General features: G+C 29.8%; 13 protein-coding genes and 2 pseudogenes across 13 annotated transcripts; 8 read left to right on the top strand and 7 right to left on the bottom strand.

Annotated features, from left to right (window-relative positions):
- The first annotated feature begins 3,196 nt into the window (after positions 1-3,196).
- On the top strand, positions 3,197-3,805 carry LOC126554072 (uncharacterized). The gene has a single exon (XM_050209183.1). It carries the CDS (start codon positions 3,197-3,199, stop codon positions 3,698-3,700), a length of 504 nt encoding a protein of 167 aa, XP_050065140.1. The 3' UTR covers positions 3,701-3,805.
- A 17,236-nt stretch (positions 3,806-21,041) lies between these two features.
- LOC114132404 (uncharacterized) lies at positions 21,042-22,929 on the bottom strand. Its single transcript, XM_050209197.1, has 2 exons — positions 21,407-22,929; positions 21,042-21,309 (listed from the first exon to the last, which is right to left on the bottom strand). Exons 1-2 carry the CDS (start codon positions 22,118-22,120, stop codon positions 21,067-21,069), a joined length of 957 nt encoding a protein of 318 aa, XP_050065154.1. The 5' UTR covers positions 22,121-22,929; the 3' UTR covers positions 21,042-21,066.
- A 29,695-nt stretch (positions 22,930-52,624) lies between these two features.
- Positions 52,625-53,266, top strand: LOC126554073 (WAS/WASL-interacting protein family member 3-like). Its single transcript, XM_050209184.1, has one exon. The coding sequence runs from the start codon at positions 52,625-52,627 to the stop codon at positions 53,264-53,266; it is 642 nt and encodes a 213-aa protein (XP_050065141.1).
- Positions 53,267-60,084: 6,818 nt separating this feature from the next.
- Positions 60,085-61,761, top strand: LOC126554074 (uncharacterized). The gene is made up of 3 exons (XM_050209185.1): positions 60,085-60,712; positions 60,844-61,345; positions 61,427-61,761. Exons 1-3 carry the CDS (start codon positions 60,233-60,235, stop codon positions 61,759-61,761), a joined length of 1,317 nt encoding a protein of 438 aa, XP_050065142.1. The 5' UTR covers positions 60,085-60,232.
- A 144-nt stretch (positions 61,762-61,905) lies between these two features.
- Positions 61,906-64,590, top strand: LOC126554075 (uncharacterized). Its single transcript, XM_050209186.1, has one exon. It carries the CDS (start codon positions 61,906-61,908, stop codon positions 64,588-64,590), a length of 2,685 nt encoding a protein of 894 aa, XP_050065143.1.
- A 1,101-nt stretch (positions 64,591-65,691) lies between these two features.
- Positions 65,692-68,198, bottom strand: LOC126554076 (zinc finger protein 862-like). Its single transcript, XM_050209187.1, has 2 exons — positions 67,142-68,198; positions 65,692-65,762 (listed from the first exon to the last, which is right to left on the bottom strand). The coding sequence occupies exons 1-2, from the start codon at positions 68,196-68,198 to the stop codon at positions 65,692-65,694; spliced, it is 1,128 nt and encodes a 375-aa protein (XP_050065144.1).
- Positions 68,199-73,597: 5,399 nt separating this feature from the next.
- Positions 73,598-76,017, top strand: LOC126554077 (uncharacterized; annotated as a pseudogene).
- A 14,310-nt stretch (positions 76,018-90,327) lies between these two features.
- On the bottom strand, positions 90,328-91,250 carry LOC126554088 (zinc finger MYM-type protein 1-like). The gene is made up of 2 exons (XM_050209199.1): positions 90,858-91,250; positions 90,328-90,801 (listed from the first exon to the last, which is right to left on the bottom strand). The coding sequence occupies exons 1-2, from the start codon at positions 91,248-91,250 to the stop codon at positions 90,328-90,330; spliced, it is 867 nt and encodes a 288-aa protein (XP_050065156.1).
- A 1,798-nt stretch (positions 91,251-93,048) lies between these two features.
- Positions 93,049-94,508, top strand: LOC126554078 (uncharacterized; annotated as a pseudogene).
- Positions 94,509-102,866: 8,358 nt separating this feature from the next.
- LOC126554079 (uncharacterized) lies at positions 102,867-107,009 on the bottom strand. Its single transcript, XM_050209188.1, has 3 exons — positions 106,997-107,009; positions 106,485-106,934; positions 102,867-103,261 (listed from the first exon to the last, which is right to left on the bottom strand). The coding sequence occupies exons 1-3, from the start codon at positions 107,007-107,009 to the stop codon at positions 102,987-102,989; spliced, it is 738 nt and encodes a 245-aa protein (XP_050065145.1). The 3' UTR covers positions 102,867-102,986.
- LOC126554090 (uncharacterized) lies at positions 105,236-106,299 on the bottom strand. Its single transcript, XM_050209201.1, has 2 exons — positions 105,764-106,299; positions 105,236-105,378 (listed from the first exon to the last, which is right to left on the bottom strand). The coding sequence occupies exons 1-2, from the start codon at positions 106,020-106,022 to the stop codon at positions 105,281-105,283; spliced, it is 357 nt and encodes a 118-aa protein (XP_050065158.1). The 5' UTR covers positions 106,023-106,299; the 3' UTR covers positions 105,236-105,280.
- Positions 107,010-107,907: 898 nt separating the features above from the next.
- Positions 107,908-109,002, top strand: LOC126554089 (uncharacterized). Its single transcript, XM_050209200.1, has one exon. The coding sequence runs from the start codon at positions 108,107-108,109 to the stop codon at positions 108,929-108,931; it is 825 nt and encodes a 274-aa protein (XP_050065157.1). The 5' UTR covers positions 107,908-108,106; the 3' UTR covers positions 108,932-109,002.
- Positions 109,003-109,633: 631 nt separating this feature from the next.
- LOC126554080 (uncharacterized) lies at positions 109,634-111,909 on the top strand. Its single transcript, XM_050209189.1, has 9 exons — positions 109,634-109,826; positions 109,926-110,081; positions 110,475-110,549; positions 110,611-110,691; positions 110,758-110,838; positions 110,906-110,989; positions 111,102-111,248; positions 111,439-111,677; positions 111,730-111,909. Exons 1-9 carry the CDS (start codon positions 109,634-109,636, stop codon positions 111,763-111,765), a joined length of 1,092 nt encoding a protein of 363 aa, XP_050065146.1. The 3' UTR covers positions 111,766-111,909.
- A 15,048-nt stretch (positions 111,910-126,957) lies between these two features.
- LOC126554081 (ATP-dependent DNA helicase pif1-like) lies at positions 126,958-127,983 on the bottom strand. The gene has a single exon (XM_050209190.1). It carries the CDS (start codon positions 127,981-127,983, stop codon positions 126,958-126,960), a length of 1,026 nt encoding a protein of 341 aa, XP_050065147.1.
- Positions 127,984-136,060: 8,077 nt separating this feature from the next.
- On the bottom strand, positions 136,061-137,137 carry LOC126554082 (piggyBac transposable element-derived protein 3-like). The gene is made up of 4 exons (XM_050209191.1): positions 137,058-137,137; positions 136,936-136,991; positions 136,543-136,799; positions 136,061-136,444 (listed from the first exon to the last, which is right to left on the bottom strand). The coding sequence occupies exons 1-4, from the start codon at positions 137,135-137,137 to the stop codon at positions 136,061-136,063; spliced, it is 777 nt and encodes a 258-aa protein (XP_050065148.1).
- Between the last annotated feature and the right edge of the window lie 7,042 nt (positions 137,138-144,179).

The raw sequence follows: 144,179 nt of genomic DNA on the forward strand, positions 1-144,179 counted from the left end.
TACCGATGGAAATGTATCCCGTTTTTTTTCTGTCGCCTATTTGTACACCCATACGCTGAACACGATACAACCATATTATTATTTATTATTTAAAATAACTAAATGAGTTTTAATTATTAACTTGAACGAAATTCCGACGCCAAATTGCCAAATCGTAATAGTAACTATGAAATATTAAATAATAAATCATTTAAATCATTTTAAACTGTTTAGTGTTTAGGTTAGAATGTAAACTAATATTTTCTTGCCCTGCAGTGGTGGGGGAAGCGCTTAAAAATTTGGCTCGTTTTCAGTATCAGTGTACGCGCTTCAGTATTGTTTATCTATCTCGATGTTTGTTAGCATGAATATTATTATTATTATTTTGAAATTATCACCTACTATTTTATCATTCCATTGACAAAATCGCCTGTCGTAGTGTCGTGCGTTGTCATCATATTATTATACTTTATCAATATAATATCTATTTTAATTTTGTTTTTATAAACGCCAAGACATAATGGCAAATAAAAAAAATTTAAAAAACAGACGTACCTCCAATCTGAAAGGGGGCCGAGCACTGGCTTATAAAAAGTTGTAAAAGACAACTAACAAGTAAGTTCCAATTTAATTTTCCAATATTTTTAATTTTCAAATTTAAAATAAGTAAGTATTTTCGATAGTTATTATATATTTATGTAATTTATATAATTATAAACATTATTTATTATTTATATACCTAGGTAATTAAAATGTTTTCGTAGAGTACCTATTTATCGATTTGATTTAGGTTAGTGGGTTACACATTCTACAAATTATTTAGTAAAAAAAAAATCGGAAATTAATAATGGTATACGGAAAATAAAAATGTACCTATAATTCGTTAAAAACCGTATTGGATGAAATCTCATCTGAATACAAATTTAAAACATTCTGGCAATTTTATAATAATATAATATAGTCTTATAGATATGTTCTTTTTTTTTACTAAACAAGTATAGAACTCATAGAAAATATTCTTTTCGTATCTAACATTTTAAAATTGAATACAAGATTTTCAAGGTTTCTCCGTATGTAGGTACATTGTAAATGAATAGGCATTTTATAAAGTATATAAATAATACCTTTAAAAAAAAATTACAGAAAATCATTATCGACTAGTAAAAGCTTTCAGCAGTTAGAAGAGACCGTTAACGGCGTTGATTCTCAATCTAATAATTATTCAAATATTAGTACTACTGTGCCAGATGAGACTATAGAGGATACTTTCTCAGGGTAAGTTATTAGATTTTTGTGAATAGATGACTCTATACTATCATTTAAAAGTTATTAAAAAACATAGGCACACATTTTTTTATAAACGTTTAAGTCCAAATATTGACAAAAATACAAAATTAGTCAAAATCATGAATATTTGCTAATTATATTGTACTTAAAATGTATTAACAAAAAAGGTTGGGCAAGTGGTTGTCGATCTGCTGTACAGTAGGTTACAAGTGAGTCACTGTAATGGATTGTGTTAAATTTGATTCCAATGATATAATATCGTTGTATAAGAAAAACGATTCTGAGCGAAGATGGTCAGTGAGCGTCAGCCTACCGCCTGTAGTAAACCGACGTTTTTAGAATAAAAACGTAGTGCTAAAGTCCAGTGGCCTATAACTATATCACGCCACCGAGTCGGACCACTGATGCCGTTTCCTGATTGGATTAAACACATCACGCTACTTCATAGACGTAGATCATCCGATTCTCCATCACGGCATGTTCCATATAAATATGAGTCTTCATCATAGATTTAATTAGAGTTAGTTAAGAGTCAGTTAGACTTAGTCAGTGTTGTCACTTGCTCTCCGGTAGTCAAGTACTTGTGCTTACGCTAACGAAAGCCTTTTCATTTATTGTTTTAACAAGTTAATAAACGTATCAATTATCTTATTAATCTATTGTTAACTTATATACCTCATCTCTCCAACCTACGGCGGAACGTGAATTCGTCGTAAAAGAAGCGTGCAGTAACTATCACTGGTTACTACACGCCTACCTATGATATTACTAAGTATATTATTTGATGATATTAATGTGAATAAAGTTATTATTATATTATAACCTGTTTACATGGAATCTTATTTTAAATTTTAAATCCTTAGCTATATTTTACATCTGCCTTTTAAACAATATATTAGGAGTCTGCTATTAAATTTTCAATAATTTTTACCCAACAATTAAAATTTTATTGATATTTATAGAAAAAAAATGGAAACTGAAAATGTCCGAAAACAACTCAGAATAAGTCAAAATGTTATGGTGTATAGAAAATGCTAATATAAATATTCAGTCAAAATTTCATGGATCTACTTTCATTGCTTTTAGAGTTACACCATAAACCAAAATCGATTTTGTCGAAAATTGGTTTTGCGTAAAAATTCACGTATTATATTCGCTTCGCTCAGAATCTAAAATTGAAAATATAATACTATATTGTGCATACTGCGTAAGTTAAGCTTAGAATAATTATGAACAAACTTGAGGGTTATTCAAGAATCTAAAATTTACGAGTTTTTAAAGTTTTAATTTTTCCGAAATCCAAAATTTAGCGTAAAAAACGATTTTCTAGCAAAGGAATTTTGATTTTTGTTATAATTAAAAAAGTACCTAACCATGCCGTATGCAAACGCCAATCCGTCCTAATTTAAAAATATATTACTTGAAATAAAATTAAATACCTATACAACAATATTTAAAAGTAATATATCCTATACTAACAAATCATCTCCATTCAAAATCGTTTTTCGTATACAATTTAACACATACATTATAGTGACCAGATGATATCTAGATGTACAGCAGAGCGAGTTTCCGGTTATTTTATTTTTGAATTTCATAATTTTAATTGGTATATAAAATATATTTCATTGTATAGATCTACAAGTTATGTAAATAAAATTTCAATTGAAATAGAAAATGGTCCAAATTAATGTGAAACACAGATACCGTTAGTCACGAGTAGTACACCATTAAATAATACTTACATAAATGTCAGTGACCAGGAAATATCTAAAATAAATAGTCATGATCTTAAAATTGCCGAAGAAGATACATGTAAAACTCCGTAAGACTTAATTTTTAAATGGTGTGCCTAACTTATTTACTGTATAAAAATATTATAATTTATAGTGATCTGAATTTTTAAAATGGAGGACGGCGAATTGTTGATATGAAACATGTATTCAAACAAATTCAAAATCCTAATAATCATATTCGTGGTGTTGATTGTACATTTATGGATGTTGAATTTGTAAATGAAATCTGTATGGGATTTGAGACACGTTGGTATTTTAAATATAAAATGTGCAATAAGGAAACTGTATTAACTTCGGAAAGTCGAGATCTTAGTTATATTCCAATAAACAAGGCTGCTGTAAATGGAACTATCGCAATCGGTATAGGATATATTCAATTAGCAGAATTATCAGCGAGTTTAGATATCCCATGTATGTCTCCTACAACATTCATGAGTTATAATAATGTGTTAAGTAAACATGTAAAAGATTCTGCATGGGACGCTATGAAGCTGGCTGGTATTGAGGAAAAACGCTTAGCAATTGAAGCTGGTGACGTAGATAAAGATGGTACTCCTATGTGTCTTGTGATAGCTGATGGCCAATGGAGTAAACGCAGTTACAAAACCAAATATGATGCGTTATCAGGAGCGGTATAAATATTTACCATTTCATTCCGTTGTCTAATTTTGAATAATTTAATGTTGAATAAAATGTCTTAAAAAACAATGTTATAGGCTACAATTATTGGTTACCGAAGTAAAAAATTTTGTTTTGTGGAATTCGAAATCGGTATTGCGTTGTGTGTGAAAGGGCAAAAACGATAGGAAAAGAACCAAATACCCATGAATGTTTTTTAAATTGGTCTAAAGGTGCCACACGCATTGAGGCTGATGCTATTTCCGAAGGGTTTTTATGCAGTATAGAAATGCATGGACTGAAGTATAATAAATTAATTGGTAAATATTACCATCGATTATAATTTTTTATGGTTATAATATAATCTGAAACTTTATTTTAAATTATTACTAAATACCTATTTAAAAAAATATGCCCCTGTTGCCCCCCCCCCCCCCACAGGTACGCCACTGTCTAATACTTTATTTTTCATGTTGACATTATGTACCTTAATAATAGGAGATGGAGATAGTAGCGTAACGAAAAAATTGAACGGTGTAATGCCATATGGTCCAAACGTATTAATAGAAAAAATTGAGTGTCGCAACCATATTCTCCGTAACTATGGACAAAAGCTACTCGGAATTACGAAAAAAACAGAATATCCTTGTTTTATACGTACATTTATTATTAGGAATATAATGAGATTTAGAACTGCTGTAACAAAAGGAGTGAAATACAGAAAGAACTTAAGTGAATCTTATTATGAAAAAATTGAGGGTAAGAAATAACAAAATTAAATTTTGAGTTAGAGTTAATTTTGCCGTAAAAATAGTTAACTAATACTAAACTTGTTTTAGGTTTAAAAAAAAATATTTCGAATAGCCCATATCATATTTTCGGTGAACATTCTAGATGTGAAAAATATTTTTGTACTGGGCCAAAACTGAGTGAAAAAAACTAAGTGTCTGAGATTGAAAAGTGTGGACTCATGAATGAAATAACTTCTGCTATTCGATGTGTTATTAACAATGCAAAAAGTTTTTTATATGATGTTGACAATAATTATTGTGAACAATTTAACAGCATAATAAATAAACACATCGCCGGCAAAAGAAAAAACTTTACTCAACGACAGTCGTATATTATTCGAGTTCAAGCGGCTATTGTTTCTTTTAACTCGGATGGCAGTTTTATTAGAATGATGCATAAAAAAATCACAGAAAAAAGTCCAGGTTAATTACATAATTTGTTTTTGTTAAATTTTGCAAAATTTTCTAATAATATCTATAAGTTTTTAAAAAATAAATTGTATTACAGGAATAATCGGCAAAAAATTTTTAAAATACACTAATGATAAGAAAATATGTTTAAAAAAACAACGAGCTCTTTTTGCGTTAAATGGAAAATTTAAACAAAAAAAATGTGTATCAAAAGGTCCTGATGAACACTATGGGTTAGCCCTACCTCTATTAGATATTTTGTCAGAAGATGAGTTCCGAATAAAAAACATGAATTTATTCAACAAATTACACTATCTAAATCTCAAAAATTAATATTAGAACGAGAAACCAGAGATCAATCGAATAGTCAAAAGTGGTTTGCTGAGAGAAGAACCGTTTAACAGCATCCAACTTTGGAAAAGTATGCAAGATGCGTCCTCAAACGTCTTGCAAATCAACTGTCTATGACATTCTTTATAGTAATATAGCCACTAAAGCCACGGAGTACAGAAAGAATACCTAAGAATTTGCTATGAAATATCTGAAGAAAGAAATCGGAAAAGAAATACAACGATGTGGATTGTTTATTGACAATTCTATTCCGTATTTAGTAGCTACTCCTGGTAAAGCATATTTTTATTATAATATATAGTTAATTAATTGGTACAAATTTTAATTTAATATATTATTTAATAACAGATGGATTAGTGGATGACAACTTCATTGTCGAAATTAAATGTCCGTATTCAGTAAAAGACTATGATTCTTTAGAAGAGTCTATTGAAGCAAAAAAGGTTAGTGTTTGATGTCTGTTTTTAAATTGTTTATCTAATATTTTTAACCGAAAAAGAGTTTACAAAATAGGAAAATAAATAAAAAAAGTCAAATGATTATTGGCTTCACTTATAATCTAAAATGTATTTACTATTAAATATTTAGATTTCATACTTAACCATGACAAATGGTAAACATTGTTTAAAAAAAGAAAGTAATTATTACTTCCAAATCCAAGGACAAATACGGATTACCAATAGAAAAAAATGTTACTTTTTGGTATACACTCCTAAGTGGACCTTTTTGGAAATTATTGAGTTCAGTGAATTATTTTGGGAAGCTAAAATGGAGCGGCAATTAATTTTGTAAGTATCTATAATGTTGTTATATTGAAATATGTTATATTTATAATAATATCAATAATTATGTGTGATTTTGAAATATTTTAGATTTTATGAAGAATGTTTACTGAGAGAAATAATTGATCCTCAATACAGTAAAAAGTTGCTCAAAAGTGATATAGTAGATACCGTATATATAAAAGAAAATATGAATAAGTTTACTTTATCAAAGAGTTCAAAAAAAAAATAATAATACAATAACATATGAATAATAAGACAATAAAATATTTTAAATAAATACAATTATTTCTAATTACGCTATATTTATTTCAGTATTATTTTACTATATTTTACTATTGTAATAAATAAAATATTTGTGTACTTTTGTATATTTTTTAGTACATTTATACAGGCTCGGACTGGCCTGGACCGCTGATCAGCGATTGCTGACGGGGCCCTCAACTAGTCGGGGGTTCGGGGCCCTTGCCTTGTCGATTTATTATTTTATTACATTTTTGTTTTAGATTTCATAATAATTTAGGAAATACAAATGCAAAAGGGATCAAAAAATACTTTTACTATTTTTAAATTATTTTAAATAATATTACTAATATAGCTGGTAACATATTACTATATTGGTATAATAGTAAATAGTAGATCAAACCAGTACAATTTCGACTTCCCAATAGTACCTATTATTATTTAGTTATTTACTATTTAAGTTCTATTAATAAATTTGTTATTTGTTGGCCGCCTGCAAGTGGCGTATGGTCAGAATTGAATTAGTATTAGTAGAATACATGGTTCTATTTTTGGAAATTCTGAACACTTATTACAGATAACAAAATATACGTATTTCTTGTCTACGGTATATTTGGGTGATTAACACTAAAATTAGCAAAATCGTTGCGTCAAAATATTATTTTGTCAGTATAACACGATTAGTTATTAGATGCGCATCATAATAATTTATAATAATTTAAGTCAGTGTCTACATTTTATTTAAATAAATTGTGTTTTATTTTAATGTTAATTGTTTATTTATTGTTTATTAATTTGATATATTGTAATGCATGAAAGAAAATATCAGTGTGGTGCTGATAAAAGGAAAGCAAAACAAAAAGAAGAATTAAAAAAATGTGCGAATGACCAACGGCAAAAAAAACTTTGTTTCATTCCACAAACGGAAGGTAAGACCACTTTTATTACTCAATAATGTGCCCTCTGTGGAGAGATACTCCTATATTCATTTTTGTATAAGAAAATAATAATGCTGAAAATGTCCTTGGTTTGCTAAACACCCAAGTCGAAAAACATAAATTGGAACAAATCTGTAAGGCACATGCAAATAATTGACGGAAATTAATTTTCTCTTGTTCGTTGATTTTACTAGGGAGAGCAACAGTCCCGCCTAAGTCACTAGTTAATGATTGCGTGATCTATTCAGAGTCCTCTAACAAACACAATATTTCTGTAATTAATTTGAATGAATCCAATGACAGCAATATATTGGACAAAGATAAAAGTGTTCAATATTCAAAAGAAAATTGTGCAGACAACAATATACAACAATCAGCTTCTTTTAATCTAAGTAGTTTAGCATTTTTTATTAGACCTCCTTGCAATGATACAGTAGAAGTCAAATTAGCCTTTTTAAAAAATCATCCTATTCAACCTTCTGTATTAATTAATGATAAACTTTCATTTGACCCCAATAAGGTATATTATCAAAATATTGAAACTTCAGATGACCAACATCAAGATAAAATTCCACGTAAATGATTGTCTTATTATTTTTACACTAAAAAAATATATTGCACTACTTGTATGGCATTCAGCCCAATATGTGAAAAAATTAGCAATTTAATATCTGGACTAAATGTTCCTAATTCTTAAAATGTCTATAATACATTAAAAATACATGAATTATCACAAACACATCGTGAAGCAGTTTCTGCATTGCTTAGAGCAAATTTAAAAAAAAAATTGATAATTGTATTGATTTTAATTTAAAAGAAATACATTCTAAAGAAGTAGAACATTCTCGCTTAGTTATTAAAAGGCTAATCGATATAGTTTTGTTTATTGGTAGACAAGGAATATCTTTTAAAGGTAAAGACGAAGCGGCTTATAGTCCAGAAGATAAGTCTGTTAACCATGGTAATTTTTTAGAACTTGTGATGTTACTTAAAGATTATGATGTGTTAAATTAACATGTTAAAAAATGTATAGAGTTAAGCAAAAAGCGTAAAGAAAAAACAATGAAAGAAATGAATAATAAGTTTTCCCAGGTCCATGGCCATGGTAGAGGATCTTTGGTCACATTTTTATCAAAAACATTTATGAATAAACTCATATTATTAGCAATTGGTCAAATAATGCAAGAAAGCATAGTCAATGAAATTAAACAAGCCCAAATTTTTAGTATCCTTGTTGATTCAACTCAAGATGTCGCAATCTTAGATCAACTAGCTATATGTGTAAGATATACTTTAAAAAATATACAAATCATATATATTTAATATATATAAATATACATATTTTTGGATTTGGTGATGGAATAGCTTCGAGTAGTAGATGTGAAAGTAATTTTAATCATTTAAAAAATAGAGTTTTTAAAAATGAAGTTTTACCTATTAGAGTAGACAGTTTTGTTGAACATATTTTAAAATATTATCAAGGTGATCATCTACTGCTGAATGCATTAAGTAATGAAAAATCACCAATTAAAAATCCATTGAGTGATTTATCATTATTAAATAAAAATAGAAATGAAAAAAGTAAGTACCATTATGAATAACTTACCACTAAAGAATTAAATAGCAAACAAGACCTGTTTTGTGATATTTCTTCTGAAGAGTTGTCAGATGAAGAAAATGATTTGATTTTATGTATAGCATGTAATAATGGAGATAAACCTACTGGGCTTCATCGCTGTAATAAGTGTAATAAGCCAGTGCATTTATTTGGCTGTTCTGTTGCTGTGAAAAATACTGAGGAAGGTTGTGGTGAAGCAAGATTGTGTTTGGATTGTAAAAACATTGGTAAAATAAAATATAATGAATCATCGGCAGTAAAAGTTTGAAAAAAAAAGGAAGTATTCAAGATCATTCCATAACAAAAATTCGTTCATCTAAATCATATTTTAATAAACAACCGGGATTTAACAAAATTGATTTAAATCAAAAAGGAAATATTACATCAGTAGCATTATTAAAAAATGGTTATTGTTTCCAAAACAAACCAATATATGTACCCGGACTCGATAAAATTTTACTTAATAATACTTGTGCTGCTGATTCCATTTTATCAATTTTGGTTATTTCTACTATAAAAGTAATGCATACAATCTATTTTTAAATGAAAAAGTAAAATCAAAGGATCAAACAGCAGATTTTGTTTTAAAAATAATTGGCACAAAACCCAAAAAAATAATGTACATGGACAGAGTTTATTTATTATGTATGCATTATACTGAAACGAAAAATTTAATTGGTGATATACATTTAATAGATACTGTCGATACTGCATCTTCAATGATCGAACATTTATTAACAGATATGCCATCATATGAAAGAATTATTTCCTGCTCAAATGATTTATGCTTTGAACCAGAATCCATAAATCAAGGAATTATAATTTCATTGAAACATCGGAAAGACTTTGTGTGGCAAAAAACTGTGGAGAAACCCGAAAAGTAGTTATGAAACCCAAGGAGCATATTATTATAGAACTATTATCGGTACCTCGAGGTAAATATTATTTGTAGCATGACAACAATTAATAATTCTATAAAAGTATTGATATAGTTAGGGCAGAATCGATAATAATAATATTATCATATTATGATGATTACAATAAGGTAACATTTATTTTTTTATTATACTTTTTAGGTCTTAGATGTTCAAGTAGTTTCAACAACACACAGCCAACAAGTAATATTCAACAAAATTATGCTGGAAAAATAGCATGGAAACTCGGTGAAATCAGAAATGAAATCACAATACATGGTGACAATTACAATTTGCGTGGTGTAATTGCGTTTGATGGTCCACAAAGGGGGGATCTAAGACAAACACTTGGGCATTTCATCGCATATTGCTTAAGATCTAACCAACAATAGGAATCATATGATGATACAAAGGACCATGTATTATCAAAATCGGCTAATTTCAAAGTGAACGCTGAAATTTTATTTTATACAAAATAATAATAGATAATATTTATACAAAATATTTTATATTTATATTTTTATAATATAATATAAAATTATAATAATAATATAATGTTTTTTTTTTTAATTAATTTGTTTTGTAATTCTTAATTATGATTTATGAGTAATAAAAATATTTATGTAGGTATTAAATTTGTTCTAATGATTATTAGTATTATTAGTATTATATATATAATTAACTAAGTAGTAATGTCGCTTGATTTCGTTTTTTTTTTTTTTAATTAATATATTTTTAATAAGAATATGTTGGATTAATAGTCAGTACTTTAACGTAACACATACGTAGTCATTCTTCAGGTAATTTTTGAATATTTGGTAATGGCAGTACTGGAGTAACGTTATTCCAATACGCGAATAAGAAAAACGGTTTTGATCGGGTTTGGGGTGTTGTACAAAATGTTATTTTACCTGTACAAAATTGTACAAAAAAAAGTACATAATACTGTATTATTTAAAATTGAAATTTTTAAATATTTGGTAATAGCAGTGCTGGAGTAATTACTTTGTCATATTATGTCTTCTTCAGAGAGCGTAGGAAGTTAAGTTAATAAACAACTCGTTTGAGTTAAAAGTTATTTATTCACTGAGTCAATGTATATAATAAAAGCTAGCCCGATGTTTTGTTATTTCAAAATTATATTTAAAACAAATACATTGCCTATATTTACCAGTATTATGATAGAGATCCCTAACTTTATATAATTCATTTTCTTCAAAAGATAATACACATATTTTACAAACCTTTGCTATCTGAATTTCTTTTTCCTCCTTTTCAGTCAACGTAATCATTGGTATATTAATTTGATAAATATCATTTATTATTTTTGAAATATCAATCATATTTTCCATAAACATTTTTGCAGCATCAATCCCTCTATAAATTATTATTATGTTTGTTGGAATTTTGAACTGTAGCATTAACTTTTCTGAGATAATATCAAATTTTCAGTTCAAGACTGCAACAACACAAAAAAATCGAAAAATGAGTTAACTACATATTTTTTTCTGGTTTTTCGTTGTAATTTTAATTCAAGAACGAAATAAAAATAAGTTAAATTATTGATCACTAGAGAGCTCTTATATCGGTTTAGAACAACATGAAATTGCTTATCATATTCAATTCAAAAGTGAAACAAGTACACTTATTGCATTATTGAACTGATAATAAAACTTATTTATAGCAACATGTTTACATCACACTATTATAGTTATTATTATATTTGAATATTGATTTGTTTTAGTACTGGTTAATAATATAAAATTATGTTTGATGATATTATTTTGTTGTGGTGTTTTAGTTAAGAATATAATATTTATAAATTTCGTTTTTTATAAATTATAATACTATTTTAATTAAGTTCTACGATGTAATTATTACTATATGAAGTGTTATTTAAATACAAAAAATCTCTAGACAACAATCAAAAAGAGCAAAATTAATGGTGTCGAGCTTAATCAGAGACTTGTGAGGTGTCAAGGACTAGAGGTTACCCTAGTGCCCGCCAACTGGCATACACAAAATTAACATATATTTATATATTAATCAACAGAACAAATGAAAAATAATATAAACATAAGATTAGAGGGAGCCCTAGTACATAACAATATATATATATAATAACAATTAAATTACTCATAAATATGAGATTTACATATTAAAGAATAAATAATACCTAATAAGGCAGTGATCATAAAATATAAAAACCTGATTTGTCGCTGTTGATATTCATCGATCCCAATTATTGGAGTGATACGGCAGTACGTACAACGAAGCGGAGACAGGCCTAACACTGTTGCACGCAGGTACTGACCACGAGGTTTTGTGGTACGGCACGATGAAGGGCGTTGAAGACGGCACGCTTAACGGGTAGCACGCGTGCAAAGGAACACAGCAAGAATACGGCACACTTAACGGGCGGCACAAAAGGGGCACGCACACGGATAGAAGTGTTCAAATCACAAGGTTTATGAAAACCGTGGAGAACGGTACGACGAAAGGGCGTCGAAAACGGCACGACCGTTGGAAAAAGACAAAAAGAGCAGCAACAGCACCACCGACGACGACGCGGTTGTGTTACAATGTCAGCTGCGACGGCAGGGCGACAACCACCCGCAGTAGACGACATGCACGGCGTCAGGTTGGCACCGTGGGACAGTGTCCGAACTGGTATGGGCAGTTTGGCGGTAAATGGCGCTTTTTGAACAGATAAGGTACTTACTGCTTAATTATTTTTGTATATACCTACCTACCTTTAATGCACATCATATAATTACAATTTAAGTATTATTTAAATATTAATTTGGTGTATCATTTTTTAGAATATTGATCTAAGCCTTAATTAGACTCAATATATACAAGGTGGTTAGATTTTCAGTCCACTGACTTATTTATTCCAGAGTACTCTGACTCACTAATGGATATAATACCCAATAATGAATGTACTATTACATTGGTATCAAATTTGGATAAATCTGAACTCTTACTTACTGTAGAAAAGAAAAGGTATCTAATTCTTATTATTCAAAGTTTATTAATATATATAGAGTATTATTATTATAATACCATAATATTTTAAATCTAAAAATGTAGTTAACTTTTGTAATTATTAATTTTAACTGTTTTTGTTAATTTAAGCCAAACATTTTTAATCCATACAAAACTACAGATGAACAAATTTTTTTTGAAATGCAACATATGAATTCTCTAACTCCACATGACTCTAAATATTTTAAAGAAAAAACAAATAATGATTTAAATATTTCAGGTATACCTAATTTTATAGTGAAATTAACTGTTTATAAATGTTGACAGTAATGTAGTAATACTTTAACTGTAATTATTTTAGATATTTTTGACCAACTGTCATCAGTTTCTATTTATGACATTACTAAAGATGCAAATTATTTACTACCAGGAGAGCATAATTCTGCAGTATCAATTGCAATTTCTAATGTAGTGATGGATAAGCAATTAAGTGTGGTAGAGAAAACACCATCAATTATTGTCGAAGGTTTTAAAAATAATACTAGAAAAGATTAATAAATAAAAAAAAAATGGGAGAAAAATGTTAAGAAAAAGTTAAGGAATTCTGGTAAAGAGTATATTGGTTCTAATGAGAAAGTCATTGCTGGCAAAATAATGAAAATTCCATGTAATGATAAATGTAGACTAAAATGTGCTAATAAAATATCAATTGATGAACGTACTGTTATACATAATAGTTATTGGAAATTGTCAGACATCAATAGACAAAGAGAGTTTATTATAAGACATATGTGCACTATTAATCCTAAATATAGATCTCCAGTAGGAACCAATAGGTCTTTAAACTACAGTTACAGTTTTGATATTCACAATAAAGGAATTAAGGTGTGTAAAACAATGTTCATGAATTCGCTTGGTATATCAAGCAGAGTTATATTTACTTCAACTCAAAAAATGTGCAATGTGATTCTAGAAGAAGACAAACGTGACAAGCATGATAAACATGGACAATACCCATGGTACCTCATGGTGCAATAAGTTTAGAAGTAAAAGATAGTATAAGATCACACATTACATCCTTTCCAGCAATCGCATCTCATTACTGCAGGTCAACTACATCAAAAAAATTCATTGATAGGAGTTAAAATATAAGCATTATGTATAAGCTTTATGTTGAACAGTTTATTAATGAAAAAAAAAGTTATAGTAAAAAACATATTTATGAAACTATTTTTAATGAAGAATATAATATTTCTTTTTATTCGCCAAAAAAAGATCTTTGCATGTACTGTGAAGCATATAAAAACAAAAATGGTAATGAAAAGTTGGATTAAGAGGACAAGTATAAAGAACATCAACATGAAAAAGAATTGAGCAGGAAAGAAAAAAATGAAGATAGTAAACTAGGTGAAGATGTAGTAGTTGATTTACAGGCTGTACTTATTACTCCTAGAGGAGAAGTATCTCAATTCTATTACAAACGTAGATTGGCTAGTTACAATTTTACTGTGTATGACATAGAAAATAATCGAGGAACATGATTTTTCTGGCATGAAGGTATCAGTAAAAGGGGATCAAATGAAATTTGATCATGCTTATACTTGTTCTTACAAAATAAAGAAGATAAAGACATAATATTTTATTCGGACAATTGTGGAGGACAGAATAAAAACAAATACATAATTTCTCTCCTTATTTAATGTGTCAAAAAATTTAACATTCGTTCAATAAAACAATAACATTCAAATATTTAATTGTTGGACACACACAAAACGAGGGTGACTCGATGCATGCAAGAATTGAAAATGAGGCTAAAATAATTTTAAAAGGTGGGCCCATATATGAGCCATCTCAATGGGTTTCAGTAATAAAATGTGCAAAAACACTGGAAAACCATACATTGTTCACGAAATGCAAAAGGAACAATTTTTTGATATTAAACGACTCGCACTAGATGTTGGTCAAAATTTTAAAACAAATCTAAATGGCGAAAACGTTTTATGGAATTCAATCAAAATGATAAAAGTGGCACGTGAAAATCCATTTTTGCTTAAATATAAAACAAGCAATGCTGATAAAAGTTTTAATACTATCGATACCAGCAAAAAATGCAGAAAATCATTTAATGATTAAAAATTGTGTATTTTGCAAAATACATCAAAAATAACTAATGAGAAAAAAATACTTGATAGAATTATGCAACTCACATGCTATTCCCAAAAACCATTGGAGATTTTATTACCAGTTGGAAGTGGATACGAAAAATACAAAGAATGCAAAAAAAATTGTTGATATTGATAGTGATGACTAAAAACTACCATCATTTTAATGAATATTATATTTATAACTTACTTTTAATATATTTTTAATTTTAAATGCTTTTAATAATGTTATGTTGTTTTTATGAAATAAAGGAGCTTTGTCTGGTTTAAATTATTTTTAAAAAGTGTTATAATGAATAAAATTCAATAAAAGTAGGAGAAGGCTGAAAGTGAGCCAACAGCCATATTTTTAAAAATATTTCAATTCAAAACTGAAATATGTGATAATAACTTATTAAAATAATTTATGTTATTATATAATATTAATAACAATGAAAACATTCATTAAAGACCTATGTGTGTACCAAAAATTATATACCTAGCTAATTTATTTAACATTATATGGTTGACCAAACACATCTATTGAATTTTGAAATCGCTCTCCTGAAAAAAGTTGTTTTTTGAGTTGTTGCAGTCTTGAACTGGATAGTCGATATTATAGTCAACTTTTATATAAAATACATAACTCATAATTTCATGTAAATGTGTGATATAAGTTATAGAAACCTGAGATTTTTTACTTGTTTCAGTGAATTTATTTGTCTGTTTGGGTTTTAAAATACCTTCAAAGTCAGCATAAATAACAAATGGTATTCTAGAAGTTTTTTTATAACTTTTTAAAAATATGAATTTATTTTCTTTTCCTTCTTCAAACATTATCGGTCTTCCTAATTCATTCTTACTTCACATTTTTTTATGTTCAGTTAATCCTGTTTCACCCCAAAGTTTACTTTTACATGGTTTATTTCCAAAAGTTGTAAAACACCTCTTACTAATAATTAATTTAGAACAATTTTTAATTTTCTGACTTCTAATAAATCTTGAAAAATCTTTAATATAACAATAATGCTGTAGTGAACTGGCAGCGACCCCAAGTGTGGTAGGTTCTGCACTTGTCACACACTTATATGTAAATATTCTCTGGAACGCTTGTCGGTCGTACGTCAGTGGATGGAAGTCGGATAAATGAGTAGAACACAACAATTTAGTATAAGGTATCGTTTATTATGTTAAAATAATAATTGTACTTAGTATTTAATACTATTAGATAAATTTGAGGACAGAGTATAAGTGACTCTGCCCGAGAAATAGTTAATTTAAAACTGGGATCTAGACTTACAGTGCAAGCGGCGATGTTAGGGCGCGGCCCAACAACCTATATCTAAGCCTGAAGATAATACTGGGAATGGACTTAGAAAGCGGCGATGTTAGGGCGCGGCCCAACGACTAAGCTAATTCCGGTGATCTGGGATAGTAGACTAATTCTAATCGTACAGCGTATAGAGACCTGTATGTATACTAAATCTCCGCTGGACGATTGCACGGTAAAGAATGGGAGTGGATCAAGGAAGCCGAAATTATATTGGGATAGTAACTTGTCAAAATAGTGATTTACTGTTGTACTATTACTTTGCACGGTTAATTGGTTTACTATTAATTTTGTAGAATTGTAAACTGGTTAACCTATCTATATTTCTACATGCATAAATAACAAGCCAATAAATTATTGTACTACGTGTTTAACTATCATAAATAGTAAAATGATTATGCGCTAGTAAAGTGACTATGTCGGTTTACTACAATGCGATGCTTTATGATTATTGATCAAAAATAGATCAAAATGATTTTTTCTTCTTTATTATTTATAAATAGAGGGAAAATAGTACCTTTATTATTCAAACTATAAACATTAACTGAAACATTATTTAAACGTTCAATTTTTTTAATTTGATTTATCGGTGTTGGAAAATCAATACATTTAAAATCTAACCCACTCTTTTATTCAAGAAAATCAAAATATTTTTGGTTAAATCGTGATTTATTAGAACGCGTATCATATTTGGTTAGTATAGAATATTTAAAACAGTATTTATCTTTATTTTTAACGTTTATAATAGCCTTTTTTTCTCGTATAAATTTAGGTAAATCTAAATATGTACCTCCTTTTAATGGATTTACTAAATTAATTCTCAACTGTAACCCATCTATTGAAACAAGTGTCCATCCTGAACCTTTAGCAATAAATTCAGATTCTTCAGCTAATATTTTATCAAACTTTTTCATACTGTAGTGTGCGAATTTTTCTTGTGATCGGATTACTTATGTCTTCTGTTAGCGGAGTCAATATACAAGTTTCATTCATTATCGAAAATGGTATGTTGAAGCGACACTTTTTCATTTGTTTGTCTTTGTCAGTTCTGTAACAAGTGTGTGTATGGCTATGAGTATTTTTATGCAAATACTCACAGGCTACCATACACGTAATGTATTTGTTGATAAGTGTTACACATGCACCAAAAGTTTCTGGTTTGGCTGGATCGAAAACAGGTGCATTGTCTAACTACAATAACATGTGTACACGTGGACTGCCCCTATGTTGATATTCGACACGATAAAAGAAATGTTTCACACTGTGTTCTTTGAAAATAACATTTTTGGACTTGATCAATTTAAAAAGTTCTCTAAACCTATGATCAAAATAAGTAGCACAAACAACTGGGTCTCGTCGAATTAAATCTGATTTTTGTGCATAAGTTAGGACAGTATCATCAGACAACGTTTTGGAGTAACGCAGTTTATACAAAATCTTTCACAGATCAGTCCAAGTTGATTCACTAGGGCTAAATGTTAAGAATAATGTCGGTTGACCTTCTTGACGCACCATGGCAAAAACATTCTTTCTCATCGCTGCAAGATATGAAGGCGAATTTTGTACGTTGTGTAACATTCGGTATCCTTGATCGTTATCTATAATTTTGTTTAGAACAGCTGGATTTGCTATGTCATTCGCAGTTGTGTTTCCTTTTTTGTTTTTTCGTAAAACAATTTGCACATTGCTTGCAATTAGTTTTTGAACTAATACTTTGCATTTAAAAAACAAGTTAGATGAGTCTGATGCAAACCTTCGATCTACGTTTAGCAGTTCAGACCTTACTACTTTTGAGTAATTTTTTAAAGGTGATTTATTTGTACGTGGATGCCAACCAAATAAATCAGGAAAAGCTTTTTCCTCTGCATGGTCATCAATAAGAATAGATAACGGTTTCATGCCTTCACCTGGTACAAAAGAAACAAAATCACAGTTTTCAATCATCGTGTCCATTGATCCCGGATTGATTGGTTCAATATTTGTGTCTTCATCGTCTGTTTCTTCACTTCCGTGATCTGAGCTGTTTTCCAAACTTTTTGTTGTTTCTGACACATGCGCCAGCCAATCTTTGTCTATTTCAGCATCTTTATATAGAGTTTTTTTAATCAAATCATTCAATGCTGATACTACTAATGATGGTCTGATATTTTGATGAAGATAATGTTGTTTAATTAATAATTTCTTTTTAATTTTACCTTCATCATCTTAACTGCAGCTAAATTTTCGGCACACCTTGGCAAAATAGATGTAGTCTTAGTCAGATCTATTGGAATATTGATAACGTTACCTTTGATTTTTAGCTGTCCTTCACTGCGAAGACATTTGAATATTTTCATAAACGGTAATCTAAGGGAAACCATTTGCTTTTTTATTTGATTTAATTGCGTAACTTAAGACGGAACACTGTTTAACTCATAACCATTTCCTATGTACAACGGAGGAACTTTGGATTTTTTTATATGCGGATGACAACTTGTACATATCGTCACAGTACTCTTGGCATCACTTGAAATTGACATCCCCAATCGATTGAAGATATCAGAGTTATTGACACTGGATGGGAAACGTAATATATAATAGGAATAACATTTTTCTGATAAATCTTGAGACCTTTTAAAAATATATTCAGATATCAAAACATCTTTCTTCTGCCTGGTTTCGTTTAATTTTTGCCGTTCTCGTTTTTTATAAGATTGAATTTGGTGTTTTATTTTTAGTAGATACATTTTGACATAGGCTACTATCTGATGGTAATCTCCGTTTTCTCATGTTTCGAACATTTTGAATTTGTTATGTTTTTTTGTTAAGTGGATTTTCCATTCGTTTCATACTGCCAACTTTGTTTGCATTTTTTATAACTGGATCTTGCAATAGTTTCAACATGCTTTCAACATGTTCTTACTACTGGCGATCTGGTTAGCTTTTTTTACATTCGAACCTTGCAGTCGTTTCAACATGCTCTTACGACTGGCGATCTGATTGGCTTTTTTAATATCCCGATCTTGCAGTCATTTCAACATGCTCTTACGACTGGTGATCTGGTTTGCTTTCTTTAAAGCTGGGTCTTTCAATCGTTTTATTGTACTTTTTAAATTTAACAATTTTCTTTGATTTGTAGCAACAATATCATCAGAAGCACGGCTAAATTGTTTTCTCAATTTATCTTTTTCAAATTTTTTCAAATGAAGAATAATGTTTTCGCGTGATATTTTTATTGCTTCTTTTTTATTTAGTGAACGTTTACACGGACGTCCCATTTTATGAAAAAAAAAAAAAATATATATATATTATATTAGACAAAAATAAAAATAAACTTACCACTAAAAGAAAAACCTTAGTTCTAAAAGTTAAAAAAAAAATAAATAAATAACAACAACAAAAACAACTGCTAATAATTAGATTTTATAATATTATAAAATAATTAATTTGAAAATTACCTTAATACAAGTCGCAATCACAGAAATCTATATATGAGCAGAATCGATAATGATCTAAAACAAAATTATGAATGTTATCAAAAAGAAAGACATTTTTGTCTACATGTTGGTACACAAATTTATACCAAATTCCTAATTTATTCATTCTTCTTTATTAAACAAAGTAGTTGTTTTTTATTAAATAATAAATATATCTAATATTTTAAAAATTAGGTAAAATTAAAATATTAAATAATATCTCAGTGTTTAATAAGTAAAATATTATGTAAAAAAAAAAGGAAAATAAACTTTAAAATTAATTGTGTTTTTTTTTTACATCTATTATCCCACTTTTGAATGTTGTGTCAGTACACAACAGTCAAAAAACAAAATATTGAAGTTATGTTTGTAAAATTTCATGAAATTTATTTTCTTGAAATATTTCATTTCCATGAAAAATATATTTTTTTTTATTTAAAACTTTCCAAGTGAACATTTTTAAAAGTTGGTTTATTGTATGAAATAAAGAAAATATGTAACAACTAACAATGTAACATAGTTACATACTACATATTACATACATAATAAATAATAATTAATAATACACAAACACAGACATATTAAAAAACTAGATAACCGACTATAAGACAATATTGAAGTCAGCCATATGTCAACAGGGAAAAATTGCATGATTTATAAAATTATAAATTATAAATTATAATATGTATATAGTATATTGTATATATTTGTAATATATATTATATTATTTATATAATGTATTATTATGTCATATAAAATATAATTATATTAATATGTATAGGTATCTTATATTCTTATAATCTTATGACTTATCTATTGAGTTATTTTTTAAACATTTCTCTGTTGGCAAATGACCACTAGACTTCAATGTTCCTATGGGAATGTAATATGCAAATCCGCTATCTAGTTGTTTTACATGTCTATGAACACAAAATATATGATTTAGAAGTTGTTTAACAAATCTTTAATATAATTAATTTAAACTATACACTTTAAAATATTACTGAAAATACACTATTATTTCATTCACTGTTGAAATTGACTTCAACTTTATTTCAAAGTTTCAAACCATCATATTTTGGATCGCTGATGGTACACATACACATACAACAATATTTTAAAACTCATATAAAAATGTTTTTTTTTTCTCAAAATAATGCCAGGAATATTTTTCAGCACTACATATAGAAAATGTATCAACTGAGCTGTATCAGTAATACACTGATACTTAATAGTTAATAGTGTTAATAGTAATATTAATAAATACTAAATAGGAAACAAAACATGGTAAAAAAAAATGAATGACTTTTTTTAAACAAACACAAAATGTATTAACTGACTAATACAGCAATACACATATTAAATATATAACAATTTCTTATACTTGATGTAGAGGGTACTTAATAATTATTAAATGTTAAATTTTAATGTTTCATCGTTGAAACTTGAAAAAATAAATTATCATCATCATCCAAATTATACTCATCATCAGTTTCATGATATATTTCAATATCATCTTCAGCTCCTTGAGATATTTCAATATCATCATTTGTAGATATAATAGTATTTGTTGTGCTTTCATTTTGACTCGTTAATGTGGACAATGGTGCATCAGTATCACAGTCTGATGTAGATTTAGTGCTATTTTTCGATGTGCCTTTTAAAATCTAAATATTAAAAATTTAAAAACAATTGTGAATTTGTACTTATGAAAACAATTATACAATATTTTATTTACCTATAAAATAGTAAATTAATAATTACCTGCAAATTATGTTTAATGAACACCAGTTTAGCGGCTCTTTCATTTAAAAGTCTATTTCTTTTTGAACTGTGAACATCTTTATATGTACTAAAAGTACGTTCTACAGCAGCTGAAGTTGCAGGCAAAGATAATATTTTTATGGCTATTTTACCAAGTTCTGTATGATTACAAAATGCTGTCCACCAATGTAATGCCTCTGTCTCTTCTGCAGCAACCCAAAGATATTCATTGGTTTTTGAGAATGGTCCGTATTTGTTTTTGAAGTTGGCAAAATCAGAAATTACCTTTCTTGCATCGATTTCTATATTATCCATGTGTTTAGATAACTGATAAATAAATTCTATTGCTTCATTGTGGTCTTTTGAATCAAACAATTTACCAAAATATTTTGGGTCAAGTAAGTTTGCAGCTTTATGGATTTTAGATTGACAAAATTCTTTTCTTTGATCAATAGCTTCCATAATATTATGTTTTTCTTCATATCTTAAAATGTCATTATTTTTAAATGTCTCTTCAAATGATATTTTTAATTCCATAAATATTATAGGCACAATACTTAGTTGCGGTGTATCACTTTCAATTTTTGTAATCCATTTTGCTACTGGATTCATTAGACTATAGAAAAATTCAACTTTTTTCCAGAAATTTGAGCTGCTTATAGTTTTCTTTACATTTGGCTTCAGGTCTTTTTCAACAATTTCATCAACATTCATTGAGCGGATAATTTGTTAATTAACTAATAGTGATTTAAAAAAAACTACTACGGATCCCCATCTAGTAACAACTGGTAACGAAAGTGCCATAGAAGTGGAACTATTTGCATTTCTCTTATTCAGAAATGCTGCACTAGTTATGTGTCCCCTTTTTATATTATTAACTATATCTTTTCCATCATTAATAATATCTTTTAATGAATTCATTTTAATTATATAATTTATCAGTAAATTTAGGCCACGTGCAACACATCCATATGAAGTTATGTGAGGGTACTTTTCAGTTATAAGATTCCAAGCCTTTTTCATGTTCTTTGCATTGTCTGTAAACACACCAAATACTTTACGTGGACCAATATCTTCAATTACAGAAATAATCTATTCTTCTATATGTTCCCCTGTATGGCGATCAACACCAGTAGGTAATGATTTATAAAATATTGGTTTAGGAGTTGTAACTACAAAATGTATAATACTTTCATTCCAAATGTTAGTCCAGCCATCACACATAATACCAAGTGCATCCGAATCAGCAATACAATTTGTGGTATGCTCTTTAACTTTAGAGAATTCATCGTCTAGAAGTTTATTTGAAACCAAATGTCTAGTAGGCGGTTTATATGCTGGACGAAGTGCTTTGAAAAATTCTATCCAATAAGAGTTATCCTCTAAATTTAATGGAGCTGCTGTAGCATAAACTGCACGGGCCAAAAGAACATCAATATTTTTCTTTTTATTGGCATTCATTTTATCACAATATTTAAGAATAGAACTCTTTTTACTTTAGATTCCACAAGATACATTTGTAAATGTACTAGACAGTACTCTGGTTAAAACTAAATGATGTAGTTGGTGTCGAACTATACATAATGTCATCATGTTCCTTTTGATTGATAGTACTTGGTGTAGATAATAACGAGGAATTTATTGTGGGTTCTTGGTTTACTTCTAAAGGATTATCAATATCATTATCATTTATATTTTCTTCAATACAATGATCACCTAAAATTAAAATATAATTAAATATTATATTTCACAAATTCACATATTATATTGTATAATAAATAGGTGGTAGGTAGTAATTTTAACTTTAATAAACAAATATGGAATAACACTAGTACAGAAGTACATAATACAAAATGTAGAGTACTGATTAATTATTATAATATTTATTTATTAAAACGAAAAAAAAATAATCAAAAATATTACAAATGCATAAATATATAAATGGACCAATAATAATAATAATAATAATAATAATAATAACTAATAATAAAATTATTTATTTATCCTATTTAAAACTTCACCTTGGTCCAATCATAATGTTTATTTAATAATGAGGGGCTATAATTTAGCCGAAAATATTGAAGCCAACAATATTATAGCCAAAAATATTCCATCCGAACTATATTTCGTCAGAACCGTATTTTAGCCGACAGTATTTAAGCCAACAAATATTTAATCTGACACATATTTTAGCCGAACCGTATTCTAGCCAACACATATTTTGGCCGAACCGTATACTAGCCGACACATATTTTAGCCGAACCGTATACTAGCCGACACATATTTCGTCCGAACTGTATTGTAGCCGATACATATTCCATCCGAACCGTTTTTGAACCGACAAATTTTTATATCCGAACCATATTTTAGCCGACAAGTATTCTATCCGACAGTAATTTAGCCGATAAATTTTTATATCCGAACCATATTTTAGCTGACAAAGTATTGTATCCGACAGTAATTTAGCCGACATTATTTTATAACTTAATGATAAAAATTAGTTTTGGTATAAAACGGTTGGTAACACCTTACCAACCGTTTTATATGACCACAGAATAGATTAAATCAGAATGGAAACTCTGGGCCGCCCGAATTTTAATCCGCCATATTGAAAGGGCTCATCAGTTTCTCCAGATAGTAAAACATTTTTTTGTTTAATATTTCAGAACTATTTGGCTACACTGTTTATCAAAATTGTTTGTTATCAAACAAAACTTTTTTATGTCGATGATAATGTTTTGTTTTTTATCAGATAAAAAAATTAACGGTTTACTTTTTAGGCTTTGGCCAACATTACTGGACAAGGCAGGTTGTGTTTAGTTAACTTCTCAGTGATTTCCACGTGTTTTAAATTTTTTTTTGATTTTTATTAAAACAGAAAAATAATAAATTTTGTATTTTACAAAGTGTTATACATATTTTAACATGTTTACATCATACAATAGTCCTTGTGGCATGAAATGTTGTTTTCCTGGTTGCTTAAGTAAACGTAAGGAAGACACGTCCACTACACCGAAAAGCTACTTTTCGTTTCCAAAAGATAGTTCTAGGTATGTATTATTCCCATATTTTATAAAAACTTCTTTCTTTTCATACTGCTTAAAACCTTTATATACAACATATTTTTATTTACAAGCTTATGGTAAATCAATTCTGAAAACGCCATTCAAATTGCTTACCAGCTTCTTTATTTGCAAATCTTCTGACAATCTAAAACATTAAAAGGTCATGTTAATTATGTCATTATTTTATCAATTTTGTATTATATATTAATATTATTATACTTTTAGATGTACTATTTGGTTGGAAAAATGTAATTGCAGATCATTAATGTTGATTGATCCTGTTATATTGAACAAAAAGTATAGGCTATGCTCTTTGCATTTCGAAGACAAAATGTTTAGCAACTTCCAAAAAATAGACTGAAAGCAGATGCAATACCAACAATATTTGATAATTTAACTGAAGAGGTTCCATTAGTTGAACAATGTCAAGTTCCATTAAATGACACTCTTATTAGCGATAACACACCATCGTGTTCGACATCTATTGCTGGTAAATGATACATATTTTTCATATCTATAATCAAAATTAATTTATTATAAGAAAGAAGGCTCTAATACTAATGTATATATATTTTACCTTAGACTTGTCTACTACTAGCATGTCAGTGACCATGTCAGATAATCAACATCGTCTGAATTGAAACGAGTAGTTTGGTGTTCAAACACCCAAATATCTTTCAGCAAATACTCCACGGAAGCTGAAACTTCATGAAAGACTTGCTGAAGAAATTCAATTAAGAAGAGAAGCTGAAGATAGAGAAAAAGAATTGTTACATAAAGTAAATACTTTAAGTTTACAGTTGGTTGACAAATATTCAATAGATTATTGTCTTAAGGTGTGTAAGGACAATTTAAAGCCTACATTATTTATGTTAGTTAATTCTCAAATGAAAAATTTAAAAAAAAAAAACAAAAGGGTCAAAGGTATACGAATGAGATAAAACAGCTTGCACTTAATATTTATTTTCTTGGTCCTAAAGTTTACAAATTATTGCAAAATTCTTTATCTCTTCCTACTAGTCGCACCTTAAGAAATGTTACAAGTAAGTATGAACTTAATTCAGGTCTAAACGATTTCCTTTTCAATTTTTTATCTTTCAAATTATAATATTTCAAATCTGAAGCCTTAGATTGTATTCTATGTGCTGATGAAATGTCTTTAAAAACTAATCTAATCTTTTATAATGTATCAAGAGATAAAATAATTGGATTTCATGAATCCATATCTCTGAAGAAATATGAACCGGCCAAATATGCTTTGGTTCTGATGATCAGAGGTATAAACCACAATTGGAAACAACCAATTGCCTATTTTCTAGTTTCAAGCAGCTGTACTGGTACTGATCTAAAAGATATAATTTTAACTACAATTTGTCGCCTTCAAAATATTAATTTAAATATTAAAGCATTTGTAACCGATCAAGGATCAAATTTTACTCACCTGGCTAATGACCTTTATGTTTCTCCTGACCGGCCATTTTTTGAGATAGAAGGTAAACAAATTATTTACATCTATGATCCTCCTCATCTTATAAAATCAACACGTAATATGTTATTTAAACATAATTTTCAAATTAATGATAACATTATAACCAAAGATCATATTGTATCTTTTTATAATTATGATTCTGAATGTAACCTTCGTTTAGCTCCCAAATTAAAATATTCTCACATCTATACTGGCCCATTTGAAAAAATGAGAGTGTATTTAGCTGCTCAAATTTTTAGTGAGAGCGTTGCAGCTGGCATGACCACAACCTTAATTTCTAAAATTTTACCATCTTCTGCAAATACACAATAGATTTCATTAATGATATGGACAAATTATTTGATATATTTAATTCTTCAAAAATACCTGGCCTTAAATCTTTCAAACGACCATTCAAAAATACTCCAGAAAATAAACATTTACCATTTATAAATGGCTGATGTATTTAGAAACATAAAGGTCATTCATAAATTTAAGCAAACTGATGAAACTAAACGTATGAATTTCATCAAAGGTTGGCTAATTTCTATAAATGGATTACAGATGCTTTATACTTCTTTAAATCCAAAACAAGATGTAAATTATGTTCTGTATACTGGTAGAGTCAACCAAGATTGTTTGGAAAATCTATTCTGTACTTTCCGTCAACAACAAGGAAATAATTTCAATCCAACTCCAATTCAATCGAGTTGGGCTTTTAAAAAAATATTTTGTTTAAATTATTTTCAAACTTCACCTGGCGCCAATTGTATAGAAGATTTGGATCAAATATTATTATTATAAATTTGTTCTTTCTTCTGAATTATAATAATAATTATTAACAGAAAAATAAATAGACATCTATTACAGTATTACCATTGAGTATAGATAGTAGACTATCTATACTCAATGCTATTATTATAAATTTGCAATTTGATACTTAAAATTAGGTATTTATGTTTTAATTGAAAACCTGTAAAATTATTTTTAAGTATTTCAAGTATTAGTTATTCATTATAGTTTAATTACTATAATATGAATTAATTCACATTTAAAACTATCTGGATTACCTATTCCTGATAGTATATTTGGAAAAAAAAATTATTAAATAATAAATAAACAAATAACAAATATAATTAAAGGAAAATTATTGTAACGGGTAGTTGCTAGTTTGTGTATAAGTTAATAATTGTTAAACTGTTTCTTTCTTATATTATATTGAGATTTTCAACTAATAATAATTTTAATAGGAAATTTTCTTTTTCATATTGCAGTGAAACTAAATTTTGTTTGTTGTTAATTTGTTAAGTTTTGATTAATGTAACAAAAATTGCAGAATTTGATAACTGTATTTTAAATTCCAAAGGTTACTAAAAATCATTATTTTAGTTTGCAATGAATAAACAATATTCTTCTTTAGTAATAAAGTAATATACAATATACTAATATGTGTACAATAACTAATTAACTATGTTTTTTATCATTTTAAAACCAGATTTCTGTTTATATATATATGTATTGAAGACTGATTTTAAAACAAGTTAAATATTTTTCAGAAGAATATAATTCTCTAGTTTCTCTAATAATGAAAAAAAAAATAATACAGTTGTGGGGAAATTGATAGATGAAATTATTCTTACCTAATTGCTTCTTCATCATAATACGAGTATATCGATCTCAGTCCTAATGTCTCGGTTTTGGATCTTTCGATTAACGTACCTCGAAAAACATTTTTAGCCTCCTACTCGTTGAAAACTTCAAAATATGGTTCATGTGTGTGAGGTTTATTATGTCTTATGGTACCATCTTCTAATTGTACTGCTGTACCCTTACAGTAGACATTTGGGCTTGAACATATGTAATAACTGCAATAAGTAGGTAGGTAGAGATTAGCTATTTCAGTGTTTAATATTATTATCAAGCCTGGGCAAGTTAATGATAATTTTTTAACTGAGTTAAGTTAAGTTAATGGAAAACATTTAAAAAAGTTTAAAGTTAACAGTTAACCTAATTCTTTTTTTTAACTTAGTTAAGTTAAAAGTTATATCAACATTTTCAATTAACTTAACTTTTAACTTTTTAACGCGTTTATGCCCAGGCTTGATTATTATGTCTTCTTTTGATGATTATAGTATGTCTTAAAAACGAACAAAAATAGAGTTACTTACCGTTTACCACCACGTGTTTTATTAATTTTGTAATGGAATCCTTCGTAATCCATTTTTCAAACTCAGAAAAGCCGTAAGAATTTAACAAAAATACACGCACCTTCTTGCACAAGATGTGACGTTATGGCAGTGGCGGATTTGAGGGGGGGCGACTTGGCGATTACCCCCCCCCCCCCCTTGGGCTTTTTTTTTAACTTGAATTATAGCATCGTATAATATAATGAATATGAAATTCATAAGTCATAACTGTAACTTAAAACTTAATAAATGATACAAAAAAGGTATTTTTTTTAATATCTTATCAATTATATTATTATTTGATTATCAATATAAATAACAAGATTACGTTCAAAACAAATTAGTTGTAACCACAATCACTGTAGACAACTTACCACAGTTATAGTTTTGATTATAGATAGAATGATAATATAATTCTCCCGCCAAGCACGGTTGTATAAATCTGTTATCACTTATCACAATAAATTTAAACATTTTAATTAATAAACATTAAACAATAAACATAGTGTATACTGTATACAAATAAATCCAAATACGCATACCCATTGAAGAACAGTAATATTAATATTAATATATTATGAGTGAGAAACGGAGAATTTTATATCATTTTTTTAATAAGAAACCTAAAATGAATACAGAGAATGGTAAGTTAATTATCTACTGACATAAGTTAGTTACATTTTAATTTTAATTTAATATTTAGATGACACAAATAATAATAATTTGGATGATTCCGTTTCGGTTTTGGCTAAACCACAGTCAGTTACAAATTTTTCAGTTGCAGATTTTAATCCTGATGATCCCCTTCCAGTTTTGGCTGAATCACAGTTAGATACACATTTTTCAGTTACAGATACTAATCCGGATGATACCCTTCCAGTTTTGGCTGAATGTCAGTCATATATACATTTTTTAGTTGCAGGTACTTCATACATAATTTGCGTTTGTTTTCATTAAAAAGTATTTTAAATATCAGTGGTTTGGTTAGGTTAGGTTTAAGTATCAATGGTTTAAGTGTGCAATGCCTAATGGCTAATTGTAATTTAGTATTTACATTTATATTTCTGATCTTCATAATCAATAGTACCTAAATTATTACCTATATTTGTTGTAAACTTATTATTATTATTATTATTTTTTATTCATGGTACAGCTTCAACTGCTAAGGTTATTAGCTTGCAACAAAAATGGTAGTATTTAGTAACATAAGTAACATGTAAAATGTAAATGATACAATAGTTTCTTAAATTAGTTTACATAAACTTATTATTATATTATTGTTAAGTAAAAATATCTGTACACGCCTAATTACACAATGAAATTGTTAAAGAAGTAGGTTCTAATTTTAATTTATTGTTTAGGTGAAACATTAGATATTGGAAATTTATGGGGTCAACAAGTAGATGACTATACAAAATATACAATACTTAACCGTTGTAATGTACCAGATAATAATTTTATATATCCATTTTCTACCCATAAAAAAAAAGGCAAAGAAGAAAAACGTTATTTGAGAAAAAACCATTTTGAAAAATATAACTGGCTTGAATATTCTACTGCTAAATCTGGTTTATTTTGCAAGTTTTGTGTACTGTTTTTGGCTTCTGAAAAAGGTGGTAAGAGAAATACTGAACAATTAAAAAGACTTGTAACTGAACAGCTAGATCAATATTCTAAATTATTGGGGATAAATGGCTATTTGGAAACACATCAGAATAATATATACCACAAAAATTGTATTCAATTTGCTTTTGATTTAAAAAAAAATCATTTGAAACCAGAAAAAACTGTTGTAAATATACTTGATACACAGCGTATGAAAATAATTAAAGAAAATCGACAACGTTTAAAACCAATAATTGAATCCATTGTGTTCCTTGGACGTCAAAATATTGCCCTTAGAGGCCATAGAGATGATGGTCAACTTTTTTCCAACTCTTTTTCCTCAGATCTAAGTTCAAAGAATTCATCGATTACTAATCAAGGAAATTTCAGGGAACTTCTTAAGTTTAAGATATCATCAGGTGATACAGTTCTTGAACAACATTTAAAATCTGCTCATGAAAAGGCAACATATATAAGTTATCCCATACAAAATGAATTAATTGAGTGTATACAAAAAGAAATAACAGCTTATATAATAAATGAAATTAATATAACAAAATTTTATAGCATTATTTTTGATGAAACTACAGACATATCTGCAATTTCACAAATGAGTTTAAGTGTTCGATATACTACACAATCAGCTAAAACTTTTGAACGTTTTCTGGCTTTTGTTGACTGCCATGACAAAATATATTCTAATAATAATACATTTGGGGAAAAAGATGATACTGATGATGGTAAAAGTGAATATTGTGATGATGATAATGATGATGATGATATGGATAATAATGATGATGAAGAGCATAGAGAAAGTAGTATAGTAGAGCCAAAACTAACTGGAGAATTACTTGGGGAAATAGTTATTAAAATCATGACTAAAATTGGATTAAATTTAGATAACTGCATTGGTATTTCTACTGATGGTTGTTCAGTTATGGTGTCAACTTTAAAAGGAGCAGTTCAATATATTCAAAAATTCACTAAGCATGCAATCTACTGTCCTTGTAATAATCATGCGCTTAATCTGTCAATTTCAAAATCTTCGACAGTACAATCTATTCGAAATAGTGTAGGTATTATGCAGCAAGTAATTTCATTTTTTAAAATGTCAGCTAAACGTAATTTTGTTTTGAAAAAATACTTAAAACGCTCTTTAGTGAAACTATGCGAAACACGGTGGGTGGAAAGGCATGACAGTGTACTACAATTTAAAAGTTCACTAACAGAAATTATTAAAGCCTTAACTGAGGTGTCAAATTGGGAAGACACAGTCTCTGCTTCTAAAGAAAAAACATTAATATTATCATTGTGCAATTGTGAATTTATTTTATCAATATATTCTTTATCATCAGTACTCTCTGTTACTTATCACGCAAGTAAAATTTTACAAGGGAAGAATCAGGATATATTATCGGCGAGTAATGTAGTGGAAGATATAGTAAAAGTATTGGAAAAAAACCGTTTTGATTGTGGAATTGTATTTAAAAATATTTATAGTGAATGCAAATCTATAATGGATCAATTAGATGTAGAAATAAAATTACCTAGACTCAACATTAGTCAAAAAAATAGACCAAATCCAAATAACATCAATAACTGTGAAGATTATTATAGAATAACAATTTTTATTCCTCAATTGGACAACATAATTGATGACTTAAAACGAAGGTTTTATGGCCAGGAAAATCAGACAATCCAAACATTGACATATTTTATTCCAAAAAATTTAACCAAATGGTCTCAGAATATTAATAGCACTAATATTATGGTACAGAAAATTAAAACTAGTTACTCATTTCTTCAAGAAGTTAATGATGTACTATTGAAAACAGAAATTGATTTATGGATACAAAAATGGCATAGCTATGATTTGAAAGGTAGTAAAAAGTAAATTTTATTTCAAATAACTTCATAATATTGAATTTGAGTATTTTAGATCAATCTTTACCGGAAAATGTGTTTCAAGCATTGGATGGATGTTGTGAAACAATTTATCCAACAATCAAGTCACTGCTTAGTATTCTTGCTGCTTTGCCAATAAGTACGGCTTCGGCCGAACGTAGTTTTTCTACTTTAAGCAGGTTAGAGAATCACTAAGAGGGCACTACACCCAGTACACCCACATGTGTTGTCTCCGTCTTACAAAATATATAAAACATGGAAAAAACGCGTTTTAGCGTAGAAAAGAACCAAGAAGGCTACAGTAGTCGGTACCTAAATAAGAAATTAAATTTTCACCACAAAAAAATAAAAAAACTAGCTGTGAAATATAATTTTTATTTTTTGGATACCGGAACTACAGAAAAATAGTTAATAGAACTTTTTTTCGTAAATGGCATATCAAAAAAAATAACGATATTTTACAGATAATGTTCGGAACTATATTGTACATCGATTTGGAGTGTTTGCTATCAGTACAGCAGTACAGCCTGAGTGGTTCTATCCGACTCAAAACAGTTTTTTTCTGTGTCGTACATATTTTTAAAGACGGCGACACCACATGCGTCCTTTTAATATTAGAGCTTATTATAAAATATTTTTGTTTAAACTGCCACATTTATAATTTAAAGCGTATTTTTAAAATTAATGTAGGTATATTTTAACATTTTTAGTGTACATTTTGCAATTTTACTTCCTATAATTTTCCTGCCAAACTGATGACCATATTATGCTTATGCTTATTTGCTTTTAGTATTTTGCTTATTGCTTTGTTTATTAGATTGAAAACGTGGATGAGGTCACGCATGGGTGAGGAAAGGTTAACTGGGTTAGCCTTACTCAATACACATTAGAGATATTAGAGATATTGACATCGATGTCGAAAAAATCATCAACAGATTTGCGGCTTGTAAAAAAAGATCTATAAAATTGTTACTATAAATAAATTATTAATACATTTGCAGTTTAACATACATTACCCCGGCCCCCCCATTTTTAATTTTGCAATTTTTTTTGCATAAATAATTAGTACTCAATTCCTGCTAATTCCTGACCACGTTTTTACAATTCCTGCTCCACCGGTTTTCCCGGAAAATAGGATTTTCTACGGGTGGGGCTGGGATAACGTTACTCCGGCCCCACTCACCCTTAAAATTTAACTTTTTGCAATTTTTTTTGCACCAATAATTAGTACTCAATTCCTGCTAATTCCTGACCACGTTTTTACAATTCCTGCTCCACCGGTTTTCCCGGAAAATAGGATTTTCTACGGATCGGGCTGGGATAACGTTACTCCGGCCACACCCACCCTTAAAATTTAACTTTTTGCAATTTTTTTTGCACAAATAATTAGTACTCAATTCCTGCTAATTCCTGACCACGTTTTTACAATTCCTGCTCCACCGGTTTTCCTGGAAAATAGGATTTTGCTTGAATATTTAATATAGGTTTTTAATTTTTGTTGAAATTTAAACATTTGTTATTATATATTATTATGAATGACTTATCTATCGATAAGTACACAATTAATCATGGACGCTCATATAGTTTGGGGGGGAGGGGGAAGACTGCGTAATACATGCCCGGCCTTCGCACATTGTAGGGGTCTCATACTGGTACTTGTGTTCTTTTTAAACTATAATAAATCGTAGAAATAATTTATATTATTATACATTATAATTATGTAATAATCATTTCTCGTTATCAAATTTTTAAAATTCTACTTAGAATATTTTCTTCCTATAATTGATCAAGTTATTTTTTCAATTGATCGAATATTTCAACAGTTAGCTCATAATTCAAATAATTTTGGTATTTTTATGATGTCTATAGATGATGTAGAATTGCGAAAACAATGTATAGATTTATTACAGTTATTACTGACAGATATTAATAGCTAAGATATGCGAGTAGATGATATGGATTTGTTTAATGAAATACAAATATTTTTTCAAACCTTAAATTAAAAAAAAAAAACGGGTAAGTGAGGATCGCTCTGCTGTACATGAGGGGGTGGGGTAGACTTCGGACTAGGCTAGGTTAAATTTGAATTGATTATTATTGTATATAAAAAACGATTCTGAACATCTCCTCATTTGTCAATCTAGGATATATTATATTTAAATATTGTCATATATGTTACTATAGTTACTTTATAGTATCTGTTTATATAATAAAAAATAAATAAATAAATAGCGGTTTTGTAAAAATTTAAATTTCAAACACTCCTAAAATTTTTTTGTCTTAGTCCGGTAGAGTTTTTTTTACAGATATTTGAAGAAAAATTTATGGGGAACCTTGTACCAAATTTTCAAAACTTAGTTATAAAGGAAAAATTTTTACGATTTTTCAACCACAAAATTACTTGACAATTTTCGCAATTTTGACATATTTGTATATAGATTTTTAATTTCTTTTTTTACTACGACAACAATTTAAGTTTTTATTTCTATTTGCATGCATTTTTAAAAACATTTTAAATAAATGATTTATTTTATTTAAATGGTTGCCATTGACTACCAAAAATAATTTAGTTGACTATTTGCTGGATAGATGGCGCTTCTGTAATTTCATCACCACCTCGTCATATTTATCTAACCCAATAACTTTCTCAAATTTTTCGTCAGTAAGAACCTTCTCCTGGCAATTACGATCCAAACAAAAAAAGAATGAGCGAAATCGGTCCAGGCATTGTTGAGTTATTCGCTGACCAACACATTTTGCGATTCATTTTTATATATAAGAATAATTATATAATAATCAAATCTCGTCAAAACAGACGCAATTCGGACGAAATAATCAAACTTGTTTGAACGCTCAACTGTTTCTGACGACGTCGTGTATGTTGTGACGTACTCAACGCTACGAGTGTAAACAATCTCATTAGAAAACATGCGTTTGTTTGTTTAGACGAATACGTCAGAACTCGTCTGAGCAATTATTCGTCAGAACTCGCATACATAGTAACCGTAGCCTTAGTTGTCTCTCCCACCAAGCCCCAAAGGCTAGGCGGGACGAGAAGACAAGTCACGCCGGACGAGTACGAGCCGCCGCCGCAGTGATGTGAAGTCACGGGGAAATTCCCTCAGCGCTGGGAAATTTTGATGAAAATTGTTAAAAAGGGGGCGCGGGGAGATTAGAAGACATTAAGGCAAAATTAAGGGACATTTTCCCATTATAGTAATATCACCCATTTTAATTCGTTTTAATATCTTAAATTCACATTTTACAATTCACAAAAATAAAATATAATATGATATGATAATATATTATATGAAATCCAAGGACTGTAATGTTGACTGAAATGTTGTGGTTATCAAAATGAATACAAAGAAAAAAAATCTATTAATAATCTATGTCTAGTTAGTCCCTACCATAGAGTAATATTACTCTATGGTCACTACTTAGTACTAGTTAGAACCGTGCCACCGTGGTTATGCCACAGATCAATATGCGTATTGCGTACCTATATCCTATTCCTATACCATGTTCTATGAAATTAACTAAACAAACAAAAATATATTATATTATATTTCTTTGTACAACAAAAGTTAATAGTTGGCAGTTGCTAAATAATTTATAATTGTAACGTGTATGTAGTTGTATCGTACTATCTGTCTCGTAAACACTAATCAGTCGTACTGTCGTCGTACTAATACGTAATAACATAACTGTAAAATGGACAATAGTTTTAAATGTGATGAGCCACCATCCAAAAAAACAAATACTCTTAAGAAAAAAAGAGCTGCTCGTAAAGAACTAACAGCCAAAGAAAAAGAAAGAGTAAACAGAAAATTGTTTCGCCAGGAATGGCTGAATCATGAAGAATTTAACTATTGGTTAAAGGAAATTCCCAATAATAAATCGAAATGTAAGTGTATTGCTTTATAATATTATTTTATCTTGTGGTAAAAGTGAATTAGAAAAGCATAAAAAGGGGAAAAAACATTCTGATAATGTTAAAAGTTTAAGAGGTTTGAAGAATATGTCATAATTTGTAAACCGACCATCTGAAACATCAACAAGAGAGTTACACGTGGTAAAAACTGCAGAAATTAAATTAGCAGCTTTTTTTGCAGAAAATAATGTTGCTTTTCAGTTGGTTGATAAGTTGGCTCCTCTCTTAAAAGAAATATTCAACGACTCAAATACAGCCCAAAAATTGCAATTACACAGACATAAATGTAGTAGCATTGTAAAAAACATAATTGCACCTGTGGAACTTGAAGAAACAGTTCAAATTATTCAAAATAATCCCTTCTCTGTTCTGGTCGACGAAAGTACTGATATTAGCACTCGTAAGTTGTTGTGTATATTAGTAAGGTTTGTTCAGCCTGAAGATTGGAAAATACATACAAGATTATTAGAACTTAAAGCTATTGATGCAACTGACTGTAGTGCCCAAAAATTATGTGAAGAATTTAAAGAATATTTAAAAAGTAAAGATGTATCAGTTTCTAATTTAATTGGAGTGGCCAGTGATGGAGCAAATGTCATGATCGGAAAAAATAACTCATTTTTTTCTCATTTGAAGATTGACCTTCCTAATTTGGTGTTAATGCGATGCATATGCCACTCATCAGCACTCGCAGCAAGTAAAGCCACTGCATTATTGCCAAGATCTGCAGAAGATTTGATAAGATCGGTAAATATTTATTTATGATAATTGCATTATTTTTTAAACATTTAAAAAAAAATTAATTATAAGCACATATTATGTTTTAAGGTATCCACTTACATCTCTGGCAGTGCCAAACGAACTGCTATTATTGAAGAGATTCAAGAGTTTTTTGGTGAGCAGAGAAAAAAATGTTGAAGCTTGCAGACACAAGATGGCTAGCGATGCATCAATGCGTAGTGAGAATTTTAGATTGTTGGAATAGTCTTACACATTATTTTTTAGTCGCTGTATCAGAAGATCATTTGAAAAGCGCTATTACAATATTAGATGTATTGAATAATTATATAGTAAAGGCATACTTTTACTTTCTTAAGTATTCATTGAATTTCTTCAATTCTTTCAATGCCATGTTTCAAACACAAAACATTATGATTCACAAAATGTATACTAATTCAGTTAACCTTTTGAAAACGTTTGCTCAAAACTTTATTAAACCAGAATTTCTAATGACAGATTCATTAGAACAACTGTCATTTTCAGACTCTAAAAATTTTTACCAGAATCTGAAATTTTTGTTGGAACAGAATGTGAAGACTTCTTAAAAACCCTGCCACAAAACATTGTCAGTGACTTCAAAAATACCTGCCTCAAATTTTATATTAAATCAACAGAAGAAATTGCTCGCAGATTACCAATAAAAAGTGAATTTTTTAAAGAACTTGCTTTTGTAGATCCTAACATTTGTCTTGATCCTACAAATCGTTCTATGATAAAAGATTTACACCATACTCGAAAAACATTTGAACAGTACATTGATAATAACAAAGTAATTTAAGAATGGCGAGGTATACCATACTTTTATAACAAAGAACAAATTGTCCACTTAAAAAAAATGAGTATTTCAGAAATGAGGAATAAAATAAGCACTGCTAAGGATTACGCAAGTGATAATTTTAAATTCCCTAACATTTGCATATTAGCAAGGTTTGTTTTGTGCTTACCACATAGCAATGCAGCAGCTGAAAGAATATTTTCAATTGTAAATGATGTTAAATCAAAAAAAAGAAATAGACTAGGGGATGATACCATGAATGCTATTACAACTATTCGATCGTCATTTAAGGATAAAGAAATAACATGTAATAACTTTAAAGTAACACAAAAGCACATTAGCATGCGCAATCAAAATATGTATTCGACTAAAATTTAAATCAGTTTAATTTTGACTTTCTTTTATTTTATATACAAGTAAGTAATATAATAATCATAATTTCTATTCTGTTAATATATTTTAAACCAAACTAATATTGTAATTTTGGTCTCAAGAATGTTTTGTTGTTTTATAATTTATATGAATATTGTTATGTTGCTACTTTATTTTCTTTTTATTATAATAATTTAATAATTAAATACTTATTAGTACCTAAGTCATTTAATACTCATAATTTGTATTTTGTTAATATTTATTAAACTGTTATTGTAATTTTGGTATAAAGAACTGTTTTATTATTTACCTACTATATGAATGAATATATTAATATATTATGAAATGTTTTTCTAACGTACTTATTACATGAAAAAATGAATTTTAGCAAAAATAATATACTACTAATTACTATGGCCATTCTTCGATTAGGGCTTATGTTATAATACAGAATACTGTTTCAAAAATTTTTTTTATAATAGGTTAGTAGTGATGAAATAAATCACTAGAGGTCACTACGGTGGTGCAAGGAAATTTTGACTACATACGGGAAATTTTGAGAGACACTGTGGGATTTTTACTAATCAGCCCATACCATCACTGGCCGGCGGCGATCGCGCTCATCGACACGCAACGTCAACGCGACAACACGGTATTATGATCGCCCGTCTTTTAAGAACATAAGAACGACAACCGACAATCGTACCACGTTGGATACGCCAGCCCTCGTCCGACCACGGAAATCGACCGATCATCATCTCCGTCACCAATATATTATCGACAACGGTTACAGCTCAACAGACGCCGACCATACATCTGCGAGAACGATCTGTTGACAATCTCCGCCAGGTCCGCGTCAAGTGAACTGTTAGATGTAATCAATGATATAGATGTTGATTGTTTCCTAGATTTTGACTCTTTTCTAATATATTTTTCTGTAGAGTTTTTCCTCCACTGATTAACATAATGCTCAAACTTGTTCGTTTACCAAGTGGGTACCTATGTAATAGTTGAGCTATTTGATAACTGTTGATGTACTTCAACGCTTCAACATCTACACACTCAGCTGGAAATAAATTATAATCTTATTATTAACATAGTAATTAGAATATTATTATCAGATATTCTCAAATTATTTAAACTTTTTCAGTAATAATTGTTACAAAAAGAAACTTTTTGCTGATAGAGAAAACAATAAGGTTAAGTTAGGTTTAATAACTTAAAATAATAACTATTGAATAAAAATCACTCACCTTCACAAGTTTGCAGTAAATACCCCATTTTCCATTCTTCTAGAAGATCTTTCAATTTATTTTTTTCTTTCGGTGAAAGATAAATAATTTGGTCATAATTGGGTTCCAAATCAAAATCATTTACTGGTTGATTAACCGAAGATGTTGTACACGAGCCTGTTGTTAATATAGAATTAACTACATTTTGAAGTTCTGTATATTCGGGGTTATCAATATTCTCTATACCACTAACATAATTGACAAACATAACATTCTCCTTGTCATTTTCACAATTCATTGTTAAACTAATAATTAAATAAAAAATTATAGACTTTAAATTTATATTGCATTAAAACTATCAAATACTAGTGTACTACTATTTATATTAAAAATATTAAAACTATCTACTATTATTCATTACTACTAATACTACCTAACTACTAATTATTATACTTGGTTATTTGATTATTTATTTGCATATTTATATTATTTATGTACAGTTAAAATTTAAATTAATAAAATAGGTTAAATAACAAAAACAATAAAATACTTAGTTTAATAATATTCTTTTAGTCTAATCATTAACCTGCCATCGGGGACTTGATGAATATTAATTGGTGGACTACTAAATTGTTCAATATTTATTAAACTTTTTGAAATGATGGACTTATTTCTATCAACTTCATATGCTTTTAGATGTATATTATATGAATTTAATTGAATTTGATGCAAAATAAATGATACACATTTTAAACAACAATAATTTCGAGAATTTCATACCAACAAACTTCATCAATATTGGTAATATAATTGCCAATTTCATAATCAGTGCCTTTATAATTAATCCTTGAGTAACTATTACAATTATTAGATGACATAAATAATACTGAACCCGAAAGAAATTCTTTGTGATTAGAGGTAATAATGTGTTTCATACTTACTACAAGACTTTGATTAGGTAGATTCATTATTTAATAACAAATGTGCAAATTTATATTGGTATTTTTTTGCCAATGTTAAGTAGATATTTTTGCGAGATGTTATTGTTCAAGCATACATTTTAAGCTCTTTATGTTTAGCCTCGTATCGAAAACACCAAAAATACTTAGGGGGTCCAGATTTGAGAATTATGGATGGATAATGCGTTAATAAATTATGTTTGGGTTTTAAGTTGTCTAGAAATAGATTAACATAATCTGAATTATGTTTTTGTATAAGATGTTTTAAATAAGGTACAGACTGTTGCGTTATTTTATTACTCAATAATATTTCTATTATATCAAGAAAATTTAATTTAAAAACCCAAACTTCATCATCTTCAGGTATTAAATCACCTAGGTACCATAAGAGGGAAAAAATGGACAAAGCACATAATTTGTCTTGCTGACATTTTCAAGTGAAATTTTTTTAAATTATGTTTATCAATAAGAGGTGAATTGTTTTTTTGTTCTAAGCCATAAGAAAAAATTTTTTTCTGAAATTTAAAGTTTCTAAAGATATAATTTTTATTTTTTCTATATAGTAGAGAATTAAATGACACATGTTGTAATGACAAATGCCTTCAAATACATCATGCATGATGTCAACACAAAAGTTAGTTGTCACATGAAATAAGTTTATTTGGTTTAAAATACTTGATTTATTAATCCCTGTTAGTGAAAAATCATTTTTTTCTACATCAGAAATATAATTTTCAATATTACACAGTAAAGCTGGAAACTCCTCAGTTAAAAAATGAAATACAGTTTTATTTGCTATGCAAAATCTACAGAAATAGTTGGCAGAAAAGGATTTACTAAAATCACATATACTATTTAGTCCTAAATTATCATCAGTTATTAAACCTAGTATAAAATAAATTTTTTTTTGGTCCATCAGGCATAATTATTATCATGCCTTCATTCTCTAAAGAGTTAAATTCATCAATTATTTTTTTTAAACATAGTTCATTTTCAAATGATTTTAGATCTTTGGATTTTATGAAAGCTGCTAAAAATATATGGTCAATTTTTGAAGTATATTCGTTCAATGGGAAACTGTAATAAACTGCAGAAATAGAATGACACATAGATTTAGATCCTAATGGGTTATTTATTTCAAAATCATCTATGTACATGAAAAAAGGCATTACTATTTGATTTTGATGAGAAAATATTTTTTCTTTCCATAAAGAGCCTTGTATGAAGTTAGACAAATGACAGTGTTTATCTAAGACTGAAAGATTCATTCATTTATCATAACGATCAAGTGTTAAATTAAGATTATTATTTTGTTCAAAATATTTTTAAATTGAAATTTTAAAGGCATTAAAATTCCTTTTGCATTTTGTTCGTCATACAAAGTTTCACTATTATGACACACTAGATTTATTTCATTGTTAATTGTAAATTGTTTAAGTTTATCAGATAATAAGTCATTAGCAGTTAACCAAATATTAAAGGAATGTTCAGTTCTACAAAATTTAAATGGAACTGAAATTACTAAAGTAACTGTAGAGAACGTGGATAAGGTTAAAGGGTCTTTAATTTCATTTTGAATAATATTTTCTAACAAAGAAATTATGGGTTTTATAATTTTAACCTTTATATCATTTTGAACATTAAGGACATCACTTCTACAAAAGTTATTATTATTATGTAAATTAAGACTAAATTTTATAGCTAATGAATGAAATATTTGATTACTTTTATTAAGATCAAATATATTTTGATTAGGTATTAGAGGTACATAATCTGGAAATTCATCAGTTGGTATATCTATATCTATATCTATACTACTATATAAAATAGAACCCCCTTTTTTGAATGTACGCGCATAACTCAACAATGTCTGGACCGATTTCGCTCATTCTCTTTTTGTTTGGGTCGTAATTGCCAGGAGAAGGTTCTTACGGACGAAAAATTTGAGAAAGTTATTGGGTTAAATAAATATGACGAGGTGGTGATGAAATTACAGAAGCGCCATCTATCCAGCAAATAGTCAACTAAATTATTTTTGGTAGTCAATGGCAACCATTTAAATAAAATAAATCATTTATTTAAAATGTTTTTAAAAATGCATGCAAATAGACATACAAATTTAAATCGTTGTCGTAGTAAAAAAAGAAATTAAAAATCTATATATATAAAAATGGAGACAAAAATGTATAAAAATTCATCAATTGAGAACAGCTGAACCGATTTCGCTAATTATTTTTTAGTTGTATTTGTTATTGTCTGGAGAAGGTTTTTACGAAAGAAAATTTTTAAAAATTCAAACGAATAAGTAGAAAAAGAGCAAAATCTATTCATTGATGTCTGGGATTTGAACTCGATACCATGATCTTTATTTACTCTATGTCTATACTCTATGGTAGACGTAGACATCTAAACATCAGCTCGATGTACAATCAATATAATCTATGGTTTCTATAGTTATTTTAGTTTGGAAATTTGAAATTTGTTGAGTGAATTGTTTTTTAGTTCACAATAATCTATCTATCTTCTATCTTTATATATATAAAAATAACATAACATTATAACAATATAACATTTCATCAATTGAGAACGGCTGGATCGATTTCGCTCATTCTTATTTTGTTTGGGTCGTAATCATAGAAAAGAGATAAATAGAAAGACCACTCACTGCAATCATACTGAAATAACGACACTAACCTCCCGGGGGTTGTCTACTCTATTCACACCAAACAATCGATCTTTATTAATTATCAATTGATTATCGTTTTAATCGATTTTCACCCAAATATTCGATTTATTTTTTATATTTCTGTTATTATTTTTTTTTTTAATTAATGATAATATACAAATGTTATAAAAAAAAAAACAACTAATATCATTAATCAAATTGTAGGTATTTATTTATACTTACAAATTATTATACAATATGACACAATTAATTTTAAAAAATATTCACTTTAGGTATATTATATACAGATTATTTACAGCACAGATTTAATATAAATAACATTTATTGTAATAATTATTTTACATATTATAAAAAACAAACATAGTAATGAATATAGGTAATAGAAATATATTAAATTATTTACTTACAAATTATTATACAATAAGACAAAATTAATTATAAAAAATATTCATTTAAGGTATATTATATACAGATTATTTATAACCTGCAGGTCTTTTATAAATAACATTTATTGTAATAATAATTTTACATATTATAAAAAACAAACAAAATAATAATAATATTAATTGTAAGTACACATATTATAAATACAAATATAGTAATGATAAAAATATAGGTAATAGAAATATATAAAATTATTTACTTCCAAATTTCATAGAATTAATTTTTGCAGATTTAGTTTTATAGGTTTTATTGTATTTTAAAGCAGCAATTTTGATATAATTATTCGTATTTATTTGTTTCCTCTCCCCTATTTTTAAAATGCAATTTGTTTCTTTAATGAATGAAAAAATCAATAACTGAACAGATGCGTTTAGAAATATATCAACTAAATCGTGCTTTGGACATGTTAATGCTTCAGTGTTTATACATTTTTTAAGGATTAAAATTATTTCTTTTTTTACATTTGACATATCAATTACATCTGATATATTTAAATTGAACAAATGTATTATAATTCCATATAAATTAGAAGTTTCTGTTTTAGGATAGTTAAGATTACATTTTTCATATTCGTAAGATTTAATAAAATTATGCTCATTGAGAAATACATCTGACGTTAATTTATAAAGGCATATTTTACAATTATTTAAGAGTGGCTTAATTTTTTTGATTATCCACCCTGTTACATATGACCTAGTATTTTTCTGAATTTCTGAAGTAGAAATAATTGGTATTGTATTGTTAAAAGGCATTACTTTTGTTGAAATGCTAGAAGATTGATTTTTTTGTAATACATTATCTTCAGTATCAGTTATCTCATGGTCATCTAACTCCAATAAATCTTTAAGACTATCCAAAACTCCATAACAATCGTCCTTCTCACAATTTGACCCTACTGAATTACTTGTTGTTAAATTTGATATTAATAAAGATTTAAATGAAGAGATGAAACTACAACATGATGGATTAATATTTCTTAAGCCATATGGCTTCTAATGCAGCAAAAAAAGTTCTCTATAGGATCTTGATTGAAATTTCTTAATAATACAAAATCAAATCCATTTGTTAATAACTTCTTAGAGAGATATTTAACCCCTTTGATTGTTTCAATCCAATTTTGTATGGAAACAACTTTATTATGCTTACAATCAAACTTCATTGTTTCAAGTGTTCGTAGGGCCTCATTCCAGAAGTTCCATTGTGGAGATGTTTTTGTTACTGCACATCTCAAATTTTTTCCAGCTGGTGGTAAAATTGTGCTGCCATTCACACTATCAAAAAGTTTGTCTATAAAAAGACAAAGTACACCTGTATCTTCAGCAGATGGATCCAATTTACTGTCATCTGATGTACCTACAATAAATTAAATAAGAATTAATAAGATTAAAATAAAATGTTGAATCTAATCAAGTACATACTTGACCAAGTGGCCAACATTTTCATGATTGAGCCAACTCGTTGGCTAAAAATCTGAGCAGCATGAGAAACCTTCATCTTCTTCATTTTATCTATATATATATATATGTGCATCAGTCAATTTGGGATTTATACGATCACCAATTACACATTCATGTTTATCCAATTCATATAGTTGAACAATATGATCCCACTTAGCAACTCTATTTTTACCATCTTTATCGGTGAAATTTAAATTTTTAGTGATTAAATTATTCCTCATGCATTTTAAAAGGTGAGGTGGGTCATATAATGGCACAATTTCTTGACCACCCAATTCAAATCCAAAATTTCTTTTTTCCTTATGAAACTCTTTTAAGTATTTGGCATTCGTCTCTGCTTTTAATATATTTATAGCTGCCACGTTAGTGCTCGCTTGGTCACATATAAGAGCAATTACTTTAAGTCCGGTTAACTGAACTGCCTCTACAACTTCCTTAATAGCATTGACTAAATTTGGAGTTTTCATAGAGCTGTTTGTGAACATAAAAGCTACTGGTTGCTTAAATTTTTTTCTAATACCTCTTACCATGAATGTTAAGGCTTTGTCAGCAAACATTGATCTTCTTTTACCTTCACCAAGATTTTCAAAACCGACAACTTTATCAAAAGTTGATATATTGTAGTGCAGCAGATAATGAAATTTCATCAAACAAAATTGTACAGTATTTATCTAAAGGATTTTTGATTCTTTGCACTGTGATTTTAAGGTGTTCGAAAATTTTTTTATTTATTCCTGGTTGAAATGGAATTTTTTTCAAAAGGTTCATTAAAGAGCTTCTTGACGGGAGAGCAAATACTTTTTGTAATAGTCTGTAGGCTTTACCACTTTCCTTGAACAAGGATAACGCGAATACCTTATCACTTAAAGTAAACCGTCTTCCACGTGGTTTTTTGTGCTGTGTTCTAATTTGGGACTCAATAAAGTTGCAAGTTATATCATTTAATTTCATTAAAGATTGCTTATTGTCTTCCATGTATTTCTCAGCACGCATCATTCGGGTTTTAAAAGCAATATTTCTATATGTCAACAAAGAATTATTCTTTTTAGCTTCCCTAAGAGCGTCATATAAACGGCCTTTTTTTGGTGTTAGGTCTATACTTTTTCTTACATTTATTGCTTTTAGTATACTTCCTTTATATTTGTTTTTCCCTGTTGAAAAATTTAATATTTAAAATACTTAAATTAAGCAAACAATAATAGTATGTATCTTTGAATTGAATTAGGTATTGATATAAATTAAGTAGTATTTACCTGTTAGTGTATCTGAAAGTGAAACTGGAATGGCTTTTTTTGTTAACTGAACTTCTGTATTTTGTGAGGTACTAGCAGAACAATCTAAGTATGAAATTCCACACATTTCATCTGATGCTAAATAGAAATAAAATAAAAATGTTTTAATACCGGTATTTGTATTTTTAATCAATTTATTTTTGACATTTACCTATTAAATTATCTGAAAATTTAACTGAAACAGCTTTCTTTGTCAGCTGAACTTCTGTGTTTTTTGAGGTACTAGAAGAACAATCTAAGTACGACATTTCACTAATTTCATCTGATGCTAAATAGAAATAAAAGAAAAGAATTTCAAAACCAATAACTTACATAACGGAAATTCTGAATCATTTGAACACTGAATTAAAAAAAAAATAAGTGGTAGTTACTAAAATTATAATTTGTATATTTAACATAATAATTATTTATACACATACTTATATTTATATTAATGTAATACCTAAATAGTATCTGAAAAATTGTAACAAAGTTTTCAGAATTATGCTTGTACCTACAATTGTTAAACATTAAAATACAACATTACCTATCTAATCAATTTTTTATTTTTTATTATACAAAGCTTATATAAATTAACTCACATTCTGGTAATAGTAATGTAGGTGTAGAATTATGATTCAACTTTTTTGTACCAGGGCTATGACATGATGAGTCGAAGTGTAGATCGCACATGACGTAAGACTCATAAATCTTCTCATGAGCCATACTTAACAACTTTCGATTGCCCGATCGTTTAACCCATACAAGAAAACGTGGAATATCGTTTTTAGGAAACCTGTGTTTGGTTATTCCATTTCTACTGTGGCAACCATTAACAACACACAGCGGAGAAGGCATATTATATTGTGCTAAACAGTAAACACTATAAAACTATAAAGAAAAAGCTAAGAAAATTGCACGGAAAATTAAAAAAAAATACAATGAAAAAAAAAATACCGATGACTACTATTATTATTATTATTATTATTATTATTATTATTACTATTTTATTTTCGGTAATCATGGTAACAATTTTTTTGTTATTATTATTTATTTTCCTCATTTTTGTAACATTTTTCACTGATGATTCGCTCCTATTGGTCGCAAGAGTAGGTGCTTATGTAGTACAATTTTAGGAAAATCCACCAGAAAACTTCGGAATCTGGATGTAAAAAAACAACAACAACTGTCACTGCAGTTCAGCAGTCGGAATAGGAGTAAGGTAAGTGCTAATTTTAATAAAAATAATTTTATGTAAATTAAAGTAAATAAGCACATATCGGGTTAAAAGAACCTACAATAGGTGTCCTGATCATACCGGTTCCTAAATAGTTTTATTCAAATTATTTATATTTTTTATTTTGAATAAAATATTAAGGGCTTATCCAATCTAAGGTGGTAAATTTTGGCAAAATTTGCATAATTTAGCGTAATTCCTACTGAGCTAAACTTGGTTTTGGCTATTTATAGATTGGAAAGTACATATCTCTACCAGCGATAGCCCGAGTTACGTAATTTCGTATCCATCGTAATTTAATTAGATAGATAATTGCAATTAAATTTAATCTCCACAATGGTTACGAAATGCATTAGTGAGTTAAATATTGTAGAAATTAACCGGGAATTGTCGATACGTGGTATTGAGACCGGGGGGTCCAAGGCCGATAAACTCCTAGCACTAGAGGAGTATATTAGGTCTAAGGAAAACATGGATCCAAAATCAGTACGGTTTGGGGTAACTGACGGGACGTCAGCCCAGTTACTGGAAGATAATACATCGGAGGTCCAGAACAGTGGTGAAGAGGGCAAATCTGACGGAGATTTTATAAACCACTTTATGGAACAGATGTTAGATAGACTGGAGGGGCTGGAAACAACGGTCGACAAGCAGCAGCTAACAATTGCTACTCTCAGCGAGAGCGTGGAACGCTTGGAGCGGGAGTTAGCCGAAGAAAAGCTTAGGTCGACCGAACGGGTGGCGCAAGCAAGTTGCGCATGCCGTGGGGTTTCCCCCAAACCCTCTACCAGCATTTTGTCCGGTGAAAATCAAAATGGCCCGGGCAAAAGTCAAAATCTTCCGGTCAAAACTCAAGGTGTGAGTTTTGAAAGCCGTTGGGAACATACGGAGCAGATTGGCCGGGGAAAACCCGAGAAATCGGGAAGTATCCGGAGTTTCCGGTAACCGGTCCGGAGTGTCCGGTGAAATGTCCGGTGTCTTCGGTGATCTGTCCGGAGTGTCCGGAGAAGTGTCCGGTAGAAGTGATGGGGAAGCGTTACGGAGTAATCTCTCCGGTGGAAAACGTGTTCACTTCGCGGACAGCCTGCTCATTCCTCAAAATGAGTTGAATATGGCCCGTGCGTCGATACCAGAGTTTGCTGGCAAGAGGGAGGAAGACCCGGTGAGGTTTTTGCTCCAGGCCGAAGCAATACTTGAAGAAACTGGTATCCACATGGCTCGATGGGTGACCGTGTTGGCCCCTCAGCTAAAGGCACAGGCAGGTACATGGTGGGGAACCATGAGGGCGTTGGACTTGCCATGGCAAGAGTTCAAGTTTGAGCTTTTGGAAAAGTTCAACGGGGACGAATTACAGTCGAGCCTACAATCGGAACTGTTAAGTACCACCCAGACCAAGGCCGAAACACTGGGAGGGTATGTGCTTCACAAGTACCAGTTGTATCGGAGGTTAAATCTTGGTCTGACTGAGGAAGCGGTGGTGATGTCGGTGATTGGGCTCATGCGTGATGAATTTAGAATTCATGCACGCATTGAACGGCTGAAATCGTTCAGTGAACTACGTGCGCTTGCACATATTTTGGATGGTAGTAAGGCTGTAGTACCGGATAAGGCGGGAGAGAGCACCAGCGGACCACCAAAATTAAAATGGTTGGATAGGAGAAAAGCTGAGGATGCAGAGTATGTGGTAGTCATGACCACTGGCAAGCTGCATGTCCGAAAAGAAAGTCGGAGTCGGGAAACGCCAGAACGACCGGCGGGACCGCCGGGTCCCGACCGGCCAGGAAGTAACCGGCGGAAAAGTCACGAGTCGTCCGAAGAGTGGTAAGCAACGGAGTTCTACTCGGTCAGTGAGTAACGTTTCGGTACAGAAACCACAAATTACAAGAACTGACCCAAAGAAATGGAACTTCGGAGCGTTACGGACCGGAGACTCGGGAAAGGATCCGAATAAATCGGACCAAAAGAGTTCTGGACCGGAGAAAACCGGTAAGAACGGAAATCCTCCGGAGGAAATCTTCGGTTACCCGAAGTGGACGTTCGGAGTGAGAAGTTGTTCGGTGAAAACCGTCGAGCCTCCGGGGAAACACCGGAGAAAGCGCCGTAGCCTCCCGAGGAAACTCATTGAAAGCGATGTTCCAGAAAAGGAACCACAATTCGTGACAATGAGTCGGGCAAATGGCAAATCGACGGAGAGGTGGTCGAACCACCCGGACAAAAGGTGTGGAAAATCGAGCAGGATTGAAAATGTTTCGGACAAATGTGAAGATATAACCGAGGTGAGTTATCCTTCCGATAAAAATGTCGCGAACAGCATTTCAAGTGATGCGGAACAAGATAAGTTAACACAGCAGTTGTTAATTTGTCCGGTCACATCCGAAGATTTTCCCGAGGAAATAGTTCCTTATCCACGGAAGACGTGCAAAAGGAGAGACTCAGATACGGACTCAAAGTTTGAGTTGCGGCAACGTTTCTCGGATCTGCGGACGTGAACGTGCGTTTGAGTCTCCAGCCATTGCAACGGTGTCAACGGGGAAAACTAGGGTATCGGATGTTCCGGTACCGGCCATAGAACTTGAGTTTGCACTCGGGGCAGTAGTAGTGCTATTGGACTCCCAGGCGGCGAGGACTTATGTCAAACCGTGGGTGGCAAAGAAGTTTGGCCGAAGTTTTACCGAAGAACCGGAGATTGTCCGGATGGCGGACGGTCGGACCCGAGAAATTACGGAGTTTTCCGAATTTCGGGCCCGGATAGTGGATATGGAGGTAAGCTTCAAGGCAGCAGTGTTAGACGCTCTCATTGGAGATGTCTTCCTGGGCCACGATTTCCTCGTGGAGCAACAAGTCGCTTGGGACTATAGTGGTTGCATAATCCATTTGGGGAAAGAAAGACGGGTTTCCGTGAGTTGGAGAAATCCAGTAACTCCGGTCACCGTAGGAGTGGACTTAACGACCGCAGTTTTACCGGAAGGAGAGTACGGTACGCGGGTCAAAGAAGTCTTATGCCAATATCCGGAGGTGTTCTCCGGAGAGGTAGGCAGAACTCGGGTGATAGAGCACCAGATCCGTTTCAAGGATCCAAATCCGGTGGCTCTAAATGCTTACGGGTACTCCCGAGAGAAAAACGAGGTAATTGCCGAGATGGTGCGAGACATGGAGGAACAGGGGTTTGTTGAACCTAGCATATCTCCATGGGCTGCACCGGTAGTACTCGTGAAGAAAAAGGATGGTTCACGCAGACTTTGCGTTGACTATCGCCGTCTGAACATGCAGACGGAGTCGGATGCTCACCCAATGCCGGATCTCCACGACATGGTCCGAGAAATGGGCGGAGCGAAGATTTACAGCACCATGGATCTGAAATCAGGATATTGGCAAGTGGGTCTCTCCGCAGAGACACGTCCACTGACAGCGTTTAGGACCCAAAGGGGATTATTCCAGTTTAGGGTAATGCCTTTTGGACTTAAAAACGCCCCCGCCACTTTCTGTCGCTTGGTAAGCGAAGTCTTCCGTGGGTTAGTTGGTAAATTTGTGTTGGTTTATTTGGATGATATTGTGGTATACTCTGAGAGTCCCGATCAACATCTAAACCACTTGCAGAGAGTCTTGGAGTGACTCCAGTCTTACGGTCTAACGTGTCAACCCAAAAAATGTACATTCGGGGTGGCACAGATCAAATTCTTAGGTCACGTCGTGGACGGTGAAGGAATAGACCGGGAACCGGAGAAATTGACGGCGATTCAGGAGTTACCGGTTCCAAAAAAGACAAAAGACGTGTTGCGCGTGTTAGGCGTTTGTGTTTGGTACAGCCACTTCGTGCCACACTATGCCGAGATCACAGCACCGCTCACGAGTCTGTTGGCCAAAGGGACCAGATGGCGTTGGTCAGAAATTGAGCAAGAGGCGTTCCGGAAGTTGAAGGAGTCTTTGGTGTCCGCACCACGGCTCTGCCCTCCTCTTCCGGGTAAGCCATTCAATCTACAGACCGACGCAAGCGAAGTCGGAGTTGGTGCCGTGCTCTTCCAGCGGGGGGAGAGTGGCGACAGGAAAATCATATCCTATGCCAGCAAAAAACTTAACCCAGCTCAGGGAAGATACTCGGCAGTCGAACGCGAATGTCTAGCCATAGTTTGGGCAGTTGACAGGTTCAGGCCGTATCTTGAGTCTGGTAAGTTTATGTTATTTACAGATAACGCGGCACTCCGTTGGTTACAGCAAGCTCGCTGTACCAACAGCAAACTAACGCGATGGGCGTTACAACTCGGGGCTTTCGATTTCGAAATCCGGCACGTGCCCGGAGTAGAAAATGAAGCAGCCGACGCGCTATCCCGTTGTCCGGCGGGACCGAATACAGTGGACGAAGAATCGTTGGAGAATAATATCCACGACCCCCCTGTGATTCGGCCGGGAGCGTCCGGAGAAATGTTCGGAGTCTTCGGTGATCTGTCCGGTGGGGCCGGAGGACCCAGAGTGGGTGTCACCCAGTGTGGTGCGATCCAGCCGAAGAAGGATGACGGAAACGTCACATTGCAAGCTGTCCGAGAGTGGCAACAGAACGACCCGAACATACGGGAGATAGTTGCCAAACTCTCCGGAGACGGTGCAAGGTTCGGGCGTCTGCGGAAGCTGTACGTCATGCGGGACAAGGTGTTGCACCGCCACCCTCGATCCATCGCGAATGGAGAAGAGGGGGTGGTCGTCCCAGCTGACAAGGCCCAAATTCTGCTGCAAAGGTTTCACGACCACGATACAGCGAATCACCCAGGGTGGAAAGAAACGTACCGAAGCATAAAGAGTCGTTTCTTTTGGGCCGGTATGCGTGAAGCAGTGCGTAACTACGTGCGGGCATGCGACGTCTGTGCACGGGTAAAACCACTGAATCGTAAACCTGAAGATCGGATGTGCACCAGGGTCCCACGTCAACCTTGGGAGGTACTGAGCATCGATCTTATGGGTCCGTACCCACGGACGCAGCGGGGTAAGACGACGATTTTGGTAGTAACAGACTGCTACAGTCGCTGGGTAGAGGCCTACCCTTTAGGAAAGGCGACGACCAAAGCAATTGTGGACACATTCGAACGGGAGTTGTTCCCACGGTTCGGATACCCGAGGGCATTATTGTCAGATAATGGCCCGCAGTTCGTGTCCAAGGCCATGGGAGAGGCACTCAAGAAGTGGGGAGTGGAAGGTTGGACGACTCCAATTTACCACCCACGTGCCAACCCGGTAGAAAGGCAGAATCAAGAGTTGAAGAAAGGGTTACGAACCTTGCTTGTTGATAAGCCTCATCATCTGTGGGATGTCTACCTGCCACACGTGTTGTTCTCCGTAAGAAATAGAGAAAACCGAAACACCGGACAGTCGCCGGCCAAAATGATGTTTGGTCGGGAGATCAAGGCCCCCGGAGACTGGCAGCTTGAGTTGGCTGAAGAGTCACCGGACGACGGCAACAATGGTCCGGAGTTGTCCGGAGCACATCAGAACCCTCCGGTAGGAACCGAAGATTCTCCGGCGGAACAGGATGATGCTCCGGCGGTAGAGGGGGGTTACCCGGTGGTTTCCGGCCCCAAAAGCCCTAATACCCATATACCCCCAGAATCCCCGGGAAAAGGCAATCTGGCAGTAAGGGATTGGGTATACTACAAAGCGCATCCGCAGTCAAGTGCGGAGAAGCGGTTTCACGCGGGGTTCGCCCCGAAATGGTTAGGTCCGGTTAAGTTGGGTAAGCCACTAGAAACCGGAGTGTTCTTGACGGAGGGTAAACACCCTACCAAGTTACATGTCTCAGCGATGAAGCGAGCTGTGGGACCGTCAGAGAACACTAACTAATCATACCTTGTTTTAGATGGCAGAACGAGGTAACCCACCACCGACCCGCAACAACCGGCCATCCCGTGGCATGATCGCCACACATGTGGAGAAGCTCCGGGCGATGGCCACGCAGTTGTTGCGGGAAGCCAGGAGGCTGACGGGCGAGGGTCCGGACGACGCGGTCGGAGGTTGGTCAGCCGAACGGGCAGCCACCGCTTCGTTCGGCCGGATACGGGCAAGCCCAACAGCTTGGGCGTTGTTCGAGCGTGGTTTCGCCGAGGGACGACGGTCCACTCGGGAGACCACCCCTCAGGCCGGGGCAAGGACGAGGGCTGGACCGCCAGGCCGAGTGCCACCCCGACGAGCGGTACCGGCGTATCAACGCCATGACGTACGGGACCGTCAGGGCCGGTTCCAGCGTCAAGGTCAGCAGCCCGCACCGCAGGCACCCCCATCGGCGGCAACAGTCCCACAGCAGCCACCGGTCCAGCCGCTGCAGCCACCATCGTCTCATCCAAAGCCACCAACCCCACACCTCCAACCCAACCACCCAACCACCAGTTACCCTCCAACCCAGCCGGCCCAACCACCAGCTACACCCGAGGCGCAGCTAGCAGTCGTGGAGCGGTGGATTGAGGAAATGGAGGTGACGGCAGATGCGGACGCGGACAGTTAGGGCCGAGTAGGGTGGTCGCGTTTCGCGGACTTGGGGGGGAGTATGTCGCGGTCGTTATCGCAACGACCGCGGCTGCTCTATTCTCGTCCGCGATAACGCGACTGGAATGGGTCGCGCGGCGACCGGTCCGGCCGCCGACCAGCGACAAGCAGTCTAACCTGAGCAACGGTCGCCGGACGTGCACTTATCGTAAAGGCATTATTAATTATAATTAATATCGTTTCTTAATAAAGAGTGTTTCCGCCGTGAAAAACCGTGTCGTTGTTATTTATTCCGAACCAGACACCTACAAGATGGCACATTATTGTATTTTACCCACCGTAGTAAAATAAAAAAATTATATGACTTTGAAACTTAAGTGTTAGGAATTATAAGCTTACGTACACATCTCGCGGGGTCCGCAATCCACCACGTGTGGATTGCCTACATGATAATATACTGCTCGCATAATCATAAGAGAGTCTCACGGCAACGGCAAGCAGAATGACTATAATATTATGACTTGAGTAACTCACTGACTAATAAACGTAGAGCCTGAACAATGATAGATCGATGCTTACAATTTACACGGTACATTCGTAAAATCGTACCACAAATTTAGTGTGCAATAAGAAAGCATTTTACAAAATTCGCATATTAAAGTGGTGGTTTTACAAGATTTTTGAGAATCAAAACGGTCAATGAAAATGTCTAAGTTTTGAACACCGTTAAACCGAATATTAAATAACAAATTAATCAAAATTCGAATCATATTATATAGAATTGGCATTTTTAACGGGCAACGAAGTGCACGGGGTCAGCTAGGATACCGATGATTACTAATGAATACTCGTTCGAATTTAAACAAGTCCAATTTCCTATAAAGCTTTGTTTTGTTATGTCTATCAATAAGGCACAGGAACAGACACTGAAAGTTGCAGGCCTTGACATCACAAATCCCTGTTTTACCCACAGAAAATTTTATGTTGCTTGCTCCCGTGTCAGTTCGGCAAAAAATCTATATGTGTATGCGCCTCACCAAAGAACAAAAAATATTGTTTACAAAAAAGTATTATAACCTTAATGGAAATGTGTACAGAGATAATATATAAATTAATAAATAAAAAAGGTACAATATAAGAAAATAGTAGTTTTTCATCATATTTTTTTTATATAAAATAGTTGAATACCTTCTGGGCGAAGCCGGGTAAACCAGCTAGTTTACTATATTTATGCCATGCATAATAACACCATTGTCAACTAAAGATGAATTATTATTATGACATTGTCCCGTTTCATTATTTGTTAAATTATTTATGTGTTTTTAAGACATGTTTTTTGAAACTACTCAATGTTTGGAATGATTGAGAACAATTATTTTTTTTTACATCTATAAGTACTTTAAGGTCCAAGTAAATGCATGACTTTATAATGAGTAACAAGTGAGGCCAATGTTGGTGTATGTACTTCAAAAGTATAACACAGCATTTTTTATTTTAAATGTAAAAACTGATTGAAACTTGGTAAGATTTAAAAATTTAATTTACTTTAAAAATAACTGTAGATTAATTAGTTGCCTAATGATAAACCTATGAAAAAATATACCTTAATAAATCTTAGCCCAAGTACTTATACTTAACAAGGTAAGAACATATTTATAAAACGTTTTAAGTTGCAATATTAACAGAGTATGGAGTATACAATTGTCAATACAAAATGTAAAGACAAAATGGTATTGGGGTAATAGTTCCTAAAATATATACTGAAATATAAATCTAAATACAATATTATACAATAAATTTTAATTTGTAATATGGTTAACTTACAGAGAGTAGAGATACAGAGTATGGAAATGTAGGAAAACACAAAAGGATAAAACTGAAAACGCCAAGACTAAGAGTTGATATAGGCTAATAATTAGTTCCCAAATTAATTAACTTTTAGAAAAATTATAGTTAAATATCATTCTAAGTATTTATTATAGTAGGTACTTACGTGAAATTTTAACTTCTATTCTGCGCAATACAATAAATAAATAGAGTCACGCACGGTGTAAGAAAACGTCACGACAAAGGTAAAAAAAAAAAATGAATAATTTCTAACGGCACAATACAAACACCAATACACTTCGTTTAACTCTTTGAAGGGCAGTGGTTAGTATATTGACCACCTTTTTTTACCGTTCAAGGACGGTGGTTATTATTTGAACCCCCTATCATTATATTTTTCATATTTTTTCTACAGTGGTTAGCACAGAAACCACCTTGTTATCAGTTTAAACATACGAGTATTGGCCAAAAATTGGACTTTGACCTGGATGTTAATGGTAAACTATCAATGTTAACACTTAATTTTATTGGGATCTTATTTTCAATGTAAGAAACATGAGGAGCTAAGATTTTAGTAAGCATAAACTCTACACCTAGATGTATATATGAGCCAGGATGAACAATACTAATTTTGTGGTTGTTTACTTTAGGAGATTGTAGAAATGTTTTAGCTGTTTTTGGTACTTTTTACCAACAGATATCAGAATTAACAACAGTTCATCAACGCAGTTATGTGAAACGTGGTATTTAATCATCCAATTACGTAATTTTTCACTTAAATAATGGTTTTTATCATGATCTGTTAAAATAGGATTATCGTAGTTTGTGTTTTTATTACTATTGACTTTTTCATGAGTATATTGAAGCAAACCATCATTGGTTGAAGCAGAAGATGTATAATTTTCAACTGGAATTACAACTGTTTCACATTGACTTGGTGTATCACCACGTTTTAGTGGTTGTTCTGGACTGATTATTTCTTCATTCAAGTTTTTGTTGACCAAGAAAATCTGTTTGGATACATCATCTTTTATACGACGCATAAAATGTCTTTTAGTGATACGCTGAATTGATTTTTTTTTTCGGACCTTACATCAGTTAAAATTAATTATCAGTAAAAACTATCATTAAATCTACAGCCTTAATAATTACAGCCAAGGCTGGGCATTTACTGAATTAAAAAATTAAAGTTAGTTTAAATTTTAAGTTACATAGATAGCACATTATTTTTTTTAGAGGTAATCATATTTTATTTATTTATTTGATAACTATAATTTAGTATGGATGGGATTGTTAGGTAAACAAATAATTAGAAATTATTTTTTTGTTGCATTTTATCATTAATTAAAGTATTAAAATTGAATGTATATATTTAGTACTTACAGAAATACATTTAAAACTGTAAGAACTCTATTAAATTACCATTACATTTGTAAGCTTTAAAAAATGTATAATTTTTAATTTTATATAAAAAAAAGTATCAAACTGATTTTTAACTTACTTTAATTTTCTAGTAACTTGTAACTTTTACAAGTTTAAAAAATAGTTTTATTGCTTCTTACCCAGTCTTACATTTATACTTTTAATAATAGTTTGTAATATATAGTGCAGAGGTATATTATTTATGATCACTATTTTAAAGAAACTAAATATTGCAATGAAATAACTTAGCAATCTGTTTATATGAAATATGAATTAAAAAAAAAAAAAAAATTGTTGATAAATCAATAAATAATTTATTTAAAAATAAAAAAAAACCATTTGTCTTTGATAGACCTTACAATAAAACAATATAACATTATTAAAAACTATTATAATTTATCATCAAAATGGTAATATTTCATTTTTTTTTCTCGATCAAAGCGTTGAGATCCATATCTGAACTAATCCTTCACGTGTGTCTCAAAATCTGCTTCTGTTGATGAAAATTTATTCACAGCAATATCTGAAATATATTAAAATTATGTAGTAATTTTTTATTATATTTTGGAATTACTTAAAGTGTAACTACCTTTAATAATTTCTATTATTTGAAGCCCACGAAGGTGATTATGCTGTCTAAAGCTAGTCCAAGTATATTTGGTTGAGAGCTCGTTTGTGAAAAATCTTTGTAAAGTTCTTTTTATAAAGTTTTTTGAATTTGTTCCACCAATTCTAAATACAACATTTGTTCGCGCCAAGTGCAGCGCGATCGTGTGGCAGGACTGCGTACGTTGTCCCACTGTCAGAGTGTGATAGCGTATCTGTTATCAAGCTGATAGTGGGCCGCGTGCGCAGTGTTGCCATTGTTGGGGATTTTTCCTTTTTCCGGGGATTTTGAAAAGTCCAAAAGGAATTAAAACTCGATTGAGGATTTTTCATCTTTCCGGGGATTTTGAACTTTTCAATTATTTTAAAATATTTTTATCTTAATATTCAGTTTTTATTAAATTAATTTACGGTTCATCAATCTAATAAATATTTTTTCTAATAGTAATAAACATTATAGAATATTGTTGTCTGTAGATCTATAAATTTAATCAATAATAAAAATATTACTCCAATTTCCATTTAATCGGTATTCGGTAATAAACCCGATACTATTATTTATAAACCTTGAGTAGGGACCACGATTTAAACATAGATAAAACAACAATAATTATTGTTGTCACGAATTAAAATATAATATTTTATAGTATGCTTTATATTTGTATAGTATATTTTAATTTGTGGTTGTTGTATAATGTATATTATATCTATGGATTTAAATTTTAAAAATAGACGAAGATTTCAGAACCTATATCTTTATATAAACCTATATTTCTAAATGGGTGGTGGCAATACCGATTTATCAGTATTTCCAGAAATAATAACAACCTAATATTTCCAGTTGTGTCATATAATCGTTCTTAATATATGCCAGTATTTACTATTTTCATGTTTATAGGCAGGCAGGGCCTAAAATTAAGATATTTTGCTACTGCACAACTAACACCACACCAAAATATTTAAAAATATTGAACATTATACTATATATTATTTAACTTTGTTGCATAATTTTTATTTTATATTATTAATAATTATTTATATAGTACTATATATTATTTATAAAGTTATTAAAATATAAAATAAATCATTCTCGGGTTACCTTTATAATGACAATTTTTTACACAGTACCTGCATTATTCTTAAAAAAAAAAAAAATAGAAAAGTCTTATATATAAAAATATATATTTGATTAAAATGAAACCAACCTTAAGGTTTTAGTCCCTGATCTATATAGTAGACATATAAAGAAGTAATAACTAAAGTTTATATAAATTAATTAGAAACAAACACATCTCAAGTATTAGATAAACATTTTATTAAAAATTATAAAAAAACAAGTAATAAAAACAGTTTTTAATACTAAAGTATAACAATATCACACGGTTACATCTGCAGTCTCTTCCTTGACATTTTTTTTATAAATACAAAATTATAACACTATAAATTAAATAAAATAGTCACTGGTAACATTTGTATTTTGAAGTTTTTCAAAATTAAAACATAATGAAGTTAATAATAAAGTAGTAACTCATAAAATTCACCTTTTGAATTTTTTAAAAATTAAAACATAGCAATACTAATAAACAATAGTAACTTGTATAGTACACATTTGAAAGTCTTGAAAATTAAAAACATAACAATATCAATAAAAAAATAGTAACTTATAAAATAATAAATATGTTTTTAAAAGTTTTGAAAATAAGAAACATAATAATTTCAACAAAAAAACTTATTTAAGGTTTTGAATAACAATATAAAAAATTAAAAAAAAAAAAGTTTCAATTGTACATTTTATATGAATGCTTGCAAACCAATATCAGGTGAAACATTAAATTCATAACAATGTTGGGCTTGAGTAATTAATAAATTTTTTGAATGCAGTATACCTGTCATTGTATCTGTAGAAATACGATTGCGGATTTTTGTCTTATTCAAATTTATGGAGCTGAATAACCTTTCAACGGATGCACTACTGTGAGGTAGAGTTAGTACATAAGATACAAAACTGTTCAATGTAGAAAACTCTTCTAAATTATCACCATTTTTTAAACCTTTAACTGTTTTCCAAAATTCCATTAACTCTTAATTAAAATCTAAATTATGATTTCTTAGAAGTCTCCACTCTCGATCAATATCATTCATGTTTATATTTAGTTTGGGGAAATTAGCTACTATAGGAGCAACACTGATCGTTTTTTTTTAATATTTTTGGGGTCCAAGACTGTTATAGATTTTAATAATTTCATGTGTTCCGAGTTAAAGGGGAATCGCTTATATATTTGATGACTACATCTATTATATAAAAATAAGTCCGGTTTTCCTCCCTGACGCTATAACTCCAGAACGCACGAACCGATTTCCACGGTTTTGCATTCGTTGGAAAGGTCTTGGGCTCCGTGAGGTTTATAGCAAAGAAAATTCTGGAAAATTCAGGAAAAATTCAACAGAAAAGTGGGGAAATCGTTTTTCACATACAGCGCCATCTATTATACATAGCATGTACTATAATACTTTAAGAAGCGCCATCTATCCAGCAAATAATCAACTAAATTATTTTTGGTAGTCAATGGCAACCATTTAAACAAAATAAATCATTTATTTAAAATGTTTTTAAAAATGCATGCAATAGACATACAAACTTAATCGTTGTCATAGTAAAAAAAGAAATTAAAATTTTTATACATAAAAATGGAGACAAAAATATATAAAAATTCATCAATTGAGAACAGCTGAACCGATTTCGCTAATTATTTTTAGGAGTATTTGTTATTGTCTGGAAAGGTTTTTACGAAAGAAAATTTTTAAAAAGTCACCGAATAAGTAGAAAAAGTACAAAATCTATTCATTGATGTCTGGGATTTGAACTCGATACCATTGTCTTTATTTACTCTATGGTAGACATCTAAACATCAGCTCGATGTACAATCAATATAATCTATGGTTTCTAATAGTTATTTTAGTTAGTTATGTATAATACATAGCATGTACTTCAAACCAATAGCAACGGTGCGTGATAAAGTGTGTGACAGATAGTCATTATTCTCTGCTCAGTTAATTTCATTTAAGCTCAGTGTAAATTATGTGGATCGTGCATTTGAAGTTAAATTCAACACTCTGTCCATAGTCCAAAATGCCTAGAGAACGACGTGCGAACATCGGCCGCCGCACAAGACATGCAAGCCAGCAACAAGTCTATTCAAGGAACTTAAGAGAAGAAAGACAAAATATAATAAGAGAAAATGACCGATTGAGACATCGCGTGAGCACACGAAGATCATTGGCATCATACAATCGCTTGGCATTCCAATATGATCCCACTGCGAACTACAGTGATGATGAAAATTTGGATATTGGACGAATGACGACTATATGCCGATATTGCAATGCGGTAAAGTTCAAAAGAGAAACGGTTGGATTGTGCTGCGCAAGTGGAAAAGTCAAACTGGATCCATTACTTACACCACCACAGCCACTGAAAACATTGTTTGATGGAAGTGATCCCGATTCCAGCCATTTTCTTCAACACATCCTTGAATACAATAACTGCTTTCGCATGACTTCCTTTGGAGCTAATATCATTCGAGAAGGCGGCTTCATGCCGACTTGCAAGGTAAAAGATACAACACACATAACCAACACATAATTGCAACACATAACAACTTCATATACACCACACACTACACCATCACACGATTTACAATGTATTCATGAACAAATTTTAATGATTATTTGCAATTACAGATACAAGGTCAAATATATCATTTGCATGGTTCAATGGTGCCAACACCAGATGAACCGCATCAATTTCTGCAAATATATTTCATTTCGTCGATGGTGGATCAGCTGAACGTGCGGTGCAATATACAGGGAGCACAACAGTTAAAGAGACGAATTATTGAACAGTTGCAAGCATTTTTTCACGCTAATAATGCTGTGGTTAATATGTTCAAAACAGCATTGGAACGAATGCCATCGGATACGCACAAATTTGTCATAAGAGCGGATTGTACTCCAACAGGTGAACATGTGCGAAGATTCAATGCACCCACCGTTAATGATGTTGCTGCAATTATTGTTGGCGATCCAACTAAATCACGAGACATTGTCGTTCAGCGAAGAAGCAATATCATGCATCGTGTAAACGAGACACATCGTTTGTACGATGCGTTACAATATCCAATCATTTATTGGCAAGGGCAAGACGGATACGACATCACGTTGAAGATGGTCGATCCAATTACAGGTACAATATTCACACACTAATTATTTCCATTATTACTTTTATTGGTTTCCATTAACAATTCATTTAATTTTGCATTTTCAGGAGTATCAACGAATAATAAAAATCTAAGCGCAATGAATTACTATGCGTATCGTATGATGATTCGTACACATGAGGAGAATGTCATTCTGAAGTGCGGTCGGCTATTCCAGCAATTCGCTGTCGACATGTATGTCAAAGTCGAGACCGAACGTTTAGCGTTCATCAGATTCAATCAGCCAAAGCTACGATCTGAGGACTATATACACTTGCGTGATGCTATTCATTCAGATGGTGATGTTCAGAATATTGGACGACTGACGATTCTCCCATCAACTTATATCGGAAGCCCACGCCACATGCACGAATACGCTCAAGACGCTATGACGTACGTGTGAAATTATGGAACTCCGGATTTATTTATTACGGTCACATGCAATCCGAAGTGGACGGAAATTGAACGCGAGTTGGAACCGGGTCAAAAACCGCAAGATCGCCATGACATAATCGCCAGAGTATTTCAGCAAAAACTCAAGGTTATGATGGATGTGCTTACTAAGTATCGAGTTTTTGGTGACACACGTTGTTATATGTACTCGGTGGAATGGCAGAAGCGTGGACTACCGCATGCTCATATCCTAATTTGGTTGCTGAACAAATTACATTCAAATGAAGTGGATGACATCATATCAGCTGAAATTCCTGATCCAGTCACTGATCCCCGTCTACTCGACATTGTGACGACACAGATGGTGCATGGACCGTGCGGTGCATTAAATCCATTATCGCCTTGCATGGCTGATGGAAAGTGCACAAAACGATATCCGCGACCGTTAGTTGCTGAAACAGTCACAGGGAACGATGGATATCCAGTTTATCGTCGGCGTTCAAAAGAAGATAACGGTCGAACTATCAAAGTTAAAGTTCAAAATCAAGAGATTGAGATCGGAAATGAATTCATTGTACCATATTGCCCGCTGCTATCACGAATTTTCGAAACACATGCAAACGTTGAGAGTTGTCATTCGGCCAAATCAATCAAATATTTGTGCAAGTACGTCACAAAAGGCAGCGACATGGCTGTGTTTGGTATTGCGTCGGAAAATGTGAATGACGAAATCAGCAACTTCCAAATGGGCAGATACGTCAGTACTAATGAAGCACTGTGGCGATTATTGTCATTTCAAATTCATGAAAGATATCCCACAGTTGTACATTTAGCAGTGCATTTGGAAAATGGCCAAAGAGTTTACTTCACTGAGGCTAATGCGGCACAACGAGCTGAGAGACCACCATCGACAACATTGACTAGCTTCTTTGCAATGTGTGAAGCAGATCCATTCGCAGCGACGCTGATGTACGTTGAAATGCCCAAGTATTACACTTGGAATCAATCAACAAAGAAATTCAAACGTCGCAAACAAGGAACCCCAGTTCCAGACTGGCCACAGGTGTTTTCAACTGATGCACTAGGTCGTATGTACACTGTTCATCCTAGAAACGATGAATGTTTTTATTTGCGACTGCTGTTAGTAAATGTACGTGGACCGAAATCATTTGCGCATTTGAAAACTGTGAATGGCCACCAATGCCAAACATATCGAGAAGCATGTCAACTATTGGGTTTGCTGGAGAACGATTCTCATTGGGATTTAACACTTGCAGATTCAGTTGTTTCATCAAATGCGTACCAAATACGAACGCTGTTCGCAATTATCATCACCACATGTTTTCCTTCACAACCAATTCAGTTATGGAACAAATACAAAGACGCCATATGTGAAGATATCTTGCATCGCTTGCGTATTCAAACGAATAATCCTGACATCCAAATAACCGATGAAATCTACAATGAAGGATTGATTCTGATTGAGGATCAATGCTTGACTATTGCAAACAAGCTACTGATTGAAGTAGGAATGATTGCGCCAAATCGATCGATGCACGATGCATTCAACCAAGAATTAAATCGAGAGCTGCAATACAATGTTGATACATTGCAGGAATTCGTTAGAAATAATGTTCCGTTGCTGAATGAACAGCAAAAACAAGTATACAAAACATTAATGCAAGCGGTGGACAATAATACTGGTGGTCTATTCTTCCTGGATGCACCTGGAGGAACAGGGAAAACATTTGTCATTTCATTGATTTTGGCCACTATTCGATCAAGATGTGACATAGCTTTGGCGTTAGCATCATCTGGAATTGCGGCGACTCTTCTAGATGGCGGTCGTACTGCACATTCTGCGCTTAAGTTGCCACTCAATTTAAACACAATTGATACTCCAACGTGCAATATTTCCCGATCCAGTGCAATGGGAAAATTGTTAATGCAATGCAAGCTCATTGTTTGGGATGAGTGCACAATGGCACATAAGAAATCACTTGAAGCACTTAACTTCACACTGAAGGATCTTCGGAGAAATAACAACATCTTTGGCGGCTTGATGATATTGTTGGCAGGCGATTTCAGGCAGACGTTGCCAGTAGTTCCCCGTGGAACGCCTGCAGATGAATTGAATGCTTGCCTAAAGGCATCACCTTTATGGAATAACGTAAAAACATTATCGCTAACCACTAATATGAGAGTTCAACTTCAAAATGATCAAAGTGCTGCACAATTTTCCAAACAATTGTTAGATCTTGGAAATGGAAAAGTCCCAGTTGATGCGACATCTGGATTAATTACTCTTACCAACGACTTTTGCCGATTTGTAGACACTCAATTAGTTCTTATTGAAAATGTTTTCCCAAACATTAGTGAGAATTATAAGAATTATGCTTGGTTAAGTCAACGAGCAATTCTTGCAGCAAAGAATAATGATGTCCACGCACTGAATTTCACCATTCAATCAAAAATTGCTGGCGATTTGGTGACATACAAATCCGTTGATTCAATAACAAATCCCGATGATGTAGTAAATTATCCAACGGAGTTTTTGAACTCTCTGGAGATACCAGGATTTCCACCACATAACTTGCAACTGAAAGTTGGTACAGTTATTTTGATACTGCGTAATTTGAATCCACCGCGACTTTGCAACGGTACTCGACTTTCGGTAAAGAGACTTATGCCGAATTTAATTGAGGCAACCATTATTAACGGAAAGTACGCAGGTGAAAATGTATGTATTCCTCGAATACCAATGATTCCGACTGATCTTCCGTTTGACTTCAAACGATTGCAATTCCCAGTTCGCCTTGCGTTCGCAAATGACAATTAATAAGTCGCAAGGCCAATCGCTTAGTGTTTGCGGGATAAATTTGGAAAATCATTGTTTTTCACATGGACAGTTATACGTTGCGTGTTCACGAGTTGGGAAACCATCCGCTTTGTTTGTGTTAACGTCAGACCAAAAAACAAAAAATGTGGTTTACCAAAGAGCACTACAATGAAACAATTAAATAACACTTCATTTTAGTAGGTAATTGAAATGAATTTATTACTGTTGTGAAATGAAATAAATATTTTCCTTTTCAAATATATAACAAAAAAAATTTTTTTTCTTTATCTTTTAATCACCAAACGAAATGTTACATAAAACGAATCTGGTGGCGAAACGGAGTTCGCCGGGTCTGCTAGTCTATTATATAAAAATAAGTCCGGTTTTCCTCCCTGACGCTATAACTCAACAACGCCTGGACCGATTTCGCTCATTCTTTTTTTGTTAGGGTCGTAATTGCCAGGAGAAGGTTCTTAGGGACGAAAAATTTGAGAAAGTTATCGGGTTAGAGAAATATGACGAGGTGGTGATGAAATACAGAAGCGCCATCTATCCAGCAAATAGTCAACTAAATTATTTTTGGTAGTCGATGGCAACCATTTAAATAAAATAAATCATTTATTTAAAATGTTTTTAAAAATGTATGCAAATAGACATACAAACTTAAATCGTTGTCATAGTAAAAAAAGAAATTAAAAATCTTTATATATAAAAATGGAGACAAAAATGTATAAAAATTCATCGATTGAGAACAGCTGAACCGATTTCGCTAATTATTTTTTAGTAGTATTTGTTATTGTCTGGAGAAGGTTTGTACGAAAGAAAATTTTAAATAAGTCAACCGAATAAGTAGAAAAAGTGCAAAATCTATTCATTGATGTCTGGGATTTGAACTCGATACCATTGTCTTTATTTACTCTATGGTAGACGTAGACATCTAAACATCAGCTCGATGTACAATCAATATAATCTATGGTTTCTATAGTTATTTTAGTGTGAAAATTTGAAATTTGTTGAGTAATTTTTTTTTAGTTCACAATAATCTATATATCTTCTATCTTCTATATATATAAAATAGAGACAAAAATGTATAACATTTCATCAATTGAGAACGGCTGGATCGATTTCGCTCATTCTTATTTTTTTTTGGTCGTAATTTCCAGGAGAAGGTTCTTATGTAAGAAAAAGTTAAGAAAATTGCACGGAAAATTAAAAAAAAATACAATGAAAATAAAAAATACCGATGACTACTATTACTATTATTATTACTATTTTATTTTCGGTAATCATGGTAACAATTTTTTTGTTATTATTATTTATTTTCCCCATTTTTGTAACATTTTTCACTGATGATTCGCTCCTATTGGTCGTAAGAGAAGGTGCTTATGTAGTACAATTTTAGATGTAAAAAAACAACAACTGTCACTGCAGTCCAGCAAGAAAATAAACTATATTAAGGTCACTATTGATTATAATTGAATATAATAATTATAGACCTGTTGTTATATTTTGTTAAAACCATAACAACAAAAATAAGAATTCGCAAAATAAGCCAATGTCTACAGTAAATTTCAAATTCACAGCAATAAACTAACATAATAAGTTATACCAAGTTTTATTGTTTTACCAACAGGCAACAATATAAAAACCACGAGATGGCACATTATTGTATTTTACCCACTGTAGTAAAATAAAAAAATTATATAACTTTGAAACTTAAGTGTTAGAAATTATAGCTTACGTACACATCTCGCGGGGTCCGCAATCCACCACGTGTGGATTGCCTACATGATAATATACTGCTCGCATAATCATAAGAGAGTCTCACGGCAACGGTAAGCAGAATGACTATAATATTATGACTTGAGTAACTCACTGACTGATAAACGTAGAGCCTGAACAATGATAGATCGATGCTTACAATTTACACGGTACATTCGTAAAATCGTATCACAAATTTAGTGTGTAATAAGAAAGCATTTTACAAAATTCGCATATTAAAGTGGTGTTTTCACAAGATTTTTGAGAATCAAAACAGTCAATGAAAATGTCTAAGTTTTGAACACCGTTAAACCGAATAGTAAATAACAAATTAATCAAAATTCGAATCATATTATATAGAATTTGCATTTTTAACGGGCAACGAAGTGCACGGGGTCAGCTAGTTCAATATAAAAATTGAGACAATTGGTAAAAAATTCATGTTTGTCTTGATTTGAAAAATTATTTTCTTTTGAAAAAGCTACTGCACAAACACTACCCAAATATATTTCTTCGGAGGGCAAAAAGTTTGAAGGGTTCCTATATTGTAATTTAGAAACATCAGTAGATTGTATATATTCTGGTTTTAAATAACAATCTAAAATAGCTTTGTAAGTAGTTGAGACTTTAGAATAGACATTGTGAATTTGAGGACTTGGGGATTGAAACAATAAATTTAATTTTGTTAACATTGGCAATACAAAGTCTAGAAAATGTAAATAAAGTATCGTAAATTTATTTGATAATTTGGAAAAAATTTATTCCGCTTTTTTATCAATTAAATACTGACCTTGGAAGTACAACTTTAATGCTTGATATTGTTCAATCGTTCTTTTTACACTAGCATGCAGCGAGAGCCACCTAGTTTGGCTTGGATGAAGGAGCTTGAGAGGTTTACTTTCTACAAAGGTTTGAAATTCACTAAACTCTGTCTGTAGCTTGAAACTATACTTTATGTACACATAAAGTTCTCTGACCAAGTCTTCAACAAAATTTGGTATTTTCTCACAAGCGTAAGAAGCACACAATGCCAACGAATGGCAAATGCATTTCATGACAAATATACCCTTTACTTCATTTTCCAACAATGTCTTGACTGAATGGTTGATTCCAAACATTGAAGCAGCACCGTCTGAAGCAAATCCAATAAGATTCTTCTGGTAAGGAATATTGTTCTTTTGAAAGAAATCCATAATTGCCTCAAACACTCCATTAGCAGTCGCGTTAGAAATTTCTTGAAGGCAAGCAAATTCATCTTTCACAATAAATTGATTGTGATCTACCATACGGACTATAATCGCCAAATGTTTTACCGACGATTTATCTGTGGACTCATCGATAATTATGGAAAAATATTGGGCTTTCATTTTAGACACAAGAATTTCAAAGGCATACTTTCCCACTACATTTTTAACTATTGAAGTGGCTTTCGTTCTGTTGCAGGAAACATTTTTAAGAACTTCCGACTCCGGGGCTAATGTTTTTACAAGTTGAACCAGGTGATCTGAAGTTCTGAGAGATATGTTATGTTCCGTTATAAACATAGCTAAACGAATTTCCGCCTCTTTCCTTTTGTTTTCTAAACTTTGAAACTTTGCAGTATTGCACATGGTATCGATACGAGTCGTGTGGGAAATTACCTTGACATTCTTCTTATGTTTTTCTGATTTGGAATGTTTCCGTACTGCAGAGAGTCCTCCCAAAAAATCACCATTGCACAATTTGCAATGGAAGTATGTTTCACCCTTTTTGCTTGAGGAAATCCAAGCTGAAAATTCATTCATAGTTTGCCATTCCTTCTTGTATTTTGGAGTGTACGGTTTTTTTTTTTGGCCAACCTCTAACATTTTCAACTTCGTCGCTTGAAGACATTTGAACGATTCTAAAGAAAAGAGTAAATTATTATAAACTAAAAATTGTACAGTTAATATACTGCTCACACTTATTTTGAGTAAGTAAATAACTTACTTATAAATGTTATAGCGTGTGTAACAATGTTCAACAGACAATCAAACAACTATATTTAAGACAACATTAATTTAACTCTTGCATTATACTTTATAGTCCAAACAACAACGTATTATTAGAAAAAAGAGTTTTAAATTATAATACTTAATATGTTATAATTGATAATATAAATAAAAAAATTCAAAAATGATAACAACACTAATATTTCGTCAACGGTTTGGTATACCGCGATATACTAGGCGAGTTGAGTCGAACCATATTAGATATTATATTATAATATTATAATTTATAGTACATTCACGTATATGCGTCAGAGTTAATAAATACATTGAGATCATCGAGATAGATAAGAATATTTATTCTTATCTATCTCGATGAATAAATCACAGATATCTATACTAACGACGTATAGTATAAATATCAGCTGTGGAATAAATGAGAATATTCTTATCAGATATCAAGGGAATTTACACTATCACATCATATTCATGTTATTATAAATCACGTTTTAAGATATACCTACAGCCGTATATCTATAGCCGTGTTATAAATACATACATTTTGTTTTTATATTAAACAATTTTTTTTTTTGTATATTATTACGGTAGTTAAAATAAGTCGAGGAAAATCCGAAGATTTAGAGAAAAATTTCGAGGAAATTCGAGGATTTTTAATTAAACTTGAAAGGATTTTCTATTTTTTCATCTGGCAACACTGCGCGTGCGACAGTCCGTTATTACTTCTTGAAATTTATATTATTTGTATAGTTTATTCATTATGGTTTTGTCCGCTTCTTTCTATTTTTATTATTTATTACTTTTTTTTGTATTGTTTTTGCTGCGCGGCAGTGTCATCAATTATTTTGCTAAACTTATTATTTTATTGTATCTCGATGACACTGTCCGCAGCAAAAGTTATAAAAGGCTGGACGCACCAGCTCCGATCGCCTTTTTCCCGTCATTCTTCGGTCCGAAGACATCGTTCTGTTTTTTTTTGTCATTTCATTATTTTCAAAGCACATGTTGCAGAGTTTCTTTTTCATTCTTTTGAACCATCGTGTATTGTTAAAATTTATTGTCTGGTAGAGTATCGTTTCTACTTTCTAGTATCACTCTTTATGCAAATTATGAATTATATATTTCCCAGCAGGATGGTCATTTTTTTGTCTGAATTCAGTTTTGTGGTGCCATCCTGTGTTATTCGTAAGCAGTTATCTTAAAGCGGTCGCACGTGTGCGGTTGTTCTTAATATTAAGTTTTTTATTGTATTATTATTTTAAGTACGTCCCCCGCACGGTCGCGTGGGATAAAATCCACCGCTTAAGGAACTGCCTGTATTGTGAATGTGAGTACCTACCTTGTTTTATACATATTAAGTTATATTTTATACCACTGGATTCATATTTTACATTATATTAATTTGTATTCTTTGGCCGACTGAGGCATATATATATAATATTCATGTGCTAATCAAGCACCTTAAAAATTACATTTAATTTTATATTCATGTGCTAATCAAGCACCTTAAAAATTATATTTTGTTATTATATTCACATGTGCTAATCAAGCAAATACAACATCTTTATATTTTATATTTATTACATTAATTTATATTACATTATTATAATCAAATCACGCACATACATAATATATTAGTTGTTTTTTTTTTTTTTTATTTTATTTTCATAGCGTGAAAGCGCATTCAGTAATATTTATATGTTTTATTAACACTGAACGCTAGTATCGCCAACAACATTCCTCTGAAAAATATTAATTAAATACTTTTATTATAATACTTAGTTCAACCAATTTTAATTTACTATATCATCAACAAGTTATTATTAGGTACCATTTGACTTTTAAAATTTGAATCAGTAGTAAACTTGGTTTCTATATCAGTAGTATACATTTGTATGTTCTGCGCACTTTTGACTGAGGAGATTGCAAAATTTAAGGTATAGTTTCCCCCTTATACTAATTATTTTTTCCCCTGTTACACATTAAGTTTAAACAGTGTATACACACTTCAACACTATTTATTTCCCTTGTAAGTTAAACATTCAGGTTACACTGTAATTTCATTTTAATAAATTATAGATAAAAGTCGTTTTATTTAATTCATTCCAGTTCAGACAGTTCAGCTAATATTCAACCATTGTTCAATCTGGTTCTGTTATTTTTAATCAAGTTTAATTCAATTAAGTTTTTTTATTTTTTTTTTAAAAAAAATTAATTTTCAACAAATTAACAACAGTTTTTGTTCACTTAATTCGTCAGTACGAAACAATGCATATCCTACATATCCAGAATTTACTACATTTATATCAAGATTAAAAACATTCAATTTATTTCCGTTGACTTCATCTCAAGATAAATTACTTTAGTTAGCTTGGTCTTGAAAAATAGATCGACAGTGAGGTATGTTGAAATTGAATGGCTTAATTATCAAATGTTTGCGTATAAACAGGTACCCATTATAACAATGAAAAATGCATGATTATTTTTTCAAGTAATTTTTGTTATTTCTTTTTATTTACCCAAAAAATATCATAATCAGTAATTCTTATAAATTATTCTTAAGATTCTTAAATTTAATTCTCCATAAATCATAATACTTTTGTGTTTCAACATACATATTATTTTCAAATATTTTTTAAAGAACTATTTTACCATGGAAATTTTAATATAATATGTTTTTCAATGTATACCTACTACCTAGTTATAAGTAAAATATTCCTAGGTGAGAACTGTTAATGGTGGTGGTACCAGAAAAGTGCGAGTATAAAAATCATTCTACAAGTCTGATGTGGTTGGTCTATCTTAAGAATTATTTTTTCCTGGTGGGAAATCATCCAAAGGAATGATTGATCAATTCTCAACAAATTTATTCGACTTCCAGAAAAATGATTTACCTGATGACTTGTCAGTAGGTGATTTATATGATAAAACAGGTAGGTACGTAACAACATAAAAATAATTTCTTTAATTAGTTTCTGAGAGAAGCGAGGAATGTATTGGTTTTACCCCATATAGCAAATGCGATATATTGATATATATTTGATATTCAGTTTATATAATTTTTTGTACATTCGATAGGTAATATTCATACGATATTATAAAGATAACTGAAAATCAATGTATGTGTTTATATATTTCTATGATAACTTCACTATATCAAAATTCTGATATTAAAAATATAATTTTCGTACAATGTATATTAGATATATTATGCACGATCAGTGCCGCAACTAGCGGGGGGGCCTCGGGGCCCCCAAATTTATAGAAGTCTAAAAAAAAAAAATAAAAAAATTCTCATTTCATGTACATAATTACACAATTACGATCATATAAAATATTACATTTGATTTTCAGTATTGCGTATTTGTGTGTCTACAATCTATATTGTTGTACGTAGTCGTAGTACGTTGTTATAAGTGTTATAACAAGATTTTATATTTTTATATTATTTTAATTGTCTGATCCAGCTAGCAGTGGTGCCTCAATGGTTTACGTAGTGGTCGGTGGGAAAGAGATAAGACTATTTGATGTTAATATTGAATTATTTTTAGAAAACCCGATATTATTTCCATCGATAACAAAAATAACATACATACAAGTACAATAATATATTACAGCCTACAGCTGGTTACACACTTACACTGTCTTATACTTGGCTACAGTACACATTCTAATATTCAATGAAGTATTATATTATAATATTTTTGTGTGCGATATGACATTATGACGAATATATCATAAATGGGATTTCCAGTATTTTCACTGGCATGGCACCCGCATTTATGTATAATATAAAATATTAATATTCCAGTATTATGTGACTATGTGTAAGTGTTTACTGTTTAGTTTCAGTATTTACCGTCTCGAGTATCGACTGTTGAGTGTTGAGTCTCCTCTTAAAATCTATTGAGTTTTACAGTAAGTTGTGCATTGTGCTAATCGTCTCAGTGGTTGTGCTTTATTACTTGTAAAGTTATAAATTATTTGATTATCATATGATAATTTTAAATAAATAATTGGTATAATTATTATGTCGTCACGAAGAGTATATGAAAGTGGTTTTGCTAAACGCAAGGCAAAAGAACAAAGAACCACCAGTTTGGATTTAATGCGAGGTTCAATGACTAAATTTCTTCGAAAAACATCAGTAACTTCAGGTAAATATGGATTAAAAATTAAAATAAGTATCTTTCAAAGTATTTTTCGAAATTCTCAATAATTTTTCTATAATCTTTAATAACTAGGTGCCTAAAATTTCTAAATACGGTATAGGTATAGTATAGGTAATATGTTAGGTATGGCGAGTAATTTTAATTAGGTACCTACCTATTTATGTAGTCATAACTCCAAAACTATTAGTGATAGGTAGTCGTTGAGATATGACATTTTTTTAAACTAAATCATGCAAAGCAAAAATGCATGGATAGATATAAATTATAATTATTTGATTTAAAATGTAAAAAGAATTTGAGTGTTAATCAGTAAAAATATTTATCAATGTTAATGTTTTTAGAAAATGAAACATTTGTGGTTACAAATGAAAATGTAAGAGATGAAGCTGAAGCAGGTACATCTATAATTAATAACATAATTTTATCATCTCAAAAAAATGAAATTAATAATGTAAAATCATTGAATTTGGGTAAGTTATATTTTATCTGTTATTCTATTATACTTGACAAAGTATACTGTGAATTGTGTTGGTTGTTTGAGGATAGAAAACATTCTTATTTCAAATCAAATTGGATAAACGTAATTGATGACTGGCAACATTTAACATTGAAAATTAATAAACACGAATCATCTATTCAGCATATTGAAGCTGTTAAATTATGTACAATTTGGACAAAAAATTTAACGATTGATCAATCAACAGAAATTTTAATATCTAAAGAAGCTCAGAAATGGAGGGACATTTTAACTCGTTTAATAAAAATAATTTTATTTTTAACAGCTGGAAACACTGCCCTTCGAGGCAATGAAAGAAAATGATCTGAAACTAATCCATCTGAAGGAAATTTTATTCGGGCTGTTAGACTTCTTGCTGAGTTTGATCAGGGGTAGGGCACTTCTGGGCGGCAAGCTGATTATAGAGAATCAACGACTGCAGGTCCGCAGTAGGGCCAAGTATCTGAGAAAATATATAATTGTAACGTTTGCATTTTTGGTAGCACTGATTTATCATGATTTTTACCACGTTTTATTGTTATCGAAATTTGTAACGTTTTTTATTGTTTGTCGTTTGACTCATTGACTAGAGACAACAACTCTCTGCCGAAAATTGTGCTTTTATTGTTATATTGTGTCATTCTGTGCTTATACCGAACATTTCTTAGTTTATTATTTTGTCCGATTTATATTAATATAATCATCATGGTTTATGTATGTCTTGTGAAAAGTTGTATAAATTCGTTCAAGTATACAACGAAGAAGTGTAAACTATTTAAATTTCCAAAAGAGGAATAAATGTAAGTTAAACGTTAACTATTACTAATTATTAGAGTTAGGATGTTGATGACTTTTGCATTTTTTCTTTTGATTCTATACAATAATATCTTAGCTAAAAATTTGATTCTTGCTTCCTTGTGGCAGAATATTCTAATTTTATTTTGCATTTTTTATTTTTAATGTAATTTTTCAACATTTTTAAATCATTTTTTTATGAAGGGTAATTTTTTGTAGTTAAGTACAATGTGGGGGCATTTTCTCTAATTTTAATTTTAGGTTTTAAAGAAAATTCGTATAACATATAACATTAAAAAAAATCATTTAATATTATTGTTTTATCAATGTGTAACACTTCAAACCCCAAAACAATAATATTAAAATCATTTTTTTTTTAATGTTATAATATGTTATACACATTTTCTTTAAAAACCTAATATTTGAGAAAAATGACCCTAAATATGAAAAAAATGACTTTAAGAATAAAAAATGCATTTATACCTAGCTTAAATTTTATTTATTTATATTTTACTTTATAGTTTGTTTTTAAAATTTTTTAATAATTTTAAATATTGTAACGTAGGATGCACATTAAACATTTCTAATAAATAAAAGCACCCCCAGCGTGACACGCCGCGCGCCTACCGTTATTTCGTTTCACGCCGTTATCATAACCGAAGCCCTACGCTCGACGATAACCGCTGCTGGCAACTGCCGATAAATTATGAACAAAGAAAGCCACTCCCGTTCCTTAGCGCTGACTAGATGGTCAGCAAGTATTTTACTCCATTTTTTGCCATAGGTGTCTGCACCATCATTATGGAGTAGAACATCCATGGTCGTTTCCCCGGAGGATATGCCGAGTGGGCAACACGATGAATGGTATGGTGTTTTTTTTTCTAATATTATATGTATTTTTAAATCCGGCCGGTATGTGAGTACAACATTTTTCTCTATCTTATAAAATTGTATATATAATAAATTATGATTGTAATGTGTACCCTCGACGTCTACGAGCGTCGGGGCCCCCTCATGAGGTTTTTTAGTTATTATAAAAAGGAAATTATATTCATGCTATTATTATATTAATAGTGTCTGCCACTAATATTATTCACATATTTTTTTTTAAGTCCGAGTTTTATGCCGGTTGGCTTTCTCGGCACCAAATTAAATTTTATATATCTCCACAAAATGACTTGAATTATTTCCTCCTATCCTTTCTCATATTTATATATATAGAAATCCACGATACTCCGACTCAATAGGGCCTCGGTTCGTGGTTGGCGACCTTTCTTAAAATGTAAGTTGTCACCATCGAGGCTACACGGGTAGTGAAGCGTCTCAATATGCTTTAAATGAAAATGTATACTATTGTTTATTAATATTAAAATTCATATTTTAAATTACTATTACATCCTCTATCACACCCATATCTCTAATAAATATTACTATTATTAACTACATTTTTTTCACTTAGGTATTTAATTAGACTTTAGTTCATTTTTTGAAGTTTTTTGGGCATTTTTACATTTTTTTTAGGTCATCAACATTCTAACTCTTATTACTTGCTAATACTTAATAATTGTATCTAATTAATACTACCATTTTAGGTCCAAGCAATGGTTGATAAATTGTAATCGGCAAGATTTAATTGGAAAATCATTGGAGTACTTCAAGGTTTGTTCAGATCATTTCTTGGAATGTATGTACAAAACTGCAGAAAAAAAAAGTTCTATTGCCTCATGCTGTTCCTACTGATTTCACAATGATTCCTATAGAAGATTCTTGTAGTACTACGGCCAGTCAAGATACAAGTATTTCCAATCCAATATCTAATGCTTCAGTTTCTACAAGTACTCCATTAAACCAAGAACAGTCATTTTCTTATTCTTGTTTACCATCTCAAAGTACATCATGTTCGACTGATCAATCAATGTCCTCATCAACACAAACGACTCAATTACTCTCATTACATACACCTAGAAAACAAAAGTATAGAGCTCAACTTCATAACATTAAAAATAAATATGAACAATTAGAACAGAAATTTGAAGCATTGAGTCAAGAAGTACACAAAAAAAGTTGTGCAAATGAAATAGATGTTACTTCAGTAGAATTATTTAATCGAGTTGTTGAAGCACAGTTACCTCCTAATCTGAGCATGGTTATTAAACAGTATGTACAAATGGGCAAGAGAAAACCTCAAGGCGTGCGATATTCAAATGAAATCAAGTAGTTGGCTCTAACAATATTTTTCTTTGGTCCTCAAGTATACACATTTTTGAAAACATTGTTGCTATTACCCAGTCCAAGAACTTTACGAAGAATAACACAGAAAATCAATATAGTGCCTGGATTAAATGATGTCATATTTGAAACCATAGAATTGAAAATAAATAATCTAAAAGATGATGCAAAGGATTGTGTTTTATGTATTGATGAGATGTCAATTAAAACACATTTATTTTACAATTTGTCACATGATTATATAGTAGGATTTAATAATCCGTATGACAGAAAAACATATGAACCAGCAAAGCATGTACTCTGTTTTATGTTAAGAAGCATAAATTAAAATTGGAAGCAGCCTATAGCATACTTTTTCATCAACAATAGTTGTACTGGACTTCATCTTCAAAATACTATATTTGCAGTTATTAGTCGTATCCAAAAGACATCACTCAATATAAGAGTATTAACAACTGACCAAGGATCTAATTTTACAAGTTTTGCAAAGGCCATGAATGTATCGTGTGAACGTCCAATTTTTTTTGTTAATGGCAGAAAAATATTTTATGTATTTGATGTACCACATTTACTTAAGTCTACTAGGAATAACTTCTTCAAGTACCTATTGACTTTTTTAAATAGTACTACAAGTAAAAAACATCTTGTTGATTTCTATAAATCAGACCAAGGATTAAATCGCCTTGCATCGAAGTTAACTGAAATTCATATCAATCCAGGACCATTCCAGAAAAGGAAAATTAAATATGCAAGTCAAATTTTTAGCAACACTGTAGCAGCTGGTATGAAATGTTGTGTTCAAGGTGGTACATTGCCTTCAACTGCAAATGCTACAATAACGTTTATTGAACATATGGACAAATTATTTGACTTGTTAAATTAAAAAAAAAAGGTATCTGGAAGTAAAGATTTTAATCGACCTTTTAAAAATACAGCAAGCCAGAGGGAACATTTATTACATATGCTTGATGTATTTAAAAATATGAAAGTACTAGATCCCAAAATGGTCGATGGTCAAATTTTAATTAATGATGTTACTAAACGGATGCATTTTTTGGAAGGCTGGACAATAACAATTAGTTCATTATTGAAGTTGTGGGATGACATTTCAAAAACACCTGATCTCGCACCAGACTTTGTTCTATGTACTTGCAGGTTCAATCAGGATTGTCTCGAAAATCTTTTTGGACAATTTCGTAACCAAAGCGGAAATAATGTAAATCCCACACCCATACAATTCCTATGGATTTTTAAAAAAATTTTCTTCCTCAACTACTTCAAACACTCGGAAAGATCTAATTGCTTAGATGACATGGCTGAAGTTTTAACTACCATTGGATACATTTCTCCTCCACTCAGCAAATCATGTGTTCTATTTCCAGAAAAAACTCCATTTGTTTTTTCTAATTTGCAAATTGGTACCACAGATTACTGTGAATTGTACTTTCCAGCACAAAACTCCCTTACCTATGTTTGTGGTTATTTAATAAAGAAATGTCTTGAAAAACACAGTTGTGATTTATGTGTACATTATGCTCAGCACCAACAACAATTGGATCAATCATTTTTATTCATTCATTATAAAGCATATGTAACTGCTGATCATTCAAACTTTGGAAAATGAAATGTGCCACCTAATGAATTTTTCAACTATATTAATCAATTAGATGATGTTTTTATTGTCAACTTTCCAGTATTAGCAGTAGAATCAAATGTTGGCTCAAAACTAAAAAATTTATTTGACAATATTCCATTCGATAATCCTTGCAAAAATTTTGATATAGAGTTTCTTAAAAAGTTGTACATTCGGTTAAGAATTTTTCATTCCATCAATAAACTAAATAAAGATATGTTAACTACAGGAAGAAAACATCGAAAGTTGGATATTCTTTTTCACCTTTAAAATTTTTTTTTATTATGTTTTAATTTTTATAATTATTTGTATTTATGACTTATGTTATTTTGATATATCATGAATAAAATTTTGTACATATTTTTTTGTAATTGTTATTGTTATTTGCAAAAATAAATAAATGAATTTACTTACTAAAAAATATCATGTTTATTTTTTATATCACCCTATAAGTTTAAAAATGGTTATAATAAAACATACATTAGTTTAATACTTTTATTTATATAGAGGTATTACAAAATGATAAAAGTGATAATACAAATCATTTTGGTTCTTTTTTACCAGCCTTGTCTATTTCAAGTTCAATGACGTAGCCTAGTTAAATTTGTTAGACTAATACATAGCATTAGGCGTGTCTATAGGGTGGACAGCTACCTTCCAACTACTTATTGGAAGGTTTCACCATTAGTCGCTTATATTAAAAATATAAACAATAATGTGAAGATTAGATAAAGTGGTTTGCTGATTCTGAAAGAGATACCATTTTTTAAAAATATGTATTACCTATATTGTAAAAGAATCAGTAACTGTCTCAGATAAGAGATATTTTTCTAAGTTGAGTTTCATCAAAACAAGACTTGGAAGCTCAATGTATGACCATTTGTAAGCATTGTTGGCCTTATTAGCCATAAGTATTGAACAAAAATCTGTCTACAATATGAAAACCAAGTAGATAGGCGTATGGAATTGTAAAAAGAATTTGATAATTTATTGTATTGTATTATTTGTTATTTTTACATTTTTTCATTAATAACCTATTTGTTGCAACACAAACATTTTTTCAATTTAAATAATTTTTAATAATGATAATTTAATTTTATATTTTTCACACCTATTCAATTTTAATAAGTAAGTACCTTATTTAAGTTTCAAATTACATTAATGGTTTGCTTTATGTCCTAGCTAGCATTCATTTAACTTGACAATTGACATATTTTTTAGTAAGTAACAGGGATTTTCTAAATTTTAGATGCTAACATATTTAATTAATATTTATTATTCTAAATACTTTGAGAAAAGAGTCACAAATATAGGTAAGGTATAGATGTAGTATAAAATGTAGTATATAAAAACTAACATTTTCCAATTTGCGAAGGAGGTCTGGACACGCCTATGACTAATTAGTAATTATAAATGTTTTCATTTCTATTGTAAGACATTTTTATTCAAATAAACTAATATAATTTTCATTAAATACGTCTATGAATGTCTGTGAAGAGTTAACTTATTATTTTGAAATAATTAGATTAAAATAGTATATTATTTTATCGTATAAAGATATCCCATATTTATTTTATGTATATAACTGGTCAAACTGTTTAATGAACTGGCCCTACTGCGGACCTGCAGTGACTGACTCGAGCCTGCGTCCAATGCTGCCTGTATAAATTTTTATCAGTGTCCATTCTGATTGTTCTATTCTGTGGTTTGATCCTGTGTTAAATAGCTTACTACTCACTGAACAATCACGAGTTAAATATTTGAGTTGGAAAATTCAAAACGAATTAATTGAAATGTTAGCTACTAATTTGCAACAGTTAATATGTGAAGAAATCAGATCAGCTCAATGTTTCTCTACCATAATTGATTCTACGCAAGATATAACCAAGATTGACCAAGTTAGTTTTATTTTTCGGTACACAATTGTTGATTATAAAGAATCTAAGTTAGAAATCAAAGAATCATTTTTAGGATTTTATCCTTTAGATAAACATGATGCTGAAGGACATGTTAATTTAATTAAAGCAGTCTTAAATACTCACAACTTGGATATAAGTAAATGCAGGGGCCAAGGTTATGATGGTGCCTCTGTAATGAGTGGTTGTTTCTCAGGTGTTCAAAAAAGAATTTCAGACATAATTCCTAATGCGTCATTTGTACACTGTGCTGCTCACAATTTGAATCTTGTTTTATCCGATATGGCAAAAAGTACACCAAAAATGTTAAATTTTTTTAACATTATTCAAGATTTGTTTTTATTTTTTAGCAGTAGTGCTCCTAGATGGGCAACTTTGGCTTTAGGCGATGATGTTGCAAAAATTGTATTAAAGAAAGTATGTACCACCCGATGGGAGTCGAGACATAATGCAGTTTTTGCCCTAAAGTTTCGATACAAAGATGTATTAAAATCATTAACAAGTATAATTTTAACTAGTGATAAAAAAGAAGAAAATAATAGAGCTAAAGGTCTGAAAAAAAAGCTTGAATCTTTTGAATTTGTATTAATTCTTTTTATATGGGAACAAATTTTAAGACCTTTTTGTATAGTTTCCAAGAAAATGCAATCAATTGAAACAAATCTTCATATTGCATGTGAATATTTACAATCAGCTGTTACATCCATTGAAAATCTAAGAGATAAGTACGAGTATCTTGTTAATTCAGCCACAGACTTGTGTAATAGTTGGGGCATACCAGTCAATAACATTACAAAACGAAAAGTATTTTCTAAAACGTTTTTTGGTGATTTAGATGGAGATAAGCGACATGATATAGCACAAGAAATCTCAAAGTTAAAGTATTTTTACCTGTAATTGATACAGCTTTAGTACAACTTAAATATCGTTTTTAGGTTTACAAAAGGTTGTTGATAAGTTTAACTTTTTACAACCACAAAATATGTTACAATTCAGTGAAGAAAATCTTGTTAAGGCAACATATGACTTTATTATATTTTATGAAAAAGATATAAGTTCCCATTTTACAAGACAAGTATTATCAATAAAAGAATTATTAACTGATTCACTTTCAAAAATCAAAACTATTAAAGAACTAGCAAAATGTATATTAGAAAATGATTTAGGATCTCTGTACAAAGATGTTTTAACTGCTTGTGTAATTTTTACATCATTACCCGTCACAGTAGCATCAGCAGAGCGTTCTTTTTCCAAGCTCAAATTATAAAAAATTATTTGAGGAACTCAATGGCACAAGAAAGACTTACAAATATCAGTATACTATATATTGAACGTAATAGAACTCAAGATTTGAATATAAATCAAGTAATTGACAATTTCGCCAACAAAAAAGCTCGAAAAAAGAACTTTTGAAATAGTAATTATTTATTAATTTCAGGGTTGCCACAGACCTGGAAAACCGGGAAAACTTGGAAAAGTCAGGGAATTAATTTTTAAGTCAGAGAAACCGGGAAAAGTCAGGGAATTATTTTTCAAGCTAGAAAAACAGGGAAAAGTTTGTGAATTTAACTTATACCGTTATAAATTTCTTTAATTTGTTTAATTATTGTATTTTATAACAATTTAAAAAAAAAAAAATAACGTACTAAAAATAACTTTGTATTTTAAATTCTAAAGTATTTATATTAAAAATATACGTATTATCAATTATAATTAAAATCGTATTTATAATCAATAGTATTACTATTATTTACGATCCAGGGAGAGTGCGAGACGACAGTCCCCCCCCCCCCACCTTACGATCGTGATCGCCCGGTTCGTGTCTCTCGTCGCCTCACCATAAGATATAGATATTAGCTATAAATAAGTTTTGTTGAATTATTTATATTCGAATATTTACGATTTTACGAATATTGGTATTTTCACGTATATAAGAATAATAATAGTTTTTGTTTTACTGTTTTGTGCTGGTGTTTTCATAGCTGTTCAAAACATAATTTTTTGTTATTTAATATTTTTCATTTTATACAATTATTGATTTTTAAACGTGTTTTATTTGTCGATCGTCTACGACTACGTTGTTGTCGCTATTCATAAATCATCGCAGTAAGTATGTTTTTGATTTAAATGTTGAGGATACAAGATAAAATAAAATATACATAGGTAAATAACAACAATTGTCATTATTTCTGTTCATCCGAGGTAATGTAAGGCAAGTCTTAGTAGGGGTATATTATCTTAAATTGAGGTACAATGTTTTTATGTTGGATTAAATAGTGCTAATAAACACATTCAACGTCGTACATGAACGACATTGAAAGATTGCCTTTCGTATATTTTGTAAATTAAAATGTCGGACTTACATTATTTTACCACGACTTATAATAAAAAATAATTATAAAACATTAAAAATATGGACTTACTTATACGTTACCTCTGATGTACAGATTTGTGCTGTCTATCGACTATCGTTTATATGGCTTACACAATACATGCATATACACAATTATACCCGATGTAAAGACTATTACAGAACACGTAAATCAATACTTAGACAAATTAACATTATCTACCCCTGACGAAAAAAAATACTCATTAGATAAGCGTAACATAAACAATCCCGGTGAAATAAAAAATAATTACGTAAACAAAAAACCAATTATGTGGTACACTCAATATTGTCAGGATTGTGAACATCTGTCAACATCCGAGTCAGCGTTAAAATCTCACGAATATTCGAACCATCCATACTGGATCGAGGGGGGAGACGTATTGTTTTGCGACGTATGTGGAACCTATATTAGAGAGTATCGTAACATATTAAGTAACGAAAATAAAGAAAAATTACTAGATAGGCATAAAAAAACAAAATTTCATCACATAAACAGTTTAAAACTAATTAAGGGGATTGGTGACGGTGATTGCCTGTCTTTGTCTAACACACGCGCAACATAAGAATTCAGACGTTTTTTTTTGTCCAACGTACCGATTGATACGGTAAAGCGATAAGAATTCTGAAAACAGATTTGAATTCGTTGTCAAGTCTACTTGAGAACGGCCAGTCCACATTTTTGATATTATCTGCCAAAATCTTAAAATTATTATATTACAAGCGAGTAATTAAAAAATTGTCATATTTCAATTATTTAAAAAGTTATATTTTAATATAAAAAATGTGGACTGGCCGTTCTCAAGTAGACTTGACGACGAATTCAAATCTGTTTTCAGAATTCTTATCGCTTTACCGTATCAATCGGTACGTTGGACAAAAAAAAACGTCTGAATTCTCATGTTGCGCGTGTGTTAGACAAAGACAGGAAATCACCGTCACCAATCCCCTAATCAGAAAGATTATAAGGAAATGTTAAATTTTAATAACGTGCCATTTATTGACAAACAGAACACGGACGAATTAGAATTTGATATAAACCCGAAATTAACCCAATCACAACAAAATGTAAAATATAAAAAAATTAATGATAAACAAAACGGCTTTGATGAATTAACACATTATGTAGATCAAGTATTTGAAAATATTAATGAAAACTTAACGGTCAGCAAATTAGCGCACATTAAAAACAATTTACAAATCTTGCAAAACACGCTCATTAATAATAACGAAGACATTGATATGCATAACATAAACAACATAACAGCTGATAATAAAGAATTGGAGTTTGATATTAACACAGAACTGGAAATAAATCAACAAATAAAACTAAAAAAAACTACTAATAAGATTTTCGGATTGTTTCGCGCAACATGATATGGACTTGGGCGCTATTGATATAGGAGATATACCCATACCCACCTTAACTGAAGACCCAGTAAATTTACCACCCTATAGATTGGCATTATGTGAACAAAACGAGTTACAAAGACAAGTCAATGAACTTTTAAAAGCAGGTTTAATTGTACCATCAAATTCATCATATGCTAGTCCAGCATTTTTAGTTAATAAGGCTGATAAGACAAAAAGATTAGTAATTGACTATAGAAAAATAAACAAACAAGTACCACATCAGAATTTTCCAATCACGAATATACAAACAATATTTGATTGTTTAGAAGGATCAAAGTATTTTAACATAATGGATATGCAACAAGGCTTTTTGAATATTCTACTTGGCAAAACAGACCGATATAAATTAGCGTTTATTACTCCGTTCAGGTTGTATGAATGGACTAGGTTTCCATTTGGATATAAAAACTCCCCAAGACAGCTTTCTAAGGCAGTAGCCACTGCTCTTTCTGGACTACTTTATTTAGGCACCATTAATTATGTTGACGATATCGTAAATTATGCAAAAACATTTGAAGAACTACTTATTATCTTAGAAAAATTATTAGAGCGAATTAGAAAAACGGGGTTTAAATTGAAAGCAAAAAAAATGTAAATTTGGATATTTTGAATTGAAAATACTAGGGCAAATCGTTAATCAATATGGAGTTAAGCCAAATGAGGAAGGATAAGCAGCTATAAAAAATTTCCCTACGCCAGAAAATATAAAACAAACTAGAAGTTTTTTAGGATTATGTAATTTTTTTAGAAAGTTCATACCACGATATGCTGAAATAGTAGCTCCTATAACAGATTTAACTAGATGCCACTTCGAATCAAAAAAATCCCCGGTAAAATGGCTGAATAAACAAACAGAAACATTTAAAATACTTAAAGAAAAATTAATAAACCCACCGTTGTTAAAACATTTCAACCCAAGCATACCAACTGTCATATGGACAGATGCAAGTAAAATAGGAATCGCAAGTGTTTTATTACAAAAGGACGAAGTAGACGAATTATTACATCCCGTATCATATATTTCTCGACGTGTCACTGCCAATGAGGAAAAGTATAGTGCAATTGAACTAGAACTGTTAGCAATAGTGTATGCGCTTGAAACTTTTAGACCATATGTGTACGGTACACACATAGAAATATGGACAGACCACGCACCATTAAATATTTAGACAATCTTAAATCACTATCAACCAGAATCCAGAGATTAAAAAGTAAAATTATAGACTACGACATAACAATTAAATATAGAAAAGGACGCTTAAATCAAGTATGCGATGCTATGTCCCGGAATCCAGTATTTGAGCCACCTACTATAGAACATGAAATACAAAAAGATAACGAACTAACAATTTGCACCGTAAAAACGATTAATATACAACTAGAGCAAGCACGTGACGATACATACGCTAAAATTATTGAAGCAATACAAAACCCAGAACTTTCTAACCATACATGGATAAGAAAATCTAAAAATTATTTTTTAAATGAAAATCAAATACTAATGTATAAACATTTATCTAAAGGGCAAACCATGAATTTAATCGCATTACCAAACACCGTATAAACGAAATCTTAAACGATTTCCATGATCACCCAATTTCAGGACACTTGGGATAGACAAAACATATACAAAATTATTCAACGATATTTTTGGCCTACTATATATAAAGATATACGAAAATATGTAACATCATGCTTGAGTTGTCAAAAAAGAAAATCAGATAAAAAAAGCGACGTATGGTCAAATGCTAACGTCACCAAAAATTATAGGTACGCCGTTTCGGAGATTTACAATAGACTATATTGGCCCGATAAATCCACCAAGTAATGGGAATTCATATATTTTGGTAGGAACTTGCGCAACTACTAAATACGCTATAGCAAAATCATACAAAAACGCTGATGCAAAATCAACAGTTGCATATTTAATAGACATAATTTTACAATTTGGGGCAATAGGTGAAATACATTCTGACTGAGGCTTACATTTTAAAAATAAATTGGTGAAAGACTTGCTAAAAGCCCTAAACATAAATAACACAAATTCAATTGCATACCGTCCCCAGAGCCAAGGCCAGACAGAAAAATTTAACGTGACTTTGATAGATATGATAAGCCACTTTGTACAAGAATACCCAAAAAAAATGGAATCTATATTTAAAATATGTGTTATTCGCGTATAACACATCAATTAACGATACAACTAAAAACACACCGTTTTACCTACTGCACGGATATAATCCAAAATCCATATTTGACCACAACTTTATAAGTAGGTACAGAAACATCGCCCGAAATTTTACTAGAATTAGAAAAATTAAAAAATATTCGAGACGAACTCCCAAAATTATTAGCGGATAGGTATTTAAAAAATAAAAAACATTATGACTCAAATAAGGTACAAGTAAAATTTGATATAGATGAAAAATTACTAATTAAAGACGAAAATAGAAAATCAAAATTTGCTTACAGGTTTATTGGCCCGTTTAAAATAGTAAAACAAATATCAGACGTAACTTACGTAGTAGAAATAATAAAGAACGGACATTTAGTAAATGAATATAAACACGTAAGTCAGTTAAAAAAATTTAAAGAACGTTAAAAACTATGTTGCAATAAAACATATTATAGTAGGTATAAGATGTATATAATAGATATAATGTATAAAAAATACGGGAATAAATAATATTATCAAAAAAGTTTGCCTAATGAAAATATATAAAATGTTTTTACAAGGCATCAAATTTTTTTTATTGTATATACAGCAGTAACACAACGAAATACTTATTCTCTCAAAAAAAAGAACAGTAAAATTAATAAATGAAAACACAAGCAAATATTGAAATACAGCGTTGTGAAATAGACTACGAAATGCTAATAAACTAGGTCAATGTGTAAATCAAAAATCAGCAAAAAAATCATCGCTACCTATTAAAAGAAACATATAATATGAAGAATAACACAATTCAGTTTCTTACACCAAACACAACGCAACGGTTTAATTTTTTCCCCACCATACAGTCTGGTATTAATTTTCAGTACTCAAAAGTCAGTTAATATTAATTTAAATTTTTACATTTCAATTAATTAATTTAATTCTAAAACTAGTAACAATATATTTTATTACTAGACACGTAAAACAATATTACCAAATAACTTAAATTCAATAGAAGACAACCTGGCAATAACAAAAATAACAAATGGATCAGGTATTTATTACGAACCACTATCTAAGTTAAAAACATATACGGGTACATTTAATTTACTGATACACGTAAACATTACAATTTATTTAGAAACATTTCGAAACATAGATGAATTATTAAATAACAATGCGAAATTATGTAAAACTGAAACTCATGGTATTTCTTCAATCTGTAGCAATTTTTTACCCACTTTACATACAACAAGAGTAGAGTTAAACAAACGATATAAAAGCTTAATATCGCTACAGACAAGTAATAGAGTAAAAAGAGGATTATTTAACGCAATTGGAAATTTTGAGGAATGGGCTTTTGGAAGTGTAGGTGATGACAGTTACCAAGAACTACAAAAAACAATTCAAAAAACTAATGACAATAGCGGGAGAGCAGTATCCTTAATGAAAACGCAATCAAAAATAGTACAATCTACCATAAATCAAATCACAAACGTATCGTCCACATTATCCCAAAATTTTATTGAATTGCAAACTCAGTATAATCAGATAATTTCAAAATAAATAGCAAAAATAATAATTATTAGAAGTAGAAGTGAATCAAACATTGATAAATTATTTGTTAATTTAAATCTATTACTAACAGAATTTTCATTTGAAACAGATGAATTAATTGACGCATTAACATTGGCCAGACATAATATCCTACACCCGATTATATTGAACGATAATGAACTAAGAAATAATTTAGAAACTATTGAAAAAACATTCGATTCTACACAAACACTCCCAATCAACATTAATAATACAACTTCGATTGAGGTATTCTTAAAACTCGCTAAAATAAGTACAAAATTTGCAAATTTTCAATTATTATTTATTCTAAACTTCCCTATTTGTAATAAAGAAGAATTTGTACTTCACCGAGTATGGCCAATGCCAATAGAAATAACTACAGCCCAATTTTTATTTATTCAACCACATAACCCATACCTAGCAATCTCATTGGACAAACAAAATTCATTTCTTTAACAGAAAGTGACTATATAAACTGTAACACTCTTGGTCTTACAAAAATTTTTTATTAAATAACGTTGTATACTTCAAAACATATTCAATATGTGAAATTCAACTTTTTAATTCAGATAATCAAATTAAATTACCCGAATATTGTGAGGTACGACATGGTTACTTCTATAACGCCCATTTTAAAAAATTACAACGTAATAATTGTTTTGTTTACTGGACAACGAAGAAAATTGTAACAACTATGGTATGTCCTACTCCTACAACAGTTCATACTTTACAAGGTACAGGTATTTTAAAAATACCTAAGGACTGCATTGTATACACACCGTCGACCATATTAACACCACTAAAAGAGACGAATGGTACGGTGTTCACAGATTATTACCCGGAGTTTAACCTTGTTAACTTAGAGCAAATAACAAATAAAATTAAAATAATCCAATCATCAAATATATCTTTTAACTTTTCAAAATTACAAATGCCCAGTCTCAAAAATCTAAAAGAATCCACTAATAATTTAGATTATGTAGTCGCAAATAGAAAAAAAAACGAAAACACTTATATTATCGCAAAAGACGTCATTCATAAATACGGAATATATAATATATCAATATATATATATATATATTATATGCGCTTTAATACTTAGTTATATAATTATACATTTAACGGTAAAAAAACTAAGGTTGTATTGTGTGAGGGAAACAAATCGAGACATAATTAAAACTCAAAGAATAAGAGGTCGAGATAGAATAGTGTAATATTATCAATTAATCATATATGTATTTTTATTTTTTAGCATAAGGATAATTTATTTATTTTTTTTTAAAAAAAAAATCTAATAAAAAAATGTTTAGTAAAAGAAAAGTGTAAAAGCAAAAAAAAGAGAGTGAGAAAGTTCTTTAGATTTATAGCAATATCCATGAACCATAAGCACTGAACTCAAAACATATGGTTCAATCACGGTCTTTCACTACACCAAAGTCATATCCAGGCCCGGACTGGGTGGGTACCGGCCTACTATTCTAGGTAGCCAGGCGGCCCACAATGTATTATTTCGGGAATTTTTAAATGTATTCGTCTCACAAAATTTATAATTGGTAGGATTTATTGATTTTAAGGGGTAAGACTGGTAAGAGGGGGGTACTTTCTTATAACCTTTATATTCAAAAACCATGATTAGTTATGTGATGTTATTCATAATCCATATCACATGATACTATACAAAATAAATTTACTTTGTACTATAAAGTATACGCTTTAAAATTTTAAACAAAGAATTTGTGGAGTTAAATGAAAATACAATATTTTTGTGAATTTATTCATTTTATTTTGAATTAATAATTAAAAATTTCTTTTTTATAGGTTTATAACAAATATTAAAGGTACCTATATTAAAAATATAAAAACATAATTATAAATAATACTAATAATTATTTATTGTATTTAGTTTAGTAATAACAAAAAAAAAGATAATAAAATCATTTTAAGTATACTTAAGATAATAATTTAGACATAAGTGACGATGAAGGTTTTAAATATTCTATAATATCTTCCAATGATATTTGATCCAATATTTCTTTTTCGACCGACATAAGAATAAAAGCCTCTAAATGATCATTCGATATTGATGCTCTAAGACGATTTTTTATTATTTTCAACTTACTGTAAACCCGTTCGCAATTCACTTGACTTATGGATAAAGTTAGAACATATTCAATAGTAGCACATAAATTAGTATATGTTGGCAAATGCAAATTAAGCGAATGAAGCAGTTTATATACACATAGCAAGCAATTATCACGATTATGTATAACATTTGTGTTTCGTTCAAATTCTAAAAAAAAGATGTTTATAATCAACCATCACTTACCAACCATTTTTTATAAATAACATAATATACTTACTTGTCTTAGATATTTCACAATCCCATTCAAGGTTAAGGTCTTCATAATCAAGATCATTGTGTATAAAATCATTGTCTTCATTAGGAGTGTTGTACACATGACTGGTTTTTTTGCATAAAGGTTCCACTAACTGACTATATATTGCAGCAAAATGTTCCAATTCATCAATTAATTTTGATCGATTAACTGATGACAATATTGAAAGTTGACTTAATGCTGACTCAGGAATTAATTTGTTTTTTACATCGTTATAGTATTTTGGTAACAGATATTGCATATCAGCAATAATACATTTATTATTAGCAAATCTATCATTTAAACTAGTTTGCAATTGGTCAAGAATGCTTTGAAATACTTCAATTTTGAATTTAAGTTTTAGGTCAGTTGGTGCTTCATCATTACACATTTCATCAAACATCCGTTTCTTACGTCTGATCCTCGTCTCAGGGAAGTTATCTTCAACAGTTATTTCTTCAGATATTTTAGTTTTGGTAAAGCTACTATTCATTTTTAAAGTGAAATCTTTAGATGCCTTTACAATATCTTCAAAATTCAATCTACTTATATCTACAATGCACTTGTCCACCATTAGAAAAGCACTTAAGATATCTAAGTTTTTTGTTTGTAGGTATGTGGAAGTAGGACCAACACTTTTAAAAATTGGAAGGAAAATGTAAGCTGTTATTATAATATTAAATTCACACAATTTATCTTTTAATGAAATAGCTTCAGAAGTTGTTTTTGGGTCGAAAGTTTCAACAAAATGTAATGCATTTATTATTAATGGAAATAAGCAATCATCTCCTTCAAATACCCATTTCAAAGCCTTTTCACGGGACCACCAACGTGTTGCACCTATTTTCTGGAGCCTTCGCAATTTTTTTTTTGACCAGTTCCAAGTTTTTCTTGTGTTTCCTTCCAGACATTCATTCTCTTATAAGAATCCGAAAAAAAGGTGGCTAGTCTGTTCAACAATCCAAATAAACTTAAAGCTGCCACATTTCCACAAATATCACAAACACGTAAATTTAAAATATGCGCATAGCACCAAATGTACACACTATTTTTATTTTCCGTCATTATGTGGGCACGAAATCCATTGTATTCCCCCTGCATATTAGCAGCACCGTCAGAAGAAGATCCAATAATATTTTTGAAAAGAATTCCATGCTTAGAAAAGACTTTGGCGATGAGCTCATACATTCCCTTTCCTAAAGAGTCTGTTACCTCCACCACACTAAACAGGCGTTCTTTGACTTTTGAGTTGAAAACATAACGCAAACAAATAGCTGCTTGATCATTAGCTCCTATATCTTGAGTGCTGTCAACCTGTAATTTAATTTAAATAATTATAAATTGTTTGTATCGGATATTGTTAAACATACCTGAATACTAAATTGCCGATCACCTAATTCATTCTTTATTATTTTCCGCATAGTTACTAATATAGCTTCTATTATTTTATTTACTGTTGTCTTTGATAATAAGGTTATTAAAGAGCCTCTACCTTTAGAATTAGATTCAACATTTTCTCTGCGTTTTTTGCTACGTTGAAGTGCTTCAGTTAAATATTTTTTTAAAACAGTATCATTTTCTGCAGTAAATTTTAAAAGCTCCAAAAAGTTCCCATGGTTAATATTCAGGTCTTCAAGATCGTATAAGCCTTCATTAGTACCTCGATAGGATAAATTTTGTTTTCCGATAAATTTAATTATTTCAAACACTTGTTTAATAACATGAACTCTTTCCATAACTTGTTTTTTTCTGATGTTCATCATATCCCTAATTACTACAAATTCTATGTTATTTTGGTTTATTGCTAATAAATATGCTTCGACAGCTAATGAGTGACCTTTACTATTTTAATGAGATTCAATAGCAGAATATATATTTTTGAAATTGGTGCAACCACTGTTAAAACTACTAAGCACAGATGATGTATTAAATGCTATGCATATAGTACAATATACAGCCTTCACCACATGTTCATTTATACATTCAACTGTAATCCATTTACGGGGCACAATTTTCTCATTAGAATCAACTCTGTTATAAATTCTCTGCAAATCCCAAGATACATTTTTTAACAGTGATGGTTGGTTAGGATGATTTTTTTCAATAAACTGGATTTTTTGAAAAACATTGTTACTATTGGAAAGCTTAAAATCAAGAGCACAGTCACCACTATCGAATAAACATATATCATTACAAACCTATTCAACAAATAAATAGGTACCTATGTATAAAATCAATATTTTTAAAGCAAAGCATTAAGCAACATCACATAATATTTAAACTATAAAATTAAAACTTCAAATTCTCTATTGTACACATTAAGTTAAAAAAAAAATAAAATTTACCACAAATCTGAAATTCCAAATCCATAATTACCCACATAATTATTTAAAAAACTTACATTCAATAATTTTGTACTACTATTTTCATTCTGTAAATTCAAATCAATACTTGCTAAACTATCATTATTGGGTGAGTGTGAATTATTTGTAGGTACTACATCTTGTAGTGTACTAATACCCTATGCAAAAAATTAAAAATATAAAACAAACCAATAATATGATCTTATTTGCAGTAATCTGCAATTTAGAAACATTCAATTTTGAATAACTAATAACAATAGATTGGTCATTACTCATTCATTAATATTTTTACCTTTACTGGTTTTGATTGATTTGTTGCAAACATATTTGTTATTTTTTGGCATGATTTTGCAGCAACTTTTAATTGTAATTCATTTTTTACTCTTTTTTTTTCAGCTCCGCCTTTGAATACTTTATTAGTAACATTTTTTTTTAAACAAGGATCCATTCTCAATGTAATTTATTTGTTACAAAAACAAAATAAAAATAAAATGCATAACAAAATAATTAGTAATGAACAATAAACACAAATGTAATAAACATAGAAAAACAACGAATTAATCTGAACAGTAAACGGTCAGTGGACGTCCATTAGACATAACGACAACGTGTTATCATAATATCATTTTTATTTTTTACTTTATCATATTATTATGCACGCTAGTTTCTCGCGCCGTTAGTACAAAACCATAGAGTAATTAGGTACATAGAGACATAGAGATAGAATATTACTCTATGTACAAAACATATAGACCTTAATAGTTAATATCACGGCCTTAGACTATTAGGTCTGGTGACTCGTGAACTAATAATGTGCCTTTAGTGTCCAGGACCCCGTCGAGTGGCGCGCTCTATTTGTGAAACTTGATAGTTTATTTAGGAGATAAAATTAAAATTGTCGATGCCAAAACGGCTCCAAATTGTATTACCTAATGATAGAGACATAGAGTGTTAAATAGAAAAAAAGCACCACTATAACCATATAAAACTAGTTAAATAGTTAAAAAAAAGGTGGGTCAAGGGGGGAGAAAATTCTGAGATATATCTGTCTCTGCAATAAGTGCAATATATACTATTGAGGCTTGAGTAGTGAGTACATTAATCAAGTTTCTAGACAATTAATCGAGCCATCCATTATTTTATACCTTCATACATAATTATTTTTTTTACTGTGATCATAAACTTATAAGTTGTAACAATGCCAAAACGATGTTCATTTTGCGATTGTTCTACTTTAAATGTACCTACATTTCGTGTCACTAAAAATCGCATTGAAAGTTGGACATCAAAACAAACAAAAAATTATTTATTGGTGACAGAGTATGCCAATCCCATTTTCCCCAAGAGGTTTTAAAAACTCATGTTATTAGTAACTTGCAAGATAGTAGTTTAAGTTCTAGAGTAAGTATTTATGACAATGATTAAAAAAAATCATGTCATAAATTAAAAGATATTCTTCTTGCAGACAATTTTAAAGGAAGGAGCTACTCTCCTACTAGTCCAGAGACCTACTAGTATCGATGATAGTGTTGATGAAATTATGGCCTTGCCTCTTAAAAACAAAATTCACCTGATTATCTAGAATTAAAATCTGATAGTTTTGAACTGGTAAATATTAATAAAACTGTTGCAAAAATATTCTAAATACACATAACTACATAAGGATACTTTTTAAAAATAGTACTTAACTTATATAAGTATATTAAATTATTTAAGAAGGTACCTATATTAAAGAAAAAACAAATTTTGATTATACTATTAAGTAGGTACCTACATAAATAATTTAATCAGAAATAAATTATAGAAAAACAGTATTGTAAAATAATAATAAATACATTATTTAAGATAAAAAAAAAAACAATAAAATTGCCTGTAAAATTTTATTTTTGATTGCTTTATTTAGTATTTTATAACAACATTGAATTATTAACATTTAACACAAACTTAAATATAATAATAAACATGGTATTAATTTTTTTTAATAATTGACATTATTTTAGAAACAGTACACTAACAAAAGAGTAGCTACAAGAATAGTTGTGCATCAAGCAAAAAAAAATTGCCAAGAACTATTTTCACCAGTTGAAAATATTGATGATGTAAATACAATTTATAAACAATTTATTTTGATTCTAAATCTATTAATTTTCCTCCAAATTGGCAAAGAATAACTCCTGCAAACAAAAAAAGTGTAATGTTTTGTAAAGTTTTATTAAAAGACGATTTAACACCATACTTTGAAAAGGCAGTAATTATTGATGAGCAGGCCACAGTTAAACTGTTTTTATTCAACAGTATCCAAGTTAACATTGAGAAACTTGAATTCACATCAAATATAATTTTAGATCTTCATGAAGTAGAAAATATTATTTTAAAATTTTCCAAAGCTACTATTTGTACTGGTACTTTTATTCCTTCAGAATTGTTGAAGTATAAACCTAATACAGCTTGGCATTTTGATAATGATGAAAAGTTTCATCATTCAAAATGCTTACTAATTAGTTTACCATCAAGTTTCCATGATAATTCTTTGAATACTCCTACACAAACAACAAAATGTAAGTTCTGTTTTTCTATATTAGATTCTATTAAGAAAAGAAAAAAAAGGGAAACAAATACAAGCAAATGTAAACGAATATGTATTAAGACAACACCTAATAAACATAGTAAATTAAAACTTTTAAGGAAAAATATAAAGAATATTAGACAAATAAAACAAAGAACAAAAACCCAGCTTCAAAAATTAAAATTGCAAGTACAAAATTACCAAAAAGAATTTGAAAATTTAGATGGTTCTGTTTTAATAAAAAATGTTGAGTCCAAAATTCCACAAAACCAAATTTTAATAATTAAAGAAATGTTTTGCATCATCTAATAGAAAAAATCCAAAAGGAAATCGCTACACCGAAGATTGGATCATGCTGTGTATGTTATTGCATATACGATCACCAGCAGGTATGCATTTTTAAAAATAATCAATTGTTACCATTACCTTGTGTCAGGACAATAAGAAAATATTTAGCACAAATTCCCACAACGTGTGGATTTGATAAATGTTTTTTTGAATTGTTTAAGAAACATTTGTCTGCTAAAAATAATTTTCAAAAACATGGACTTCTCATCTTTGATGAAATATCATTGAGGGAAAGCATTTCTGTCAATTCTAAGACATTGAGTTATACAGGTTTAATCGATTTTGGCAAAGACAGTGAAGAATTGGATAATCTTCCAACAGCAGTAGATATCAATTCCAAAGCTACTCATGGATTAGTCTTCATGTTCCAACCTCTTGCTGATTCGTATACACAACCAATTGGAGTATTTGCATCGAGAGGACCTGTAAATGGATTAACACTTGTAAAATTAATAATTAAAGCCGTATTATTTTTAGAAAAGTCAGGTGCTTACGTCCATGGTTTTGTATCGGATGGAGCTCAAACAAACAGACGTGTATGGACAGAACTTGGTATTAGTGGAAAATTAAACTCTTCTACTTTTTATACAGAACACTTTGTAGATGAAAACAGAAAGTTCTTTGCTTTTTCAGACACTCCACATTTAATCAAATGTGTGAGAAATAGATTATACAACAACAAAAAGCTGAAAGTACCTATGCCAAAATAATTTATATTTTAGTAGTAGTTTAAATAATTCATTTTTGTGTAATAAATATAAAAATTTCAGATTAATCCAAATGAAAATTATGTTAAGTGGGAGCATTTTGTGACTTTACATGAACAAGACAAAAAAAATTGTAGCAGTCAATTAAGGGTTTGTCCGAATATTACAGCTAATCATATCAGTTTAAATAATTCTTGTTTAAAAATGAGAGTTCGCTTAGCTACACAAGTTAGAAAATTACCTTCACAATTTTTCTTTAAAGTTATCATCCAAATTTATAATAAAATTATATTTTAGATTCTTAGCAAATCAGTAGCTGATGGTTTATCATTTTATAGGAAACATAAAATTGCAGAAATGCAAAATTGTGATGCAACAATCAATTTTTGTCTTGTTTTTAATGATATGTTTGATGCCCTCAATGCTAAAGTCCTGTCAGGGAGTCCATCTAAAATCAAAAAATTATGTGGTTGATAAATGTGGCTTTTATTGTATTTTGCTTGGCTTTTTGTGTGCTTGTATTAATTTATTATGAACCCTTTGGTTGTTGTTTTTTGTTTTTTGTTTTATAATTATATTGTCAATTGAACCATTAAATGTTTTTTAGTTGTCTGTGTTTCTATGATGTAATAACAAAATTGATTTAAATATTTTAATATTGTATAATGTGAATATTTTATTTTATATACCTTTATTGGTTTACTTTAACGTTCTTTAATGGTTAGATAACTGGGTCTTTAATGTTTATATTTGGAATTATAACCGAACGTGAATTGTGATTTTACCATAAGCACGGCAGAAGGTGTGGAGTTAGTTTGTGATAAGTTACATGTATAGAAAATTTGATTGAACTAAATACATGATAAATAATTACAAGATTTCCCTATAATACAGTAAAATATTACTTAAAACCTATTAGATGTAAATATTAAAATTAAAGTGATTTAAGATTATATATATTCTATTATTAATATTTTACTTATTTTTTTCGTCGTGATTTAAATGGGTTCTTCTGGAGCAAACAGGATCACAAACGACCACCATCCACCCTACATTTTTGCAAGTGTACAAGTGCTTAAGTATTGCCATCTTGAAACCTCCCAAGTACGGAAATTGTACTGTAGAAAAAAACAGATATTAGTAGTCATCTAATAAAAATATCAGATATACAAAGTATTTATACCAGTACAGAACCTTCAGCATTGGAAAAGCTACAAAAAAAAACTTGATGGCTTTGTAAATCAAGGTGAATGGGAATTTTCTGACATTGTTGAACACGATTATTCCATTGCGCCTATTGTTGACTGTTTGAAGTACTATGTGGCAGGCTACTTAAGTCATCAAGTAACTAAGAGATCAAGTTGCATAAAATGTAAATCAGCATTTACTGTGTTATCAAATTTTAAACCAGAAGCTGATCTTACAAATATTAAAAGCAGAGATGGTTTTAAAACACCCAAACCCATATTTGTACAACTTAATAAGTGCTATTGAAGATGAATTATGAAACATGTGAATAGCAATACAGTTATTGATGATATTATTGAAGGTTTGATTACTCAGTATGGTTCTTTCACATTTCCATGTATTGAACATAAAGACTATATAATATCGTTTACAATAAAATATTATATTAATATGCGTTTAAGACAATATACAAGACAATCCAATCAAGAAAAAGTGAAAGAAAATGCTAAAAAAAAAAAATTATCCAAATTTTGTACTTCTTAGAACTTTTAAACTATATATAATAATAAATTTTAATTTATGCTATGAATTTTAAAAGAAATAGAACTCTTTTAATAATGTTGTGTTTATTTAATTAATATTTTCTTCTCTGAGTACCTAGGTACTGGCTTTGTTGAAAAACTTATTTCCTCAATTAATTGTTGTTATATTATTCCTTATTCTTTGAAACGATCTAGTTCTTGTTATTTTCTCTTCACGTACTAATACTACAAAATACTTTAGTCTTTATACATTATACGGTGTATAAAGTATTTGGTATATAATGTAAATGAGAATGACATTTATTATGATAGACGATAGTATTATAAAATATAAAATATAAATTTAAAATTATAATATAGGTAATATGGTTCCACATTATTTTTTTTTATCAATCACAAACTTTGACAAGTAGAGCGCGCCACCTGACGGGTCCCGGACATTAACGGCACATTTATTATCGTGTTATAAGACGAGAGTTGCATAGGGCTGGTTAATATGTGCCCGGTTGCATGAAAACAGTTCGTAAATGTTGGATTATGTGAATAAATTGATAATGGAAGAGAGAGTATATGGATTTAAAGATTGAATTGTATGTAATAATGTATAAGTATATAATATATTACATAGTTTCAATCAGTAGATTATAGATCTATCGCAAAGATCGGGAATCATGGGATACATATTATTTTGATAATAAATAGCCATAGAAGATAGATAGATCTTTAATCGTGCCATCACGGTATAGAAGATATTATCTTCTACACCGTGGTGCCATAGATATCTATGAAAATATCTATGAAAAAAACCAAAAAACTGGTTAGGTTGTTTAGGAATTTATTTATTTTGTCATCTGTCATAATGTTAATTATTATTACACATATGTATAAATATATTATATATACAATATACATAATATTATATGATATGCATTAAACACGATAAATACTAAGTTTACTGCCAAAAGCTGATTCAGTGATTCAGACTAGATTTGATTTCAGTATAAATATTTTATAATATACTAAGGTTTTCTATAATCGTACCTTGAGATCATTTAAAAATTATAATTAGGTACCAAGGTGCTATAAACAAATAATCTGTTCACTATTCTGTAATTTCAGTAAAGATTTTTTCACTGCCGCGGCTGCAGCCTACTGTGCTGTAGTACAGTAGTACAGTGGACCAGTCCGGCCCTGGTCATACCCGTACACCAATCCGAGGACAGACAATGGTAACAGACATCTCTAAATTCAACACAGGTTTAAAGGCTGGTGACATCCATGGAAATGGACATTTCTAATATTCGACTGAACGGGTTTCAGGAAGAATGATATTTCGACTGATTAAAATTGAATAAAAAAAAAATAATGTAAATTTGTTATAGATTCATTATGGGATGTAAATGTATATAATATGGGTTTGTATATATATATGTAAGAAAAAATATGGGAAAAAGAATACTTACGGTAATTATTAAAAGAAAGGGAAAGGGTTCTCGTAAATAATAAAAATAACAAGGTCAGTTAGAAACTAGCCGAAATTTTACAATGATAAAAAAAACATGTTGTTGAATTTTACAAAATATTACGTAGATTCGTTAGGTTATTATATACATACACGACTATCAGAAACTGATGAGTCAAATAAAAATAGATATAGGGCGTTCACTAAATAATAAAAATATAAAATGCGTGTGACCGTATTTGTGAAGCCTGGCAAAGCACAGAAAAATGAACTAACTATACGGACATAAATATAAGTGCTGCAGTGTATGTATATTATAACGGCGATCTCGTAACAATGATGTAAATGTAAATAGTATTCAGATTCTTGTAAAAATTGTAATTAATTAATTAATTAAATTTTTTTTTTAAAAAAAAGAGAAGGGGAGTAATGTAACGATTGTTACATATTTATTTATAAACATAATAATATTATACAACCGTAGGTACATATTATATACTTACACATATTATATATTATATAGTATACGTGCATATATGTATATAGGTATATATATGTATGTGTATCGTAGACCAAAACATGTAAAATATATTATGATGAATGTACATTATGCCCCTCCTGTGCTGTCTCATATTTAACTATTGCAAATCTACGGCTAAATAATAATATATGTAAGAGACAGCTAGTTCCCCGCGTTAACACCAGCGAACACGAACTCCAAGCCAGCCCTACGACTTGTAAACGTTTTATTTGGGTAAGAATAAACTTGATGATATATTAATAAATATTTGGATCAATCCACATTTATTTGTACCCTGAGTACCATTTGCTCCCTAGCTACGGTTAACTTATATTCAAAGGAAACCAACTTCTTCCCTGAATATCATATATTTAACGGGTCATCCCCGACCACGTTACAACATATTTACGGTGTATCTATTAAATATCAGAAATAAGATATCAAATATCTGATTTATTAAGAATATTCATTGGATATCATGTTAATAACACATACAGAATATATTGTCACTAATATTCATATGATATCTAAAAAAGTTTATCAATAATTTATTATAAATATAATATTATTATATATAGGTAATTATGTATATAATATTTATAAATTAAAAATTACATTTGTATTACCTATATTATATTTATCAATATTATAGTCAATATCATATTATTAATACCAACTACCAATAAACCCATAAAAAATGCTGAAAATATAGTATATTATACGTTAATGGACGCCGGTTTTTCAGTTGACAGCAATATTATGTTATTCTCTATTTCTCTCCCATAACTCATAAGGCCATAACGGGCATAACATCACTACGTCTTAGAGGCACAGCGCTTAACGTTACTCTTTGCCTCCGGGTTTGTACTTAATATGTTCATAAATTACACCAAATACTATACAAATAATGATTAATCATTTAATGAATTTATAGCCCCGTCCGGGTAAATAAAATATTTTGTCATCAGTCGAAGTCGGACTTCAAAATTGGTAACCACGTGCTAGTTGCTTACGTATTTTTGAGTGAAGTTAACCTAAAATTTTTGTTTTAAAAACAAGTAAAACCCACAGATATATATAAATACTAGATAGCCGACTTGGAAATGATTTTGAAGCCCACAAAATGGCCGAAATTCTCTTATCTAAGAGGTAAATGTTTACATATTCACAACATTGATACAGAATATCATTGTTATCAATTTAATATTTATCATATGAATATTAGACAATAGACATTCTAAGATCATGATTTTTAATTTTTATAACTCATATTATTAACTTATTAAACAGTTATATAAATTATTAATAAGTACCTACCTACTTTTTGAAATACTATTTTCTTATGTGTTTATATATTGTTCAAAGTAAGATATAATGAAGTAAATATTATATTTTAATGTTTATGTATACATTAAACATTTTTTGCAATTCAAACAATTTTTAGAAGAAAAAACTGATGGAACTGTATCAGTTTTTAAGTGTAAACTTTACCCATTAATATTTTTAAAATCTGAGTGAGTGAAATGTGTACTGCATACTCTGCTATATTTTGTAGGAACAAATCCTTTTATTTATATTGCATCTATCCACTTTTTTGTTATTTCTTTATTTAGAAAGGAAAACTAAAAATCAAAAGATAATGTACCTATACATTCTATTTAAACAATTTTCAAAATGATACTTACGAAAAAAAATGGATACCATTATTTGCAACTCTTTTTCTGTTGCACTGCCAAGCACAGCAAAAATAAACCATTTTGTAAAAAGAATACTACTTATGGCACATTACTATAAAAAACTAAAATTTATTAATTAGATGCCTACTTGTTTAAGAGAGCTAATCATTGTGCATCATATTTTAAAAGATTGGTATGATAATAAAAATGTGTATAATATAGCAATCTATGTATCATATCATATATTATCCTTAATATGTTAGGTATTATAATTATAATTATTTATTTTGGTCTTGCATAATTGATTTATTCATATAGGTTATAATATTTGTATTTTGGCATGGGTAACAACTAAAATTAATTAATCAAAATCATTCTTAATAAAAGCAAATTGAATTTTACTAATTTAATGAATCATGAGTTTAAGATTTTAACTTTTAGTCAAACGTATGAGTTGCAGATTTAATTACACCCTATGTTTAGAGTTAATACAAGTAAATTCCAGCCTTCACCTAGTTTATTTTCTTTTATATTAAATTAAATTATTTGTTCTTTCTCTTTGTTTACATTATTATGTTGTAGTATGACTTAGGAACATAAACGTTTATTTTTATATTTAGTTAATTTATTAAATGAACTCAGATCAACCAAATTCAAGCATGTGTGTATTGGATAAGCTTTAAACTTTTTTATTAAACATGTTTATCTGCATTGTATTTCTCGTTTATTATAATAAATAATATTATTAATGTTATTATTAATTAACTAAAATAATAATAGAATTTAAGATAATAATTATATTTATTATAATTACATATTATTAATACATTTTTAATAGTTTTGTTTCCCGCCATAACATTATTACGGTTTATCACTTTATCATAACATATATTTTGTAAACATTCACCTCTTAGATAAGAGAATTTCCGCCATTTTGTAGGCTTCATAATTTTTACATTGTAGGAATAGGGAGTCGTCTATCTAGTATTTTTATATATCTGTGGTAAAACCTAAGTAACCTTTAGGTAAGTAATTATTATATTACCTAATAACGTCATTATTTCTATAACTATTATTCATTAAATATTATTACAATATGTAATAGTATATAATTCATTTTTATTGAACTTTTTAGCTTATTGAAATGGATTTTTCTAACGAAGAACTTGCTATAATAGCTTTATTGCTTGATGCAGACGAGATAAGAAATAATCAAGCACCCCGTAAGTATTGGGTTCACTCGGCGTGGAATAAGCGTGAAATTGAAGGTGAATTCCAAACATTGTATAAAGAACTTATTGATAACGAAACCAAATTCTATGGATACTTCAGAATGTCAATGAACACGTTCGATGTTTTACTTAAAAAAATTGAGAGTGATTCACAAAAACAAGACACTTTTAGGAAATGCATACCACCTAGGCATCGTTTGGCTGTATGTTTAAGGTAAAAAAATAAATAAATCATAAACATACTGTTGTTATTTTGAACTCAAGTTAAACTTTGACTTTATTTTCTAATAAAACAAACATTTCAAAAAAATATAATGATGATATTAATCAAAGTAAAAATAATATTAATATTAAAATACTATATAACCACTAACAAATATAATTATAAGTAGTAAAAAGTACATTAATAGCTCTTAAAAACTATATTTAAAAAGAAATATTATGTTATAATAATAAATTTTATTATTATTAATTTTATAATAATAGAAGAAATATTTCAACATTTTAAAACTGTATTTAGAAAAATTTATGGGAAACCTAATATAATTATAAAATCAACTAGAAAAGCAAAATTTGTAATTAAAATAGATATAAATTATTTGTTTAGTTATGTATTGTGAATAAAATTATTTTGAAAATTATATAATTATGATAAAAAATTAACATTTAATAAAAATTAAATAAAAAGAAAAGAGTATAATACAAATATTTATAGTACTTAAATAACCATATCAAAAAACATGAAGTATAAAACTGCATTTAACTTATTGCACATAAAATATTTTTACCATTAAAATATCAAATAATATAATATTACAAAGAACTTTATAGGTAAGTAATAGTAAATTACCTATATAAAATAAAAACATTACTGTTGTCTGTTGTAGTTATAAAACTAATACGGTATCCCACTGTTATCGGTTAAAGATGATATTGTTTCTGAAACAAGTTCGAAGGTTTTAGAGTTGCTTTGAGGATTATTTTGTACATTTTGTGTGACAGAAGAAGGCGGAGGAGTCCAAAACCAATTATTTTGAGAAGGTTGATCATACATAAGACGTTGGTTATGCATGATTTGCTGTTTTTCAACTTCTTGGACTGCTGCGAAAATTTTAGTTTTCACTAAATTAGCATGAAAAGGATCAAATGTCTTCATAGTAGCCCCAATGCGGTATCCGATGAATTGGTCGCGAACAATTGATCGCCGGTGAATCGGTCACCAGTGAATTGATCGCGGGTGAATTTATCGTGAATATAATTGGTCGCTAAGATAATTGATCGTCAAACGAACATTTTTAGTTTTTTAGTTTTTTTATAGCAATATTGGGTATATTTCCGAGTTTTATGTTTTTAAAGTTTCTCACAGTAAATTTAAAATTATAATAAATAAATAAATAATAATAATAATACAAAATAATAATATTAATAATTATACATTTTAATTGATTTGTAGTTTACTTCTAATATGATAGTCGTCAAGTATAAAAAATAATAATAATAATATAAATAAAAATAATAATAATATTAATAATCATACATTTTAATTTATAATTATTTAAAGTTGGAGTTGAAAATTATGGGCTATTATTTTTAAAAAGTCTATTTTACTATTATTATGATAGTCGTCACATATTTTTATAATTTTTTCTGCGTGGTCTTTGTACTTCCGTTTAACACCCATCGTCATTCCTGCAATTAGTTGTTCTATTTGTAACTTCATAAGACTCTTCTCCTTTTTGAACGAATCTATACATTTCCATATAGTTGGATGACATGCGTTCAAACTAGATGCAAAGCCATTATGCCACCCTTCAACAGAATTGTTGGTCCGGGGGATATTTTCAAAAATATATTTATGACAGTTCCACAGCGTCACTGGAAATAATGCTGGTTTCCTTCGATTTCTTCGATCAAGACGCCCAATCCATGTATCTTCAAAATAATTTGTCAAAGGTGTTAATATTTCTTCGTTCAGTGAATAAAACTCTGAGTCCAGTAGTTCGTTCCAAGCATTTTCTACATCTTCTTCTGGTACAAAACTAAGTGCTGCCATCATTCTAATTTGCAAAGCAAATTCCGAGTCTTCCATGTACCTTTTTTGGAATCCTAAATTTTGCAAGCGTCTCCAAATGCTTTGCGATAAATGAAAAAAGCACCCACGAACTGATGTGTTGGTAAAAACACTTTGAATTGCATTAATCGCAGCTTTTTCAAAGTCAACCATAATTGATTTTGGATTTAATGATTCGTTCAATGTTTTTAATGCGTTGTAGAAATTAATGTATGTGGTTTCCGTTTTATTTGGTAGCAATGCAAATATTGATGGAAAAACATTGTTAAATTGAATTCCGTGAACAGTGTAAATTTGGTAGAGTAAATTTGGTGACGTAGAAAAAGTTCCATCAGCAAACCAGTGTTCACATTTTTGTAGAAGTTGTAGGTTTTTTTGGGTGGAGAAAATTAAAATTCTATTTTCTACAGGACCACTGTCAAACAATAAAAAAGGTTTTCAGGTTAGGTGGAGCGGCTTGTTCTTTTTGTCGAATACGACGTACTGTTCTCTTTAAGACATACACTGATGGCATTTACCCTGCAGCAGCACTTGTCAACTATCCAATTATAAAAAAAAAACCATACATTTTTAATTTAATTATATAGATATATTTTATAGTATTTTATAGGTATTTATATTTTAGGTATTTTATATTATAGTTATAGGTACACATTTATTATTATCGTTATACACAAATACACACTTAATACAGGTCGGGTCGGTGTGTGAGTGCAGCGTACAAAGCAGTTTGGTGACCGGACGAGCGTATTATTATTATATGTTCCCGGCCCGCAGATTTTCCTTTTTAAATTCATTTTCCGGTATTTTTAATTAAGTTCCGATAATTCACATATTTTAACTTTGTTTTTTATAAAAAAATTTTTAAAATTTTAAAATTTTTAAAAAAGTTTCACATAAAATTCAAATTCAATCAAAATTTTAATTTTTTTTTATTAAATAAACACATTTTTATAATATCCTATAGAATCTGCAATATAAATATAAAAATTAAATAAAAAACCATTTATAAGTGCATTTTATTTTGCATTTTTCGCATTTTTAATTTGAACTTTAAATACTTATAAAAAAATCTTAGTTAAAATATACAATAAATACTGAGAAAGAATTATTTAATATTAACTTACAGAAGTCGAAGCTGAGCTAATTACAGCGCGAGTACTTAAATCCACATTTTGCGTAGCCATATTTTTAATCAAATTAACGGCTTTGGCAGTGTAGTAACCAGTGATAGTTAATGCACGCTTCTTTTACGACGAATGCACGTTCCGTCGTAGGTTGGAGAGTTGAGGTATATAAGTTAACAATAAATTAATAAGATAATTGATACGTTTATTAACTTGTTAAAACAATAAATGAAAAGCCTTTCGTTAGCGTAAGCACAAGTATTTAGCTACCGGAGAGCAAGTGACAACACTGACTTAGTCTAACTGACTCTTAACTAACTCTAATTATATCTATGATGAGGACTCATATTTATATGGAACATGCCGTGATGGAGAATCGGATGATCTACGTCTATGAAGTGGCGTGATATAGTCATAGGTCACTGGACTTCGGAACTACGTTTTTATACTTAAAACGTCGGTTTACTACAGCAGCTTCAATATTTCCACAATCTTGTACATGATTATGTTGTATTTCTTTAAGTATTTCATTATTAAGAGAATGAATACGGCCTTTACATTTCATTTTTTTATATTGGTCACATTTCCATATTGACTTTTCTTCGTTTCCAAATTTTTCAAAAGTATACATATAGTCGTTATAAATTAATTTATCTTTGCCTTTTTCACTCTTATTGAACTCCATTATTATAAAATAAAAAAACAGTAAACACACACAATATCGTACTAGCATGGACTAACAAATGCAAGTATGTAAAGACAAATTGGTACGACCATTGGAATATAGATGACGATAAGTGGATAAGTCGATAACGATCGTATAAGCTTATCTAAGTTATTGCCACGCTAGTTTAATTATCTCGTGTGTACATCATATAATAGTACCTATATACAATTATTACATCTGTTAATCTGCACATTGTAAATTGGATTTACTGTGCGTTATTTAAAATTAAATAAAAGTATTTGAATCTTCTAAAATAATAAACATAAAACTCGGATGTGTACCTATATTAAATATTAACTACTTGTATATTAACTACTAATTACTATAATAAAAAAAATTAAAAATCTAAAATTGTTCGTTTGACGATCAATTATCTTAGCGACCAATTATATTCACGATTAATTCACCCGCGATCAATTCACCGGCGATCAAATGTTCGCGAACAATTCACCGCGATCCCCCCAATGCCCATCAAAAATGCATCTATGGGATCTTTTTGTGAAGTATTTTCTGAGCTTTTCCTGTTTTCTAATAAATACTTCATCAACGTTGATAATGCTGTTTCTTTTTCCTTTTTTTTTTTTTGTTTAGTACTTGAATCAAATTGAATACGCCGTTGTGTTGGCGTAGACACACATGTAGCATTAAAAGATTGTTCGGGATCAGAATTATTTATAATATTATCTGCAGACACATATGTATCTGGTACTTCATACGTATTATCTTCTTCAGAATTATTGCTTTCAATACTTGAAATCGTTGGTCTTTCTTGGAAATGTTGTTTCAAAAAGTTGACTTGGTCTTCATATTTATATTTAAGCAATTTTTTCGATGCTTGACCACTTGAAGTTTTTTGTTTGTTCAAGGTCTTCCTGTATTGATCTCTTATATTACTCCATCTTGCTTTACATGTATTAGCTAAAAATTAGATTAACAATGAAACATTAATAATTAATATTTAACTTAATTTCAGCTAAGACTTGAAAAATTCATTTTAAATATCAATAAAAGTGTTAAAAATTTGTATCAAATTATTTATTATACTATTTTTATTTTAATAATATTATTATTTTTTATAATATTAACATATTATTATAATTTTAACTACTTAATAATTTTTATTTTTATTTATGTCTGAAATATAACTTATTTTAACGAAAAACCATTTTTCGACAAAATCGATTTGGTTATAATTTTACAAAATATGTTAAAGTCGCGAAAATTTGCAAGTAGTATTTTGTAGCATAAAAATCATTACAGTTTTATTATTTATATCAGAGGTTAAAAAATTAAACACAACATTTTTCATAAGTTTTCCTTCAAGTACCTAAGAAAAAACTCGAACCATTATTATAGGAAAATTTTTAAGTGCGTTAGAATTTTAAATTTTTACGAAATTGCGTAACGATAACAAACTATATTTTTAAATATTTGTTATTATTCAAAAAGTATAAGTTGTAGATACTTAAAAATTTCACCAGTTATTTAGATTGATATTTTCTTTACATAATTTAATTTTCAAAATTTTTCGCTTATTTTAATGCTATTTATAGGCATTTTAAATATTCGTTTTTGTTTATTTCATTTTTTATAAATATCGATAAAAAAATTTTTGGCCGACTCAAAATACTTGAAAATTTAATACAAAGTTCCTCATAAGTAAGTCTTATTGTGATTCAAAAATTATAAGAATACATAGGTAAAGTTTTTTTTTTGGCGTTTGAAGTTCAAATATTGACAAATTTCTTCAAAATGATGAATATTTGAAAATTATTTTGTAGTTGAAAATTTATAAAAAAAAAATTATTTAATTAGCTAAGAATTGAAAATTAAATACAAGATTTTTTACAAGTTAAGTTTACAATAATTATAAAAGAAATTGAGCGTTGGAAAATTAAAATAAATTTACCTTAAGTTAAAATTTTTACGAAATCAAAAATTATATTTTTATTTTTGTTAAAATTACTAGTGGTAGAAACTTAAAATGTAAAATTAATATCTACTAATATTTCAGATTTTTAGCAACGGGCGATTCTTTTAAAACAATATCGTATAGTTATCGTTTGGGGCATTCAACAGTGTATGAAATAATGTCAAATACGTGCAAAGCTTTAGTCAAAAATGTAATGCCAGAAGTTATGCCACTACCCACTACAGAAAAATGGAGAGAAATCGCAGATGAGTTTTGGAAATGTTGGAATTTTCCAAACTGCATTGGATCATTGGACGGCAAGCATGTAGTGATTCAAGCACCACCAAGAAGTGGGTCACTTTATTTCAACTATAAAAAGATATTTTCAGTTGTACTTATGGCTCTTGTTGATGCACATTATAATTTCATTGTAGTAGATGTTGGTGCGTATGGTAGAAATAGTGATGGAGGTATTTTTATGAACTCAAAACTAGGAAAAGGCTTAAATAGAAAACAACTGAATGTTCCACCAGATACTGCACTTCCTGGAACTAATAATGAGGCACCATATGTAATCTTGGGAGACGCGGCATTTCCTTTAAAAGAATATCTGATGAGACCCTACCCTGGAAAACAACTCGATGATAGTTCAAAAAGAATATACAACTATCGTCATTGTAAAGGAAGAAGAGTTGTTGAAAATACGTTTGGGATTTTGACACAAAAATTTAGAATATTTAATCGAAGAATCCAAGCAAAACCTGAAAATGCTGACAACATAATTTTAGCTACTTGTATTTTGCATAATTTTATTAAGATTAATGAAGGCAGGATAACATACAATAGAGAAGAAAATTCCAATTTAACTGTAGATTTAACATTACAAAACATTCCAACGCAAGGTGGAAATGCAAGTCAACCAGTATTTCAAGTAAGAGAACTTTTCAAAGATTTTTTCAATTCTACAGCTGGATCAGTTTCATGGCAAAATGAATTCATTTAAATTATATGTAAAACTTAATGTATGGTATATTATATTAAATTCGTTTGTGAGTATTTATGTTATATAATATTTATGTATGAAGAATAAAGTGTAGATTTTGAGGGTAGTTATATGTTTTTTTTATTTTTTTAATGCTTTATAGGATGTTTTTGGGTACTTTCGGGGGTGGTATCCTTGGTGTATTATAGAGGTAAAAAGTAAACATTTTCCAACAGTTTTCTAAAAAATCGAGAAAAACAAACAAAAAAATGACGGAAAACGAGAATTTTCACGAAAATCCAGTTTTCGGCCGAATCGATTTTTTTATATGGTTGTAATTCAAAAACTAATCACTGTAAATACTTGAAATTTTCACCAAATGTTTATGTTAGTGTTATCTATATACAGTTATATAATATTATGTACATATTTTACCCAACAACATTTTTATTACCTATTTTAGTTTTTAATACACTTACAATGCTTAACAAAACATTTTTAATTTTTATGGTATAGGTACCATTTTTTTTCCAATAAACACCTAAAGAAGAGGCTTTGATTTTGATTTCTTATCCTCAAATTCTTAAATACCTACCTATATACCTATTATTATATTTTACATTGTTCTTTACACATAAATACACTACCCGTTACACTCTTAACTATATTATTACACTGACAGTTTTAATTATAAAATGATTCTACCCGCTTCACAGCATAAATATGTGGTCAATAGTTCACTTTGATGCTGATAACTCTGTTGAACCAATTCCAACACATTGGTTAAATAAAAATAAATCCAAATGTGCTTGGCCAAACAACGACTCATCAGCTGATAGATTAAGGAATAATAGAGAAAAGTCAAATGAATTTGATTTTTCATATTTCAGCTGTCGTGTTCTGACTAATAATATAAGTAAGTATTATGATGTGTCCTATTATATAAAATAATGGATATTATTATTAGTGTTTGTATTGATATATAATTATAATTGTTGTATGTTTAAAAATTTAGGTTCCTTAGCTGACGCTGTAAAAAAAGTAAAATTAGCCATGTATACTTCGGATTTATCAGATATAGAAGATAAGAAAACTAAAACAAATAAGCATACAAGTGAAAAAAAAAGAAAAGATATTAGTTTATCATCTAAAAACCCATCTGAACAACTAAGTAAACTTTTTACTATAACTATGTACCTAATAGAATTTCTTTCTTTTAAGATGATCTGTATTTAACTAAAATTAACTATAAGTTAAATTAAAACTATCTTAAAATAAAATTAATAAGCTACTTTTACTCAAAATTAATTACTATTTTCAGTTAAAAAAAATTAAATTTTAGCTTAATGTTCAATTATAATCTCCATTTAATATTGATTATAGTGAATAAAAATCTAAAATATCTTAATTTCAATCTTATTATATTATACGCAGTATTTATTTAATTATATTTTGGGTGCTTGATCACATTCCTTTATAGTTTTAAATCTAATGACATATTGTGGTGTGTTCTTTCATCACACATATTTATTTATTTGCATAGATTTCAAAAAAGTAAAATAAGATAATGCACTGAAATTAGTAGCTGTCACAAATAGTAACTTGTCAGATTATGATACAGACGAAAGCTCAGAAAAATGTAAAACTATTTTAATTAATACATTATAATATAATAATGTATAAATTTAATTTTTTTTTAGCTTTATTCGATGATAGTGATAATGACAAAAATTATGAATTACCAATAGCTGACTGTTCCAAAAAAAGTATACTTAACTATGGTAAGAGTAAGATTAAAGCTCTGTTGTTAAAACTGACATTAATTATATTGATATATGTATGTTTAGATTCTGAAAATGATGAGCAAAATAATGATACTTTGACTGCAGTTAATTCTGCAACTTTAAACCAACATGGTATATGTCTAGGTATTATATTATATTTATTTAAACTTAAGTATCATGTTAATATTTCCAGTTACATATTTTTTATTAGATGAACATAAAAAAAGTTCAACATTGAATATTACGCCTATCTCCAAAAAATATACTACACCAAGCAGGGTTGTTTTTCAGAAAGGTATACAAATTTAAGATACCTATTTATTACTATTATAATAAAACTAATAATACTATTCTATAAATACCTAATCTATATGGTTTTTCAATTAATTCTTTGTCTTCCAATGCAGTTACAGATACACAAAATGTTACACCTTCAACAAGTAATCACCAAAATAAAGCAGATATTCAAAATGTTCAAGTTGCATACTTAACCAATGATGTAATAAATACACCAAGTGTATCTCCTTTAGTGAACAGCAATGAACAACATTTAAGTAAGCAAAATATTTTTTATACAATTTCTATAATTTAGTATATAGGTATAGTTTATACCTACTTATATATAATAAATACACAATTAGTAATACACTAATTCAATATAGTACCTACTTTATAAATTATAATCTTATTGTAGTTTTGAATTATTCTAGGCACTTATGTTTTAATAATGGCTTGATTTTACACATTTTCAGAAACTTATTTTGAAATATTTAACTTCCTTAAAAGTTGAAGTTTCTAATATTTCGGATACTCAACAAGTGATTATTAAGTTGGTTAATAATATCCAAAACAAAACTCAAGTAGACGATTCATGGGCAAATGAAATAGATTATTTTGTTTCTAGTTGGCCAATATCTGACCATGATGGTCTCAACGATATGGAAAATAAAATTAAAAGTGATTCCAATTTTCGAAAACAAGTTGTAAGGTTTTATTTATAAATCGTTTTTTATTTTTATTTGTTATTGTATATAGGTAAATGAACTCGCAAGAATTGGAGGAAAGTCGTAACAAAATATGATATATAAAATGTTAAAAAAAGTTTTTGATGATCATATTTTACTTGGATTCACATATTATGGGTTAAGAAAGAAAGATAATTTTTCTTTGACGGCAATAAATAAAGTAATAATTGGTAAGTTTTATATTTGTGAATTTTTATATTATGTTAACTTTGAATTAGAGTGAATATATTTATTTATATTATATCTTGATCAGAAAAATAATTATAATATGTCACTTAAACATTTCCAAACAATTAAAAACATGAAGAATAATTTTTTCTTAATATTTCAGAACAGTAAATAGTTGATGAAAAAAAAAATGTTAAGATATATTTATTTAACTAATTTATACCATAATATTTATTCCTTCTTGTTATAATAATGCAAATACATATTATACAATAGTATATAAGTATAACCATACTAATTTATTAATTAATATATAGTTTTAAAATATTATTCATATACTGTCTCCGCTCAGAATATTTTCATCATACTATAATGTATCATTGGATTTACCTATTAAACATTATACATTACACACCTGCACAATGATGTGATGTCCTACGGAGCAGTTATAAACTTGCCTAACTTCGTTATTTTAGATTCTGAACGAAGTGATGAATGTATTGATTTTACAATGATGTGTGTGTTTTTTTTTTTTTTGTGTGTCTGTGTACAGCATAACTAGTCGAAATAATGCTCCAATTTCAAACTATGGGGGTGGTTTCCGATGTAAAAGTGAATATCCTTGGTGCATTATAGAGATAAAAAGTGAATATTTTCCAACAGTTTTCAAAAAAATCGAGAAAAACAAAAAAAAAAATGACGGAAAAACGGCAATTTTCAAAACCAGTTTTCGACCAAATCGATTTTTTTTATGGTTGTAATTCAAAAACTAATTACTGAAAATACTTTAAATTTTCACCAAATATTAATGTCAATGGTATCTATATATAGTTAAATTTTCAAAAAATTTTGACTTTTTTTGAGTTATTTATAGACCACTGAAATTTTCGATTTTTTTGAGAAATTTTTTTTAAAGTGTCGATAAAAAATTTTTGGATGACCAAAAAGTTTTGAAAATTTAATACAAGGCTCCTTATGAGTTGTTTTTATTGTAGCTAAAAAAAATTAAAATTCGTTAGTCACAATTTTTTTTTATAAGAGTTTATAGTTCAAATTTTTACGAAATCTGTCGAAAACGCGAAAATTTGCAAGTAATTTTGAAGTTGAAAAATCATAAAAATTTTTTCTTTTATAACTAAGTTTTGAAAATTTGGTACAAGGTTCTCCATACATTTTTCTTCAAATATCTGTAAAAAAAACTACCGGATTCAGACAAAAAATTTTTAAGAGTGTTTTAAATTTAAATTTTTACAAAACCGCGTTAAATAACGGTTTAGCCTCAAACGATTTTTGATATTTGTTATAATTCAAAAAGTATAAGTCGTAGATACTTGAAAATTTTACCAGTTATTTAGATTGGCATTTTGTTTACTTGATTTAATTTTCAAAATATTTTGAGTTTTTTTGAGCTATTTATAGACAACTGAATTTTTCAATTTTTCTGAAAAATTTTTTTGAAGGGTCGATAAAATTTTTTTGGCCCTACCAAAATACTTGAAAATTTTATACAAAGTTCTTTGTATTTATTTACTTCCTTTTTGCAATCATTCACATCATCCCCACCAACACCCGTTAATAATGTCGAACTAACTGAACAACCCATACATTTCTATAATACTCTTGATGAACACAACTATTTTGATGTACTAGCAGAACATGAAATAGAAACATCCAAATTGATTCTTCATAGAGGTTTAATGAATTAATAGAAGCATTTAAGGGCATGAACCACATTTCTTCTCGATTAGAATTTGAGTTAATTTTGCCGAATGGAAGTTCGGAAAATGCAGTAGACGTCGGAGGTGTTTTTAAAGATGTGTTGTCAGAGTTTTAGTCAAGCTTTTATGAAATGGCTACTACTGGATGTCACTGGAAAATTTTAGTTATCAGGCATAATTTTCAATAGGATAAATGGTTAGCAATTGCTAAAATTATCTTTGTAGGTTGGAGAGATGTTAACTACCTACCAATAAGTTTAGCTTTACCTTTCATGGAATATGCTCTCTGTGGAAATACTGTTGATAAGCAGGATTTAATAGAAGGTATTTTAAACACTCTTCCTTTAAGAGGACGTTTGACATGTGTAAATTCGTCCGTAAAAACCTTTCGCGCGGGAAAGAACCGAGAAAGCTACAGTTATAACTAAGAATCGAAATTTTCACCATATAAAAAGGAGAATTTTGTCTGTGCAATATCGTTTTTATTTTTTTGATATCACTTATAGAAAAAAAATTATTCATGTTAAAAAAATAGAAAAATAACGGATTTTGAAACAGTGAGAACTTTTTTTGTATAACTGATATCAAAAAAATAAAAACGACATTGCACAGACAAAATTCTCCTTTTTATATGGTGAAAATTTCGTTTCTTAGTTATAACTGTAGCTTTCTCGGTTCTTTCCCTCGCGAAACAGTTTTTGTATAAACATTTCAATTTTATTAAATATTTTTGGCTGTAATGTGCTGCTGCCTACGGTCGTTGTAATAGCGAACACGATTTCCCCCACCACGATAAAGTAGTCCGGATCTGGGCCGCGGCGCCGCGCGCTTATCTGCATTTAGTGCGCCCGTAATAATTTCCTGGAATACTTTCAATCATAGACATAATAATGAATATAATATTATATCTATGGATTCTATATGTAATAATTTAATTTTGGTTTATTTTTACTATACCAATATAAGGACAAGCATTTAGCATATACAACAGACAATAAGTCGCTTTTAGTTGAATGTTTGTCTAGTGAACAGTATAGTACCTTGTTATTTATAAATTATTCATCGACTTGTCTACTTCATAGTTCATTGCAGAATTTGTTAATATAAAAATGTCACCAAAAAAATTTCGATCCAAAAAAAGATCTACTGGCAAAGTAGGTTTGCGTATGAAAAAACTCGGTAAAAAGCGACCGTAAGTATTTTATAGTGTCATCATTTGGATTTGTATAAAATTATTAGAGTAGTCTACAAATGTCTGTCCAACTTATGAATATGACATTATGACAAATATGTAGGACAGGTACGTACCTTTTAAATTTTAAATTGGATTTATGTAAAACTGTAAGGTAAGTACATACTTATTTTCTCTAAAATTAGCTATTGTTTTAAATTTTTTACATATGTACTAAATTCGTTTCTAAAAATACTAGATGACTTGTACACAGTTGCGCCGAGTAGGTGATTACTGATTATATACGTTTTAAATTGATATGTTTATAACTTCGTATTATAGTAGTACTAATTTTAAATAGTGTTTAAAAAAATAACATTATTATTGGCCATATAAATTGCTAACAGCAGAAAGGGGACAAGTCCACTTTTTATAACTTTTCAAGAGAGACAAAAAATGCAATATTGAATGAAATAATAAAGATATTATTTTGAAATTTTCGCATTAATTTTTATAATATACATTATACACTAATATGTTAACCTAATTAGAAATATATAACCGGTAACTCACTGTGCTGTATAGTAAGGGTGGAGTGAACCTCGGTCATAGAGTAAATAACTATATTGGATGTGTTAAAATTGAATGCAAAGATATTCTATGTGAAAAATGTTTCTAAACGAAGATTATTTGTTCGGTATTTCATCTCCAAGCACTAAAAAAAAAGTTGTGCTTATGTATTTTGATAGTTTTTTGAATCACTGTAAAACTAGCTTTAGACGAACTCTGTATTTGGTACATTTTCAAATGTTTCGACTCAACCAAAATGTTTTTAATCGAAATTAAAAAAAAAAAAAATTGTGTAAAGAGAATGCCAACCTTAACATCAGGTGAAAGACGATAAATCGTTAATTTAAACGATTTCGTAAAAATATATATTTCGAAAAAATGTTCATAACATTTTTCAGACTGCCTAAACTTTTTTTATTGCCATTTCGAAAAAAAAAATACATTAGAAAAATCGAAAAATTCAAATGTTCAATTATATATAAATAGCTTAAAAAACTTTTAACTGAACTCTACGCCACTTATGGCACATAATATAATTCATACTAGTTTCTATATAAATATAATATGGTATTATATTATTTAAAATAATAATATTGTTTTTTTTTATATATTTAATTAGTACTGAAAGTACTGTGAGAGAAATCGATCAGGATACTGCTAATGCTGACTTTAGTTCTCCAATAAAAAAGTAAGTTAAATAATATAATAATATAATATTATAATTTATTTAAAAATAATAATGTGGTTGACACATATTTCATATATTTAACTATTTATACGCTATTATAGTGTTATAACTTATAATAAGTAGGTAATCATTTTTAATAGTGCAGTGAGAAGTGTGGATATACTGACTGATATACCGGGTTTTAATAATATATCTGCGATTGAAATTTCTAACGACATGTCAAATTGTAGTATTGAAAATGGTAACAATTATATTAACAACAGTAATTCCAGTACATTAAATTTATCTCCAGAAATTAAAAGTCCACTCACTCAATCGACCTTTATACAAATTGAACCAGAAAATTCTATCATAAACTCCACTCAACTTTCTGTGGAAATGTCCAATGAACAAATTGAAAGGTATCTAATCTTAGCTAACAACTTTGTACTAATATTATATAAATATTTTAAAAGTCAATTCATTTTTGCGAAATATTTTTTACCTAATTATTTTTTTAGTTCTAAAGAATTGCGTGGTCGTCGAATTGTGGATATGAATTTTGTATTCAAACAAATTTTGAATTGTAGACACAAGGGAGGGCTAGACTGTACATTTTTAGATATGGAATTATTTCCTGAACACAGAAAAGGATTTTTTTGTTCTTGGCTGTTTAAATGTTTAGTTTGTCAAATTAAAATAAAAATTGACTCAGAGAACACTTCTGAAACTGAATATGTAGGAGTAAATAAAGCAGCAGTTAGTGGTTCTATTGCAATTGGAATTGGTCATACACGACTGAATGAATTTTCAGCGTCTATAGATGTCCCGTGTATTTCACCTAATGTGTTTATTAAACTGCAATCAAATGTTGGTGAAATTATAAATGAAATTGCGTGTGATGAAATACACCTGGCCGGTATGATAATTACAATATAAAATTATAAAAATCTTACAATATTTTTATTTACTTGTATGTATAATTTATTATGTATACAGTAGCGTGCTAAAAAATTGTTATACTTACGTTAAACTTAGTACTTACTATATGTACAGAGTGATTCATTTAACCTCAGTCATTATAATTATCTTTAAAAAAATTTTTAATTTCATATTTCGTAGCAGAATATTATTCGCAATATTTTGATCTACATAACAATCTTATTTTGGACGTCATGTAGTTTATTACTATAGGTATTTAATAAAACAACTGTATTAATATATTTCTTAGATTTTTTTGATTACAGCATAAATTATTTATAAGAAACCTATAGTTTTAAATTTAAATTTTAATGAGTTTAAACGAGTCTTTTTACATTAAATGGATCACTCGGTATATATATATTTACCGTATATCCACGGAAACAGGGTAGATCTTTAACTATTATAGGTACGTCTATACATTTATTTAGGAATAGAAGAAAAAAAGTTAGCCATTGAAGATGGTAATATAAATTCGGATGGAGTACCCACGATAACTGTAGTAGCTGACGGATCATGGTGTAAGCGAAGTAATAAAACTAAGTATGATTCGTTATCTGGAGTGGTAAGATACTATAAGTTCTATCAAATTTATATTGCTAAATTATATACTTATAGTAATTAAATATTATATTGCTGACTAAATAGTATGATTTTATGCATTTAAGTTTAGAGGATATATTGGATATAGTTAAAAAAATATATACTCTTACATTATTAATTTACATTTTAGGCAACAATAATTGGGTTTAGAACTAAAAAAATTTTGTTCATTGGAATACGTAATCGCTATTGTTTAATATGCGATCGTTCAAAAAACAAAAACACAATATCTGAAACTCATAATTGTTTTTTAAATTGGAAAGGAACATCAACTGGTATGGAAGCTGACGCTATAGCTGAAGGTTTTGCGAAGAGTATTGAAATGCATGGTCTAATATAATATAATAAACTTATAGGTATGAAGTCAATCATTAACATTTTTGTAACATTTTAGATATTTTCAAATGCAATTTTCTCGGCTAAAATTAATTTAACCTCCTGTAGTTCTAAAACCTAATAATAGAATGAATTACTTTAATCACAATAATATCATAAATTACACTTCGTAATATTATATATGTATAACCTACTGTATAGCAGCAGTGGTACCCACTTATTGTCTTTTTAACCTTTTAAATAGTTTAGTGAATTTGATTATTATACATATATAATATTATATTTAGGGGATGGAGACAGTTCAGTGTGTAAGCGACTTCATCAAACTTTACCATATTGGCCAAAATTATTACCTAGTAGATAAAATTGAATGTTGCAACCACATATTGAGAAATCTTGGTCAAAAAATATCCTAATTAACCAAAAATACTAAATATCCAGTGCACTTACTTAATTTATTAAATCAGAAACAAAAATCCAATAAATTTCGAACAGCCATAACTATGGCTATTCATTATAGAAAATCGCTATGTGATAGTGAAGTAAATAAAATTAAAGGTAGTTAATAAATTAATTTTTGTTTTTACACAATAAAAATTTTAATCACAAGTAAAAATAATATAAGTTAAATAAAATAATTTTAGATTTAAAAAAGGATATTGAAAATGGACCATCACATTTACTAGGGTAACATTTAAATTTCGAATCGTATTTTTGTAATGGTTCTAAAATCGGTGAACAAAATGTTGTACCTGAAGCGGAAAAGTGTGGGTTAATGAGTGAAATATCACAAATTTACAATCGAGTTGTTGAAAATGCCCAAAGTTTGTTACTAGATGTTGATAATAATATATGTGAGCAATTTAATAGTATTATCACAGACTATATGAAAACAGATAGCTCACTCGGCCGAAAACAATGGGAAAAAAAAATAAGATTCTCTGATTGGGTGCGACCAAATCAGTGTAGCAGCATGCATTTAATTAAATTATTGTTCAGATGTTATACAATATTATTGTATATTTGTATGTACCATTTAATACCATTAAATATTTACCATTTTAAAATCTATTTCCATTTAATAAAGATCGTAAATCGTAATTGATTAGGTAATTAATTAATTAATTAATTTAAATTAATGATTAATGACAAGATCCATCTATTTCATTATGATAAATGATTAATTGATCTTGATCAGTAAGTTAATGCGTAATGACATGAATCTGTTAAGGGCAATAATTATTATTGTTTATTATTTTATTAGTTAACACAAGCTTTTCACAATGATGATGATGAAATTATACTTCACATAATAAAAATATTTATTTTAATATTTGGACATTGGTAAGTACATATTAAAATAATAGTTGATAATAGGTAGGTAAGAATTCTAAATTATTACAAAGAACATTATTTTCTTTAAAACTTAACTATGTTTTATTTACAACATTGAGATTTGAGACACATAATATTATTATACAAGTCATAAAATACATAATTAATGTATAATTTATAATTTATTTACAGATATTTAAACATAAATGGAACAAATGTAGTATTGTACAATTCAATTAGTAATTAGCTCATATTAAAAAAAAGGTATTTATTAAACTATAATATATCAAAATAGTTATAATATTAGTGGAGTTACAAAAATTTGTTTTACAAATGCTGTAAAATTTCTAATTTTCTGTTTTTAATTTTTTTTTCAGATACTAAATGTCTGTTTAAAAATTTAATTGAAGCATAAATTCTAAAACGCAAAAAAAAATTGAGTAGGTAATTTTTGTCAAAGTTGGGACATGGATGTTCATAATCAATATTGAGCATTCTCATTTTAAGTTTGTCGCCTATTCCTACTTCAACAGCCACAGTAGGAAATATATTAATAAATTTGGATTCTAAATTATAAAGATAATTGTAAAAATTTTCATGAGGCATATTTAAATTCCCAAACGTTGATTTTTCAGCATTTTCATACGCTTTAAAAAAACATAGCAAAAATGAAGGATCTAAATTTTTTTGTGTTTTTGCATACTCTAAACATATTTCACATGTATGTTTGGTTAGACATTTACTCATAATATATCCACAAACATAAATGAATGCATTTTGATCAGGAATTTCTAAATGTCTATAATCAACTTGCCCTATAGAAAGTGGACAAGTTTTTTTAAATTGAAAAAGTGTTTTATCAGCATATAGGGTGCTAATATCTATGTCTGAATCAGGTGGGCATTTGAGTTAAAATGGCATCCAAATCATTTATGCAATTTGCGTTTTCTGAGTGTTGAAAATAATTAAGTAAAAAAATTTTTTTAAATGCGAACAAAAATTGGTAAGGAGTTGGATTAGTGTTATTGCCATTTTGTTGTCTAAGTGTACAAAAAAGATTTTCAAGACAATCTTGATTTAATCTTGCTGTGTATAAAACATAATTTTCTTGTTGGTTTAATGATCTTGTTGATTTCAAATCTTTCCAAAGTAACAGCAAGCCAGTTATGGAGACCAACCAACCATTAATAAATTTCATCCGGTTAGTAACATCAGTTTGTTCTTTTTTGCTAATAACGGTTAAATTTGTAAAAAAATTATGCATATATTTTAAATGATCCTCTTGTTGTTTTGTTTGTTTAAAGGGTCTATTGAAATTTTTTAAAGTTGGCCTTCTTGAAGAATTGAAGATATCAAATAACTTGTCCATATTTTCAATAAAATCTATTGTTTCTTTTGAAGAAGATTCCAACTTGTTATTAACAAGGTAAGTTTCCATGCCAGCTGCTACACTTTGGCTAAATACTTGAGCTGCCAAAAAAACTTTCATTTTCTCAAATGGTCCAGGAAAAATATGAGAATGTGTTAATTTTGGGGCTGATCTTAAATTACATTTGCTGTCTTGTTCAAAAAATGATACTAAATGTTGTTTTTCAATTAAGTCATTTTTGAATTTGAAGTTGTGTTGAAAAAACATATTTCTTGTTGACTTTAATAAATGGGGAGGGTCAAACATATAAATTATTTTATTTTCACAAACTTTAAAATAAGGTCGGACTGGTGTAACATTAACACTTTTACTGAAACTAACAAAGTTAGAACCCATATCAGTAATAAATGTTTTTATATTTAATCCTATATCAAAAAGTTTGCGTATAGTTTCAAAAATAATATCTTGCAAGTCATATCCGGTACAGCTACTTGATACTAAAAAGTATGCAATTGGTTGTTTCCAGTTGACATTTATTCCTCTAACCATTAGAACAAATGCATACTTGGCAGGATTATAAGTCTTTGTCTTATTTGTTTGATGAAATCCTATAATTTCATCTTTGTTCAGCATATAATAAAGATTTGATTTTAAGGACATTTCATCTGCACAGAGAACACATTCTTTTGCTTCGTCAGTAAAATATTTAATTTTATACTTGATAATATTAAAAAGAATATCATTTAAACCTGGTATCATTTCAAATTTATGAGTTAGCCGTTTTAAGGTTGAAATTGATGGTAGTGAAAGAATATTAATAAAAGTTTATAGACTCTAGGTCCTAAAAAATAAATTGTTAATGCTAATTGTTTGATTTCATTATTATATCTATAACCTTCTTTTTGTTTTTCTTTTAAATTAATTTGGGACTTGACAATAGTAAATAATCCAGGTGATAAATATTTTTCACTTAATCTTAAAAAATGTTCAACTGTATCATAATTAGTTAATTGTTGACTTAAACTTACTATAGTCTTCTTTAAATTTTTTATTTCTTGTTTTCCAGATTTAATCTCCATAGCCAATTTTTGTTTCCTTGGTGTATTTGCTGATAAATATCCAGGAGTTTGGTTTGAAGAGTCAGAAGTTATTACTGGTGAGCTACAAGATTCATTTGAAACATCAGAAGTATTCATATATCCACTTACATGACTTCTTATTTCTTCAGTACCTGGAATTGAAGTACTACAGCTACTCTGACATCCATCAAAATCCTGTGGATCTTCATGGGTTTTCGACTGTAATTTAGCCAATTTTGATCTTTCAAAAATTATTTCATCTAAAAAAATAATAAAAATGAATTATTTAACAAAGAATTAGTTTTTTAATATCAAAATTAGTTTTTGAAATTATTTAAATTATTTTTAAATATGTTTTAATAATTATGTTATTTACTTACCATTAAATAATGATAGAATAGCATTAAAAACTAGTCTGTTTTTTGTTGTGGGGTTTAAAAACATTGAGTCTACAAAGTGATCGCCACATACTTTGTAACTATTTTTTGTTTTTAGTTCTTCAGCCAGATTTTCTGTACAACAATTTTTCATCCATGTTGATAGACGATCGTCTTTTGGATATTGGAAAAAACTTTTATTCCTAGTACTTGCTTTATTTTTGCAAAATTGTACAGAGCAACGCATTCCTGTTTTTTTACTCTCCATTTTTAAATTTTGTAACACAAGAGCACAACACCAAATTTTATACAAAAAAAAAAAATACTTTGAAACTCACACACTTGTTCAATGGTCAACTAATAAGACATAAGTCACATGGAAATCACAAAAACAGCAACTAGAGGCCAAGATAACCTAATTCTTAAGGGATGTGAAAGGTCAAAATCTAAACAATGCAACCCCCACATCGTAAGGCGAGACCGGGTAGTTAGTATGAATAGTATGAATTTCAATGTTGGCGCCAGGTAGAAATCGGGACAATTTTTTCGTTATTTTCCAAACGAAATTTCATACCTGCACTGTGGTCACACTGATTTCGTCGCGGAGATAATATTCATAGTTTTTGTTTACATCCCGAGTGAGCTATCTGTTTTCATATAGTCTGTGGTATTATCAACAAACATATTGCTGGCAAACGCATTAATTTCGCTCTAAAAAATTCATATAGCGCCCGTGTTGAAGTTGCTGTAGTATCTTTTAATACTTCAGGACAATATATTAGATCAATTCATAAAAAAATTACTAAGAAGAGTCCAGGTATTATATTTTTCATTATTTAAACATTTATATTTTTATATTGTTTATAATTTTTTTACCTACATAGGAATAGTTGGTAAACAATTTTTGAAAGCTCGTGAAAGTAAATTGAGTAATTTACAAAAAAGAAGGCTTAATTTTCAAAAAGAAAAACATACTGCTAAACGAAAAAAAAATGTTGGGCCCGATGAACATTATGGACTAGCTGAACCATTAGATGATAACGAAACACCTGCGGATATAGAAGAAAAAAAAATAATTTTATGAAATCATTATCAATTTCTAGTGAAGCTATCGATAAGTTAGAAAGAGATACAATTGACCAATCGAATTCACAAACGTGGCAAGTTGAACGCAGAATTCGCCTAACTGCATCCAACTTTGGTAGAGTTTGTAAAATGCGTTCAACTACATCCTGTGAAGGAACTGTATATGATTTGCTTTACGGAAATGTAACAACCAAGGCAATAGAATATGGAAAAATAATGGAAGATATAGCTAGAAAGAAATTTGAAACTTTAACCAATTTTAAAGTTTTAAATTGTGGTTTGTTTATCGACAAAGATAAACCATACTTAGCTGCTAGCCCTGGTGAATAGGGTTTATTATATTTATTATATTAATGTATATTGTAAATTATGTATATATTGTATATACCTACAGATAAAGTATATATTTTATTTTTTGCAGATGGTTTGGTAGGCAATACAGCTCTACTTGAAATTAAATGTCCTTTATCGATAAAAGATACCATTGATATTCAAGTTGCAGTCGACAACAAAAAGGTACAATAAAATAATAATAATTATTATTTTATTTTATCATAGTTTATAATAATAATAATTATTATTATAAACTATGATACAAATAAACATGAACGATTTCATATACATAGTGCGTATGTTTAGTATATTATACCTACCTATCTATCTATGATTTTTATTTATAATTTACAGATACCTTATATAACCATTGTAGACGGTCAAATGAAACTAAAAAAAGATAGTTCATACTACTATCAAGTTCAAGGGCAGTTGAAAATAACAAAGAGGAAGGTATGTTATTTTGTAGTATATTCTGAACACTGGCTTCATTATGATATAGTTGAATTTGACAAAAACTTTTAGAGTTCTAAAATGGAAACTCAGTTAGAAACGTAAGTAGGTAAGAAATAATACGAACTAAATACCTCCTACAGTTGTAAATAACATAATATTTGAATGTTGTAACTTAAAATCATATATTTTACAGATTTTATAAGGAATGTGTTTTGCCCGAATTGGTTCATCCACGGTATGGCAAACGGCTATTGAAGTCAGATATTTTAGAGCCGAAACACATTTTAGAGAACATAAAAAAAAAGAATTTATAATACCTATTATATAAATTGTTTTTTTTATTTTTGTGTGATTAACATTTTCAAAATATATATCGCCTATTTTTAAGCTAGTTATAAGGATTTGAATTGAAACATTCCATTTATTTTTATTAATGTCGATATATTTTCATTAATTATTATTTATTATCATAATATTAAAAATCCATGTTTAAAAGAGGAATATAATATAACTTGAGTGTAAAATATGAAACACACAAAATTAATATTAATTTGATTGCACTGTATTTATTTAGGTACTACCCAAATATATTTTTAATATAGATATTAGGTATAGGTATTTGAATTAGTAGAATTAACTTTAAAAAAGAATAGTTCTTGGGTAAGCGCGGATAATAAAAATAATACAGCGGCATTTACGTTTATAATTTTTGTATTATTGTGATAGGTACGTCATGGCGTATCTTTATTCTATGCGTCATGGTAGAACATTCTTTAAATAATATACGGCGCTCCCGAGAGTCAAGATTCAAGACCCGAACGGGCGCGAGTGGTAATGGGCGTGACTAAAACGTCGCGTGCTTGCCCATCGTAAAAAGACTTAATAGCGCATTCTCTCGGCCGTTGCACGCGTACACGTTTTGGTGACACGTCCTCTTAAGATCAAAAGATTTAATAAAATGTGATATTGAAGATTTCACATTTTCACTACAGTCGACCAAGAAGAGTTAATAGATGTTCTCCAAGAGTTTGATTGTCGTTCAATGGCTCATGAACAAAATATAAAAGATATAATTTCTGAAATTTCTAACAAAGAGGTTATTCAGAATCCTAGGTATATTATTAATATATGGTCCGAAGAATTAAAAAATAAAATGAATTTATCTAAATATAGTTTGAAAGAAGAATATGAAAATAAAATACCAACATCAACAAATATATTAAAAAATAAGATTGTTATATATTTTTTGCTTAAGTGATACTATGTTTTTTTTTTGCCAAGTAATATTGTTATATTTATTTTTTGCCTAGTGATATTGTCATGTTTTTATTTAATATTGTTATATTTTATTTATATTAACCATATTTTGTAATATTATATACAAAAATAATAATTTATTTTACATACGTATTTTACCTTTGTCTCATTATACATTGCAATTATGTTATTTTTATATATTTGTTAATTATTTATTATTATTATGTATCTTATTATATATTGGGATTAGCAATACATAATTCATAACAGCAATTGGTTTAATCCCTAAATAGGAACAACAGATTATTTTACTAGTTAAAGATTTTAATATATTAATTTACATTTTTAACTCTATAGTCCTTATATCTTTCATAATAATTACTACACTAGAGACTAAGCTTAATCACTTAAAACCTATTCATAAAATTTTTAATTTTATTTCATCAACCTTTTTATGAGAAATTATCTATCAAAAAATTTCCTGTAGAAAAGGGCTGTTCTTATTCAAAAAATATTGGTTTGTATACACATGAGTAGTAAATAATAAAATTTCATTTAATTGCAATATTTACCAAAGAAAAATAGTCTTATAGACTACTAGCTGACCCGACACGGCGTTGCCCGTGTGTTACTTTCTTTTTTTGCATTTTCGTATGCCGTGTGTTAATTTTTAATTTAATCTTATTGATAGTGCTAATATTACGTCGAATTCACGACGAAAGACTTGTAATGTGGCAGTTTTTGTGCCTACGTATTTTAAAAAATTCTCCTGAACAGAACCGTCACCCTGGTGATAGGGCGTTGTGAATAAAAAATAATTAAATAAAACATATATAATGATTTAAAAGTAAGTAGTTATAGTTTTAACTGTTATAGTTTTATTTAATTATTTTTTATTCACAACGCCCTATCACCAGGGTGACGGTTCTGTTCAGGAGAATTTTTTAAAATACGTAGGCACAAAAACTGCCACATTACAAATCTTTCGTCGTGAATTCGACGTAATATTAGCACTATCAATAAGATTAAATTAAAAATTAACACACGGCATACGAAAATGCAAAAAAAGAAAGTAACACACGGGCAACGCCGTGTCGGGTCAGCTAGTAATGATTTAAAAGTAAGTAATCGCTTTATTGTTAATCATGTGAATCATAATTATTATTATTATCATTGTAGTGCTTTGTGGTATACGATGTTTTTTGTTTGATTACCTGGCGCATAGATAAACAAATCTGATGGTTTTCCAACACGGGAACAGGCAACATACAATTGACCATGTGAGAAACATGGGTTTTCTAGATTAATACCACAAACACTTAATGATTGCCCCTGGGACTTGTTTATAGTCATAGCAAAAGCAAGACGCACTGGAAACTGTAGTCGTTTAAACTCAAATGGCACATCAGTCGGAATCATTGGGATGCGCGGTATGAGAACATCTTCTCCTTTATACTTTCCTTTGAGTATAGTTGCTTCTATCACATTGTTTAGTAATTTTTTTATCGCTAACCGTGTACCGTTGTAAAGACGCGGTTGGTTGATATTTCGCAAAATTATAACCACCGATCCAACCTTTAATTGAAGATTGTGAGGTGGCAATCCTGGCAAATCCAGCGAGTTTAAAAATTCCGGTGGATAGTTGACTACATCATCTTGATTAGTAGTCGAATCAACTGATTTATATATCCTCAATTCGCCTGTAATTTGTTCTTGAATTTTGAAATTTAATTCATTTACATCTATGTTTTTTTGCAGTCAGTATAGCTCGTTCGCTCAACCAATCATGGTTTCTGTAATTTTGAGAAACATCTGGAAACACCTTCTGAATAAGTTCATCTTTTGATCGAGTTAACTGACAAAAACTTTGAGGAAAGTTAATGCAGCCAGTCAACATGTCTATAGGAAATTTGCCATTTCCAATGTCAATGAGTTGTTTAGAGAATATGTTTCCAGATTGGTCATTTTGCAACTCGACACGCATATTCTTGCTTAAATGAAGTACTTTGACATGTTTCCACAAACTGGAGGACTTTAGACATGCATTGAGTTCATCAGCTGGCGTTGATCGTGGAATCACCGGCAATGTTTGACGAAAATCTCCTGCTAATAAAATCATTGCACCACCAAATCGGTTATTATTGCTCCGTAGATCTTTTAAGGTTCTGTCCAAGGCCTCCAAAGATTTTTTATGTGCCATCGTACATTCATCCCAAACAATCAATTTACATTGCTGCAAAACCTTTGCCATTGCAGAGTTCTTCGAAACGTTGCAGGTTGGAGTTTCATTGCTATGCATATTTAATGGCAATTTTAGTGCTGAATGGGCTGTTCGACCACCTTCAAGCAAAGTTGCTGCGATTCCCGACGAAGCGAGTGCAAGTGCAATTTTATTTTGTGAGCGAATTGTTGCTAATATTAATGAAATCAAAAAAGTTTTTCCTGTACCACCAGGTGCATCTAAGAAGTAAATTCCTCCAGTTTCATCATTTGTTACTTTCATAAGAATTTCAAATACATACTTCTGTTGTTCATTTAACAGTGGAAGATTTGTTTGAATTAATTCTTTCAAAGCGTTGAGATCATACAGTCTTTCTCGATGCAACTCTTGGTTAAAAGCGTCATGCATTGGACGATTGGGCGCGGTCAGGCCTAATTGAATTAATAGTTTGTTTGACATTATCAAGCACATGTCCTCAATTGAAATCAATGCTTCATTGTAAATTTCTTCACTGATTTGTATATTTGGATTTCCCATTCTGTTCTGTATTTGATACAAAATATCATCACACATATAATCTTTGTACTTGATCCACAAATCAATTGGGTTTGATGGGAAGCATGTAGATATGATTATAGAAAACAATGTTCGTATTTGATGAGCGTGTGATGATATTACAGCATCATTGAGAGTTTAATTCCAATGAGCGTCATTTTCAAGCAATTGCAAACGTTGACAGGCTTCTCTGTAGGATACACACAATTCACCATCAACAGTTCGTAACTGTTGGAATGATGTTGGGCCACGTACATTGACTAATAGCAGTCGTAAGTAAAAACATTCATCATTGCTTGGATGTACTGAATAAATCCGGCCAATCGCATCGGTGGAATATACATCTGTATATCCTGGAACTGGTTTTCCTTGTTTCCGTCGTATAAATCTCCTTGAGGATTGATTCCAGGTATAATATTTTGGCATTTCAGAATATAGCAATGTTTGTGCGAAATCATCGTTTTGGCATGTCTCAAAAAAACTGGTTAATGTAGTAGATGGTGGCTGAGCAGCTCTTTGTACTGCGTTCTGTGCTGTAAAATACACTCTTTGTCCATTTTCTAAATGCACAGCTAAGTAAACAACAGAAGGGTGTCTCTCATGAATAGGAAAAGAAAATATTCGCCAAACTGCTTCATTACTACTGACATAGCGGCCCATTTGGTATTGGGTAACTTCATCATTGGAATTCTCTGCACCAATTCCAATCACAGCCATATCACTCCCTTTGGTTACATATTTGCAAATGTATTTAATATTTAAAATATCACGGGATTCCAAGTTTTCTCCAACTACAACGATAGCAACTTCATCAATAGTTGGTGCATTAAAACGTCTTGTATGTTGACCTGCAGGTGTTTTATCAGCTCTGATTACAATTTTGTGATTATCGGATGGCATCAGATCCAGGGCAGTTTTAAACAATATAATCAATTGATTGTGTTGATGAAATAAAGTTTGTAATTGTTCTACAATAGACCTCTTTACTAAATTGTTATGTGCACAACGCAGATCAATTTCTTGTGGTGAATTGCCCATAAAATACATTTGCAGGAATTTAGTCAGTGAGTTACTCAAGTCATAATATTATAGTCATTCTGCTTGCCGTTGCCGTGAGACTCTCTTATGATTATGCGAGCAGTATATTATCATGTAGGCAATCCACACGTGTTGGATTGCGGACCCCGCGAGATGTGTACGTAAGCTTATAATTTCTAACACTTAAGTTTCAAAGTTATATCATTTTTTTATTTTACTACGGTGGGTAAAATACAATAATGTGCCATCTCGTGGTTTTTATATTGTTGCCTGTTGGTAAAACAATAAAACTTGGTATAACTTGTTATGTTAGTTTATTGCTGTGAATTTTAAATTTACTGTAGACATTGACTTATTTTGCTAATTCTTATTTTTGTTGTTATGGTTTTAACAAAATATAACAACAGGTCTATAATTATTATATTCAATCATAATCAATAGTGACCTTAATATAGTTTATTTTCTTGCTGGACTGCAGTGACAGTTGTTGTTGTTTTTTTACATCCAGATTCCGAAGTTTTCTGGTGGATTTTCCTAAAATTGTACTACATAAGCACCTTCTCTTGCGACCAATAGGAGCGAATCATCAGTGAAAAATGTTACAAAAATGGGGAAAATAAATAATAATAACAAAACAGTTGTTACCATGGTTACCGAAAATAAAATAGTAATAATAATAATAGTAATAGTAGTCATCGGTATTTTTTATTTTTCATTGTATTTTTATTAATTTTCCGTGCAATTTTCTTAACTTTTTCTTACATAAGAACCTTCTCCTGGAAATTACGACCCAAACAAAATAAGAATGAGCGAAATCGATCCAGCCGTTCTCAATTGATGAAATGTTATACATTTTTGTCTCTATTTTTATTTATATAAAGATAGAAGACAGATAGATTATTGTGAACTAAAAAAAAATTCACTCAACAAATTTCAAATTTCCAAACTAAAATAACTATAGAAACCATAGATTATATTGATTGTACATCGAGCTGATGTTTAGATGTCTACGTCTACCATAGAGTAAATAAAGACAATGGTATCGAGTTCAAATCCCAGACATCAATGAATAGATTTTGCCTTTTTTCTACTTATTCGGTTGACTTTTTAAAAATTTTCTTTCGTAAAAACTTTCTCCAGACAATAACAAATACAACTAAAAAATAATTAGCGAAATCGGTTCAGCTGTTCTCAATTGATGAATTTTTATACATTTTTGTCTCCATTTTTATATTATATTATATATAGTGTGTGCTAATCGCCAACCTTTATTATTTATATTGTGAGCGCGAATCGCTACTTTTTATTATTATTATATTTCATTGGCGCTAATCGCTATATTTTATATTATACCTACTGTTGCGTGCCAGTATCAGATTTGAATCCAAATGGTTAATTTGAATGAAACTTAAACTTAATAACGTAATATGTTTTATTGCATATAAACAAAATACATGTAACAAATAAATAAGTGGCTGAGTGACGTGAAAGTGCTCAGTTGTTGATAGCTTTGGTACATCTGCCGTTGCTGGTCTTCGGGCTCCTTTATCCCTTTATGGGTTAGTGGCATAAATAAAAACCACTTTGATTTGTATGGTAGATGTGCACAATTATTTTTATGACAAAGATATAATCTAGACTGTGGCATGTGTAGAGGCCACTTTTAATATTACCATAGATGGGCAGGACTATTTTTTTTTTGATAACATCAAATTAGCCAACTATTACCATTCTACTACTTATTGGTAACATATTTGTCCGAGGGAACATTAATGTATCATCAAAATCTCGCCCTGTGAATGGTGGCTGAAATATGTGCCACCAAACTATAATGCATTATGACCTTTATTGGACTTAGAATTATTAGGATCTTTTAATTTTTTTCATACATACATACATTTAAAATGGATTTGAATATTTTGCACTTTGGTAATTTTTTGCAATTAAACCTTAGGTAAGTAATTGAAGTAAAACAAGTAGTTTTTATTTTATACTTTTAAACTTATTATAGAAAAAGAGATTCATTGTGTTATTGATATTAATAAAATAATATTACTATACTAAATAATAAGTCAATTGTAATTATTATATCATACTGTTATTATACATATATTATAATTATCACTTATCATACTGGACATTTGAAAATAATGGGCAACTACATTTCTGTTTATTGTTCAAAGAATACAACTTATATTTAACCTGACGTTTTAAATAAATTATAGAAAACCTTTATTTGCTAAGTTATAATTACTTGGATTTTTCCAATAAAACACTATCTGATCAAATTTTTATTAACAAATGATCCATCAAAGTATCCATCATCTTTTAATTGACAGAATAGGTCCATCCGAAATTGGGTAAAATGTTTTCGTAGAATACTCCACCATGTTTCAATTCTTTGATTTGAAGAACTTGTACCGTATAAGTAAGATGGTCTTTGAGAAGTGTTATTTCTACGCAAAAACTTATGAAATTGCTCAATATTGACGGTTTTCTGTACCTCTATCAAATCTTAAAGTAATTGGACATCCACCTAATGTCTCTACTGTATTTAAATAAAAATGTCCTATGACTCTTGGGTCACTACAAGAAAGTGCTGCTTCTAACCAAACTATACATCTGGAAAATCCATCAATACACCCACTTATAGAAATTCTATAAGGTTTTAACTTATCATAGCAATCTGTATGCCATGTATGGTTAGGGCCTGGGTTAAAGTACAATCGTCTCTTTAGTCTTTTACGACTTCTAATTTCCACACCATCAGGATCAATTATTTTTAAAATACTTCGTACAGTTTCTTGTTTAACTGCAAAACCATTACTGATACATTTTCTAAACATCCACTTATAGCCATGAAGTTGATTTGAACCCTGAATACAAACTTCTAAATAACGACTTACAATATTTATGGGAGTATAGTCTATGCGTCTAGACAAACCTAGTTCTTTTAATCGTCTTTTCAATGTACGAAGACTTATCTTTATGTTATGTTTTAATGAAAAATTTGTAATTATTTCATTATAATTAAAACTCATACGGAAATAATTTTCTATTAGTGTAAACTCATCATAAAACGAAAACTGAAAATGTACTATTTAATATTCACTATTGTCTATTCAAAATCTCGACACTGAATTACTATTTACCACGTGCTATAACCGTGAATCATGACAAAATTGTCATGCGTGCAATAAACAATTACATAACAATATTAATTTTATATTATTATTTACAACGTGAAAAGTCTCAATCATATTATAGCTGAAAACATAAACCATAATACCATATTATACCAACTCGTCTATAGTTAAGGATCAATCGGGAAAGATAAATAACATAACCAAGGTCCAAGACATTTAAAAATTTTTACTCAAAACCACCGAGTTTTTAATTCGAAATATTGAGTTGATAAATCAAAATTTTGAGTTGCCAAGTCGGAAGTTTGAATTTGGAAGTCAAAATTTTGAGTTTTTAATTCGAAATACTGAGTTGATAAGTCGAAATTGTTTTAAATATTTTTTTCTAAGTGGCACTACTACGCTTCCGTAGGATGCTGCCCTGTTAGAGATATTTTGAGTGAGAATTCAGCATGCTTCTATCTAAAAAAGTTAGGTTAGGTTAAATTAAATTTTATTATAAATATTTCACTTTAGTTAAATATATATTTATATTATTATTATTACCTATCTTGCAGAGCAACATTAGCAATTTTAGCACATTTATAATGTGCTATAGTCCAGTAATCTACAGCCGTATTCTCTACAGGTGTCTTAACCGTTAATGAACAATCATCCTTTTTTATATTTAAGGTGTTCTCTGCATCGGTTGGTATAGTTGGATCTGTTATCAAATCCAATATTTTGTCTGTATAACAGATAGCAGTGCTCTATAAAATAATAATTAAATTATATTTTTTTACTTTTTCGTAATATGTCATAAATTTATGTAACACCTTTTTCGTCTTTTTCGATACCGGTTTCTTCTCCGGTTTCACAGCTAACCTTTTCGATGTACCTTTTTTTTGAGATGTTGTTGCAATATTATCCTATAATTAAAATAGACGGTTTACAAAATCAATTTTTCATAAAATATTTAATAATTTTTTTTTAAAATAATGTCTTTTAATTAAACCAATTATATCTATTGTAATAAAAAAATGTTTTTTACTTACTCGGACACTACAACCGACTTCTCGTCATCGCTTCTAAAAGAGTAGCAGGACATTTATTTTTATTTAAAAAATTAAATTAATTTTATTAAAAAAGTCTAGATTGTAAAATCTGTTGAAGTATTCTGAATATACTGTATCGATGAGTCTCTTATATATGTAACCACTTCTACTCCTTCTCCTCTTAAGTCTAAAATAATCAGTTCAGCTAAAACACTAACTAGAATAAAATTTGAAAGGTTTTGAAACATTTGACAAAGGTACGTCCTTTCATAATCGAAAAAATAGAATGTAATTAATATCTACATTACAAGTGTGATTTGTATCTAAAAGAATGCAATTAATTTCTACATTACAAGTGCGATTTATATCTAATACGATGTGTTACCGGAGACGGATATTTTAATTCTACCGATTAATACACCGTATTCTCTTTTAAGAGGTAGTGTTCGAACCCGAGCCTTTTTCTGTTTCGCGCCAATGATAATCAGTGTGTCCGTGTTAATGAACACCTACTCGTTATCACCCCGTTGGCGTTCCGACACCGAAATGCGCTTGCGCAAACTTTTGTCGACCGGCGTCACTGACCACTGGTTCTCCCGCGGTCCGGTCGGTTTTGTTTTTTTACCACCGCCGTCCGGTAAAGGTTGTTGTGACCGTGGGTGTCGTTCGCACCTTTTCTTTTTTGGTATCACGTTATTGTCGTGTCCAAAGAGGGAAGGTTTTTTTTTTGTCTCCTTCACGTTGATCGTATGCCGATGACATTTTAATTATTATATATCGCCGTCGATCTGCTTTTGTTAATATATTATATTGTGTGCGGGTTCGATTTTCAGACACTACCCGTCGCACGTTAATCACACGTGCTCGCATTTTTCGCGTGTGTTTTTATATTATTCTCGGTGCTTCGCGTGTGTCGGGAGACACATTATTACACCGCGACGTCAGAGGTCAACGATCTCACCACGGCCGAGCCGTCTACGTAATATTATTTTGGCGATATCGCAGGATCGCGGAACACTACAATAACCGTCATTGCCATGGGATTCCGATATCAAGACGTGTGACCAGCGGTATCGTTGATGTTATTATTTATTATTTATTACTATATTTATAATAATTTGTATATTGCACATCTGTTGTGCCCTTTATTTTATACTGTGTTTATTTAATGTCATATTGTTGATATTATCATTATTATAGCTATTTTCTGAAGAGACGTCTTCGGAATTGTCTTATTATTATATATGATATATTGTTAGAGTGTTACGAATCAATTATTTATTATATACTATATTTTATTATACTATGTTTTGGATCATCGTCATTTGCTCCCACACATCCGCGAGTCGTCAGTAAACTTCTGCTAACGTAAGTGCTGACGGCGCGACAGGTGGCGAATTTAGACTATAAAAAATCATAAGCTCCATCATGAATACAGCTAGTTCAATAGAAGCACTAGAAGCCAGTATATTTTTTTCAAACATCTCCACGCTAACAGAAATGTAAGTACTTATTAATACTATTACTTTACTACTATTAACTAGCTTTAAATTAAATATTTACTATTATCATGTAGAATTTAAGTTTTATTATTTGAATCGGTTGACTATTATAATTTTCAACTATAAAAATGATTCCATCTAATAGAGTGGTTTAGGAAATGGTATTTTGTATAATTTGCACCACAAATAGATACATCCCATTAGCGCCCGAATTTTTTTTTTTTTAATTTTCAATAAATTATTGTTAATAACTTCTAAAAACACTCTCCTATTAATATAAAAATATTTTTTTTTTTTTTTTTTTTATTCATAGTTTTCGAGATATTTGCTGTTGCCATATGGCAACGCTGGGCACTTATCCTACCTATTTTATAACTTTTTTCTTTAAAATAATATAACTTGTATACAATTATAAATAAATATCAAACTCAGTAAAATTCAAGCATAATCTGTATATTTTATAATTCTTTTTTATTAGTAAGGAAATAAATGTTGAGTATATATAAAAAAAATGTTCTTATAAACTTATAAAAACAAAAAATGTATTATTTTATAAATATAAATCGTCAATGGGAATGAAAAGGTTTAAAACAATTAATGCATAATCCAACAGAGCATTTTGAACACATTGTTCGTACAGTTTAGTTGCAATTTTTTCCGGCATATCTTCTTTTTTTTTTCTGTATGTTGTACCAAGTGATCAGTTTTATCAAACCGTAATGTATCTGAAATACGATAGTCTGACGAACAAATTGATTTTGATACGCGTCCTAATCCTGTGGGAGCATGTTTATTTTTTTCTAAATAAACATTTACTACCTCTCTTTTAAATTCAAGTTGAGAAATTTTTGGTCTCCCTGTTTTATTGTATAAAACCCAACTGTTTTGCATTGCTACATCAAACATCCATGTCACGAGAGGCCAATACCATTTTATTCCACGAACTCCAATGCGGTAACATCCAAGATTTTGATCCATTTGGTCAGTACCTCCCATGTATGTGTTATATTTTGCAATGAGGTTTGGTCTTTGAACCAAAATATTTGTTTTTTTTGTTGAGAATATCTTTTTACATGGCTTATTTCTTTTGTACTACATGAAGTCGATATCATTGTTACCACAGCATTGTCCATCCATCGAACATACAAAAGACCATCACTTTTATCCATGGCTGTTTCAAAGTATCCGCGTTCTTTTTTTGCGAATAATTTTTTATTTTGTAAAGGACAGTCTTTTTGAATTCTATTTTCACGTATGGTTCCTATTGCTGAGTATCCACAATATTTTATAAAAGAATGTAGATTTTTACCGGATAATAAATTGTCCATGTAAAAAGAATAACTTATTGCCTCTTTTCTTCGGGAATTTCATCTATAAGAACTAATAATGGACTTGCAGCTTTACCAAATAATTGTTCGTAAACAGTGTTAGATTTTGGGCTTTTGCCTTGATAAAGTACAAAATTGACTAAATACCCATCTTTTGTGTTCAGGCACCATACCTTGTATCCAAATCTAATCGGTTTCCCACGTATGAATTGTTTGCAACTATGTCGTCCAAAATATTTGACCATACTTTCATCGTAAGCAAGATGTTGTTCAGGAATAAAATTGTCAATACATTTTTTTTTTAGCATCTCCATAACTGGGCGTATTTTCCACGCTTTGTCATTTTGATTGATACCAATGTTATTAGCAAGATGAAAAATCGACAAATCTGCAAAAATCTATTTGGTCGCATTGATTCAGATACAGCACAATTTTTCATATCAGTTTTTGAATCCCAATAATGCCGTTTCGAAGGCAAATTATTATATCCACTAACATATAGTATCGCAATAAAACAACGAATTTCTTCTGCTGTTATGTTAGGATCTGGGCAGTTTAAAAATAATGCATACCATCTAGTTTCTACAACTAAATGTTCAATAATTTCAGTATCAATAAATTTATCAAAAATCTCGATGCCAGACATACTTTTATACCTAGAGTAATCTGGTTTTGGAAATGAAGCTGGTCTTTCGATGTCAAAATCTGCCCCCTTTTCCCAGCGAGATATTTGTTTGGATTTTTTCCTAGCCTCTAACCATTTTCGGTGTAATTCAGGTGTTAAAACCAATGTTTCAACAGGCGGTGATATATGAGTCGAAATTGAAGTAGAAGATGTCTATAGGTTGAACTAGTTCATTACAAAAGTTGCCTACTCTTTCTTTGTTACCTAATCGAATTTCAGCGTTTGCCGTCAATTGTCGAGATGATAGATTATCAACTAAACTATAAAAAATACGGGATTAATTTACAAAATATGAAAATGTCTAATTATATTATATTATATCTTACCCACTCCCATCTTCATCTCCTGAATCTTCATCAGTATCGACACTAGGATTAGGTGGTTCAATGAAAATATCACCTTCCATCTCATCATTGTTTAATAATATATCTAATGCTTCAGAAAGCGAAAGACCAGGTTTATGAAAATGAAAAAAAATAATAATTACGATTTATGTATTGAAACGCCTAGCGTTGCCATAGGGCAACACTAAGACATAGATGACCATAACTAACTCAAATATAACCAAAATATTATCAAACTATCAAGAAATTGTTCTTAGAATGTCTTATTAGTAAATAATCAATATACCGTAACTTAAAAATAAATCTACGTATGCTAAAATCTAGTTACTCGAAGCGAAGATTCATTTTTTCATCAAATATGATATTCGTAAATATAAAAGCGTGTTTCTGAGAAAACAACGCACGGTAAACTGATTTTATTTGTTCGATCGCAAACTAGTCATGTCATTATATCGATAAACATCCATTGTTACAATTCCGATAACGATAGTATACGCGGAAAAAAAGTTATAAATAGAGTCTATACACGTTGCCATATGAACACGCTGGGCGCTAATGGGTTAACCATACATATGTAATTTGTATCAAAAATATAACATGTATTTGCGTTACATATATAAATTAATTTTAGTATTTTTTCAGAAAACGAAATAAAATATGTAATTTGTACCAGTCCCTAAAATTGAGTATAGTACGAGACATTTTGAATAGTATGAAAAGATTTATTATAGTTATTACTATTTATTATTATCAGCTTAGTTGTAGTAAATGTGCGGTATATACACAGAATATATTCTGTGGTATATATAAAAACGAAAATAGTTACTAGCTTTTTCTCGATTCTTACAGAGTTTACTTGTTAGTAATAGTTATAAATTATGTTTTATTTTTTTTTTAAATAGTATATACTTATTTAATACACATGGAGTTTGTTTTACTGATACATTTATTTATAATTAAAGGATGACCAGGGGCGGTGCGTCAGGGGAGACTTTGAGACTGCGTCTCCCCAATAATTATAACATTGCAATAAAACTAATTTTTAATTTATTTTTAAATATTTTCTTATAGGTATTTGTGTAATCCATGTAGGAATAATACCACTTTTGTCAACTATATTCACCATATATATATGTGTGTGTGTGTGTGTGTGACGTGTGTGTATAATTATTCTCTCCGTCGTGGTATGTGTATACCTACGATAACGCATACGTTCTAAGAAAATAGCACTAGGTACACAATTCTTGGAATTAACGATTATGATTAACGACGGGCAATGAGGTCGTAATACGAATGAGACAGTCGATCAACAGTCTCCAGTCTAATATTATAGATGGCATATAAAAGTTCGTAGGGAGAATCACAGCGATAATGGTTTTTGTATAGAGACCGTGAGACTAGTCTCATTAGTAATATTTGCCATTGCCCATTAGTATATTATACGTAATCGGTGTGTATATTTGTAAGTGCGTCGTAAGCTCACCGCGTTTTTAATAAATTTAAAAAAATGGAATTAAAACATTGTCCTTTAGATGAGTTATTGGACAAAGATTTTCATTTATTTACTTATGATGAAAAATGTAAATTAAAAAACAAAAAGCCTACTCCATATTTAGCCATTGAATATAAAGACAGAAAATTTACCCGTAAATTTCAAACCAGTTGGTATAATAAATTTACATGGCTTAGTGGCTGTGATAAACGCAACAAACTTTTTTGTTTTATTTGTGTATTTTTTCGAGGTGAAAAAGAATGGAGTTTTGATGGAATATCTACTATAAAAAATATAATAAGAAAAGCGGAAAAACATTCAATTTCGAAAACACACCTGAAAAATCAAGAACAATTTCATCTTTTAGGGAAAATTCGTATTGAACATGCCATCTCTGAAGGTCGTCGATTAGAAGCACAAAAACATAACGAACAAGTTGGTATTAACAGACGAATATTGGCCCGAATGGTTCATGTAGTTTGCTATTTGGGAAAACAAGAACTCGCTTTTCGTGGTCATCGAGAGAATACTGAGTCATTAAATAAAGGTAATTATCTCGAGCTACTTGATTTACTCGCCCAAGAAGAACAATTTCTTAAAGAGCATTTTATATCCTCGTCTATTTTTAAAGGCACGTCGAATACTATTCAAAATGATTTAATACAATGTGTTACTAAAGTTTTGAATTCTAAAATTTTAAAAGAAATTAAATCTGCAAGTTTTGTGTCTGTACAAGCAGATGAAACTACCGATGTTTCATGTCGATCACAAATGAGCCTAATATTTCGATATGTTATAGATCAAAATATTATAGAATGATTTATTGGTTTTTTTGATGTATCTAAAGACAAAACTGCGTCGGGCTTAGCAGCAGTGATAAATTCTGAAATTATAAAATGGGAAATAGGAAATAAAATTGTAAGTCAAACTTAAGATGGAGCTTCGGTAATGGCCGGTGGAAAAAATGGAGTTCAAAATTGAATAAGACAAATATACCCAAATGCGTTATTTATACATTGTTATGCCCATCAATTAAATTTAGTGTTGCTACATGGTGCAAAAACGATACAGTCCGTCAAATTATTCATATGCAATTTTACAATATTTCATACATTTTTTAGCCGTTCATCAAAAAGAAGCTCACTTTTTAGAGAACAAGGGTTTAAACTACCAAATCAAAGTGATACAAGATGGAATTATCATTCCAGAGCAGCTTCAAGAATTAAAATTCATTTTCAAGAATTAAAAAATTCGGTAAAACACGTGACAGAAGAATCAAATTGGGACCCAATATCTATTGCCACTGCATCTGGACTATTAGATAAATTAAATGATACTAAATTTGTTTATTTATTAATATTTTTTAACGAAATATTTATTTATACTGACCATGTATTTAATTTTTTACAATCTAAAAATATGTCTGATATAAGTGGATGTGTTAATGAAGTTCAAAAACTAAGAAATAATTTGTTAAGATTAAGAAATGAAGAAATTGTGGACAATTGTTGTGAAGAAGCAAACAAGTTGAATGATACTTTGATTTATGACTGTAAACTGAAAGCAACGCTTCGTAAGATATCGTATGAAGTTTTAGATTCTTTAACTGTTCAAATTGACATCAGATTTAAGGATTTTTCAAATTTTGAGTTTGTTGAGTTAACAAATATTCAAATGTTCAAATGTTATTTAAACAATTTTCCTGAAGCCAAATTTTTAAAGTTACTAAAACAATATCCAAATTATTTTGACGAACATCGTTTGCGTAATGAATTACAAGTAGTTTACTCAGATACAGAAAAACATAAACCTCCTCGTGAAATGTTGGATTTTTTTTTAAAAAGTATGTTAGAACGTTAGTATAATTTTAAATTTGAAAATAAATTAAATACATTTTCAATATTTTTTTTCAGACGATATACATGAAATATATTCTCAGTATACTAAATTGTGTCAATTGGTTTTATCTATACCTGCTACCACTGCATCCGGTGAACGATCAATGAGCACCATAGACAAGTATACTGCCCTCCTAGTGGAACAAACAGTATCTCCAATAATTGAATTGTTGGGAAAATGAGTTTTTCGATTTCTTGGTTTTTTACCATAAAATCATTATTTTTACACACTTTTTTTTTTAATTAATTATTAGTGATAGGCATCCTTAATTTTTTGAATATTTTTTTTTATACTTAGATCATTCTTTTTGTTTTTTTTTTCATTTTTAAGGAGATACTGCATTTTTATCTAGTATTATCGTGTATTAAAAGAAAGATAAACTTTAAAAAATGCAGTATCTCCATAAGGAAACTTTTTATTATAAATGGTACACATTCATATGAATTAAAATTTAAGACTATTACCTGGTTTAGTGTACAATGCACATTCCACCTATTGAAATATCATACAAATAAATAAAATAAAATAATGTTCATTGCATTTGTATGTTTATTTTAGTAAATTTAAATATTCAAATTAAAAAAAAAACAAATATAATATCTATAAATATTATAAAACAGCAAATACATAGTTATTCCAAACTTTTGTATAAACATCACATAAAAACAATTAAATAATTATAAAATAAAAAAAAAATGTAACTTCTTGTTTACAATAAATGTTTTGAATAAATAACCATTTCAGTCTTTTGAATGGACTTAGAAAATAACTTAACAAGTATGAAATAAAAAAAAACAAATATAAAATCTAAATATTATAAAAATAACATTTTAAATAAATAGATAACCATTTCAGTCTTTTGAATGGACCTATTATATCACATAATATACACTATTTAATAGTTATACAATAAAACAAATGCATATCTTTTTTGTAATAAATAATCATTTCAGACTTTTGAATAGACTTAAATCACATTAAAACAACTTGGTAGTTATACATAAAAAAAAGGAACATCTTATTTATAATAAACATTTTGAGTAAATAACAATTTCAGGCTTTGAATTGACCAGATACTTAAAAATTAATTACTTATATACAATTAATTAAAAATGATTAAGTAATTGCCTAACTAATATAATTTTTTAATAAAACAATTTAATATATTTTGTTTAAGAATTACATATTTATTTTAAATGACAGTCTAATGATGTTTTACAGTCAAATTCTTCCAGAATGTTTTTCGGTTCTCTGGAAGAACCTCTTTTAATTTTACAAGAATGTCATTCTTCTTATCAAACTCAATACCACATGGAACAGTCTTGTCAAGTGGCAATTTAGTTTTTGCTAGATGAGTTTTCTTTAGAAAGTCTAATACCTTGTATTGTTCATCAGTAATATCTGTCTTATAAAATAAATTAAAATTGCCTCTTTCAGCTCTAATTGCAACAATATCTTTCAGTAAGACTCTATTTGCTTTTTTGTTAATTTTTGATACCATTTTATTGTCTTCCCATAAAAAAAAGTCATTTATTTCCATTTGTTTTACTATTATATTACCAGTTTTTTTGGCACTTTTAATGGAGTCAGCAAAGTCTTTAAAATCATAAGTTTTCTTTTGTTTTTTCAATGATGATTCCACTTGGTGGTGGAAATTATCAGCACTCATAAAGGTATGCCCTGGCTCAAAAAAGTATAAATCAATTATATTTGTTGATGTTTCATCAGAATTAATTAAAAATATCAAGAAGCTCAATAATGTCCAATTTTTGTTTTGGCTTGAACAATTTTCAAGCCATATCACAATGTGTGGAACATCTCTTAGTTGTGTAAAAAATGCAAAATATGTGCTAATTATGTCTTCTTTATTTCTTCCAGTGATGGCCTCATGCCAAATACAAGAAACTGTGTTTTGTTTACATTTTTCACCAAGAGGTACAAAACTCTCATGATAAGCTGTCAGTCTACGAACAAATATTACCTTTTTAAAACAATCTACTCTAGGCAACATAATTATTTTCTGCAAATCAGCAGAGTAATATACTGTATCAGAATCATGAGTTGGTTTTGAAGATTTTTCTGCATGTTGTTGATACAATGCTCTTGAGTTCTTATAACGAAGAGTGTGTTCTTTTTTGGTTGTACATATTTCACAATTTGATTGCATATTTTCCTCAGTATGGTCGTGTAATTTAAATGATTCGCATACTTCACACTCTTCATGGCCGAGGGTTGCGAATGAAATATTTTTTTCTTTCACCTTTAACCTATAGAACTCATAAGATATTTGAATATTTGGATATTTTTCTATGAAATCTGCGTGCATAAGTGTTATGTTTATGTCACTAGGAAGATATCGTACATTTGGGGCATGTTCTCTGCGGTAATGTGAAATAGTTGGATGGAAAAGTTCGATATGAGTATTAACTAAATCATGTGTTTCAATACTGTACTCAGAACTTGGTCTATTAAATTTGCGTTTATCTGATGGTGGAGTTAATGCACCATCATATGTGTTGTGCAATATATCAAATATCACTCTGTCATTATTTTTTTTATAACCTAAAGTCGTAAGGAAAAAAACTTTACAAACTTTTGTAACAGTTGAATTATTATCAGTTAAATGATATTCAAACGAATTATTTCTTTTTATTTCAGTCCCTTTTCCACGTCTTCTCTTTACATCAACACGTTTGCAAGAATTATAAACAACTAGTCTTCTTTCTTTCCAACTAAGGCTCCAAAACATTTTATTAATCTCCTGTCTTCTTTCTTCTGGTATATTCTGTGTACATTTTTTTTTACAATTTGCATTGCATGGTAATAGAACTTTATGTTTTAATAGAAGTTTAGTATGTTTTATTAAATTTCTCTCTTTTAAAGAAGTGTTAATTTTTTTTCTTTTTCTTAAATTACCATCTTGAGTGAACATATTTTCCTCATTTTCCTCATTTTCCTCATTTTCCTCAGTTTCCACATTTTCCTCAATTTCCTCAATTTCTCTAACTATAACAAACCGAAATCGCTCAATGTAGAAAATTCTAATATATATTTTAATTCTAAACTAACTTTTACTAAAAAACTAAAACATTAAAAACAGTATATTGATTTATTTATAATTTTCCATATTGGACATTGATATTATATCAATATTTTTGTATTAACTTTGTTTTATTAGTTCCTATAAAAATAGCATAAAGTGATACACTTTAGTTTGGTTATTATTTATGCAACATCCCTTTCATTTAGTTTGAATTAATGTTATATAATAATGTTTATGAAGCTTATATACAATAATATATAAAATGTGAATGTTTTATTAATCATATACATTATTATTATTACCTTGATCTGACACTTCAAAATCATTTTCTTCAATTTCAATGGGCATCAAATCCAAATATTCTAAAAATGTTTTATGGTATATTTTAGATATTTACATTCCTTATGTAATACACAATGTTATAAGGGATTAATATTTACCTAAGTTTTCTAACTGTTGAAATTCAATTGCAGTTGCTAATTCGGATTCTACAATGTCAGGTATTGTAAGATAATCTACCACATCTTTAATAATAGCAGGTAATATTTCTTTTTGATTTTCAAACTGTTCTTGTTCAGCGTTTGTTTCAGTAAATACTATTTTTTTCTTAGCTGTTGTAGTGGTGGCAGTTACAAAATTTTGATCTAAATAAAAAAATTCCGATAGTACG

This window comes from Aphis gossypii, unplaced genomic scaffold (assembly GCF_020184175.1).
Source record: "Aphis gossypii isolate Hap1 unplaced genomic scaffold, ASM2018417v2 Contig00429_ERROPOS248183, whole genome shotgun sequence".
Lineage (NCBI taxonomy): Eukaryota > Metazoa > Arthropoda > Insecta > Hemiptera > Aphididae > Aphis > Aphis gossypii.

What these genes read in the sequence shown, in the direction of transcription:
- LOC126554072 (XM_050209183.1), top strand. Translation starts at nt 3,197, where the DNA reads ATGAAACATGTATTCAAACAAATTCAAAATCCTAATAATCATATTCGT.
- LOC114132404 (XM_050209197.1), bottom strand. Translation starts at nt 22,120, where the DNA reads ATGAATGTTGATGAAATTGTTGAAAAAGACCTGAAGCCAAATGTAAAG. An exon ending in TCATTAAACATAATTTGCAG is followed by an intron (nt 21,310 to 21,406) that starts GTAATTATTAAT and finishes TTTAATATTTAG; the next exon opens with ATTTTAAAAGGCACATCGAA.
- LOC126554073 (XM_050209184.1), top strand. Translation starts at nt 52,625, where the DNA reads ATGGCAGAACGAGGTAACCCACCACCGACCCGCAACAACCGGCCATCC.
- LOC126554074 (XM_050209185.1), top strand. Translation starts at nt 60,233, where the DNA reads ATGCCTAGAGAACGACGTGCGAACATCGGCCGCCGCACAAGACATGCA. An exon ending in GCTTCATGCCGACTTGCAAG is followed by an intron (nt 60,713 to 60,843) that starts GTAAAAGATACA and finishes TTGCAATTACAG; the next exon opens with ATACAAGGTCAAATATATCA. An exon ending in GATGGTCGATCCAATTACAG is followed by an intron (nt 61,346 to 61,426) that starts GTACAATATTCA and finishes TTGCATTTTCAG; the next exon opens with GAGTATCAACGAATAATAAA.
- LOC126554075 (XM_050209186.1), top strand. Translation starts at nt 61,906, where the DNA reads ATGGATGTGCTTACTAAGTATCGAGTTTTTGGTGACACACGTTGTTAT.
- LOC126554076 (XM_050209187.1), bottom strand. Translation starts at nt 68,198, where the DNA reads ATGTTAGAGGTTGGCCAAAAAAAAAAACCGTACACTCCAAAATACAAG. An exon ending in ATTAAAGTTGTACTTCCAAG is followed by an intron (nt 65,763 to 67,141) that starts GTCAGTATTTAA and finishes TTCTTACATAAG; the next exon opens with AACCTTCTCCTGGAAATTAC.
- LOC126554088 (XM_050209199.1), bottom strand. Translation starts at nt 91,250, where the DNA reads ATGATGAACATCAGAAAAAAACAAGTTATGGAAAGAGTTCATGTTATT. An exon ending in ATCGGCAATTTAGTATTCAG is followed by an intron (nt 90,802 to 90,857) that starts GTATGTTTAACA and finishes ATTAAATTACAG; the next exon opens with GTTGACAGCACTCAAGATAT.
- LOC126554090 (XM_050209201.1), bottom strand. Translation starts at nt 106,022, where the DNA reads ATGCTAGTACGATATTGTGTGTGTTTACTGTTTTTTTATTTTATAATA. An exon ending in AGATTGTGGAAATATTGAAG is followed by an intron (nt 105,379 to 105,763) that starts CTGCTGTAGTAA and finishes CTGGTTACTACA; the next exon opens with CTGCCAAAGCCGTTAATTTG.
- LOC126554079 (XM_050209188.1), bottom strand. An exon ending in CATAGATGCATTTTTGATGG is followed by an intron (nt 103,262 to 106,484) that starts GCATTGGGGGGA and finishes TCATCGGATACC; the next exon opens with GCATTGGGGCTACTATGAAG.
- LOC126554089 (XM_050209200.1), top strand. Translation starts at nt 108,107, where the DNA reads ATGTCAAATACGTGCAAAGCTTTAGTCAAAAATGTAATGCCAGAAGTT.
- LOC126554080 (XM_050209189.1), top strand. Translation starts at nt 109,634, where the DNA reads ATGTGGTCAATAGTTCACTTTGATGCTGATAACTCTGTTGAACCAATT. An exon ending in CAGGGTTGTTTTTCAGAAAG is followed by an intron (nt 110,990 to 111,101) that starts GTATACAAATTT and finishes CTTCCAATGCAG; the next exon opens with TTACAGATACACAAAATGTT. An exon ending in CCAATTTTCGAAAACAAGTT is followed by an intron (nt 111,678 to 111,729) that starts GTAAGGTTTTAT and finishes TATTGTATATAG; the next exon opens with GTAAATGAACTCGCAAGAAT.
- LOC126554081 (XM_050209190.1), bottom strand. Translation starts at nt 127,983, where the DNA reads ATGGGAAATCCAAATATACAAATCAGTGAAGAAATTTACAATGAAGCA.
- LOC126554082 (XM_050209191.1), bottom strand. Translation starts at nt 137,137, where the DNA reads ATGGAAGGTGATATTTTCATTGAACCACCTAATCCTAGTGTCGATACT. An exon ending in AAACGCTGAAATTCGATTAG is followed by an intron (nt 136,800 to 136,935) that starts GTAACAAAGAAA and finishes GAAAATGGTTAG; the next exon opens with AGGCTAGGAAAAAATCCAAA. An exon ending in GTTTTATTGCGATACTATAT is followed by an intron (nt 136,445 to 136,542) that starts GTTAGTGGATAT and finishes GCGACCAAATAG; the next exon opens with ATTTTTGCAGATTTGTCGAT.